The 109,762-nt window shown below is 41.8% G+C and overlaps 2 protein-coding genes and 2 long non-coding RNA genes across 7 annotated transcripts; 2 read left to right on the plus strand and 2 right to left on the minus strand.

The window, feature by feature from the left end:
* Nucleotides 1-203: 203 nt before the first annotated feature.
* On the minus strand, nt 204-17,133 carry ALKBH3 (alkB homolog 3, alpha-ketoglutarate dependent dioxygenase). Of its 3 annotated transcripts, XR_010364744.1 has the most exons (10): nt 17,017-17,133; nt 15,679-15,791; nt 14,497-14,531; nt 13,566-13,613; nt 11,887-11,990; nt 10,611-10,699; nt 7,555-7,764; nt 6,604-6,715; nt 1,918-2,016; nt 1,327-1,391 (listed from the first exon to the last, which is right to left on the minus strand). XR_010364744.1 is itself a non-coding variant. In XM_064424948.1 (9 exons), the coding sequence occupies exons 1-9, from the start codon at nt 17,084-17,086 to the stop codon at nt 1,299-1,301; spliced, it is 861 nt and encodes a 286-aa protein (XP_064281018.1). In that variant the 5' UTR covers nt 17,087-17,132; the 3' UTR covers nt 204-1,298. The 3 variants fall into 3 exon arrangements, 2 of the variants coding, with proteins under 2 accessions (XP_064281018.1, XP_064281019.1); XM_064424948.1 differs by lacking the exon at nt 6,604-6,715 and having other exon boundaries at nt 204-1,391; nt 17,017-17,132; XM_064424949.1 differs by lacking the exons at nt 6,604-6,715; nt 17,017-17,133 and adding an exon at nt 16,783-16,952 and having other exon boundaries at nt 204-1,391.
* A 1,321-nt stretch (nt 17,134-18,454) lies between these two features.
* Nucleotides 18,455-101,616, minus strand: HSD17B12 (hydroxysteroid 17-beta dehydrogenase 12). Its single transcript, XM_064424947.1, has 11 exons — nt 101,161-101,616; nt 69,545-69,591; nt 65,025-65,100; nt 51,445-51,555; nt 46,771-46,835; nt 45,838-45,882; nt 35,709-35,743; nt 30,238-30,319; nt 26,880-26,945; nt 20,317-20,466; nt 18,455-20,157 (listed from the first exon to the last, which is right to left on the minus strand). Exons 1-11 carry the CDS (start codon nt 101,591-101,593, stop codon nt 20,053-20,055), a joined length of 1,215 nt encoding a protein of 404 aa, XP_064281017.1. The 5' UTR covers nt 101,594-101,616; the 3' UTR covers nt 18,455-20,052.
* Nucleotides 26,405-35,683, plus strand: LOC135303294 (uncharacterized). Of its 2 annotated transcripts, XR_010364747.1 has the most exons (4): nt 26,405-26,983; nt 29,439-29,610; nt 30,097-30,184; nt 34,127-35,683. It is a non-coding gene; the product is annotated as an uncharacterized LOC135303294 (long non-coding RNA). The 2 variants fall into 2 exon arrangements; XR_010364746.1 differs by lacking the exon at nt 29,439-29,610 and having other exon boundaries at nt 26,412-26,983.
* Nucleotides 101,617-102,047: 431 nt separating the features above from the next.
* On the plus strand, nt 102,048-105,042 carry LOC135303295 (uncharacterized). The gene is made up of 2 exons (XR_010364748.1): nt 102,048-103,105; nt 104,169-105,042. It is a non-coding gene; the product is annotated as an uncharacterized LOC135303295 (long non-coding RNA).
* Nucleotides 105,043-109,762: the final 4,720 nt, after the last annotated feature.

Raw genomic sequence — 109,762 nt, forward strand, 5'->3', positions numbered from 1 at the left:
ATGGTGGTTTAGGTAGAGAAGGAAAATGCTTCTAGGAAACGATTCTGCCCAATTTCCGACCACAGGGAGTGAACTGGCTCAACATTCATGTCCTTTATGTCATCAGTAATATGAAAATGTAGGCATAACTGCCTACTAATAACTTGACTGTTGTCATCAAATAAGAACTTAAACCACAATAAACATGGCTAAGAAAAGACAGATATTTTCCCAACACCAATTTATTCTTACAGTGAAGATGGACATTAGCTTGCTTAACAAAGCTAATGTGTTACAAGGCATATTTACCTGTGCTTAGATCCTACTGCAGGCAGGCAGTGAAGATGGACCAAACCCATGATTTGATCCTGTACAGTGATGATATTTAGCTGCAGTAAGAACTCAGTCACACAGGCAGCACTCCTGACTGAACATCCAGACTGTAGTCATGAGCCCACTGCTTCCCAGCAGCAGGTGAGTCGCAGCAGGCAAGCTTGAAGGATCCCAGCAAGTCAGCCTGGAATCTGCTCTGAGGTGCTGGCTGCTGATCTGTGGCAGCAGAGGCAGCAGAGGCTCAAGAGACAGGAGAGGCTCAAGAGTGATATTCTTTAATGCAACATGCACTGACCCAGAAGCAGGGTCATCAGATGTCTCTGCTGCTTGCCTTTGCCTTGTCCTGTCTACATGGATAAACTAGGAGGATAAAGTCTGACCACAGAGTCCATGGCAGAAGAGAGCCTTGACCCTCTGTTCCACTAGACACCAGTATAATTCAAGTAGTTATTTAAGTTATGAAACTGATTGCTTAACTGGAAAGGACCCTGCAACCTACAGATAAAAAGCAGGGCACCACCCTTTGGTGAAATGAGTAATACCCAGAGATCATCCCCAAGTGCAGCTTTCTCATTTCTGTACAGACACACAGAAGTGGCTTTACATCATAGAATCCCATCTTGTCATTACTTCCAACAGAGATCACAATTGGGAGTAAAGGAGAGACAAGACAAGGTGCAAACTATGTGCCCACTGAATCTGTCTGCTCCAGTTGGGACCTCTCACATCTTCCACGTGCTTTGTGCTCTTTTAAGAATAATCACTGCTCACAAACTTAAACCCTGTGATTCAGTATAACCTAATAACATATAATTTCTGTCCACATAACACAGGCAGCTTCTGATTGCCAAAGGTCTTCATAATATCAACTCTTTTCCCCATGACTTCAAGGAACTCTGTTTCTGTAAGGCTTCCTTTAAATCTGTAGCAATCTAAGGATCTAGATCTGCTGTGGGTGTACATCCAACAATGTCCAAAGTGGCTCTTCACTTCCAAACTCCATCAGGTTCTGGATAAATGATCCTAAATGTCAAGTTTATTCGTTCATCTCTAGAATGATACTCCTTAGGCACTCGATGCTGTTAATGGCATTAGGGAAAAAAAAGAAAAAGAAAAGCATGAGTTGTACATTTTAAATACAGGTAATCAAACAATGACTAAAACCTTCCTTTCCTGTGATGACTTTTTATTCATATTTCTACACACTTAGCTAAGGTAAAAAAATAAGGTTCTGACTGCTCAGGGCCACTGAAAACAAGAAGTCTTTGTATATTACTGTAGAATTCTTAATTTAAAGTTACAACTTTTTGATATTCTAAATTTCTATATTGATTTTGTTCTTTTGTCTCCAGGCTGCAACCTTTGTTGCTGAACTTTAATGCTGGAACATCTGAACTGATTCCTACTGCATCACTTGGCACACGAAAGCAAACCCATTGTTTCTGTGGGTGCTTTCAAATCCTGAGGCAGAAAGTAATACTAATGCCTTGGAAAACAATTGTGCCACTGGAAGCACAATGTCCCATACCTTCATGGGAGTGCCTCAGCATATCTGGACAACTGTACTGCAAGTAAAGCACATAAACAGTGTGAAGGAGTTCTTACCTGCCAATCCTCCTGGGTGGCTCCCTCCATCACCAACAGACTCCCGTGATCAAGTGGGATTCTTATCCTTTCTACGTAAGTATAGTCCCCATCCTCTTCCTAAAAAGAAACATCAGACACTGAAGAAGCAGGCATGTGCATTTGGTAGAAAACCAGTCCTTTACAGCAGAGCTTAAAAAGCCTGTGAGGGAGGAGGCTCTTCCAAGATTAAGAAATCTAAGTAAGCCTCTCTGTATATGCATTTCATATAAAGTCCAGCAGCCAAGCATTTTAACGATGAAAATAAGCCACTGTATCTCACTGGCTGGATGCCACAGGTAAAGCTGAACAATTTAGGAGAAAACCTCCTTTAGGCTTAGAAAAGTCAGTAACAGCAATTACTTTCTCATTTAAATGGGACATCTCTGAACTCCATTTTACTTAGAAAAAGAGATTTTCACATCAATTTGCTTTACAAAGCCACTGAAGTTAAACAAAAAGTTTTTACTTTGTTATGTGTCATTACTGTCAACCAAAGCTCCTTTCAGAACTTTTATTTGTAGAGCTGATGTCAGACACACAGAAAACCCACTTGACTTTCAGAGGTCAAGAAGTTTATGAAGGAAATTTATTTTTGGCATCAAAGGTAGAAGAGACTTTCTGGTAACAAACATGGAAAGTGCATCAGATGACTTCTTTACGTTCACTTGATAACTCTATATATGTACCACAACACCACCTGCTTACAAAAACAGGTATAGTAAAGCAAATGTTCTGCTTTTTTAATATATTAGAATTTTCATAATCTTGAGTTACATATTCAATACAATCCAAGCTTTACACTATCCAAGTACACTGGCTAAACTTTTTTTTAAAATCCTTAATTACAGTAACTACAGTTAATAAGTAAGGAAAGCTCAGCATGAGTTGATAGAAAGCTGTGAAATGTAAAATCTGTAAGAATTCCGGGACTCCATCAAGGTTGTTTCCTTGAAATGCTATCAAAATCAAAAAGATAAAAGATCTAGTATAAATCTATATAAATCACCCAAGTTTGTTTCTTAAGTCTCAGAAAAGTTTATTGCTATAGTGGTAGGAAATGTTTTCTGGACAGTGTAGAGGAATCTTCTATTACATGGGAAAGTAAATTGAAAAATCTTGTAAAAGAATGTACAAAAAATAATGCAGTTATACAGGCAAATGATGCAAAATCATTTTCAATTGCAAAAGTCAGCATTTTTCATGGAGAATACTGGCTTCTAGTCTTCTGCTTCACCTATTTACCTATTACCAAGAGAATTACCCTTACAAAAGTTCAAATCCTGTATTTTTCAGATTTCATCTTGATTGTATCCATTTCCCAGTTCACATCTCTAGCACCAACTGCGTCAATGTCCTCCTCCACAACAAAGTAGTCCCACCTACCAATACTTCTGCATTTAACATGTTTATTTTCACTGTCTCTGACCAAATCCTCACTGCAGTTTTTTACAGATTCAGTAATGATGAATACCAGTTACAGTGCCCTTTCCTCACACAGTGCACTGCCTGCCTTGGACTGCCTCAGTCCTGCAGCTGAGGACTCCCTTCTTCCTCTCTGCTTGTCTACAGCTTCTCAAGCCCTGCCAATACTGGTGGACAACACCTCCTCATCCTCTGCAGCCACTGTTGTCTGTGTCTCTGTTATGCCAATCTAAATCTCGCTTCATCTTGCTCTGAATCTCTGCTTCTACCATGCTCCAGATTCCCACATTCATCTTCAATTAGGTCTCTTATGACACAAAGGGTTATTTTTCTGCTGTTTCCAGAAGTACTAGGAGATCTTTACCTTCTGCTAGGAAAAAAGGACCATGCTCCAGGGATTCATTTGAAGGACAGACCCATTTCAAGGCTGATTCCCTGAACACCAGGATCATCCTGCTATTGTCTAACAGGTGTGAAGCTCCCTCCCTTCCCAGCAGCCATGGGTTTCCTTGGCTATAGATGGAAGAACAGCAAGGTGACAGCTGGCTTTCCAGCTCCCTCCACAGTTCACATGGTCACTTGCTGGATGACCACCCAGCTGGTCCCTGTGGCACCCACCCCCCTCTGCCACAGGGCACCTCCCAGTGGAATGTGGTGCAGCAGGTATCACCTCCCCCCCACAGTAACATTCCCCTCCCAGCTCCCAGGAGTTCACAATCAGATAAGCTGGCACAGAGCTGAGCAGTGAAGGAATACTGGAAATGGTAGTGTGGCTGTACCAAAACACCCATCCCACAGGGTGAAAGCAATTCCTCTGGACTGGGAGCATGAAGTCATGTCCAAGTGGGCCTGGGGGCTTGAGGCTGTGTGGGGAATGGGAGGAGGTCACAGTGCCACAGTGGTGACACCCAGGCTGTAGGCAAGCACAACAGACTCACTGACTCAACCAATAGCTGTGTGAACTGTGTATGAATCACAGCTCTACAGCAAAACATTTGTCTCCTGATTCCAGTGTAGGCAGGAGCTACAATGATGGGGGCAGGGGGAACAAGAAAGCAGGAGCAAGGTTAAAGTAATTTACTGGAACTGGAAGAAGAAAATAGAAGAAACCACATCACTGTAGACTTTTAACTATGAAGTAGGCATCCAAAAATCCCTAGAAACCATTTAAATCAAAGAAAAAATACCAGCTGCTATCACGTAATTGGTCCAAATAAACAGAAGATGCTGTATTTAGAAAAAAGAATGCTTAAAATTTCCAGCAGGCAAAATAAAACTGTTTTTGGAGTCATGTTAATTCTCATTAAGTCTCCTTATTCCAGTGAGGAATTTAAACCTGAAATGTATTTGCAGCTTTTTTAACATGCACAGGGCTGATATCTCGGTAAAATTTATCTCTACTTATCCACAAAATATGCTTAAGAAGATACAAATAGTCTGTGCATGTCTCTACACTCCTTTGCCCTCTATTATATGACGAAGACTTATCCAGTACAGTGGTCACCAAAAAGGAAGACAGAGGACTGAACCTCTCTTTACCTTCACCCTAGAACTATTTTCAAGATAATAAAAAAGCCACTTAAACCTAAGTAACCTTTTTTTTCACTTTTGCCAAGTGAAAAAAGATTTCAGATTGTGTTATTGCTTCAGAGACTTACATAAACACTACCAAATTACTAACAGACAATTGTCAAAATTCACATAAACATAAAGTGCATCAACACTACTGGCCATCTTTTCAGTTAGAGAAAGGGGACTTTATTCACTATCAGGTTCATCCACATTTCAAGACATAATCTAGAAAATATTTGTAGAGATACCAGCATGAACTGAAGTCTCTGAAGGCTCTGATCTAGCACTCTTCAACTGCCCTTCAAGCTGTGACCTCACATGTGGTACATAGGGTTTTGTACTCAATACATGGTCCCCACTCAGGAAACCACATTTTTCCCTAGGACCACAGTGATGTTCTACCATAAGTGATCACCACCATAAGTGATGTTCTTATCTTGTATGCTCATTATATCTTTCATCTCAAAATACTTAAAAGCACTTACAAGAACAGAGGGAAACAAAGGCCTTTGAAACACTAGAATCTGATCTATCACAGTGTTGGCCCTCAAAGAAGTTAAATTTTGGGAAGAAAAGGATTTACTTTCTATTTCCCTCCTCAATGAAGACAAACTCTGGAAAACCCTATGTACTGATACTGGATGATACTGAAACCAGGGGGAGCCTGAATTCCCGTGATGACTGTTAATCTGAATTCCTTTTCCCTAGATTACATTCCTCTTCCTGTAACTTGCTTTTCAACAAAGGAATGATCAAACTTCAAGGGTCTACAATCAGCTTTAACTTTCTCTTAATGAAAGAGAGAATGCTACAGTACAATAGGGTATGAAAATTACTTCTTTGGTACAGCCTGAAAGGTTGTAATTTCCATCAGAGCCTCTTGTAACTCCCACTTGCCAAAGCATCCATTGTCATAGGATGCTCTGAGGAAACTTAAGTCTTTGGGAATGTGCAAAGAATACGTAATGTGTGCCATGTAATTATTAAGTATGAATTCCCTTAGGCACAGGACACACTTAATAGCAACTATTTCAAAGACCTGCACATGGGGATTCTACCTCAGAAAAAGGTATGTCACTTGCAAAAGGAATACACTTTACAGCTACCAAGACCCAGCTAGTCAGAAATATCAGGTCAAAGGTGTTAAAAAAACAGTTAGGAGAGCTTGAGAGATACATATAGAAAACCATCCATCTCTGGAAGAAAAGGGAAGAAATCGTGCAGTGCAGCTCAATCAAGGCAGTCAAGTACAAATGGCACAGACTGAATTTCCCCTTTGCTAAAACTGGGTGTCTTTTCAGAAAATCTATAAAAAAGGCATCTTACTCAAGAACTAGGATTGATTTTTAAGACAGAACCGGCAAAGTTTATACTGAAGTTTAAGAATATTTTATTCTGATTCTGTTCTGACTGATGGGGAACACAGGCCCTTCTAAAATGAATCCAAGCACCATTTACAGTTTTCTAGAGGAATAAACTTTTCAACTGACATTTTATTATCAACACAGCATCAGGGATACTTACTCATACTATGCTCACTGACATAATAAACTGGTTATGTGATCTCATGCTCAGGGACCAAGATTAAATTCACTTCAGGCAACAAAGAATTTACAAATTTGAGATCTGGTGAAAACTACGAACTATTTGTTTTCTGGTTCAATTTCTGACCTTTGCTGTTCAGACTAGGTGACCCAAGGTGACTCTTGATGGGCAAGCTTCAGTATGTCAGCATTGAGTTTTCCTGTAGGCTGGTCATTATCATCTCTGCTTTCTGTACTACCTACTCAGAATAAATAGCAACACAAGCAGCTAGCAAACTTCTTTCCAAAGTTGTCAAAGAATGCACAAGCAGAAAATTCATCTGAAACAAGATGCCCTAAAATAAGGCCTGTATTCTCAACACATGTGAATCCTTTACTTGGATAAATACTAACTGTAAAGTTTAAGCTGGCTTATAAACAAAGTATTCTCAAGCAGAGCACTTTATCTAGCAGGAGTATTCACTACTGAATCGCTAATTAACTCCCAAAAGGATATTCCACAGGTCTCCCTATCCAAGTAGAGGATCACTGTTTAGCCTTCAAGTATGATGTGACAGCTTCCAAGGCATTTCATGGAAAAGAAATGAGCTTCTTCCCTTTGTTCACTGCCCCTCAATCTGAATACACACACGTCAAAATGCAAACACCGTTAAGAGGATTTTTACTTACAAGAGTAGTCAGAACTACTCTTCACCCCATGTACACTCTGCATTACATAACACTGTCCTGAGTTTAAGAAAATGCAACTTTTTGATTCATTTGCACAGTGTAAGTCCACTTCCAGCATCACTGATCTCATTTTAAGCACCAGGAAGGGCCCTTATTTGGACAGAAGGCTGCCCAGGTTGCAATTCACTGCACTACACTGCTGTACATTATTAGAGTGCTGCCATCACCATCCTCAGAATGTTATGGTCCATGGGAGAAATTTCTTGAGCCCTACACTTATTCCACAGAACCTTCCAAGTTGTGCTTTCATTAACTTTGAAATGCTTTAGCAATTAAGTTTCCTTAAACAGAGGAAAACAATAAACACATTAGTAGTTATAAAGTCTCTCAGTGTGGTAGGAACACTCACAGGGGAGGGTTTTTTCCTCATCTCAAAGGTCCGAGTAGCACCAAAGCTGAGCGAGGCAATGACAGGATTTTTCCCCAGCGATGGCTCGTCGTCACTGTGCCAGTCCACGCTGTCCTTCTCGTGCCGGTAGAGGTTGCAGAGAAGAGAGTTGAAGGTGTAGCCAGTGAACTCCTCAATGCGCTCCTTCAGCATGCTCAGCAGAGGATGCCACTGCAACCAGCACAGAGAGAGATGTAAATCCCAGGGGCAGGGGATGCAAGACAGGAGGCAAAAACCACCAAGAAACAACATATACTGCACTTTAATCACAATGAACTTAATACAAACAAATTACAGCAATTATGATGGTATTTTTAGTAGAGCAGAGGAATGGGCTGGGCTTTCTGCAAAATATGCACACGTTACCCATCACTCAATACTAAATCATCTACTAAAACTCTGCAGCCAGGCTGCCTTTCATACAAATGGAGGCAATCAGTGACTAAATGACACTGCTCTCAACTGCCTGCAGCTGTTGACAGAGAACAAGAGGAAATGGTTGGCATGACACAGCGCTCCGTCCCCACTCTGTTAGCACAGCTTGTTGAGCTCAACTCATCACCTCTTGGGGTTTTGACTTGACACTGTAACTCTTCAGAGGGTCACAAAACCAATGTCACTGGCTCTGGATTTCATCCTTCCCTTTGCTAACATCTTGCTGAGCCCACAGCCCAGGAAAGCTCTGTACAATCCACTACAAGTCAGTCCAGTTATTTAATGTTATGAAGTTACATCATGACTTTCATCTGTCAGAGTGCTTTTGCAAACTTCACAAATATATAAAAAAAAAAAGCCAAAGCAATGTAGGGCACAATAAAATGTGCCCATTATATAAGCAGAAACAGAGAGCAAGAGAGGATAAGAAACTGATTCCAAATCTCCCACTGCACCACTGGCAAAGAAGCAACACACAGCTGGAAATATTTTCTAGTATCCACCCCTGATAAACAAGGCTGCACTACCTTCTTTCCAAGCTTCCCCACGTTTAACAAGTATTTAACTATTGGTTACACTGCAGGAGCCTCAACATACCATCTTTCCCTCATGGGGTATTTCTAGCTAAGTCATGCCTTCAACAATTAAGCATCATCTGAGTAATTAATTCTAGTAAACATAGGCTGCAGTTATGGAACATGTCGGGAAAGTAGTAATATCACCCAAAAAAAGCCCAAACTGGGCTGCCTGAATGTGCAGAAGAGTCCAACAAGAATTATTTAGAGCACTTTTCAGTGACCAGCTGTAGCACCCCATGAACCAGGACGATATTTCTTCAATTCCCATGAACCAGGACGAGATTTCTTCAATTCCCATCACAGAAGTATGTGTCACTAAAATGCTACCATACGGTGAATTTTACAATGTAATTGAAAGCCCACTACAAATCTGCAGCAGTGGAAGTAGTTTTGTTAAAACAACTTTATCACTGCTTAGAGAAAAACACTTTCTAATAGCAAAATAATTGAGGCACAAACACTGGATTACATCTAGAAGTGCTGCAATCACACCAATTCTTACCAAACAAAAAAGGAGAGGCACAAAACTAATTACTCCTACAGATAAAGTGTTTAAGGAAGTAATCAGTTTTGGCTAAGCTGTGCACTAAATTACTCAGGATATTTTTGTGCTAGAAACCCTATTTTACAGGTAGAGACTGTACTCTTTACAGCATCCCCTACTTTTCTACGCTGTGTGAAAGATCAGTGTCCCTGTGCAGTGCACCCATAGATCTGCCTATGGGCAACTTCCAGCCGTGCAGTTTCTCCAGTACTTCTCACTTTTTGTTTGAGTTTCTTTCTCTCAGTAAAAAGAAGAAACATTCAGGAATAAAAGACAGAACCAACCTGAGTAATTCATTTAGGCCTTGTACCTTTTGGATGAAACAAGCCAGTGGCCCAATGACTGCTATCTCCAAACTTGATGCAAACTGAAATGAAACCTTGAATTCAGCGTATATGGGCTCTATCCAATCTCTGAATAGCAATGGATTTCACAGCAGGCAGTTCTGAAGTGGATTTAAATCATTAGGATAAAACAGAATGATTTTGTGAGGGCATTTCCAATCCCTAAAGCCATTCAGCTTTCAGAAAAGCCCATTTAAAATAGTATTTCACAAACAAGTACCAAAGGATTGCCTGGTTTTCCACCAGAAGTTCCAAAGACCATAGAATTTTTTACTACAGTATTTTTGAGACTACTAAATCCTCACAACTCATCATGTTCAATAACGCCTTTCCAACTCTTCCCAAACATCCCACTTTGGCAGCAGTTCTGGGACTTGGGACAATTTTCTCTCATGCTATCCAGCTTTCAACAGTGACACCTAATTACTGCCGTGGAAATTTTAAACAAAGCAATACCAAGAGACAGGCTGATGGGGACAACAGGCTGAGAGAGAGGGAGGGAGAGAAAACATGAACAAAACATCACTGAGTCACTCAGAAGGCTTTTAACTCTTCCAAAACAGTGTGGGAAATTACATGCTACAATCTGGAGTTGCTGAGCAGATGAGCTGCTCAGCAGCTCACAGATGTGTGCATTTCATAGCATCCACACAGGAATCAAAATATGCCTAAACTTTCATTTAAGCAGTATTGAACCTAAGTGTTTCTGAAAGTAACTAATTCAGTAATTGGTACTACTGTATCTTTACAACAAAAAAATCAATATGATTGTGGGCAGTACAATCTCCCACACAAAGATGCTTGGGGTAAGTCATACAGAGCAATTCAGAGTTTTGTACAAAGCTACAGTGACCCAAAGCAAAACTTTAAACTCTAGAGTAGTAACCTCTTTTTGGCAACATTTGGCAACTAAATCATACTGCTCAGTCAACTCACTCATAAAGTGTGTTGTAAAAAACTGACCACATTCCAGGACAATCTGCTGCTGATCACAAATGAAATGCCAACAGATTCTCTAGATAACCATAATACAGGATAGAGGGAATTTTTGTCTCTTGATCTCTGCAAAGGATTTCTCTGTAGATAATAATGAAACACATACAAACATTTACATACATTTGGATTTGGCTGCATTGTTATCCTGGAGTATGTGTAAGGAAGTTCCCCATACCAGGATGTAAGCCGTGGCTCCTCAAAAGATACTTCTGAAAAAAAAACAGGAAGACTTTCTCAGTTGCCTTACCAAAGGATTTGAAAATAGAAAGATAATGCAATTCTGCCAAGAAATTTGATCAAAAAGGGATTACCCACTCACCTAAAGTTAAAAAACAGTCCCTTAAAATCCTCAGCTTTACCTAAAGAACTCAAATGAAGGAATTAAATTACTCAAAATCAGGTGTGCATCTGCAGGACGAAACACCTTGCCAAAATCTTGGAAACATATCCATTTTCTTATCCCTAAATGCCAGACATAGCAGGGACTGGATGAGTTAAAGATAGCAAACGAAGCTGAAATTTTATCTTGTTTTACATTCACTTGGTTCTGGTGCCCAGTGTGCTGGTGTAAGCTGCAAGATGCAGATGGATCCACTGGAAAGGGTGAAGTAGAAAGGACTGTAGCACCCTTGGGACATTACAGAAACAAAATGTAGTAAGGCTGGACACAATACCTTGTCAAATGTATGTGTGCTCTGTGGTATAATACAAACATCAGGTTAAAAATACTTTCAGTTTCTGAAAAGACATCTTGGCAATTATTTCTCATGCTTGACAGGTGGCATTCTCCATTATACTGTCCCTTTATTGCCAGCCAAGAAACACATGTTGAAAACATTCTCCAGCCTGATACATTACCTTACATCAGTTCCTGCCTGAAAGTGAAATTTAGCTAGAACAGGTGCCCCTTAGTGAACACATCCAGAATAGCAGCCTTTTCACCTACTGCATATTGGAACTAATAACTAAAGCCAAAGGAAAAGGAACATGCTCTGCTGGGATTTTCAGTAAAAAAGGCAAAAAATATACCTCATGAAAGAAACCTCCAAGAACACAGTTTTGGCAGCATTGCTGGGAAATTGTATGATGGTGGCCAGACTTAATCTTAAAAAATGAGTGAGAAAAATAACTGGAAATTTTACTGGAAACAGTAAAATTCCAAGATTTTTAAGACAGGCAATTTTAATTTGCAAAGATCTCATTTAGTTGACAATAGTAACATGGTATTAGAGATTGAAAAGCAAGCTGCAGTAGTCTTCAGATATGCATGGAAAACCTGCATGGAAACTTGAAGAAGTGGGAACACTGAAAATGAAAACCAACTCTGACCAGAACACAGATTCTGTTACGGAACTGACCTGTGAATGAGCTGAAAAGGTGGTCACACACTCCTTACCATGTCTGATGTGAGTTCGCTGACCCCAGGGTATGTCTTGGAGGAGTTGCTCAAACATCCAGTCTGCTTGTTCTGAGTCAATAAAGCCAGGAATCAAACGAATCCTAAGCATGAAAAAGAAAAATTGAAGGAATACACATTTCTATATCTGCTTTGGGAAAATATCTGCATTTCCAGTATTCCCAAAGGAGATAAAAATGGCTGTAAATCCATCATATCAAAAGTCAAAGCCCAGTATTCTGTTTCTGACCACAGCCAAAGCAGGCGTGAAGGAAAGAACAGAAGGGCTCCTGTTGAGTCTTACCCTCAACAAATGAATGTAATTTCTTTTCAAAACCTATAAAAACATATGACAACCAGCAACATACCATGAATTCCAGGATCAGCCATTTGCTGTGAAAAAATGGCATCCTTCTGCTTGTTATTAACTTCATATCTGATAAATCAGATAGACCTGATTATGGCAATACAATCAAAATTAAGTAAATAATTGCTCTTTATTCACCACCTCCATATCACTTAGAATTTCATAGCCCTTTATCCCTACTGCCATTCCTGCTCTCTTTTTCAAAGCATAAGGAGAAGTATTTAGCATAAGGACAGTATTTAATGTCTCCTATTTTTTAATTTCCATATGTACATCAAATATTTTGATTGCTCTAACAGTCATCCAAGAATTACAGCCACTGTGGTGGGCTGCAGAGTAGGAATGCTGCTAACAGTCATTTACTCTCACAAGTATTTCATGCCCCAAAAATGTCATAGGAAGAGTATATAGTAAAGGTGTTAAAAAAATGCAAATCTGATTATTAACTTTCCAGAAATATATATATTCCATCTGTGTATTAGGAAAACAAACTCCAGAAATGCAGGATAACCCAGCTGTGTATCTTGTCTCTTTCCAGCTGGTCAGAGCTTTTATTTTTCAAAATACTTTAAAGATTTACTTGCATCTTTAGAAGAATCTAAGATGAAGGCACAAAAATAAAATAATACAATAATCAGAAGAAATTAAATAAACGCACAAAAAATTACTATGTCTTTAGCATTTTTTCCACTGTTATTAAAAACCTATTAAATTCAAAAGAAGAGGCTTAATACTGACATTGCAGCTAAGTCCACAAGATAAAATGTATTTTACTTAGTAGGAATCACAGAACAAGTAGGTTTTGTTCTGAAGTGTCCTAAAGCTGAAATAATTAAAGCATGGCATATAAGCACAAGGACAATCCTGAGGTTACCACAACTGCCTAAAGTTAAATGCTTTCATTAGATTTATTTAAAACAACTCCAATTTACAGCTACAAGTTTTGGGTTGCTCTTAACTGTACAACAGACATCACACACTTGCTAACACAGGAATAGTGATCCAAATTTGCATCAGCAACTTACTGTGAATCGCAACACAAATGGACACAGCCCCTTGTCCTTATTCTGGAAAAAGCACCAGATGCAGTACACACCACATGTCAAGAGGTTTCTCTTACTTCTCTTCAGTGCTGCTCAGAACCATCTCAGTCCCTGCTATGTGCCACTCAAAAGTATTTTCAGAAGTACTCTAAACAGATGAAGTGTCATGTGCAGCTGATGATGTCAAAACTCTCCGCAGAGACTGGACTTCAGAAAGCTGAGCACCACCACATTACTCTGCAAAAGCCAATAACATTTCATCCACTTACCTAGAAATGCCAGTTGGTCCCTTGCTGAGCTCATACACACCAGGCTTGCTGAGGATGTAGGAAGGAAAGAGCCATCAGAAAGACTATCAAGAAATTATCTTAGACTGAGCAACACAGACTAGAATTGCTGTAGGCCTGGACTAGGGAAAGTTTTCTTGAAAAGAGAAAAGAAAGTTAGAAAAGGGAAGGAATAATGTCCTGGAAATAAAGGTCAGAATAAGGCAGCAAGGCATGCTGCAGAAGCAAATGAGTTTGTGTGTACTCCCTGTCCCTCCCTCCACCAAAAGCTCAGTATGGTTTTAGGGCTCTCAGAAAAAAAAAAAAAAAAAGAGGGATGTCACAGGGAACCAAAGGAAGACAACCATACGTGACTGCGCTCAGATCACTACGTTTGCATTTATGGATACACTGAGAAAGAAAATTCTACCACGACAGCCAAACTGACCCAAGCTGGATTTTCAGTATCTCTAACTCCACCATACACCACCACACTTTGTCACCCTTTATGTCAGAGTTATCCTGGGAAGATCCCCATTACCCCACAAAGGGTAAGTGACATACAAATACCGAGCTTCACTATGAAACTTACTATCAGCTACTTCTCTGAGTCCTGAAAGAAACTGCCATACCAGCTATATTTCTGGTATATTCCAGAGTAAGTAATTTCTAACACAGTTTACACTGGGACTGTCCCAGGAAAATGCACACTGCCAACCAAAGGAGACATACTGGCAATTGTGCTGAACCAGAGTGCTCAACTGATCATGGTTACTGGCTTCCCAGCTATACCAAAGGCATAAAAACCAGTTAACAGACTTGGGTTCTCCTGATAACACATGCAGCTCATGATAGAAGAGTTAAAAGTCTATAATTTCTACTCTTACCATATACAATGACAGAAAAAGTGCAGAGAAATCAGCAGGGTACTCACTCTATCACACCTGCCTCAGGAACTCTGCGCTCCACCTGAAAGAGAATGAGACAGTACACAGTGAATACTACAGCATCTGGCACCCTCCAGTCAAACATCATCTCTAGTGACTCCGTGGAGCCACACACCGACAAGCCCGTGAGAAAAGCACACCTCAGGGCAAGAGGGAAGCAGTAACAGCTCAGCCACCCCCTCCTCTCCCAGAAACTCTCAAATCAGCTACCACTGCAGGCTGGTTTTTAGCCATCAACTGCCCCCTAAAGGACACTGGTTTCTAAACTACTTAGACATTACAATACTTGATATTTATCAACTGCAATCAAGAAAATTATTATTTTTATGTTTATAAAGATATCCTTATGTACGGAAAAATTCAAAACAACCCTAAGAAACATGAACAAACTGCAGGCCTCAGTCAAATGATCAAAACACGAAAGATCACACATAGCAGGAGCTAACACTGTAAAGCTGTCTGCACAGCTGAGACAGCTGTATTTTGTTAAGAGACAGAGTAGTTTAATCCAGCCATGGCTATCATTCTGGCTGTCTAAGGGATTTATGCTTCTCTTCCCTGAGCTCAGTGGAGTTCTGATTTGCAAGGAGTTGCTGCACTTGAGCCAACAAGAGGATCAAAATATAGTACTATATAGATAGCAGATCCCTGCCACAGGGGAAAGAGAATCTTCCCAGGCCATCTTCAATGCTTCCAAGCCTAGATGGCAGCCTTTCAAATAGGTCTAGCTTAGAAAGAAGTGCTCATGATTACTTTTTCCCCAAGGAAGAAAGTTTCCATACGCTGCATAGAGCACAATATCCTTCATCAGCTGAAGGGACATAAAGTCTATAAAACAAATACCAGGCTCTTTCCCTGTTACAAGTTAAGACAGATACCCCACCTGAGGAAAACAAGAAAAGCTCAAACCATGCTTAGGATATTGCACACTGAATATTTAGTAGAGTATATTCTTTTGGGTCTCTAAAAAAGAGTAGTTGTGAACAGGCTAAACCGAGGAACCGTAACTTTCTGTCATCATATACACAAAACAATTACCAACTCTGCTTAGCAAAAGCTCAAAGCTCAGCTCAGATTTTAAACAATGAACTGTATTCTCAAATAATTGTTACCAATCATATGAAGTTTCAAAGCAGATGAGATTCTGCTAGTTACCCTGTAAGTTTTACCTCTGATGGCTTTTCAAAGACAAACTGCTTTTGAGAGTGAGGCTGATCTTTCTGTCTCCATGCTGGTCTCACACCTGCAAGGGCAAGGCTGCTGGCCACAGGTGCCTTAGGTGCTAAAACAAAGAAAGAAGAAAAGATCACATGAATTCAGTATCACCACACTAAAAAATATAGTTAGGGAACACTTATGGAGTCATTCTTTGGAGCATTCCCCTATGCTTGGCAAAGACTTCAGGAAATTGCCAAACCTAAGAGTCAAAATTGCACAGGAACTGATTTTTTAAAATATGTATTTATTATTCATCCACAAACAAAACTGAAAACATACTTTTATCTGAAAGGATGGCATCTATAACTTTTCACTACTACAACAAACACCTATCACACACCAGCAGAAATTGCTCCATGCAGCTAAGCTACTTCCCTCTGTATTCCTTTTCAAAGAAAAGAAAAATAGTTCTATTAAAACAGAATTTTTAAACCAGGGAGGAAGTGGAAGAGCAACTTCAGCACACCACTTCAGGTGTTCTATTTACACATGCAAACAGGCTTTAAAATGGGACTGAAATACAGTTTTCACTCTGCAAAATTCAAACAATGGGGAACTTCTTTTAAATCCCCTTAGAAATAGGAACAATTAATTGCACCCATGACAGAAAATTTTGGGGCTATTCTCTTCATGACTAAAACAAAATTCAGCTTGCCTAGGATGCTCAGTCTGCAGAGATATGGGATCTTTATGGAAACTATAACCAGGTGAGTGGAACACGTTTTGAGTACGTTCACAAAAACAAACCGGTCATTCCTGCATGACTAGAAACTCTCAAAGCGCTCCCCTGCCTCTGCACTCTTCGGTTTCAGTGTTTGCTAAAAAACCCTCCATCCCTTTCCACTACTTCTCTTTATCTTACAATGTTTTCGCCGTGAAAAGCCAAACGAAGGCACGTAAGGCGTTTTCTGGATAAGAAGTGCCTGACTGCTCTTGGAAGAGTCAGCTCCACCAAACACGACTCGCCCCAAACACTGGAGCCGCCCGACGGGCTCAGCTCGACGTGCCCGACAGCAACACCCCCAGCCCGCGTCCTGCTGCCAAAGCCGCCGCACCTGGAGCACAGGCACACATTTCACTGAAAACCGAACGAACGCCTGCACTGCAGTTACCGACGGAACGGGGGAAACGGGGCCGCGCAGGGCGCCCGGAAAGCGCAGCCGGAGACCGGCGGCCCTGCCCGCTGCTCGCCCCGTCGCGCCCAGGACGGCAGCGGAGGAGGCCCGGCCGGGGGAAGGAAGGAAGGAAGGAAGGAAGGGAAGGGAAGGGCGGCTGTGGGCACCCCTTACCTGCGGGCCGCCCCGCCGGGGCGCCGGCCCAGCCGCCCTGCACCCGGGCCCGCTGCCGCCTGTCCGCCATGGCCGGGCCGGCCCCGCCGCGGCTCCGCCCGCCCGCAGGGCCCGGCTCCCGTTAAAGGCGCCCTGCGCCGGCACAGCCAGCGGGCCCCGCCGCCTCCCCGGCCCGGCCCGCGCGGCACGGGAGCGAACTGCACTCCAGCGCCTGCATGGCTAGAAAAATGTTCTTGGAACCAGCAAGGGACGGGCCCGATGGCAGCAGAAACCCCCTCCTATTTTCTGACAGGTGCCCAGGGTAGTCCCAAGGACGAGGACAGCTATTAAATAGACATTACCTCCATCACTGAGGTGAAGGCATTCAAAAGCAAAGTCGAGGTAATTTAGGTTAAAGTGTAAGTAAAATTTAGGTTAAAAATTCGTTTAGTGATTCCCAGCTGCAGCTTGGAAAATCATTAGACCTCAGGGTATGAGAGTGGGAACCCAACCTGCAGCCTGCCACCGCCTGAAAGGGGACCAGGGGCTCTGAGAGCCTCCTTACCTGGGCACAGCTCCTCTGCGCAGCTGGATGTGCATGCTATTCCCTCTGCCATACCTTTCTGGAGACCTTCAGTAGTTAGAAAATTGTTACTTGGAAATAAATGTTTATTAATAGCTTAACAGTTCTAATAAAGTTTGTATTCTGCTTATTTAAAGTATCAGCACTGTAAAATCACAGAATATCCTGAATTGGAAGTGACCACAAGGATCATCTTAACTCCAACTAGTGGCCTTGCACAGGACAGCCCCAAACATCACACCATGTGCTTTTTGAGATTGTTGGCCAAACACTTCCTTAACTCTGTCAGGCTTGGTGCCATGATTCCGTGGGGAGCTTGTTCCAGTGCCCAAACATCCTTGGGGTGAAGGACCTTGTCCTAGTATCCAACCCAAACCTCCCTGACTCAGCTTCATGCTGTTCCCTTGGTTCTACAGAGATCAGTGTCTGCCACTCCAGCACCCCTTGTGAGGAGCACCACGATGAGGTCTCCTGTCAGTCCCTTCCAGGCTGAACAAACCAAGTCACCTTAAACTGCTCTTCACAAGGCTTCTCCTCCAGGCCCTTCACCACCTTCAGAGTCATCCTCTGGACACTCTTCAATAGCTTTGTATCTTATACTGTGGCACTGAAAACTGCACACCAAGTATTCAAGGTGAGGCCACACCAGTGCAGAGCAGAGCAGGAGAGTCACCTGCCTCAACTGGCCAGAGATGCTGTGCCTAAAGCACCCCAGACAGGGGGTAGATGACAGCCAGGGAAAAGATTAATATAAGCATCGATTCTGGCATATAAAAGTACAGTAATTTTCACCGTTATTACTCACAATAAAGGACAATCAGACAGTTGAATGTACCCAGAAACATTTTTACAAGAAAAAACTAATACATTAGAAACTCAAGAGTAATTTCAGGTTTATTTGTTTTACAAAGTCAAAAACATACAGATTTTTTAGTCCAATGCTTTCATATCAGATCCAGAGCAAACCAAATCACGTGCTCTTAGAGAACTAATACCACCAACTTCACCATCCCTGTTCCAAAAAATTAAGAAAACTATGGGATAGGATCTGCATCTCAGATTTGATCAGCACCATTGCATCGGTATTCAGGTTTTTTCAATGTACAGAAATGTTAGCCCCAAATCATGTCTCAGTGCAACACGTCTTACTTCAAAATCAGAGCTTGAAATTATTCTTTGAAGGACAGAAAAAAAACTTCCCCTCTTAAACCATAGGAAATCACCACAGAAAACAGTGGTAGCTGCTTGCAATTTCATTTGCCTTGCAAGTTTTATACATTTTATGTTTATAAAAAGGAATGTTAGAGACCAAAATCTTTAATAAAGAGTAGGTAAATACAGCCAACAGCAGTGCAGACTTCTCATGTACTCTGATCCCTGTGTCCAGGAGTTAGGTAACTTAAGCCTCATAAGGAACATTCCACTTTGGAACAGAACCATGAAAAAAAAAATCAGTTAATTTTAATGCAATTAAATTAAAATTGTTCTACTCTTCAAGACATTTCCTGGTTCTAATTTTTAAAGCCATCTAAATATTCAGGAGTTACATTTCAAAGGACCTCACCAGAAAGACAGACTGATACATAACTTCAAAAAGAATTTAACCACCGTTGCTAACAAGGAGAGTAACTCATTTCAAGCTCTGCATTTAAAGTACCCATAATCTTTTACATAGCAACCAGCATGTAACATGTAACTTGTGACATTTATCTACATTGTGTTATCACCACCTATTACAAAGAACAGGCACTGAACTTTTAAAAATGTTATTACAAATCATGAAGATTACATATTACTGAAAAGTTAGAATCCATATTCAAGACCCAAGATTTCAAATGCTTTTTGCAATGTTACTTTATGTATATATTTATAGATGAGCTATTATACTTATTTTGGTTTTTGGCCCATTTCCCTCAAGTTCATAACCAAAAAAATCACACTGGACTGTGTAAGCAGGGGAGCACTCACGAGCTGACTGATACTGCAGAATTCTTGCAAGTATCCAAAACTTGAGCTTCAAGAAGTCAATACTCTGGAAATAGTACTAGGTTGCCTTTTTAAATAATTATGCTCCCTTTCCTCTCCTGCACCCCTGTCCAGGAATATATAAGAACTGCTTTTTTTTGCCCTTCACCCATGAGCACAATACTAGATATGATGGACACTATATAACCAAGATGTTCCTCAACAGCGTGATGTCTGATCAAGTCCATGAAAGTATTTCATAAAGCACAATGCAATTTTAGTTCAAAGCACTTCCCCCCTCATAATATCTATAAACAAATAAAGCCTATTTTTCAATCAATATTAGAAGTCAACAGTCTTGTTTCATCTGTGTCCTCAAAACAAGACTGTTCTCTTGTTAGAAAGCACACCTACGATTGGAGATGTTTAAACATTAGGTCTACTTGATGTTGCAGCATGGTGTGGAACTTGCAGGAGTCCCAGGTTCCCAAAATCAAGTTGCTTCTCACTTACTTCTCCTTCATTTTTTTGAAATAACGAGCCCGTATTTGTTTGTTTGTTTTCATGATTAAGTTAATGGCAGTAGATGTAGGTAGAAGAGAGATGACCCATCCCTAAAAAAAAAAAAAACAAAACAAGAAAACAAACCCAATTAAAATAAAAGGAGGGGGTGAGGTCTCAGCATCTTATAACCTGTTTATAACTAATTACTCTTTTTTCCATAATAAACACAAAGGACACTTCAGATCCTTACATTTTCCAAGGTGACTTACCATGAGAGCATGAGGTAGGTACCCATTGGTCTGGGACTGCAGGCCCACTGTGCCCAAGGCAGCTCTGACATATGTTTCAGGACTGGGCTTATCGAGGGTTGGCTTGCGGATTTTGGACATTTTTGTTGCCACGTAATATGGTAGAACACTCTGCACACAGGAAAACTCATGTTAAGCAGGGAATGCTTTCAAGATAACTTACAGATCCATCAAGGATCTAAAGTAACTGGAAATCAGAATGTGTACACTGAATTCTAGCCTAAGCCAGCCTTATTTTCAGTTCTAAGATCAAAATGGGATCCCAATATAAGATCAAGAACTTTTTAATCAGATAATCCATGGGTCATATGTGGACATTGTTCAGGTGTCTCTTGACAGTCAACATCACCAGCTGGAGCCCTAGAAAAAACACTCTTGCAAGCATAGGGTTGAAAAGCCATTCTTACAATCTGCCTTGTAAGTACAAAACTTCATTCCAGTTGTTTAATAGAACATGCTGTACTGTTGCTTCTCTGTAGTAAACCCCCCATGTTTGCTTGGGAAGGAGGTGCAGAACCCAGGACAGGAATTTCATAGCAAAAGCTCCTCAGTTTGGCAGCTGTACAAAGGCAGGAGGAAGGAGAAAAGAATGTCCAGAGACTTGAAACACAGAGCTTGTAACTCCATAGCAAGGCTCAGTACCAGAGTGGAAGGACAGAAGGAAGGACCAAGAAACAGAGCACACTTAATGAGCTTTTATAGCCATGTTTGAAAGCAGCACAGATGTGTGTTGATGGAGGGATGCTGACAGCACAAAGGCATGTCCATGGTAGGGCAAGATAGACCTGGAGGATCCAAAGTCTCATGCTGCTGGAGAAGGAAGGGAAATGTACATGTATTTGTACACTAGGAAACAATGCTCTTTTCCTCATGGTCATGGTTTTGGCAATGTTCTTTACTTTTCTAGAGGCAAAAAACTGAGGACAAGTTATCAAAAAACCCTGGTCTACAGCCCTTAAACAGACATTAAACATACCACAACTCAACACACCTAGCGAGGTTGGAACTTCATCACCATTTGACAAGGACCTCCTAAGACACTGTCAGTGGCTCTAGCAGTGATTCAATACATCCATCCACTACTGCCTATCCAGAGAGTGCTCCCACTGCCATACCTTAACAGCAAGTCCCTGAGTGTGTCCACTTCTGCTAATTCATCTCCAAATGAGAATACCATCTCAAAAAACACTCTGTTTGGGCAAATTACAGTTTGTAAACCTGCTTCCCCATGTTAGTCTCTTAAAGAATGAGCACACATGCCTGAACTCAGAAACATCAGCTGTTGCTCTCAGCAGCACAGCAGGGAAAGGACCCCTTCAGTTCTCACTGAGTGTGTATCCATGTCATAGCTGTTTCAACAGATATTTTACCACCACAAACAGGAAACATTGGTATACCTGCTCATTCCTTCACCTGAGAACATGAAAACTGTGCCCTTCTGTCTATAAATAGGACTTTCAATAATATATTATGAGTCCACTTTCAAATGGGAAAGAAAAACATGGAGACCTAAACTTCAGAAGTGAAAGCAGCTACCATTGCCTTTAAAGTCACCAAAAGCTAAAAATGCTTGGATAAGAAAACTACTCCTTCTGCTACCACAGCAGCATAGGTACCTCATTTCAGCTCCAGAATGTGAACTGCATTTCAGATTACATTTCTAACCTGAATCTCTAGTTTGATATTTTTATAAGTTAAAATTTTAAGCTTCTTATTCACCACCAAATTATTTCTGCAACATCCCCACCAAGAAAGGCACAATAGACATGATCTATTCTCTTTCTCTACTCAAAACAGACTTCAGAACTGAACTGCATTACCCAGTTACACCACTGGATAGCAGCAGGAAAGGGCAAACAATTGTGCATGAAGATACTTGAAAAAGTAAGCATATGGTAGCACTGCTGGATTGATCCACAGACTTCATGGCACATAGAAACATGGGATTACACTCCAACCTTTTCCTTCTACCAGATGCAGGCCAGAAAACAAAAAGGCAGGTACTTCATTTCAGACATGTTAGATTTACAATCTTTGTATTAACTGGACCTTTTTTAACAGATATCAAGAGACCTGCTGAATCTATTTAGTTTTCTCCCTTTCTTCCTTCCACCAAGGAATTCAGAGATTCATGAACTGTATCTAAAACAAGCATAACAGATTAAAAAAATAAATCACTCCTTAAAGCCTTTCAGCATTTTACATTCAAACAGATAAAGCCCACACTACCTGGGCAAATAACTCTCCTTATTCAGGGAAAGCTTATCCTGCACTATAGTTTCAAAACGTGCCTTAAAAGTAGCTTATATCAGTACAATGTGTCTTGCTCACTAAATACATCAGCTACTGCTTATAGCTCTGATGCATATTAAAATTGGTTCACAAGCAAAATTGTGTTCTTGAATATTATTTAGATGAAAGAAGTCAGATCTCAAGACCTGAATAGTCAAGTCATAAGTCCTCCAAAGTCAGAACAGCTTGTTTAGACAATTTTATAACCTTTTTTACCTTACTTTTAAAGAAGTAAAGAGACCTGAACTCTCAGGCATTGCCAAATAAGTTTCCTTCCCTTTCCAATGTGGGAAAAAGGAGAGTGGGGAACATAAAAGGGAAACAGAAGAATTACATCAAGCAAAGCTGGTCTGTATAGAAAGCTAAACAGCAAAGCTAAAAAGGTTTTGGAGGAAGGAAGGTAATGCCATTAGACATCACTTTGGCAACCGAACACTTCTGTGAATACCTGGAGATAGAGCTGGGCCTGTTCAGTGTTGTGAAAAGGAAGCTAGTGGTGACATCTTACCTAAAATTCTTTCAATGGTAGTTATGAAGATAAGAGCCAAACTTCTCTTGGTAATACTTGATCAAATGATAAGAGGGACAACTGTCAATTTTGGCTGTAGACTGTCAGACTGCACATTCGTGAGAAAGCCTTTTTACTAGGAAAGCAATATAAAATTCAAACATACTGTCCAGAGAGCTCACAGCACCCCTGCCCTTGAAGGCTTCCAAGATTGGTCTGGATAAAGCCACAATTAGCCCATGACCTAGTGGCAGAAGCAATGCCACTGCTAATTGCTAGGCAATCCAGCTGTTGGGAGAGCAGGAGGTTAAGGTAGAAAACTTTCTGGTAATCCTTTTAAATGAACATTTTCATGAATTTGTGGTCTAGTATTTTATGTAGTGAATACAATAGAAGAAAACAGATAGTGCAAGTTTATACCACTATACTTTTGCTATGCACAGTAATGAAGTACATAAAGACCATGCCAATAACTAACTGAAGTTTAAAATGAGAATAAAAGAAAGGGTCAAAGAACCAAGCAATATTTCTAGACATATTAAAAGAGCAAAAATTTCCTCAGTCTGCAGAAATCTTTCAAGGGGAGATCTTTCTGAAAGTCTCAAGAAAAGTCATTGTCACCTTCTTCCTTTTCTTTTGCCTCTTTTCCCCATGTAAACACACAAAAAGTTTTAACCTGTGCTATTACTGTGCTGCTTCTGAAAAATTAAGCAGACCTATCAGCCAGAAGAGTATATTTCTAATCCAAAGATGGCTACACTGCAACAAAAACACTATCTAAACTAAGCTTCCACAGATGGTAATCTACTTGAGCAAGACACATACTTGAGGCTGATATGAAGAAACTGATAAAATCCCACCAGCACTTTGTTTCTGCTTTTCACAGAGTGATACTCTGCAGGTATTGCATGGCAGAAGTTAACTGGCTTCAATGACGATGATCTAGCTGGAAGGGCAAGTCTGGAATTAAAAGTGTAATGCTTCTGAAGGTTATAGAGATGTACTTAAAAAAAAAATCTAAGAGGGATACAATCTTCCTTTGGGATTGAAGGAGATAGGTCAGCTAGTCTTCACAGGAAGGTACTTGTAATATTCATTAGTGGCTTATAGTGACTTAAGCTGAAACAAGAGGACAAGGACATGGACCTGCAACAAAATTAGCATAAAAAATTGAAGCTGTGACAGCTAGCTATTGATAATCAGACACACATAACTCAATGGCAATTCACTGTCTACATTTAAGGGATAAAAAGCAGTGCTGTCAGGAATTTAGCATCCTAAGGCAACACCAGAGTCACAAAAAGACAGTTTACCACAACCTGTGAAGGTTTGTACAGGAAAACATAAACATAGATACAGAAAGTTAGATTTAATTCTTCATTTGTTTATAATCCTAAAAATGTAAGACATCAAAAACCCTTTTTCTAGCTTTTCTACACCCAAAAGTTAGAAAATCTTTCCTATACTATGTACATTCATACTGTTCTTAATGCCTTTAGCCAAGCATGAGTTACTGGGGTATTTACCTTTACAGTCTCAACAGGTACTCCATAGTCATCAACAAACAGCTCTTGCTCCTCCTTCATTCTCCTCTCAAACTGCTAAGAGTACTATTTAGACAAAATCTGGGGAGGAGGAGAAAGGTGCACACAGAAACCACACATCCCAAAGATGCAACACTTATTTCTCCTGCCATCATCTGTCCCTAAGCACCCTCACACTGAAGTAACTTATGAGCAGCTACGCCTAAGAAAACACCAGAAAACAGAGGTTAGATGTGGTACCACAACACAGGCCCCAGAAAATTCACACTATCTTTATTGTCAGTGAAGCTGTGTGTTGAAGGGGCCTATGGCTCAGTTTGTAGACAGACTTCAGCAGGAAGGAAGTCCACCAAGAATTCTTGATACTATTGGTGTAGGAAAGGGCAATACTTTACCAGTTCCTTCAGTCTCATTTTGATACTGTGATGTGACAGACAGAGAGGGCTACATTGCATGTAGATGAAAATTATTGAAGAACAGCTGTGTGATAGTGGAGCAAAATCTGCTAGTAATACAATTTGAAAGACACTGAGGAGGCAGAAGTAATCAAGAAGGACAGAAGTGGTAAGAAAGCTGTGAGAACCTTGCCATGTGGTAAACATTGACCCACTGCAGGACAGTTTGGAGCTGTGAGAAGAGAAAGTAACAAGAAGATATGAAACACTGAAAGTTATTCCAGCTAAATCCACTTCAAGAACTGAGAGCACACAACATGACCCTGTATGCTGAATCTGTACCTGTTCAGAATGCATCCTCCATTGCTGCACACTGGTTTAGTGTGCATCCCAGAGGGCAAAGGCACAGAATCAAGCACCCAGGGGAGAAGTCATGCTTTCAGAGCTGTACTCCAAGTTATAATGTTACCAGTGTAAAACTAAAGTCAAGCAGTTGGAAGGCTCCACCTTTCAGGGTCCACCTTTCTCTCTGCTGCCAACAGATCCCAAAATACACAGCACCCCTTCAGATATTTAATATCAAGTTTAAATCTAGGTTCACAGGAGGTTCCCATTAAAGGGCTTTTTACTACATGGGAATAGCTCACCCAACAACTGTCTTTTTTCTTAATGCAATCCATTCTCAGAAAACATGACAGGACATTTTTTTGTGAGAAGTTCTTGTTTTGCTAAATATACTTAAAAGGAAAAAATAATCTAACACATCAAAAAGGTAACATAGCCTTAATCTGCTAACAACTTTCCTACAGTATTAGCCAGTAATGAGAGTTGTGCTCTTTTGTATAATGATTACACATTTAAAGTAGGCAACTTTGTGCCTTACCTTTAATAAAGCCCTTGAAGTTCAAATGGAATTGAGAATCACCACACAGAACAGAGGAATGAGAGGCATTCACATAGGTAACCCTGTTTTCAAGATCCCTAACTGAACTTCAGAAAGAGATACCATTGTCTTCACAGTGCAGGTAAGATCTCCTATCACCTTTATTAAAGTGATTCTTGCTCTGGACAGGTTTAATCAGCAATGGAAGGTTCACTGTTTGTGATCAAAGCTGGAAATTCCAGCTTTGGAAGCAAACAGTAAGAGTATGTGAGAAGTGATATTAAAGCAAAATCCTACAAAGCTGTGAAAACCAAGCTGGCTTGGTTTGCTTTCTGCCATGCCAAAAATAATTAAAATCAAGGAAGGTAAACAAATGGGGAGGGGGCAAGGAGGGTTATGAAGCAAGACTCCTTAGCAATATAGAAAATTAAATCAGTCAGTTACACATGAAGGCTCTTTGAGGCTTTTGTTCATTCTTCATTCTTCAACTATGCTGAGATTAGCAGTTGATTCACTGACACTGCAGGGATTCTACTATTCCAGTTGTTCAAGCTGTTACCCATGGACTGCCTGTACAAATGGATTCCACAAGTGTATTCCAGTAGATGAAGCTTCATAAAGATGTATTCTACAGCACTGTGCACAGTTTTATTCAATACTTTATCCACAGAAGTTCAATTAGCACCATCAGCTAAAACCACACAAAATCAAACCATGTCTTTTGTTGCTTCAAGACCCATGGTTTCAGAGTAATTTAAGAAAGCTGCTAATGGGATCAAAGGAAATCCTTATCCTTAATCTGTGTCACACACTCATGAATAAGAGAATATGGTGATTCCTTTTTGTTGCCAAGACACCAATGTTGCTGTGGTAACCACACTTACATGAAACAAACTACTCACCTGCACAATGATGCCCTTGCTCTTGTATTCTGCATTGAGGCCTCGGGAGAAGTAATCCACAAAAGCCTGCAGAGAGAAGAAGGGAAACATGCAGCATGCTACAGGTTACAATGGAAACTCTAGTTTAACAGTTTTGTGTAAGAGCATTTGAGTTACTATGTGGAGTTCCATTTTCAAAGGGAAAACCCTAGGTTTTCAATGAAACCTTGCATAAAAGAGCAACGCCATTCAAATAGAAACTCTATGCTTATGAAGTATTTTTACAGAAGCAAGGCTCAAACTAAACAAATAAACCCCTTTTTAATTTTGAAGAAAAAGGAACTGGATTTGTTAAATAAAGCCTAGTCAAAAGAGGAAAAGACAACTTCATGTTCATATTGTTCACCACTTTATGTCATCTTCTTGGATTATTTTAAGAGTGATTTAATTGGGTTCCTCTTGTGCATGGTTTTTATAACACAGTATTTAAACACTTAGTCTTCTGCCTTTACACTTCTAAAAAATGCTACCCTATGGTGACACTTCTTCCTAATCCTCAAGTCCACCTCCACAGATTCTCTTCCAAACTTCTGGAAGTTTTACAAATTGCAAGACTGAAAGTTCAAAGAAAGAAGTTAAAGAGCTTAAAAGATGGATGTTAGCACCTGCCTTCAAGATGATCTCAAAGCTTATACAGCTGCCTCTTTAACCCTGCCAGGAAATACTGTCCTAAGAATCAAAGGCTACTCAGCAGTTCAATCCAGTACAGATTCCCACTTCCCAAATTCTTCTAAACCACATTTCCACCTTACCCTGTTGTCCAATGAGACAAAATATCACGTTCTGCTATGGTTTCTTCTTTTAGAGATATGATACAGCCAAGTAGGATGAATGAACTACCTTCAACTGAATGAGCTAAACCATCCCATCCATGCTTGAACCTAAAATAAATACTAAGTAAATTAGTTCAACTACTTAAGAAGCAGTTGCTTCACACCAAGATTCAAGCCAAGCAGCAAAGCTCTAGTACTGCACCTCCTTTACAGTCTTCCTTTGGTCACCATGTCCCCAGGGGTTTACACAAGTCCTAACTGAAGCCAGCACTTAAAGTTGGCAGTGGCCAGTGTTTTTCTTATACAGGCCACCAAGTGAATTCAGCCTATACAAGAGGCAACAGAACACTCCCACACTACTGGACTATTTCTACAGACACTCTTCTGAGCATACTTTGAAATAAAACTGGATTTTGCTGCATAGCAGGCAGATCCTTTTACTCTTATTCTTCAAACTGCATATATAAACTAGCAGGAGGCACCTTAAACCATAAAAAGCTTATCTGCTGTTCAGCTGTTTTTTCTTTCTCCCTCTCCCCTAAGTTCATAACAAAATTCAGTACTCAACATGAACAAGACTGAAAGTCTGGCCTAGCAGCAGCTATTGAAATGAATCCTCTAACCATCCTCTTGAACAGTAAGGCACCTGCACGGACATGCCAAATAGTTTGCTGCAGTTTCTGAACACAGCAGTCAGGTGCATGTGTAATAACTGCACAGAATATACTGATAATCTATTAAAAATAACTATATTTAGTTATTGTGCTTTGATCATTCAAATTTCTAACTATTCCTCCATGACAAAAGTCCTAATGTTAGCACAAAAGACTGTCTTCTCTACTGGTTGCAAAGAGCTTGCTGTAGGGAAAATGTTAATTTTACATGAGAAGAGAAAGCAACTTCCAGTATAAGCTTTGGAGTTTTTCTTCTTGAAGCATTTATTTTAAGACGTATTGAGTTTTCTACCTCCACAAGCTCAAGTCCCCCAACAACCCTGAACCTCAGGTCTTAAGAATGCTCTCTAAGTCAACATTCCCTGAATAAACAGATAAGCATTAGATGTTAGAAAATTTCTTCTCCTTGGATATCCAAATCTCTAATAAGTAATCCAAACAGTAAATGCATGGGGGTGAGGTGGGAAATGATATAATCATATTTCACTTCTCATTAGCATTAACACAGGTAGATAAACCTGTCAAAATATAGCACTATGATTCCTTTAAAAGAGTCTCCTTCCAGTGTAAACTAGGGAATTCTCCACAGGAAGGTTAAAGACTACATTTGTTCCTGATAATTAGTCAAAGTCATTGACTTACACCTGAAGGGTATTATGCTTTAAATCCCCTTTAAATAGATGAGGGGGGAAAAAAACCTAGAAACTGCAGATACAGTCTTTCTATAGCTACATTAGGGGAGTCACTTTCATGCTTACTAATCTTGCTGTAGGGGAAGATGGGCAGTGCTGAGAATAGGCAGATTATTCGACCTGTAACTTAGCTTTTTAAGGAGTGGGGAAGAAATATTTCAGATTCCCATTGAAAAAAAAGACTAACCAAAGCAGTGTAAGGCACATTATCACTAAAATCAGAAGCTCAATTGATTCCATAAAGCTGAAAGTACAGCCACAACAAAGTGACCATTTGTATTAAAACAAAAAACTGTCCTCTCAGGAAACAGCTACTTCAAGAGGAAATTTTATCACTTAAAGCTACTTCAGGCTTCTAAACTTAAATATTCCCTCCTTTAGTATGAATAAAATAGTGTGCATCAATTCCCTTCTGGGAATACGAAGATATTACTGAAAGTCTAGAGGAAATATGTGTCTGCTCTGACATGAATGACACTACTGAAAGTTTCTTCATCCTGTCAAGGTTCTGCTTAGACTCTGAGATGTTTGAAATATTCAAGGTAATTACCAGGTATGCCTGAAAAATCTGTAGTGCCATACTGCTTTAATACCAGTGTAAATGTCTGTTGCATTCTGTTTTATCACATATGTCTCAGTTCCATGCTGGGTACCCACCTTCTGTCTTTACGGCGTTCACTGGAGATATTTTAGGGCAATATTTTAGAATCCCCTAAAATTATCTTTGGGAAAAAAACCATAAGACCTGTTGCAAAAAGATGAAACTGTCCCAGCAATACAAACTGAAACCAGAGCAGATGAACTTAAATGAAATGTAGATCATAGAATCATCACAGAATTTAGGGGAAAGATGTTTCAAAACCAAAATAAGAAAGTGTGTTAGACTTAGTCAATGTCCTTTCTCAGCTTTGCACTAAGCTGGCTTGGTACACTACTATACTTTTCCATTTAAAAATGGAACACATGAGGAAGTACATAGAATAGTTATTTCCATTGCCAGTAAACCCTTGCATTCAGTTGTTTTCTCTCGACCTTCCAGCTTCTACTATTGGAAAAAGTCAAGACAGAAACTCTGTACTTTTAGTTCATGGAAGCACCACTAGATGGACACCAAAACATTTATTCCTGTAAGTGCTGCCTTATGTTTGACACTTGATTTCAGTGTGGAAAGAACACTTACCTTGGTTGCAGAGTAAAGAGTCAGCAGTGGAGTTGGACACATCCCTGAAGCTGATGCGATATTCAGGATTATCCCTTTGGATCTGAAAGGAAGCAGAGATCCATTATCATGAAACAAAGGAAAGATCTTTCATGTTTCCAAAAATTACAGCAAGCCTAAAAACACCGTTTAGAATGCAACTGAGATTAAGATCTGTTTAAAAACCCCAACCAAATCCTGAATTAAAATACACTTTATGCACAGTTAGAAGTATCCAAGCAGCTGGTATAAATCAGGAACAACACCAATGTCAATACAGCAAGAGAATCAAAGCTGTATTTCTATACACATATACATACACATACAATGACCTAAACAATGCAAAACCATTGAGTCAAGCTGGCACAAGTTCAAGAGGAGTTTCTACATCTTGGGCTAAGATGGCAGAAATGGCAACACAATTTCATTGTATGATTTACACTTCGATAATTACTTTAATCTTCAAAATATTACTTCATAATGGATCTTCAAGACATCAAGTATCTGAATCTACTGCTCAAATACAGAATTTAATAAATATGGAAGATATTCAGTGGATGAACACAGAAAATGAAAGTTGTCTTACAGTAACACTGAAGATATTAATGAACACTATTTTGGTAAAGATACCTGAAACTAGCAACCACCTGCTCTGTCAAGCCATTCTAAAAAGCACATACAGGTAGGACAGGAAGGCTTCTGACCTCCCAAGGTAGACTGATTTGAGCCATATCTATTTCTGAGACTAGTTTTACCTACAAAACCAAACACATTTAGTGCTAGGTAGAAAAAAGAATTAATTTTAAAAGCTTTATGCAAATTAGGGCAATTACTCTATTACAGTCCAACATAGTGAAAGATAAATCTCTATTTCTTCCTTCCCTGTTGGAAATTCAAGCCAGTTTACCTGAACTAGCATAAGTATGCCATGCTCAGTGCAGTGAGAACACGCACGCAGGCAGGCATCACTCAGCTCAACTCCTGCAGATTCACACGAGTTTCCACCATATTTGATCAACCAGGTACACCCTACACCACTGCTGCCACAATCATTTAAGTAACCATCTTAAAAACAATCAGTAATTTAAGTCACTGTTAGAAATTTAAACAATATAAATGCTTTGGGAATCATGACAATAGATTCAAACCAGCATGGCTTGTGCCATGATACGAGTGTAAATTACATCTGTGACTGATCTGTCACAAGGAATGAGATGGCAAATGTGACAGAAAAGAATAATTTCAGTCATTCAGGATTTCAAGCACCTTTGTCAAAGTTCATTGCCTTTTTCAGGACTTCCCTGCAAGGCTTGGTTGGTGAAATAAGGCAATAACATTGATCCAAATATGTAGCATTAAAAGCATAAGATCACAAATTAATCAGGAATTTTCAAGACAGCAAAAGGTTAACAGTGGATAGTAGAAGTTTTTCATATCAAGACAGGTGGTGACTGTGATATTTATTCATGAGCTCAAATTGAGATTAGCAATAAAAAGAGTATTTATGCATTTTTAAGAGATTATCAAATTGGAGAATACTATAAGGAACTTTTAAAAAAGCTCAGGGTGCTATGTGAACAGACTACGAAATGGCAGATGAAAAATTAATATTAAGAGTGCATCAATAAATCTATTATCAATAACCAAAATAATGCATAATAAAGAAAAAATTGTGCATTAATCACAAACCTTGCAGAACTCTACACTGTCCCCTCCATGAAAAACCTGAACAAGTAGTTCTGTTTTGTGCAGCAGTCATCAAAACCAGCCAAACAACAGGATGCTGGGAATGGCAGGGACAGATCCTCCACCACCACCAAAATCTTGTATTACAATCTACAAACCATCTTTATCCCTCCAAATACCAAACAGAAATATTAAGAAACTGATGATTTAAGAAATGGGAAGAGAAGAAAAAAATCCAGCCTGATACATCAATTTAGTTAACAGACTATTAAGAGCAGCCACAATAAGAGTACACATACTAACAAATAAAAAAAAAAATCAAGATCTTGACTCAGCCTCTCAGAATACAAAAGAAAGATGACATTTATTTAAATGAAAGACTGAAATTTAGATCCAAAAAAAGAACGTGCTCTTCTCATATTCAGACTAAGGCATACTTGCCACAAAATTTAACTGAAGACAAAAGCTTAACAGGATCCAAAGAAGGATAAACATTGATATGGATAAACACAAGCCTCATGCTTTTAAAACAAACCAAAGCTTTAGAAGAGAGGCTGACATGCAGGCTGCAGGCACAGGTCTCATGGTGTCTGGCTACACTGCAACTTTCTAGCAGGAGTCGTGACCACCGCCTAGATGGAGTGAATTAATGGTCTGACCCAGCGAAGAAAACCTTCTTGGAAACACAAAACATTAATAGCAGCTCCTTGCAGAAGCTCTGTGTATTGGTCTCTTTGAAGCAGTCAGTGCCACTGGGGGTTTTGTGTTTGTATTTTTACATTTTAAAGAAAACAGTCCAAGCCTTAAAAGCTCAAAACTTAAAACCTCCAGATAAAATGAAATTGAGAAGCATGTGAGTAGGGAGAACACTTCCAATTACTCCAATTACAATTCTGCTTCTTAGGAATTGCAGAATAAATGTTTTTAGGGAGGGATGTGAAGAATTACTCAAGCATCAGTGTGGTAAAAAGAAATTTTGGATCCATCTAATTCAACTGTGCCATTAATGGGAAAAAAAAAAAAAACACCAAACCAAAACCAAACAAAAGAAGTTGGTTAAGATGAAGAGAGGCAGGCCCACACCCTCACACCTCCCAGTCATTCTACCTTAAGTGGTCCAGCACCAGGGAAGCTATATTTAGCCATCTCCCTGTTGCTGTGGCAACCAGCGCCTGCTCCAGCTGCATGCCAAGTGGAAAGAGCAAGCTTCTTCTGTAATGTAATTATGCACTTGCTACTTTCCTGGCAATAAATACCATAGTTTGGTATTTGTCTAGTAACAGCCAACTGCTTTTTGGTGGTGGTGGCTTTTTTTTATTTCCAAAGATATCAAGCCTTGATTTTCAGTTCTAGGAGTTTCCCATCACAGACAGTAGCCTGAGTATTTATACAAGAACTGCTCATTTAAGTATAATAGGAAGCTTCAGATAATAAATTGTCACTTTAAGTGTTCAGAGCACAGGAGAGAAGTCACAGCAGAGAATCTAAATGCCATTACCAGAAGTGGCATTCATCTAATGCTGCTGTGTTTATTATAAATAGAAAAGTAAAAGGCACACCAAGATGTAGCTTTGTTTACTCTTATCAGACCTGGATGCAAAGCATGCAAAGTATGCTCCATTTTTGTATTTATCTTGCAATATATTCTCATAAAGCCAACATTCAAATATGCACTAGAGCAAGCTGCAAGATGCTCTAACATGCTACGTCACATCTATCTACTCAACATGCTCTCCTCCTTGAACAAGTGAGGAATGACAATGAGATTCTTAGTCTAGCCTTATTCTTAGAGCCTGGAGTCCTTTTTTTATCCTGTGGTCCCATGTGAGAAATATATGGCTGACCTGAAGAGCAGCTGAGTCCAGCTCCAATTCATTCATGCCCTTGGATTTACTGGACATCCATGTCCCCCTGTGGTTACAGGCTCCTAGAGGTGTTAATGGCCTGTGAGCTATGACTGTGCAGGAGTTGCCAGCTGCAGGCATGGCTTCTGTGCACTGCAAACCCAACCAACTTCACAAAAACCAAACAGAAAATGGAAGCCTTTTCAAATATTTTTCCCTGAGATGGAAAGCAAGGCTGTCATCCAAATGGAGCAGTCTTTTGAAGTGGTTCCTTACATTCAGGAAAAATTTCAAGATGCAAATTTAACTCTTTTTAACCACTATTAACCTTTTCTTTCCAGGCTTCTTGAACATTTATCCTCAGAATCCCTGAAGTAGCCATGCAGTTAGAGAAGTAAGAGCAAAGATGATGTGTGCTCAAGGGCAGTCAGAACCAGAAGTCAGCAGGATCCTGGTGTGCTGCCTTTCGTTCAAGTCATCTTACCCACATGGATGTGGAACAGAAAAACCTATACAGGATATTCTATAAGTAGAGTATGCACCATTCTGTGCTGAGAAACTGAAGAGATAACTCTGCCAAATGAATAGCTACAATATTTCTTTGAAGAAAGAAGAAACTGAGGCAAGAAACTTAGGAGTTTATAAGTTCCAAAACCTAATAATAAAGCAACATTAAATCCCCTCAAAAGCATAAATGTTTTGGTCATGTTGGCACCTTCAGAGGACAGTGGTTTCACAAAAAACAAGTCCCTTTATCTATCAATAACAGTACAAGGACAAGGAGTAGCTTCTGACTTAGAAGCCCTAAGTATGTATCACCCCTGTACTATAATAAACCTCACCCTCTACTCCAGCTTCATTGGGAAATATGACACTCTCTACCCAGAGCTCAGTTTTGGGTCTTTATTTCTAATTCAAATCTCTTTACATGAAATAAACTTATTCATATCTCCTGATTGGCTATGTAAAATTCTTAGCTCACCATCATCCTGATGTGCCAGACACTGACTTCCATACTGACTGCTAGCTCTGACAGTTTGCACCCAGGAAGAAGCTTTGTTTTAAAAGTGAAACATCTGTGCATCTGTGCAACACTTGAAAAACTGAATTCTGGTCTGCAACGAAGACTCTCAGACAGTGGGATGACACAAAATAAACATTTTTTTTTTTCATCATCTTTGCTAGACTTGGAGGCTTGCCCCATACAGAGACTCCTCCTGCTGTGTTCATTTGCATGGTTCTACAGAGTTTTCCCCAGTACTGTGAACATGGCTCAAGGCTGATCCAGGGCAACCCCCAGCAAGGGAGGGTTAGCACCCCAAGAGAGATGGCAAACAGCCAGCAGAGCCAACGTCAGCTGGAAAACAGCCTGGGGGAGACTAAATGGAAATCGTGAACCTTTTGGTTTCACCTGGGAGCCAGCTGGGAAGCCAGTACATGTCTTCCCTGTTGACAGTGGTGTGTTATTCTAAAGACCTGGTCTCCAATTGCATTTTTCCAAATGATCACAGCCTTTCCTCAATATACCTCCTACTGTATAATGAGAACACATTCTTTGCATCCATTTTACTTACAATGACTTAGAGAAATAGCCTTAAGAAGGTTATTCCCAGGAACTGTAACCACCCCCTCAGAATAGCAGGTTGTTGAGTTAGTGCTGATGAGTCAGACGGGCTTTTTAATTCTGTTCTAAAAGGAATCACCACAACAGTGGAGAAGGGAGAGGAAAAATAAAAAGGGAATCGAGTGGAAAAGGCTTCCACCGTCTGATGATTCATGCACCATCAGCGTGACTCACCCAGCATTACTCTGCCATTAAAACATGGAGACTAGGCTGATTAGTCACAGTAATGAATTTTTCAAGAAAGGATTCTCCCCTATAAATAATGATGACTTTGTCTGGATAGTGTTAGTGTGACTCACCTTTCCAGCATGCCGGGCAGCACCAATCGTGTCATCTGCAAAAGGAAAACATTCGTGATGGCTGAGAATGCAGACAGCAGACAGCCAGAGGCCGAGGGAAGCCTCCCTTCCTCCCAGAAGCAGCTGCCACCCCCTCCACCCCAAGCACGGCTCGGGGAAGCAGAGACCATACTTTGCGTAGGCAGTTTATTTTTATTCTACCTGGATAACTTGGCTCTGTCAAGTAGTGTGTGCACTGAATCTGGTGAACCCACCTAGCTAGTAGCACAAGAGTAAATAAAACAAACGTCTTCACCACTCTGCAGCATCCATGGACTCTGAAGAACATTAAAACACCAGAGTACTATACTACACTTACCATCTTTCTCTCCCTGCAAAAAACACCTGTCTTCCTTGAGACTGACCAAATTTACCACCTATGCCAAGATTCAAAACATTATCCAATACATTTTAGCTAGGCTTACTGAACTGCTGAGTTTAAGACAAAAATAAATTATGGAGCAGCAAGAGCACTGACAGAACTAGCGAATGTAAGTCTCCTACATTATTACCTACAAAAAATACTTAAGACTCCAAAATATTTTTTGCTGATTACCCAATGTTCTCACACTGGAAAAACTACACACCAAGAGGAAAGTCGCCTGGCAAACCTCCTCACTGCTCTGGAAACTCCTGCCTTTATTATGACTCTACAAGCTGGCTGAAGGACTCTCCAGAGCAGCAATCCTAAAACAAGATTCCCAGTTGCAGACAGAGCATCTCTGACAAGAGAAACAAATTAAGCATTGATCCAAACTTGGACAAAATTTTAATTAGTGTAAAATAGTTAATTTTCTTATGATTAATTACTACCATCCTAAAACACAATTTAAATCCAAAATTTCTGCCTTCCTAAAACAGTATCAAAATTCTCCTTGTGCCAAATTCAGCCCTGCCCCATGTAACCCTATGAATAACTGTCACTGATACCAAAGACAGATCCCACAAGAAAAATAAACTGCTACCACTTTTGACATCTAAAAGGTGTTCTAACAAAGTTTTTGAGAACATGTGGGGTGGGTAATAAAATACTAAAACCAGCACACACTGAAACATAATGATACTCCCACTGATCCTAAATTACCTTGATAGCTCAAAATAAAACATTGAATATTTGAATAGTATGGGAAGAAAAACACGCACAAAAGAAATCAGCATATACAGGCACACAAAACACCTGCAAGCACTTTGATTACAAAGAAACAAATTTTATTGTAGGAAGCTACTTATTTTATTATCACCACTGCATTAGCCCTCACATATGACTCAATCTGGGTTTGAGGTTTTATTGTTTGTTTTTATTTTTAATTATAAAACATACCCTTTCAGGAATAAAGGAGAAAAAAAGAGAAAACCATCTCAGTTGATTGCAGCTGACACAAAGAAAATGCTAGAGAAGGGCTGTGTTTTCCATTTTATTAGCATTTCTCCCTTAGAATAGACTCTGCCATCAGCCACACTGCATGACAGTTTTGATAAGGGACTGCACAGGCAGGAGTCGAACAGGCCTTCCCTTCATGAAGTCAGCTGCTGACACACAGTGCTGTCAGCACTGCCCCAGAAGTCAAACTAAGTATTCAGAGCTGATAAGCATCAACAAGCTAAACAGATCTGATGCAGCTTCAAAAAACCCTCTAGTATTAAGTTTAAGCATACATGAGCTTTTTCATACACTAATGTTTCAAAAGAGATGTAGAAACAACTATTTATTTTAATCTTCAAGGATAAAGAATGATTTGGGCTGATTTTAAGACTAGTTCAAGATTGGAAGAGCTTTTATCTGATCCAAGTTTTATGATCTCTTCCACAGATCTCATGGCAAAAAGCAGCATACTGGTTCTTGCCTCTCAGGCCACTGTAATGCTGCATAGCATTTCCACAGAGTGGCACATGGATGTGGACTGGAACTGCCTTCCCTTAGGGAACCCATAAATGATCTGAAAAACCAATACGCAATTTCCCAGTAGTGTAGAGGAGACCCCACATTTGAAACTTTGTCATAAATCCACACAAATGCATTCATGGTCTAAATCTAAATTGCAACCCACCAAGCAGCTCTAACAGTCTATCACAAACCTGGTGGCTACTAAAATATGCTACCATAATTGGTGGACTTACATAAAATAAAAAACTATGAAGCCACTGACAGCTGAAATACAGCAATAGGTACACAATTTGGGGAGAAATTGAGAAGTCTCTCACTACTAACTGTGTTAAATGGTTTGTTTCTGAAGTTCAGCTGAACAGGCAGTCAATTTTGTTTCACCTCCACAGAAAAACACTGATGGCAAAACTGGATTTCACACTCAACACCACTTCCATTTGTTTTACTAAAATTCTTATTTTGAGGGAATTTCAAAATTCTGTGAAACAGGGCAAAAATTTCTCTCAGTATTTTTACACCATGTGATGTGTGAAAAAAATATCATTATGAGTATTCAGTATCTTTATGTAAAAATACTGTTATTTTTAAAGAGCAAGATAACAGAAGGCAGCACTCTGAGTCAGACTCACCTGACCCAGCCAACTGCACACTCCAAGTGTATGATTAGAAAAATGCTGGCAGGGTATTCTGCAGCCATACTCAGCTCTGGCAATTTTATACACTCTACACACATGTAAAATATTTTCAGCATTAATTCAAATAAAACAATTAATAGCAGAAATGTAGTTTTATCACTAATAATGGTGTCAGTGGTGTCTACCCATGCTTGCATTGTATGATCCTTATCCAAACCAGCCAAACTGGTTAACACTCATCTCAATAACTGTAATATCAGACATGCCATTAGGAAAAATGGCAGTTCAAAACCAAAACATCTAGAACTGAATAAATATCTCCCAGATAAAGAATCCAAATTTTAGCTAGATCTTGTTTAGAGATAGTCAGTTCTGTAATGGTGTGTAGTCGGTAAATGGCAGAGCCTTGCAAGTCAATCTACAGGAATTTGCGTGTAGGATGTCAAAGAACTTTACAGCAGTGTTTGTTTCTTTGAAGGCAATTTAATACAGGCAGAAGGAAGTGTCAGGAAGCCTAAAGGAGAGGCTGGGAGCTACCCTGAAAACAGTGCCTTCAGCTGGTCATCACCGAACATGGTTAGGCTTCCTTCACATAACCTTGTTCTTGAAGGAATACTACTTTCCACAGAAACAGAAGTGCTACAGTTCAAAACATGAATGTTCCCAAGACTCTGAAGACTCAGGTAATTCCAGACAAGTAGTTAGGCTACGTGGAAACTGCTCATCCAAAACAAAGTGGTTTTTCTTTCTGAAAATCTGCTTTAGAGCAGAGTGAGCATGTGCATCTGACAAACTTGTTCAGGACGGACTACTCAGCATCGGAAGCTGTTAATCTTTGATATTTTACAGAGTCTGGCTAAAAGTTATGTTTAGCATACAACCATGCTCTATTTTTGGTGGGTTTTCCAATTATTTCACATACACACATAAGGCTACCACAGAGTTTGGGGTACAGTTCCTTTGGTTTGGAGAGTTGCTTTGTTTCTAAGTCAACTTTTTCATGCCTAACCATCCAGACCTCAAGTTCCAGGATCCTCAGGGCAAATGACTAACTTAAGGTAGAGATTGATAACAGACCAGTTCAATAATCTTTTATAGGCAGCTGTCATTTCTTTATGTCCTTTTATCTGCAACTGCATTTATTCCATTCCTGACAAGCACTGGTTGCATTGTCCACTCTTCCTCACCAAACCCGTCCTCTACCTTCTAGTTCTGGAAGAAATAACACCACTTTTACCCTAACAAAGCAAAGATTCCTACTTGCAAATACAAGAATGCACAGACTTATGGCTAGATGTCTGGCAGGCACTACAATTAAAAGCTGCTATTAGAGGACCAACAAAATTGGAAGTTATATCAATGGGTTTCTAGTGATTTTTCTTCAGAAGAAAACTCCCATTCTTAGTTATTACTGCATTGTAGTCTTTTCCCAATCTGGTCCAAGCAACATCTCAGAAGCAGAGCCTTTGGAAAGAGTAAGAATAATAATACACAAAATTTTGAATATCTTTCAAGTGATGTTACTCAGACTACTAAAATACAGCAGGAAAAGGTGAGATAAATATTCAAAGTCACCCTTCAGACTTTATGGGCCCCACAACTGTTATACAACACCATAAATCTAATGCCACAGTTGTATATTTACAAATATAAATCATAAAGACAAATCATTCTATGATGTTAGGACTGCAAGTGATTCTTTGCACTTCAAAAGAGTATAATGACACCCTTTCTGTAACTAGAGCTATACAAATACAACAAAGGGTGAGGCTTGAGAATTTGGACAAGTTTGCTACAGTGTTATGCAGCTAAGAAGCTTCCCTCATTCACAAACCTGAGGTGAAATTCTAACAACACAGAGCAACTTTTTTAAGATCAGGAATTCCCTGTGGTGCACCACCCATGTACAAAAACATCATTGCTACCATGAGACAACTCCAGAGTGTCTGGGCACAGGATTCACACAAGCTCACAGATGCAGAGCTGTTTAACAAAGTTAACTGGCACCCTCACCTGCAGACAGTACACTGAAAATCCAAGGAACTGTTCTCATGCACTGGCAGTTAAATTGATTGTGAGGCTTATTCTCAGCCTCTACAAAGTTTTTTATGTGTCTCTCTTGAAACATTAACTTATTGCAGCTCATACCCCAAGGCCAACAAGAATTATCAATACTTGTAAAAATTAGCAAGTAAACCTGAGGTCAGCTCAGCTCACACAGTAACCATGTGGCCACGTCAGGGGTACCAGACACAAAAAGGGAACTATGAAAGTAACAAGCCATGTTCATTTTCAGTGACTTTCCTCTGAGCAACAGTTTTAGAAGAGAAAGTTGTCCCTATTTAGAGCCACCAACTTTTGGAGTCAAGTTAAAAACTGAAAGCTGTCAAAATAAACTTATTTCTCCTCGTGCCCTTTACACAGGACAAAGACTTCCCAAATAATAAAGCTGAACTTTCTTCTCTTTTCAAGAAGCAAAATATGTCTTTGTGTCAACCCCACATCTACAGAAAGTCACAGAACTACAGGATTTTCGTAATTTCCCCAAGTTACTTTTACTTTGAACAAAAACCCCCAGTGCTTCTCTGACTATTGCTTAAAAATTTGTATTGCAGCTACATTTCCCTTGATCCATTTTTCTGTGTATCACACTCTCAGGGTCAAAATGAGCAAGGTGGGAAACCAGAGCATTGAATGTCTCCCTTTGGACCATCTGAATGATACGCATGACCACCTTCACAGGAGGCTTACTCCTTTTCCAAGCACTGGCAACTGTCCCTCTCTGTTTTAAACTTGTATTATGTACTTGGCTAAATAATTGACCCCCCACTTTGATTATGAGTTTGAATATAAATGTAAAAAATCTCTTGACTAGACTGGAATACACACACACAGAGTGATCTCTTCTTACAGGTCAGTGTTGCCACTGTCCTCAGAATTATGTTCCACTTATTGTGACCCCTTCCATAGCAAATACAAAAATTCACATAGGGTTCTTGCAGGGGACAAGCAACTACCACCTGATTCTGGTAAGGTACCTTTACAGATGCAGTATTAGGCTGCACTAGCCCATCTGAACAGATGGGGAGAAAGAGATGTCATTTCCTACTGTCTTTTCAGGATTGCTGCTCCCCAGGCTTTTCTTCTTTCTACACACAGGTCTGCATAAGACTATTTCCCCTCTTTCTTAAATACACTAACTTCTGCTCCTCCTTTCAATTTTATATTGGTTTTGGATTCTGCTGTTGCTTTCTTTCCCAAACTCAGTTTCAGACTTTGTAGTAGTCATTTCCATGTCCTGCCTGGGATTCACAACCTGGGGGAATTCACCTCTCACTTCTCCTCCATTACAGGGGCAACTGACACCAGATCTCTCAGTTCAACATGAAGTATTTATGTATCCTGAAGTCTCGAGAAAATTAAAAGCATCCCAAATATGACAACAAAAATCCTTGATGTTGTAAGGCTTATTAGCCTTTTGTATTGACACTCAGTATAAAATATGAGTGAAGTCATCAACGTGACGACTACCACAGACACAAGGGATGTACGTGTACATAATTCACTCTCCTGCTTCATCTGTTAATGCCAATTTCCAAGCAAAGCCTGGCTTGAAAGCCTAAAATTTGCATCCCCCCACAATATAATAGCCTGCAAACCAATTCAGCTCCTTGCTAAATCAACCGCTAAGGCAGCACTCCCTCAACTATTTAGTCCTGCTTATTTTTCAAGAGAACATAAGTTTATGCTTCACTCCCAATGCAATTAGCATATTGTGATGCTGCAAAAGAAATAACAAACTTGCAGTTCCTTCCATACCAAGTAACTTTTGCAGCTTTCAAAGGAGAAACAAGGGCTCCTGGAAGCATTTGAAGCAATTCTCCGTGCTCATTACCTACCCACTTGTTCCACTGGACAGCAGTTCCAGCACCCTTGGCTTTCAGGACATTAAGCCAATAGCCAAACCAACTTTGTTTTCCCAAGTGAAACTAAAGAATACAAAGATGAATCGACTCAAGAAGATGTAAGTTAATACCAAGGAAATATGATTAGAACTATAGAGAACAAGTCTGATTTTGATTTCTCAACACTTGCTAGTTAATGAAAAAACCCAGGGATTTTGGCCTACTTCATTCAATGCCACTAACATTTGCGTCTCAAAATGCAAAGATATACAAAAGTTGTAATACCAACCCACATTACCTGAAGTGCTACCAACAATCATTAAAGTTCTGCTATTTAAATCCCTCCAGAAGCTTGAGATGAGATTATGACAAGAACCATGAAACTACATATACTACCTCATCTTCTTCCTCATTTATTTGTCAATTCAATCCTTGTATACGACTGTATTACTTCTCAAGCTCTCCTGAGAAAATACTACAAATGAAAAATCTTAGTTCTATTTATGTCATCAAGACCCATAACACTTATTTTTTTGTATACTATATGAAGACCAGAGTAACTCCTGCACTGCACATCACCATTAAAATGTGATATTGCCCAGACTGCTTAAAAAGCATCTACTCTGGCTGGGGGACAGGATGATATTTTGTCAATTTTGTAAACCAGTAGTTTTAAAGACATGAGGTTTCCAACATACTTTAAGCAGTTTTATGTGGCTTATCATCACTGATATACAGGGTGCTTTAAAGGCACATCACAGTAATCAACACTTCACACCAGACTGAGTGAACCCTAAAATTGCATGACTGCTTGGTTCATGGGTGATCTAATCCAACAGTGCTCCAAGGACATCATGGAGGCAGGCAGGGCAGCATGGAATAGGATTTGGGAAAAGACATGGGTTTTAAAAGGTCTGACAGGAAACAAGTTCTCAAAACACTTGCCAAAATTCCCTAGTATTAGATACTTTGCAGCTGGGAAAAATACTAAACAGTGGGACCAACTAGGCAGCAAATTTGTCCTGTGAGGTGAAGATATTGTCTTCTCCCTCAGAGTGTACCCCTTCTCACACACTGCATATCCCCTAGGAACTCCAATGAGCTGACTAATGAAGAAAAAGATGGATCAAAAAGTTAGGGGGTGAGCATTATGCTTCAAAACTGCCTATACTTATGGCAATAAAACAGATTTCAACATTTCTGCAGAATCAATCCGTGCTAATTATCCCAGCTTCCCCACTTCAAGTCCAAGGGATGTTTCAGCCAGAACTGGAGTTACTTGACACGCACACCAGAAGAGCTGTGCTGTCCAAAAGGTGCTGCTGATGGCACATGGTGCAGGTTACTGAGAGGACAAGGGATATCATCATCTTTTAGGCTCTGAGAAAGGCTGGTCCAAAAGGCAAGGAAGTAGATGTCAATGCTCTAGAGCATAACATTACAGCATTTTATGACACCTCTGACAAGGATCTGGAGATGCTGTGGGTAGTAGCTGTGCTTCTCCTGTACTTGCACATTTCAGCAGACCTTCAGCTTCTTGCCTAAGAACTTTGTGCTCTCTTCCATTACAAATTTGATGTTTTTAGTCAGACAAGAAGAGAGAATAGTCTTATTACTGTTTTTAAAAAACATACACACACATGTATAAAAACAGAACTAAATATTCACAGGATTACATCCTAGAAGTCTACATGAAACGATACACAGACTTCTCATAAATTTATTTTTTTCACACTGTGATTCCCTAGTTCTATGGGTTCTCCTGAAAAAGTGTCTTACAGATGGCACACATCTCTAATGTGTTCTTCTCCCCAAAACACTAAGCATCTGGCATGCCTACTGTTTAATTACACAACATGCTCATGCAGGAGAAAACATTTGCAAGCTTGGAATCTTATGCTCAAACTCCGATTAAATGCAGGAGCGGGAGTTGTTCACAGTCAAGAAAAAGTTTTCAAACAGAAGCAAAAACACTATTAACACACAGCAAGCAGATCTTCAGTAAGTTTCTGTATGTGCAAAAATAGCCATTTTAGAAATCTGAAGAGGCTGAGAGGATGCAAATTTTACAAGAAGCTGTATGACAATTTTGTTAAATTGCTGATGAACACTGACACTACAACTAAAGCATTAGTTTACTTTGGAAAATAACAGTCTAGCTGCATCTTTGGAACTTCAGGTGTATACTGAGGTCAACTATTACTCTACCCTCCCATTTTCAGAAATACATATTGAAGTAGTTAATCTGTAACTTTTCTACTCTAATAAAATGCTCCCAGGAAGACTGACACCCCAAATTCTTTTATCACTGAATAGTGCACTCCCTCTGCTGGTAGAGCACAGACCTCACACCTCAGCATATGTCTGTGCATGACACTTCTTCAGATGTACACCTGATGCAGCTCTGTTAACTCAAATGACTTCCTTAAGAGAAACTTTCCTTAAGAGAAAACTCATTAATAACTGACTTCTCTGATTAAATCTTGCAGAGGGACAAAAAGACACCATGGATTGTCCTTCTCAGTCAGCTAGAAAATCTGTACTTGTCAGATGCACAGTCATTTTCCAGGTGAAAGGCTTCTGAAGACTCACTGTTATAGCATTTCTAACTTTCCAACAAGTAGTTCTGAGATGTCAAATAAAACACACGCAGACATAAGAGCTGCAGCAGCAACTTGACATTACCAACACCCATTGAGTCATGCAACAGCTGCATTTTCACTGTTTGTCTATGTTTTAATAAAGTGTGAGAATCTCATTAAAGCATTGTTTTAAGAGGTGCTGTGCCTCCTCACATGGAAACCAGAGTTTAGACTCCCCAAAGAACTGTACTAGATGAATTTAGTACTTGACCTAATCAGAAGAGCTGCAAAGAAGGAAAATCTTTTGAGCCATCTTTGAAACCTCTAATATTTTAGCTTTGAGGCAGAAGGTTAACCCTCAGCTAATACACTGTTGTGCAGTGTATTCTGTATGCAGAATGTTTAGCAGTGAATAGTCACAAGGAGTTTCATCAGCACACACTGGTAATACACTAACAGGGTCCCTGTGACGTGTAAGCAGCTATTGCCTCTGTCCTTTTTAAGCCTTGATATGCCAGGATGAAAACCTCATTTTTGAATGGGCCTCGTGTCAATCAACAAGAGAACAGCTTTATGTTTTAGCCTGGAGTCACACTGATTTCTTCTCAATAAAACCCTCAGTTTAAATATCAAAAAGTGAAGGTAACTTCTGAAGTGAAGTTAATGCATGCTTCTGTGAGTTTGGTCTTCCTTCTTGCTCATGTATTTTGCAGAAAATATTTAAGTGCCTTCTCACTACACTGCACAAAAACCTTAGACATGCAGAGATAAGGGCTGCCCACCCCAAGAAACACAGATGCAGGAGAAGAAGAATGAAGCATTCACAAGGACCAGGAGAACAATGCCAAGAAGCATTAGGTGCTGTTTTATGTACTTACTTTGCTCCTTTCAAATAGCTAATAGGCCTGTTTGCAACAAATTACATTTCCCACAACAATCAGAACAGTCTGATATGACAATTAGAACCGCTGGGTTTCTCCAACACAAAATGTGAACCTGTAGTCTAACAGGTCAAAGTAATTCCCTCAGACAACTGAATCTTGTTTTCTGGTTTTGAATTATCAAGAAGTGTTGGTAACTTACCTGACAAACAGACATGATGTTAATGTTAATCATTTTGTCAATCATCTGCAAGAAAACAAAGTTTTGGGGTTTACTCATTTTAAGTTATGTGAACAATATTTATACATCCTCTGGGTTTAAGTGCAGGGATAAACTACCTGCCTTTTCTCCTTGCCTACCTGCTTAAGTATCAGGAACAGTAGCAGGCTTTCAAAGCAAAGTCTGTGCATTGCTCTTGGTCAGGCTTCATCTTCTATTAGGGACTTGCAGTAATACAGAACCACAGAGGTGTATCACACTGACACTCTATTTCCTAACACTATTTGCAATACTTATGAACTTTAATAAATTCTTACCTTTTGCACATGTTTTAAAATTAGCTACTTATTTTACTCTTCACCATTTTAGTGACTTTAAGTGTATTCAGATATATTTAGCTACACTTAAGCAGAAAACACAGAACCACAGTGAACCCAGTGAGCTACAGGGGTTTCAGAAAGAAAATCATGCACCAGTGAAAGTGTTCCCTAATCTGAATTTTCAATGTATCCAATACAACCAAGATAGTCCCTACATTATGAACTGTCTAAAATGGTCATATTAAGTTTTGTAAGTGTTATGGACTGTGCAGCCTTCATCCATGAAATTGCTTGCTCCCCGCTTCAGTCACATAAGAAGTGCCCCAGCACAAGCTAAAGCAGCTCATAAATAACATCCAGATGAGACCACAGCCAGGAGCAGAAGCAGAAGGGAAGAGTGTGTAAAGAACACCACCAAAAAGTGAGACTGCCATCATCAGGATTGTGTGGTGCTACTTATGGAAATCTCCAAGCTTTTGAACACTTAATTCTAAGCAGAAAACCTCATTATGTGGGTTCCCTAACCAAACCTAAATATTTCTGTAATATCTGCTAACCACAGTAAAATACTAGAAGGTACCACAAAAGCACTTACCTTCTCCAGCTCTGGAATATCAATAAAATATTCAGGATAAGCATAGGATGTTCCCACATTGTTGACTGAAAGAAAAGAATGAATGAGATCACTTGGATGCCCCGTGATTAATGGCAATTTTCAAGCAATTAAATGCTTAAAATGTCGCATTTATGACATCCTAAGTGCTCTGGCCAAGTTTCCTTAAGTGTAAGCATCCCGGCGCACAGGCGGCGGGAGGCGGGAGCACACGGACACGCCGTGTTCATGTGCAAGCCTCAATTCTCCCATTGTGTACAGCCTGCCCAGTTCAGCACCCCGCTGAGCCCCGCAGCGCGGGGGGCTGCCTCTGCCAGCGGCGCGGGTGTGTGCGGGGCGGAGAGCAGCTGCCCGGCGGGACAGAGGTGAAGCCGGTGCTCTCGCGCGGGCGTTCCGACACGCGCGCGCGGCGAGCGCCGCGGGGCGAGCCGCGCTCCCCGCGCGGGGCGCAGTGCGCGGCGCGGCCGGCAGGTGGCGGCAGAGCCCGCGCGTCCCGCGCCCCGCCCGAGCGCCGCCGCGCCCCGCGGGAGCCGCCGGGACCCCGCGCTGCGCCCGGCCCCCTGCAGCGAGAGTGCCCCGGGAAACCCTGCTCCCCGCCAGCCCCGCACCTGCAGCCGATTACTGAAACCTCCTAGATTTGGGGGTTTTGGGGTTTTTTTTTGGTTTTTTTTGTTTGTTTGTTTTTTTCCCCAGTACTTTACACTGGCACGGTTTTGTTCTCTGCCCATTCTCTAAATTCCAGCCCCAACAGGAGAAAACTTCTAATTCTGTTCGAAAACAGAGCTGCTCTGCAGCCTGGAACTCCACAGAGCACATTGATATGGAGACAAAAAGCAGCAAGCAAAAGGGATCTCCGCTTCCTAAGTATCTGTTGTTCATCTTACGCAAGTGAATCGCGTGACATGTGGTTGCTGTGGCAACATTTTACATTTATATAGTGTCTTACACCCCAGAGAATCCCAAAGTGCTCTGTATGCTCAGCAGCACTGTGCACCTCCAGGCAGGAGTCTGCACGGGGACAAGAAACGTCGTCAAAAGGCACCAATGCCTTTTTCAAAAAATAAAATAAAATAGCCCCTCCATCTGTGCCAAAAGCTATCGCTTTAAAACCCAGCCTGAAAGATAATTTAAGTATCAACAGAGATGCAGGATGTGCAAGAAACAGGAGGAAGAGATTCTGGCAAAGTGCGCCAACTTCATTCGGAATTCCCTCAAGCTCTTTTAGTCCAGATCTTAGTGTATAAATGGAAGTTCATTAGTCATGCTGTGTGTTTCAAATTTTTAGCTTTTAGATAACCTTTAAAAATTGAGGTGAGGAATTGAGGGGAACAGGGGGTTGGCAAATTCCCAGCAGACATTTGCTATATTTAGAAAGAGTGAGAAGTTTTTAAAAGGAAGAAGATCCACTCTGGCTACTGCCAGAGTGAACCAAATTTTTTTCTCATTTTCATCCAAAAATAAACTATTTTTTGTTCCATCTCGCTGGAAAGGATTTTGGCTATGAAGTGTGGCAGGGTTATGGGACTAACCTTGGTAATTCTGTCCAAATTTAGAATGCTTATATGATTCATGCTACAGAGACAGTCACACGGAGTTCACACCCCTTACTGCTGACTGGGTCCCATTTTCTGCAATCATCTCTGCTGCAAGTTTGTAACAGACCATTAAAAAAAATCAGGTTTCGGGTTGTACCACCATATTTTAACAAGGAAAAAAAATGGATAGCTACAGGGTAAGATACTGTCCAGCACAAACTCCCTTCAATAATCAGAGCTATTTAAGAATGGCAAAAGGAAGATTTCCCACCTCTGCTTGTTTAACATATTGCTGTAGCTAGCACATGTTCGAAGTCACTGACAGACGCTGTTTTGAACACACAGCAAAACATTATGCAAACTCTTTTAGCCTTCCTACGTGGGTGAGAAGAAGCTTCCAAATAAGAAGTTTACAAGGATTTCAATCTGTAAGTACTTTAGTTAGACTCTGTGCAACTCCATAATTAGAAGCTCATTCTTGAGCAGTACGCGTGGAGACTCCTATGTCTCCAAGTATAAGGTTAAAAAATAATCGGCACTGATCACTGGCAACTGTGCTGTGCTACCAACGCTTCTCATACCTACTGTTCCAGATGAGACCTGAGAGAAGAAAATATGCTGCAACCTGAGAACTCAACCCTTATGGCTGTTCTCATTTAAATCCATGTTTTCCCTGACACTAACATGGAAAACACAGCTCAATGAAAGCTACATTCTGGATTCCAACAAATATTACAGAATTTAAAATATGAGGCATTAAAGCATGAGATTAATTACCATAAAAGCATTAAGATACTATCCTACAGGAGTAGCCATCATCTGTGTGGAAAAAATTATATTGTATTAATAGCAACCATTTGCCAGCTATATCTGGGGGAAAGAAAGTACCCACGTATAATTTAATCTGCTGATCTTGGGCACAAGATTTACTAAAACTGCAGGGGACTAGGTAGAAGAGAGGTTTTTTTAAACCTACACTGACAATGGCTGCAAGCAGAGGAACTCAGCTAGAGAATACACAACTCTAGAGCATTTAACTGCCATTTTTACCATGTTTTTAGCCAAGATGCTCAAGCAAATAAAAGCAAGAAGCAGGCTCTGTTTAAGGAACATGCTTTGTTTTCCTGTAATGAGTTTACACAAAATTTGACACACACACTGCTTTAGTGCCCAGTCTGTTCAAGGCTATAAAAAGTCAGATTTTCATTATTTTGTAAATCACCACAACCTAATCACAGCCTAAGAAATAATAAAAACCCTTCCAGTGTGGATATGTACCTAGCACAGTGAAAGGTTTGCTGGTGTTTTGAGACATTTAAACCATCTACCATTCTGTAGCAATTGCTACGTGACAGGCAGCTTGCAAGCCTTACACTTCCTGAGTGGATTTTGACAGGACAGATTAGAATGTACATTAATTTTACTCTTCAAAGTTTCTTTGGAACTTATTTTCTTCAGAAACAAGGCATTCACAGCTGTGTCAGAACTACTCTACACAAAACACATCCTTGGCAGTTGAAGGTACTTCAATAGCTTTGAATTTTTACAGCAATTAAATGCTGGATGCCATGAGTTGTATGTACCCAAGTCTGTTATAAGTAGTAGGGAGCATTCTGGGGTTTATCCTTTAATGTTATTTTTAATTGCATTATATATATATATATATTGCATTTATATACACTATTTTCTTAAGCATTCTTTTCAAATATTGTACAAGATTCATCTATTAGCAACAAAGTTCATACAGTATATTATCACGTATATAACAAATTTGTTTTGAAATATGCCTAAAATACCCCACAGTTAAAGCTCCAATTACTGCACTTCAGATTAGTAACATGACTTTTGTAGTGAGGAGTGCTTTATCAGATGACAGGTACTAGCAGACTTCTGAGCCACATTTTTTTCATGTGTTTAACTATCACAGGTTCTCATCCCTATATTGACTAACCACAGAAATACAGGATATGCACAGACATATGTGTTTCCAAGGTGAAAAAAGAACAACCAGAAAACCAATAAGCAATTGCCTTTACCCCACTGTTCAAAAAAGATTCAGGTAAGCTGCTGGTATATTGAAACTCAGCTTGTGATAAAACACCCATATGAAATCACCTCAGTTCTACATTTGACAAAGTAACTGGAGGGATCACCTTGTCTTTTCAAGGACTCCCACACCACCTACACCCCTGTGATGTAGCAAACCATGCTCACACATATTGTGCTCCTATCAGCAAAAGAAACACAGCTTATCAACATGGCCAGAAAAGGCTTAAGACTTGGGAAGCAGGAGACAGTTACTTGATGTTCTATTGTAATGATCGAATTTCAACAGCTCTGTAATTACAAGTTCATGGTTCTCCCACAGTAGGGCTGTACTCCTAAATTGAATATCTCCTAAGCTAAGTATGTAAAGCTTGCTTAGGATCTAAGATGGCATTAGGTCATGGAATCGTGGAATACTTTGGATTGAAAGGGACATTTAAAGGTCATTTAGTCCAAACCCCGTGACATCTCCAGCCAGGTCAGGTTGCTCAGAGCCCCATCCAACCTGGTCTTGAATGTTCCCAGATATGGGGCATCCTCCACCTCTCCAGGCAAACTGCTCCAATGTTTCAACACCTTTTCTTCTTTATACCTAATCTAAACCTACACTCTTTTAGCTTAAAGCTGCTGCTCCTTGCAACATGTCTGTTACATAAGCCCTGTTAAAAAGCGTCCCCATCTTTCTTACAAGCTTACTCCTTTAAGTACTGAATGATCACAACAAGGTCTCCCTGGAGAGAGACCTTCTCCAGGCTCAACAAGCCCAAGTGTTCAGGTCATGGTGTGTGCAGTCATGAGATGCAGTCAAAGGCCTCCAACAATCACAGAATAACACGCTGAACACGTTCAATAAACATCATAAGTTCCTAGAAAGTAGGCACACTTGCAAGCACTGTCTCGTGTAGTGTATCAATAGCAAGCTAGAAAACATCTCAAGCGTGCAGCAACACAGCCCTAGTCAGAAAAATAATCGCTTTTGTGAATTAGTTTCAATAAACTTCAATATGGGAAGAAGTTAGTAGGCACGTCAAGACAAAACACCACAATGAAAGATTTAGAAAGATCAGATACAAACCTAAAACACCAATCTCCAGGCCTTCCAATCCCGCTTTGATTCCATTGTAAATATCTTCTCTCTCTCCAAAGTCTGCCACAATGACTTTTGTTTCCACTTTGTACTTCTCCCCTAGAATAAAACAGTTTTGAGAAGTTTAAGTTTGAAATAGTTTACCATTCAGATGTTAAGACCATATCAGTTATTAGGTTTCACAAAACACTTTAAGTAGCTAGCATTACACTGGAACATTTGCCACCTCTGCAAGAAGAATCCTTGAATTTTAATATTACCTGCACAGAAGTTCATGCGATTTAGCTACTTCTGGTGAGAACATAAATGCTCAAATGATTCTGCACATTTTATTTGTAGGGGACAAGAAAGGTGGCAAGACAGCAAATTATACACTTTTGCAAAGAACAGCAAAAATGAGACATCTAGAAGCACATGTGCACAACCGTGTTCACGTACAGGTTGACAAGAACATTTTTTTTTCAACTTAAGCCAAATGGCAAATTAATTGCTTCAGACCAAGCAAAACAATTCTGTATTGCCCTCCATTTCCATTCTTACTTCTGTTCCCATAAAACTTTTTGAATCTTTAGTTTTTTGAATATGTACCAAAAAGGGAACGTGTGGGTGAACAAGATCAAATTTGATCATTCCAAAGCCCTTCTGATGTGCTGTCATCTCCAGCCTTACTAGAACAGGAAAAATACATGTAGGCAACTACATTTTGAAAAACAAGAAGGAACATAGTAAAAATACTTCATATAAAAAGCAACTCTGCTTTCATCAAGCTCAATTATATTGAATTAAAAGCAGTACAATGTCCTTTCAGACTTCAAAAGAACAGAACAGTAGCTTAACATCGCAGTATCTCTGCTCTGCTGCACCCGACTCCCACCCTAGCATTCCTTAAGGGACCTGTATACAGCTCGAGAAGGATTTTGCAGCACTTTGCCCCCAGAGCCATTCATAAAAACCAGTGCCATGTTAAAGGAAAAGAATCATTCACAAAAAAGATTAGAAGCAGCCAGATTCCCATGATGCTCCTTCCCATTCAAGGGAAAGCCGTGACTCCCATGATCCTGCCATCCATTCATGCAGAATCATGAATCTACTGAACTCACTGGTTTGCTTGCTGCCTCCCCTCCCCCCCCCCAATATCCCTAATGGCAGATGAAATTATTTCTGCTCCTTTTCCCATCCTCAACCTCTTCATCTCTCCTGAACAGCTGCATTGTTTAAAAATCCCCTGAGAGATGTTGCTATGTCAAATGACGACGTAAATAGCATTAAGCCCCTACTGCAGCAGCAGTCTTGTGATCGCGTCAGAAGAAAATCAAGTTCAGCACTGGAGGGGGGGCATAGAAATAGTCTATTTTTGAACACAGCTGTTCTAATGTTTAGCACACACATTTGGTTTTTTACAGGACACAGAATTAAGTGCAACATTAGAGGCTCATCTCATACATGCAAATGGACTGGATGGGCAAAGCCCAAGTCACACACTTTATACATGTGCCATTTTTAACTGTTTCGTGGGATCTGCAGCTGTTGCCACTGCCACTCAGATGCTTTGTGAAATGCAAGCTGTTTAAAGGACCCAAACACCATTCTCACAAACTTGCTCAATTGGTGCTGTCCTTTTTATACAAACACTCTTCATTAGGATTGTTACCAATCCATCTTCAAAGCTTCCTGAAATCATTACAGAGATACTGAGAGGACAAGGTAAAGTCAAACCTGAATACTATAAATAGAAATAATACTACAAATTATATACATATTACTATATATAGCACTATAAATAGACAACAAAAATAAAGTGTTCACACTGCTATTTATATACGGCCCTCTTTGAGCCTTTAGAAAATTAGCAAAGAGCTATTACATTTAGGGTAGTTAAACAATACACCTATACAAAGCTGCAGCACCCTTTGCGGGCAGAGCGCACAGTACAACATAAAAAACGTGAGAAGTAGAAGCCTGCTCACTAGTATAGCCAGAGGACAAGGTCTTTGCGCAACCGCTCATGCAAACATGGAAGACTGTCTTGCCCCAGCAGATACCACCGGCTGACCAAACCCTCCCTCCCCATTTCACAACAGCTTTCAGGTATCCTGTAACTTTTTCATACCCTGTGCTCTGTCCCAGAACCTGCAATAGGTGGGAGGATCCCTACCTCAGAGAAAAGGCTATGAGATGCACCTGAAAAACCAAATGACAATGCAAAGAGCATTAAGTCACTTCTGTGTAAACTTGGTCTAGTAGTCAGAGCACGAGGTGCAGAGAAGAGCAGGTGTACTCTGCTCTGCATGAAAAAAATGGAAAAGGGAATTTCCTTGATCTTAAGGATTAAGATGTTCTCAGACAGATGGGCTACAAGACAGAGCAGAGCACATTCCTATTTTATCTGCCAAAAAGACACTGAGATGTAGAGTAACAGAGAAAGAAGCAAATAGGCTATGTGCTTATCCAGGGTATCTAGGATATCAGCTATCTGGGCTACTGCTGTCCAAGAGAAAATCTGAAACTCCTTAATGGAGCTTTCAGCTTGAGGACCAGGAGATACTTGAGAGCCACAGGGAATGAAAAGAGGGTATAAGCCAGTCTTTGCAGCCACAGCTAGAGGACCTGAAAGAGCTATTACCTGCCACTATGTCCAACATTCCTGATGATATTTTGAAAAGTGGATCTGACGCTTTGTCTTCAGTATTTCAAATACTCCTTAGCAGGAGACTAAATATTACAACACCATATTGTCAACAGTTGTGCAGCAGTCAGTCATCACGTGCCCACAGGTTGGGAAAGGCAATTCAGCAGATCTTCACAATTCTCAATTCTGACATACTAGTGTCCTAATCATCTCATTTACTAAAAAACTCAGGTGAGACCAGTACTGACCCTACAAATAAGTTTTAACCTAAACATTCATATGTCCAGCTAATTTACAGGGTCCATATTACCTTAGCCAAGACATCTGAGAATTTAGCAAGATACCACCTGTGCTCAACAATATCCTGGTAAATCAAGAAAAGTAGACATGATCCTCTGCAATCACAGCATCATTTGAGAAGTAAGTTGTTGACCATGAACAAATTTTCACAGCTGTGGAAAGCTGAATGAACCAACAGTCCCAACAGTGATAGACTCCAGAGGCAGCGGCACAGCGCAGTCCAATACACTGGTCATGCAAACAAAAGCAGTACACAAGATACACACTGAAAGGGGAACATATGATAACTGAAAAAGTGCCTAGTTTTGCAGTGGTAAAAGAACTACTGACTTGCTGAGGCATGTTCCCATTGTGCACATTGTGCACAATACAGGATGAGACAGTCTGGAAACAAATACACTATTTAACTACACACCATCAGAAGTACAAACACTTTCACATACAAGCCCTTGAAGGACACGCTACCTTCCGTATCCTCAGAAGAGGACTCCAAATAGTGTCTGAAACCTTGGCCAATGTGTTACTTATAAAAAAATAAATAAGAATACAAAATACAAATGAAAAAAACTTACAACCACCCTGAGGAACAGTCAACAGGACAACACTTGCCTGATTTCTCATTTAAGATCATCAGTTACAACATCAGTAGGTGAAGCAAAATCTTAATTAATTCTAAAGGCCAGATATGTCTGACTTACAGGAAACTTATCCAGTCTTGCTATGCAAGGAAAATGCTAATCTTAACCATCAGGCGAAGTAGAGCACACCTTGTCTAGTAAAAAGATTCACTTGCAAAATAACACCACATTACCTAGAACACCAGGAAAAAAAGGATCACACTGTAATTAAAAAAAAAAAAAAGGCAGAAAGCACTTTAGAAACTACAGTGAGCTACACCCTAAATAATAGCAAAGAACTGGTTAGGAGGCAAGCATTTTCAATTTTTTTAAATTTGTTTTTAAATAATTTTAAGCTTGCAAATAATTTAAATCAGCAGCCCTCCAGAAATCTTGGTTGTTGGTTAAGAAAATGCCACAGTAGTTTTCAGACACAGATAAACTGGGCTTGAAAGAAGGTTCCCCAAGAGGAGCAAGCCTGTGTACTTCAATGCAACAGCAGACACCCCTTTGGTGGTCAGGAGAAGCAGCTCAGTTTACCCAAGAGAAGCAGTGTCAGGGTGTCTGTCATACAAAGTCTTGCTGGGACACAGGAAAACTACAAGATCTTCATCCCTAATAAAATAACACTAGTTCTTGAACCATCTGTTTCAAAGCAGTTTGCTGGAACAGCTTGAATTTGCACCAAGAACACTGAGGCAAATCCAGTCAACTTTACAACAGAGAGGTTCAAGATAGAAGGCCCACACTGTAAACAGGTAATGGGGATGGTTCTTCCAAGATCAGAGAAAGGACATTAAAAACTCTTGGTAGAACTGAAGCATCTCACCACTTTACATTCAAAGCCACATATAAATATTGCCATCACAGTGATACAGTATAACACAACTGTCTGCAGAAACATAAAAAGTCTGATTTGGTCAGACTTCAGGATGGTCAGAAATTCTAAGCAGCAGAAAAATAGCCCTCCATTTTCAGGATACAGGAGAGGACAAATTTGTTTAAGTAAGGAGAATCAACTACATCCACAAATAAAGATGCCATCTTTCCAGTATCACTGCAGTCGTGAAACTCATCCTAACCCAGCACACAGTCTCCAGAAACAGAATTTATAACCTTTCAATACAGGGTAGGAAGTTGAGAGGTGAAAGCAAATCATTAAAACCTCCTGCTTTTTAGTACTCTATCTATGCAGGAGTGAGATGAAGAATTTAAGACTAGGGAGCGACTGCTGAGAGCTCTACAAAGTGTTTGGTTGGTTTTAAGGGAAAACCATTCATTTTGGGAATGTATCCAATCTCAAACTTTCAGAGTCCATAGAAGTAACTCACAGTGTCATGGATGGATGGAATCTGTTTTCCAGAAATACCAAGGACTTCCAGACTGGTGGTAGCAGACTGTTATTACACAGTGATATATTCACCATGTAGAAGTATGTTAAAATCAGCTGGGTATAACAAGAGCTAGTTTTTTTCTGAACATTTTGAAGGGTGTGAAACTCTGAAGCCAAATACTGATATCCTAAGAAATCCCTAAAAGGAAGCTCTGTTGCCCCTGTTGCAAAGGAAGACTATCCTGCATAGCTTAAGATGCATGCTTACAATTTAACAGTACTTGCTATGTTTCCATAAATTTTTTAAAGCATGTGCATATGAACACTTGGTCAAGCCCTTTGGAATAGGTTCCAATTCCTTTAATTCAAGTACACATGCAGGACTTCCAGGGAATTCCTTACATACTGCAATAGTTGCACATGTTATCTCATAGAAACAGCTTCCTTAAAAAGAGAGAATGTTTTTAAAAATCTAATCCCATAGAACTGTAGAGCAGGTAAAACAATGACAGACCTTACTTTAAATGTTAAGTTTCAATATACACAGACATATAAAAGTCAGCTCCTCCCTTCTCAGCTTTCACAGAGGACTTCAGCTCTCCAAGCCAATGTCCAAAAACCACTGAGCCATTTGCATGCATAAGTTTTTAATGTGTGTATACAGCACAACACAACAGAGGGAAAACACTTTATTAATAATTGCCTCCATTTGCTCTCCTCTGACTTCCATTACATCAAAATACATTACAATTTCTAAAACACACTAACCAAGTCAGAAACACATTCTGAGCAACACAGGATCAATCAATAAGGCCATTCACCCAAATATTATGCTCAGCATTGCAAGCTTTTCTAAATCAAGCTTGTTCTAATTACCAAGCTAACTAAAAACACAGCATCAAGCAGCCTGTGACAAACAGCTGCAGAGGCTGGCAGCCAGGGGGGCTGCACACTCGAGTGCTGGCAGTGTTGAGCGAGCGCGGGCAGCCAGGCGAGCGGAGCGCGGCGCTCCCCACGCAGCCCTCGCCAGGCACGGGGGGCTCCCGGGCTCCGCACGTGCGGCCGCCCTCGTGCCGTGCCACGCTGGGCTGTGCCGTCAGGAGTGGCGATTCCCAGAATAGCTCTCTGCACCGCAACCCCAAAATATCCACCCCGAAATATCCACCCCGAAATATCCGCTCCGGCTGAAGCTGCACAAGGAGTCGGTTAGAGCACAATTCAGGGGGAGGCACAACGTGAAGGGTGGGAAGGTTGCTGTTGTGTAGTAGGCAGCATCTCAAAATCCCCTTCTGTCTCTCCTCTTTCCCCAACACTATTTTCAACCCCCTCACCACGATTTTTTTTTAATATTCATTGATGTATTTGTTGTTACTGAGCATGAAGAGAGCTATTTTTAATTTGCTTAATCATTTTAGGAAGGGCATATGGACTATTTCCCATACTTCCTGTAAAATTTCCTTTCCCTTAATGCCATTATTATTGTCTGTGACAATGTGTACACCTAATATGTGTATACATGTAAACATGAATTTTGCATCACTTTTTGCAAAATTGAGTCTAAACTCTTCAGCCATATACTTACTAGAACAATAATTATTAAAAAAACCCAACACCTTTTTTTTCAGATTTAGGCTGAACAGAATGAACTTCACAAAGACCAGAAAAAATACATTAAATTCTTCTTACAATGTCACTCATAGAGACTGAAAACTGTCATACCATGGATTAACAAAAAAAAAGTGCCCTTACTCTCAAGTCAATTTCAAGACATTTAAGTCAATCCCTCCACTTGAATTAAAGCAAATTTTAAAAGGGAAACAAGTTTCTAGGCTAATTCAGCATCATCTTTTATATTATTATCTACTTCCAATTCAGCATCCACAGTAAAATGTTTGCTGTATCCCAAAGTCAGGCACTTAAAAGCAGAAGTTTTCAGGGTTCTCCAAAGTATTACTTGTAAGGAAAAATCTATTGTTAATTAGTCCCCATCTACTATTCAAAGAAACAGAGTACACACTCAGCACTGAAAAGTGTGGCACTTTCCTAAGGAGTTACAGCAGGCATACTTTTATCCAGTAGCTACACAAATTTGAAATTGTTTACTTCTCATATTCAAGGATTTTTTAAGAATTTGTTGCGCAGAACAAATCAACTGAGTTTCCTGTCTCTGTGAAGAGCTAGTAACTAGCATTTTTCTCCTCACCACAACATATTCCTGAAAAAACACAGAAGTGATTATCACCATTTCCTCAGTAGAGAAGTCTATCAGAGATTTTTACAGCTTTGACAGATAAAAAGGACTTGATGTAATGGAACTTAACCTGCTAAAAAAGTGACATAAGACTAAAATACACATTCATAGAATGAAGTTGCAGAAGGAAGACAGCACTGTTTGCACCACACAGTCCTTTCTTGTGCCAGACAGACTATTCCCTGCAGAGACACTTAAAAGGCCTAATTTTAAGTCTCTTGGTAATAGAGCTTCCACCAGTTGGCTTAAACTAGATTTTCAAAACAGAATTGCACCCAATCCAATATGAAAACAATCCAATACTTATCTTTTCATGTGATGTTCAGCTTATTTTACACTGAAAATGATAAGCAATAGATTGCAGCTTACATGTTAACAAAAGGTGTTTAAAGGCCCAGAGGCTCTTGTTTTGGCATCCTCCTAAAGGCTTATGTTACAGACAGGTTGTTAGCAGAGACAGGCATTACGTTCCTGAGTATTACAGAAAATGCAGTGTATCCCCCTACACAACTGCTGCCAGGCAGAGGCAGCAGTGACCCCAAACGTTTGCAGGGAAGACAATTCCTGCTTGTTCAAGTCGGGGTTTCAAAAGTACCAAGGAAGTCACCTGCCCATTGATCCAATTACCTAACATGTAATGCTTTAAGACTCAAGAAACCATTAGGTCCCACGGTTAGTCCTGATCCTACAGGCACAATATACAGAGTATGTGAGGAGAGGAGAGACTACTTCTACTGCGTTTATATTCAGACAAGGAAACCCAAAGTATCTAATTCACATTTAAATAACCTTCATACATTCCTTTCCCTAGACTTCCTGGGTTTACGAACTATTAGCAAGTATTGCATAGAAACACACTGGCAGTGAGGTTCACAGCAAGCACCTTCTTTCTGGAAGAGGCTCACCCAGTCCTACCAGGTGTGGAACAGCACCATCTACTAGAGCTTGCCAGCTCACCTACTGCTTTGTGGAACCTGTAACACTGACCAATAAACTTCCTGGCTTTCATCCTTAAAACCACCTGTGACATGTGGTCTGTTACTCCATATGCTGACAGATATGGAAAGGAAGTCCTTCTGCAAGGGTATCACTGCTCATCTGCAGAACATTTTACTTGTGGATCGTCTTACTGGATTGCTACCTCAAAACTCTCCTAAGAGGTGAAGTAGTCCTAGGACTGCATCCCATAGTTTGCAGGACATCTGTCAAGTGTTTCTCTCTAAGTATTCTGCTCAATTTCTTTAAACGAATCTAGACAAAATGTCACTGAGAAAATTCAAGAGAAGATAACAAAAAAGAGGGACTAAGGGGGAAAAAAATACAGCCAAAACCACAGCAGCAGAATTCTTCTTAAAGAAGAAAAAAAATTCCAAATTAAAAATAAGCTCCCTTTCCAACTTCTCTATCTTTTACATCAGGGTCATGTATTTAATTTATTTGTAAAAATTAATTCAGTTTGAATCCTCTGTCCACTCTCTGTCCACAGTGCCTGCCAACTGCTCCTTTAGTAAGTGGCTCACATACCAAGAGAACTTCCTTCACTTCATCCAAGGGAAACTTTCTTCAGAGATTAAACCCAAGAGCTCATTCAGAACCAAAGATCCTCACACTACAAGTTTATGTGAAAGGTGACTTCAGTGCATCAAAACAAGCCTAAAATATTTGAAGCCATTTTGTCAAATTCAAGAAATTTATGGAGATTCCAAGTATATCAATCTGAACCTGGCTCAGATGATAGAAGGCTGCAAACACATTCATCATTTACCTTAAAATAGATCACAAAAGGTCAGAATGATTGCCAGATTCACTTAGTCTTCAAGTTAAGCTCAGGCAAGTGAATCTTGTAATTTCTATGCAAAGAATGTCATTTCTGTGCAAAAGATGTCCCCTTCCTCTCAGAACTTGTCTGCATTTCAACCTCCTCTATTAAACACAAATATTCTTACTTGCCAACTCCAAAATGTGAGGAGGATTTACTGGGGTGCAGCAGGAGGAAATCTGAGTGACAGGGCAGAGATGAAGGAGCCACGTGCTCCAAGGGAGGTGCAGGTGAGCATCTGCAGTGGTCACACTTGTCATGGGGACATGGCCCATTTGCTGCAGTGGGTCCTGGTAAGGGATGGGGCAAAAGCACAGGGGTCAGCATCAGGTCTGCTTCAGGATGTGCCCTCACCCTGGTAACCAAGAAAGCAGAAGGAAACTGTAAAACCCACCTGCCTAGGAAATGGGGAAGAAACATTTCAGAGTTTGGCACAACATCCCAGTTTTGTACTCAAAAATCATGCCAGAGTAGTAAGAACACAAGAGATCCTGAGTATAAGCATGACAGTTATCAATATATGATAACCAAAATCTTAGGTTAGAGAGTAGTTCAAGTTGACCAAGCAACTTAGCTACACTACACACTGGGCTGAGGAAATATATTGGAATGAAATAGCTACATAAATTTGAATTGCAAAAAATCTTTATTTCCTTATAGAAAAAAACCTGTCTTTTCTTATATACATATAGCAGAATCCAAGTTTTGGACATTAGTTCCCAAACAGTATGAAAAGCTTATAGTGTATACAAATCAAATGTTAATTTTTGAGAATACATTGGAAAAACAATTGATTTCTCTCAATTCAAACAATTTAATTGGAGCCAATTTTATACCTGGGTGTATGTAACACTAAACCACCAACTTTAAAGTATTAAATAGGAATTTTCTTTCATTATATGATAAGTGATGACAAAATCTGTCTTGTTGCTTTTATATGCACTCACCTACAAGTAAGCAGCTACTCAGACTTCTAAGTAGAAACACCAGCAAGCAGCAAGTTTCTTCCTGGCTCTTGCAGCTCATGCTCAACTCCATTAAGTGTCCTTTGAAGGTATCAGCTAACAGTGGACACCAATACCAAATTCTTTTGACAATTTCCCTACAGACAAATTGAAATTTTTTCCTTGCTTATCTGATCTGCACTACATTCTTCATATTGCAGCCCCTAGGTAATGAGTTTCTACAGCAAAGCAGTTCTCAATTCTCCTCAGAACAAACATATCCAGTGCAGTAACTGAAGCTTTTCTGCCTGCAAATCCAGGGTTCGTGAACCAACTGCTAGCACAGAGCACCTGAGATGTCTTGGACCATGCTTTTATTAAATACAGCAAATCAGGGAACAGACTCATTATGTGCCACTCAAACAATTGTCTCCATTCACAGGGAAATTTTCTTCCTGATCCTCCCTGAACGTTTGGAAGTGTTTAACAATACGATGCAACAGGCACTTCAGAAAAGTGGTGGTACAGAGAAGCACCATGAACTAAACTAGACAAGCCTTTTTTACAGTGACTGTAATAGTCTGTGCTTGTGCATGACAACTTGATTAAAAGATCAAATATATTTCCATAAAACTTATGTAATTCCTCATTAAGGTTGTCCATGACAACTGAAGAGGAAATTCTAAATTTTTTCTTCAGTCAGTGGCCGATACTCTATTTCTTAGGGGAACAAAACAGAATTTATCTTTTACGGCAAATCATACAACACTTACGTACTGCACAAATAAAAAAAAAGAAGCTTGAAAACACAGTGAAAAGTCTTATAAAGTCTTCAATGACTTGCAATTAACCCAGTAATTTTTGTTGCGCAAACTGAGCTGCACATTGAGAACATCTGGTGTTCCTATAACATCAGTTCAGCCACTTTAATGTGCATATGCACAAAAAAAAATCAGCTCCAGGTCAGCTGGCATTTTACATGCAGAAAGACATATGAGTATTTCCCTCATGGTGGTGGTTATACAACTTGTATTTTGTAAATAGATGTCACTCCTAGTAGAAGCCTACTCTAGGAGCAGATGAGTCTTCTGAAATAGAATGTACACACCTGAGCCTCAAAACCCCTGTCATTATTTATGGCAGAGTGTATCTATCCATTCAATAGGATAAGCATGAGACTGATTAATGAAAAGGAGGAGGAAACTGAAAACATACAAAGAATCACACAATTCAAAGAACTAGAATTAGTTAAACAGCCATTCTTCCATAAAGTGATTAAGAGTCATTACTCAAGAGGAGCAAGCTCTGTGCCAATCTGAAGAACAATGGACCACCATAAAGAAGTTTCAAGTTACCTTAGAAGCCTACAAGGGAACCATTTAAGTAATTACAGACTTAGCATTAAAAAAATCACCCACCTTATATATGACCACATCTGAGCAGACTGCAGAGACCACATGAGACTGAATACAAGACAATTCTGTCCAGCTAAAAAACCTAGCAGGATCTGAAAGTGCAACTCAGGCTTCCTTGATCATGCAGACTATCCTAATCCTTCGGTATATGTCATGATGAACAAAGTATACTTTTCAGTAGCTCAGTGTTGTCACAAGTAGTGTTCTGAAAATCCAGCATGAGTCATCTCATTTCAGAATGGTTTAGAAAAGGAAGCAGAAAAATGTTTGGGTGCGGCCTTACAGTAATTATGTATTACAGGCTGCTTCACATAGGAAAATGTACCTATTTTTTTAATCTGAGAACCTCCCCCAGCAGCTACCATGTAAGTGCTGAAGCTCAAAGCAGTAGATTTATCTATCTTGTCAGCATCATGCTTAATTCCCAGGGAGAAAGAGATACCCAAACGGTTACAGAAACGGTTATGACCACTTTCAAGAAGCTTGTCACTTGATGCATAGGTGTTTGATTCCAGAACAAGATTATTTGCAGAAATTTCTTTCAGTTATAGTTTGACTTAGCAAAACAACTTTATGTAACGTTGCTAGAAACGTGACTGCACATGCCCACACAAATGCAGCAAACTATCATCTAGCTACTGCAGTGAACTACCAAAAAACACCACCTTGTAGCTTCTTTAGGTATTGGCAGCAAGTATCAGCAGTGAGACAGGTTACCCAGGCAGTGACACCTATTCTGCTACATTTACACTGGCACTGGATTGATCAGTGTCACAGGTAGGTCCAGACACTGCAGTGCCAGTCTAAAATGAAGGATACTAATGAACAATGCCAATTACTTCCAAATCGGTGGACGATAGAACTTGATGACAACTTTGCTCCAAGAAGGAATGCTCTCTATAACTTAAACATACACATAAGAAAGAATAAATTTCTGTCTAGAAAACAGTTTGATATGCCATCTTACACTGGACACTAAAAACCAGAAATAGTGACTTTTACAGATCTAGTACAAGAGCTACTGTTTAGCAAGTTGGAGTTTTTCAGTCATTCTTACTTTCACTCAGCAATCCCTTCCACTTTGTACAGGACAGCGTGTTGACTCTTGACTTAGGGGATTATGCTTTATAGTAAAACAGCACCACTAACAAATTCACAGAAATTTTTAGTAAACTTAAGCCAAAATGATACATTTATGACCTTGGAGAGAAAGCAGTTCTTACCATTATCTGCATTACATACACAAACCATTTTAGAAGCCCTAAGCAAGACAAGGGAGGGTGGCACAGAAGCATCATCTTAAAGGTTTCTTTGCCCAACATCATTATGCTGGGAAACCTGCTTTATAGTACATAACTTCTACTCGTGCTTATCAAAACCTTTTCACACGGTTACATTTCTCACTTTATCTTGACATACTCTGCACAAACTAATAACCTTGCATGAAATATGCCTTAATAAAAGAAATACAGATTAGAAGAGGAATTCTTGTGGGTTAGATGATACTTTGCTCTGATTGGAAAATCATTTGTCAGCATGAGACTTGAGGAAGCTTTTTCCTAACTGATCCTGTAGGAATACCCATTTGTGATTGAAACACTGAAGTTGCTCCCTTATTCTTCCATTACAGCCATTTACTACACACTTACTGAAGAAACAATCCTTAATACAGGTTCTTAAACACTTTAACTCATTCCATATGTTCTTATGGCTATGAACACTCATCACCTCAAAAGAGCTTATAGGTCTCTAATCTAATCTTTGAGTAGTTTATTGAAACAAAACAAAAAAGAGAGAGATGGGGCAAGCTCCCCACAATAACACTTTCAACAACCTCTAGTTGTAAAGAAACCACCCTTATGGCTGAAGCCCATGAAATCAAACTTGCTTCAAACAGAGGGAATATTCAGATGGAGAAATGACTGCATGTTTCTTGCCTTATTATGATTTTTAGACAACTACTACTATGTGAATAAGTGGTATTTCAGTCCGGCCTGGTAAGCTATTCTTATGGAAGACTAACAGTTTTAGGAATACTTATTCCAGAATTCAGCCCTATTGTTCTCAGAAGTTAAATATGAGCAGCTGTAAAATTGAACTGCAAGGCCTTTACCACTTATATCTGTAACATTTGCACTGTGCATAAGAGCAAACTCTTTTTACAATCAGAGCTGTATATATTAGCATGTATGAAATTCATGTGCAATTGCATTTATTTATAAGCATGCCAGTGAAGTTTAGGGAAGAAGTTTTAACTCACTTATTTCAGTAGAAACCTGGTCCAGTTTTTCTTTTGACCTACTGATTAGAATCACCTTCAATCCACGTCTTGCTAACTGCAAGAAAACAAAACAGGAGACATTAGAATAGTCATAAATCACTTCCAAGTTAGTATCCTAATCAAAGAAATTGCAAGATTCATCAAACATCACGATATATGACCAGCAAGTTTGGAAATAAAAAGTTAAATAGAGATACAAAGGGGAAAACCAGGATAAATAATTCCATGTTATTTCTTATTTAATTCCCTTCACACCAGGCTATCTTCTCAGTCATCTAATATAGGTGGATAGGCACATTTACAAAATAGAAAACAAACTGTGGATATTTTACAGAACTTTTACATTACCTCTGCAAGTCAGAGCAAAGACATTATTACCCATAATGAAGTTTAACATGCCAAGTTAAGGTCACTTGAACACCTGTGTTGCAACTCAATACTTCCTCCCTTTAGTAAGGCTCCACTCTTACTTTGTACTACTCATAGGTATTAAGGTTAATTTACTTCTGAAACTCTTTTAGGGAAGCTATCTGAGGAAATTAAGATGGGGCCAGAGCACACCCTGGTCATCGAATCAGACCTACCACTCAAGTTTAAAATGAGATCTAACAACTCAATTGAAAAGTGCCTGCAGAAAGACAGTTACATATCTGAATCACTCTAAAATGAAAATTATGTTTGTGACTACTATAAGTAGAAACAAAACCTCCGTGCACAGTTCAAGGTGGCTCTGCCTTTTCAGACACTTAAAACCTACACTTAAAAAACATGTATGTTGTCATTGCTCCAATAAAGCTCCCTCACTGCCTTTGGAAGCTGACGAGAATGGGACTTCAATGGAATTTTGGAAAAACCACAAGAACAAAAAAAAATCTCACCCAAATCCAAAACCACGCAGACCCAAAAACCTCAGAACAATACAGCACAGTACAGCAACAACCTGAAGTGGCTTAAAGCCTCCTACTTTTCTAGCAGGAGTATGCAAAGCAGTAGTGATTCTGTCAGAGGTATGGCAGAGTCCATCAGTGAACTCTGTACTTTCACGTGTGCTCTCTAAGCAGTAGAAATGTCAAACTAGATCTCATGAGCATAGAGTGAGGTGTGGTGACACCAAAGACACCATAGGAATCACTAGCAAACAGCTGCCTGTTCAGGCTCACAGGCAACTTAAGCCTTCTGCTGGAGGAGATGACGTGGTGTTACAAGAATTACTGTCTAAAAGGGATGAACACATCCAGCCAACTACAGATAAGCACCTGGCTCACTGGAACACACTTTACTTGAAGCCCACAGTAGACTTGGAAGGCACCAGGAAGAAGGGAATAGTACTCTCATTCCACAGGATTAAGGCAGTGAAGGCCGTAATTTACCTAACCTGCTAGGACAATCTGGCATTAATCTACTCAGAATCCAAAATAACTGTTGTCCCATGAGGCAAAAAGCCCCAGAGATCTCCCTCATGGATGCAAAGCTCCAGACTCCAGACAGAAGAGTTTGCTCTCTTTCAGCAGTCATGACCTTGGGCTCTTAGACTGCTTCAGTAGATACCTGGGCTTAATGGAAAAGTATTCATGTGTACTTGTCTCAAAAGCCAAGAAGTAAAGTGATGCCAATATATCCAGACAGTGGAACTTCTGGATATAAACACATTTAGAGAATTTCCACCACAAGGGCAAGCTTGAGAGAAACCTCTGCTATGTTCACACTGAAGGGATGTACTGTGAGAAGTACATCTGAAATTGGAAACCCTTTTGCAAGTGAAGTTCTAAAGTTCTAAGTAGAAAGCACATAAAACAGGCAACAGAAGACCCTGTAACTAGGAACAAGTATCAGTAAGAGAAGTAATCAAACTTGAAGAAGACACAGCACTTGAGAGCAAGTTCAATTAAGGTGCTTGATGAGCACCCTGCCTTCGCTGGTAAAGACCTAGTTGGTTGAAAGGAACCACAATCATCTAAAGAGAGATAATGATCCCTGAGATCCCAGTTACTAATTACATTTTTATATCGGAATCAAGGAAGACCCACTTGCATTGCAAATAATCTGTTATTGTACTTGTCCCTTTGGCCAATATCCTTAGGGTCCAGAAATGGCTGAATGAAAAGACCTTAAAACTTAACACAAAATCTCATCCAGAGCAGCATATGTTGGGAAGCTACCCTTGTAGCCTAAGGATTGATGCAAGCAAGGGTCACCATTCTAATGGAGCTGATGAACGGAGGTGTTTGATTTCCTTAAATGCCACGTTAGTGACTACCACATTTTCCACTTTGGTAGCAAAACACAGCTGCTGTATAAAACCTTTCTATCCAGATGGAAAACAATGACATCAACAGCCAACCAAAGCAAGGTTAAAGCTCTGGTTAGAGTAGACACAGCAAAAGATTCTAAAAATGCTACACTAAACAGATGTGCATGGTAGAGTACTGCAGAGTATGCACTGGAATCACAACCTCTAGTTTATCACCAGCACACAAATATGGCTAAGGTTGAATTTATGCTAATGATTTTCAAAAACAAACAAAAGAATGATAGAGGGGCACTGAATACTGACTCCTGACCATATCCTCAAAACATGAAACCTTTCACAAAGGGCTATCTAGCACTGATAAGGATATCAGTGCTGGGCAAAGATTAAAGGTCTTAATATTGCAAGAGTGAAAATGTAAAAACAGTTCTTTGCTTGGAAAAGGAAAATAATCTACAGAGCAGAGTATAACGCAAGATTCGACACACTCATAAAGCTCTTCCATCACTTTCCAGTGAGACCACATCAAACTTTCAAAGAGGCAATTCACAACAAACAGTTACAATTCTCAAAAATTCCTCCAAGGAAGAAGTTGTCTACATGACTATAATCACAACCATCAAGGCCCAAGCAGCCATATGCCAGTGGAATTTATAGTAGCCAGAAGGGAATTTTTAGCAGAAAAATCAAGCCTCTTCTGGCAGACTTCTGTAGTTATCTCTAGAGTTAATTTAAAGATTGAGATGTCTCTTCAGGTATTCCAAATTTCGCCCCACATCCACACTTGACTTTATCAAGTATTCTTCATCCATTTAAGCTGTCAAAGGATGGATTTGTGTTTTATTCTAAATAAATGCTTAAGTAACAATAATAAATACAACTCATGAACCGTATGTTTTATTCTGTAGCCCAAGAATGAGTACCTGCACCTTTTGGGGTGCTCTGTGCTTACAGCAACCACTGCAAGGCAGCTGTAATAGACATGGTTTTCCAACAGTATCTCATGCTCATGATGGCTTTCCTAATGGGGGTTTGAATGCAGGAGTCAGCCAGCAGCAGACATTCATGCTCAAAAGAAGCCTAGTTCTTAGAGACATTCCAGAACATAAAGCAAGCTGTCGTTTTATTCACCCGGTACCTTAACACACAGATCCTAAACTAACCTCCCATGATGTTCAGGGAGTGCCTCCCACACTAGAGGACTTCCTCCTGATAATGCTCTGCTGTGGGCACAGTGACCTCCTTCCACTTGCTCTAGACAGTTAAAATGAAGTGTTGCATCATTTGCTTTGGTGCCACGTAACTGGGGTACCTGACATGGAGGAGCTGTGAGCAATATGCCAGGATCAGGTGCTGCTGGCACCAGGCTGAATTCCTTTGCAGCCAACTCCCCTTTCTTGAACTAGCACTGAAGTACTACTTCCTGCAAAGTAGAAATTAATTTGGGGGCTAGGGGCGCAAGTAGCAGGGCAAGGCACATCAGGATGACAGGAAAGCCAAAGGACAAGGACTACCAATGAAGAGGAATGACATTTTCCCTGTGGGCTTCACAAAACAAAACAAAACAAAATCAAGGAAAAGGGAATCTCTCACAGCTGATCTCACACAAAATCATGCTGGTGTTTCAGAGAACACAAAAATGAGCACAGACAAGCTCACTCTGATACTAATGCTGAGTTTAAAGTTATTTTTGCTATAAATTGTTGTAGTCAGCACTATTTGTCATTATGTTCTCTGGGCTTATAGGCTAAATTACCCTATACTAACAGGCACTTTCTGTCTTAAGCAATACATTCCAGTATATGAAATGTATTTGGAGCCCACGTATCCATCAAGAGCAAAAGTACAGTAAAAGAGGTAAAGGTAAAACCCAGCTTCAGAGACCTCATGAACTAGAGGAAATAATTGGAACATACTGCTGGCAGCTGTAAATGCCATTTATTCAGTGCCTGGAAGTACCAAAATGATTTACCAAGGGCTGACAAAGTTAAAATTCTTTTAACAACTAAGGAAGTTAAAAATAAAAATTGAAGGACAAGATAAGAGCTGAAAACATAGTTCACAAATAAAAGAAACTAACAAAAAGAGATTTGGCTGGTTACCAGAGGAAGGTAAGGTAGGAGACCTCTTTCTCCACAGATATCTATGGTAAGATTAGGTGAGGAAATATCACATGCAGCTTGACTGAGTTGAGACAGCTTGATATATTGCCAAGAATCAAGACAGACTTCCAGGTGGTAAGAATTCTTACCTCTTCTGCATAGGCTTTTCCAATCCCATCAGTAGCCCCTGTGACCACTGCAACAACAAAAAAAAAGACAAATCTGCATTAGTTGCTTCACAGAAGTAACTGCAATGGGTGTGTTCATTTGTAGGCTATTGAAGTACTCATTCCAGACAAAAACATATCAAAGCCTCTAGAACAAGTGTACAACAGCTATGAAATTGCTTTAAAAGCTCACACTAAAACCTCTCCATAGGTAAGAAAGGAGAGAAAAACATGGAATTAGGAGCCTAACATATTTCAAGAATCACGTTCAGCCCCCCCTTCTAAAGCCTCTGTCCTAACACACTTCTTCAGAAACTTTGTGGACTAAAGAGATTTCCAAGCCATTCAACTTAAAAAAAAAGTTGATTTGTGACTACTAAACCAGCTGTCAACTTAGTTTTAAGTATATAGTAAAATAAAAGGTATCTCAAATCATGTAAGCATCCAAGAAAACAGATTTTAGGACACAGGCAACAGCTCTCTGTTAGTGTTCCTCTAGCAGATTTCAGATTCTTATGACCATTGTGCTCACCAGCAGCTGGTATGAGCGACTGATCCAGGCATCAGTTGCCAGCTGGGCTTCTACAGCTTAAACTTTCTCACCTGTGGGTGACTGGATCTGTGTCAAGCTTCAAGTCTTTCTAGGATTCTTTTCCACAAGCTGAGAAGCTGTGAGTGACTCAACATGCCATTAGTTTGACAGATTATTCTAGGGCTCTCGCCACACTAGTAGCTGATCATCCCAGTAAACAGTAATTCCTCCATACAGAAACTGCTTTTCCAACTTCTTTTTGTGCAAGTAAATTCAGCATCACTTTTTTTTTCTCTCTCACCTTTTTCCTCTCACCAAACCCAACGCCTACACCTCAACATCATTACATTTTTACCTATCCTGTCCAACCTCTCATTTACCTCTCTCTGTTCTCCCTCTCCAAGTAGCCACAGAACATACTGGATTTTTTCTGTTTGTCCTTTTATCAGATCAGAAGAGCTTGATTTGTGCTTCCACTGCTTATTGATGAATGTAGCCATGGCCAAATAACTGAACTCTTAATGTTTCAGAACAGTGAACTGGGAGTGCTGGTTTAACTCTCAGTTCAACCCCTACCTGAACGAAAGTCAGAGCAGCCAGAGGTGTTGTCTGGCACTGGGATTCAGCAAGAGCTTCCCTTCGGAGCACCGGAAGGAGATGTGTTTGCAGATGATTTGATTAGTTACTGCTTGCAGATCCCCTCTAACAGTTGGCATGCAAACTGCAGCCAGAACATTTATCTGAGTAATAACAGCTAGAAAATGCTGTAACCCTTTCAGTCTCTGTGCCTGCTATCCATATAAATAGGTGAATGTAATAACAAAAGATGAAACTGCCAGCAAAGGTCCTATTTGAGTTTGAATGGTCCAGCAACAATTCAGTAGCAGGCTAGAAAGAAAGACCCAGTCATATCCCTGATTTAAGTGAAATTCACAGATGACCACAGATGAAGGTATATGCGTATATATTTATCCCCTCCCTGGTTTCATCAGGGTTTATTTCCAAGATGATGTAACCTCAGCTTGATAAGGATATGCATACTGCACACAGGATGCTCCAGCTACTGCACTGAGCTCTGGCTGCTGCACTGTCAGTGCCAGGGAATTTTATGGAGAAAACCAAGTGTCCGTCACACTGCTTTGCCACTTCCTATCCAGTCACCATTAGGGATGTGTGAGTGACAGTTCTGGTACAGAAACAAAGCCATGTAAAGAAAGGTGAAGCAAGGGGCCAAATGACCAATAAAAATCAGACTTCAGGGAAGAAATCAAGAATATTTTCCCAAGAGCCCCTTTCCTGCAACCAAACTTGGACCAATATTGTTGCCCATTCAGCCAGACATGCTACAGTCCTGCAGGACAGCATGATCTTTAGTTCAACGAGTAACAAACTTCAGTTTCAGCCTTGCTGACCTGGGATTCACATTATGTATTATCACATAAGTCATTTTGCTTCAGCAAAACAATGAAGCAAAGAGGAGTACAGTGAAAACAGTACCAGGACCCCTCCCTGTAAGGATCACAACAGCCGCTGGGCAAGCTCTAAGCTGACCCAATGTGGAAAACATTCAACTTCAGTGACTTGATGGAAGGGGTTGTTTCTTTCACCATAGTTAGTGAGGCACCTAAAGAAGAGCCATTCCATGTAACACTTAGATTGTTTCTTCTCCTTCCAACTCAGAATTTACAGACTTAATAGCTTTATTCCCAGATAACAAGCTCAGCATTTCAAAATACTATTTTCTGACACTGCAAGTTATTCCACTTGTAGCAGCTGCAGCCAAAAATGCATGCTCCATGAGGCAGGGACTCCAAAAAGCACCTGTAGCCCTTTAAAGGCTTAGTAAAAGTACAAGTAGTTTCAGTCAAGGATATTTACTCATTTATTGAATCCATTGCTTAGGTAAATGGTAATGGAATCAGCTGGAGCATGAGACATGAGCTGAAGATCAGGGATTTCTAACTGAAGTGTGAGTAACAGGATGTTGTTTTTTCCCTTTATAAGTCCTAGTTCAAATTAAAATAACCTGTAGGCCAGAGGTTAAAGTACCCTCCAGAATAGAATGTGAGAAATTTAAATAAATCTGATGTACATGAAAATTACAAAATCCCATCAGGAAAAAAGTAGTGCTTGAGCCTTCACCTACAGAAACAGACTCCTGGTTAATACACATCCCTGTTTTACTTCTGCTGCAGGAATAGGCCTCAGGATAATGTATGCAGCTAGTTTTTCTTAGCAATAAGGGAACTCCTCACAACTCCTCACTGAGACCATCATTTAATTAGTGGTTCCATGTGGAGAAGGATAACTATCTTCTGCTCCATGCTCCCACACCATCCAACATCTAACCTAAAACCCCTTTTTTTCAGGCCACAATTCTCTTCCTAAGGCCCTTTGAGAAAAGCCACCTGGCTCAGTTCCCTCCCATTCAAAGCAAATGGATTTCCCATCTACAGCTGCACAGGTGGAGAGGCCGTGGGAGGCAGGACCCATGGACTGTGATGGGAAACATGCACCAACACAGACCTGGCATGCTGCTGAGCAGCAGCACCCAGTTCAGCCAGCTCTGGTTACTGCTCCTTTACTGGATCCTAGGGAGCAGTCTGGAAGGTCAGAAAGGCAACCCGGACAGGAATTTACCAGAGCAGAAAGCAAAACTTAGACTTTACATGGTAAAATCAGGGAAAAGAGATGGGGTAAAGGCAGCTGATAGGACCAACAGCACAGAAGTCGAGATTCAGCCACCTTATCTTTCTCCACATTTTAGATGACCTAAAGCTTGTACATTAGAAAGTCACTTAAAATTTTCATATTGATTACATTGATCTCAAACTTCCATACTGGAGAAAGATGTTGCAGTTTCAACCACACCAAAGCCATGTCAGTTTAACTAAGTTTCTACTATCAAGTTGATGTGCCCAAGCTAGTTTGACTCCAAGTGTGGATTAAGCTTTTGAATTCTGTTTCCTCCACAGACTGCCTTCCAACAAAAGTTACAAACTGACTGCAGTTGGCAGAGCTTAAAGAAAGCAAAGCAAGTAGGATAGAAATAAGTTATTGTCTATACAAGAAAGCTGAACCAGCACCTAAGTGTGACTATACACATTTACTCAGTAGTCAGACTAACTGTAGTAGCTTCCCACTTCAGCCATCTGCTGTCTCCAGGAGAGAAGCGAGAAGAGTGCCCAGGCAACTTGTGTGTGAGCCCACCATGTAAACGATTGCCTGAATGGAAGCTTGTATTGCAGCACTGGATAATTTTAGACAAAGAAGTCAACACCCATCTTTGCCTTTTCCCCTACAGCCCTAAAAGTCAGGGGACAAAAAATAAAGGAAGGCATCCAGTAACACGACATACTCTGAGATGAGCTCACAATAATTAATAAATTAATACAGGCACAGGCATTGGGCTGGAGATGTTCTACCCTGGGAAGCCCCCACTGGCCAATCTTCAGCAGCTTTGGATATACAATATATCACAAAACAATGAGGCCTCACTTGGAACAGATTCCCTCAAGAACCTTTTTTGAAACTAGTATATGCATAACTAGAGAGCTGACATATACATCATCTTTCTAAAGTTAAAAAAAAAGCCAGTCTAAAAATTCCTGTTCTGAGTCAGAGTCCACAAAGCCTGGCCCTAGTGAGTCCAGCACACTCAAAGAAACATCTCTTGCTCTTCTAGGAAATGAGATTTTGGGCAAGACTGGCATAATCATTGTTGTAATCGGTGACAGATGTATACATGCTATCATCCTCCAGTTCTGGCCTTCATTTCAGTTTTGCATCAATAGTCATATATTCCAAACCCTACACTGTTTGAAGTGGTAGACAAGAAGTTGGAAAGCTGATAAAACTAAAATCATTATTCCTGCTAGCCACTAGGGCACACCACCTTAGTATAAATGACTGTGAACCCACTCATGCTTTGGATGCAGTGATAGGGTGCAAAAAGAAACCACCAGTGTAGTATCAAGGTCTCCAAACAATGAGAGCAGTATGGGGCATCACCTGCTTACACTGCTGGAGGAGATCACACCACATGTAGGCTGTAGATAGGTCAATTACCATTGTATATATACAAGTCATCAGCACAAGAGCACAAACCAGCAGTTAAATTTTTTATTACGGTATTATCCTTAATATGTCATGTAATCATTTCCCTAAACCACCAAAATCTACATCTCAGGATAGTATAGCATCTTTGCCCTAATGGTTGTGCCAGAATTTTGCTTCCTAGGTGGTTGTGGGGAGAGAAGAAAGAAAAAAGAAACTCACACCTCCCTCCACAGACTTTTCAATTCCCACTTGGAGTTTAACTACACATCTTTGACCTCTTATGGTGATCTCTTCAATTTAAGATACAGCTACACAAGAACCCACCACAGCCTCTATTCTGTTCTAAGTATTCTATTACTAGAATAGTTATTGACAGACACAACTCACTAATTCTCTACACTTTAATACCACTGAGTCAACAAACCTCCTAATGCTTCATAGCTTTTGTCACATGTACAACAGGTATGACATAGCTCATAAGCATTGGCAACATTTCCTGGCCAGTACCAAACTCAGGGCAACCCTAGACAAACAAAGTTAGAAAACCTCACCAGTCAGTGAGATGTGTCATCTTGCACTAAAAAGGAACAGCTTTCCTGTTATCAAAAAAGCCATAGACCAAGCCTGTGGAACACATGCAACTAGACAGTGACTTCAGTCTAAAGATTAAAATGACCAGCAGTACTTTAGAGGATAAAAATATAGTCATGTCTCCAGAAGCCTTACATAAGGGTAAATACACAAATGTTTCCAATAACACCTGCACCCTTCAGAAATCCCACAGCCCATGGCTAAATATGAGACAAAGTGCCACTGAGAGTGTGGGGAATTCACATGTTTTTTCTGCTTAGAAGAAATAACAGCCACTGTGTTGCCAAATAAGAGGTCACCAAAAAACATCCACCACCTCCTAAGAGGTATAAAGGAGTTGCATTCCTTGCTCATAAAAAAGGGACTGCCATTCCAGAGCCAGGCAAAAGCAGAACCCAGCAGTCACTGGCAGTCTGTTTTGTGACTGAAGTGAGTATTCAAGGCCCAGGGAGAACATTTTTACTTGTTTCTCATGCAGCCAGGACATCTTAGAACAAAGCAAAGAGTGATGCAGTAAAGCATGAGGTAGGCATGTAGGAATCATCTCATCTCACGACGGGAGCAAGGACCAGTGTTGAAGCAGGGAGAGGGAGCAACAGCAAGCATAGAAAATTCTACTGCAGTCCTGCAGAGCAATCACGCTGAAACAAGATTATAGATTCGTGACTCCCCAACTCAAGGTTAGACTACAGTGAAAAAAAAAAGCTTAAAGAGATCAAGCCTGCCTTCAGATACAAACACATGTTTTCCACAGCAAAATGAACTTTTGAGATGCCTAATGGAGATAAAGCACAGAATACCTTTATCCATATTGCCTCTAGCAAACAGCACCAGGCATACTCCTTGCAGTGCCTTGACTACCTGCACAATGAAGCTAGCAAATCTTAGGCATGTTCTCTACAGTCTCTTCAAACTACAAATTCATTTTGGTTCAGCCATTTTCCTGTTTTCATTCAGAAAAGCTTGAGTTTTTAGGCAATCTTTCAGAGTACTGCAGATGCACTCATGCATGTCATTACCTAGGAGGGAGAACTCAGGCCACCAGCAATGTTATTCTCCATAGACAGATGTGGGTCCAGCAATTTGGGAATACACCCCTCCTGTCAAAAACCTAAGCTAACTAACAGCTTTCAAGGAGAGTAGCCTAGCTACATCTCCAATCCCCTGAGAAGTGTTCAAATTTGTTGTCAAAATGGTCACTGCAGAGCTAGTCTATCTGCAACATCCTCCATTCGCACAAAGAGCCATTCCTGTCCTGCAAAGACTGAACCCAGATACAAGTGAGGGTCTGTCACAGCACAGTACCCAGCTGCAGCACACATCAACATAATCTAGGACCCTCTGTGTATTGCTAAAGCAATACTGTTAAGAGAAACTTCACAGCACAACTAACCTTAGCTGTGGGTTTAAAGTACAGCCCATAAATAACTGAAGAGTCGAGATTCTTCTGCTACGAAACACAGAGGCTATATTAAGAATATGACAGCTCCTGGGGAAAACAAAAGCTGACAAGGGGAGAAAAGACTATCCCTGCTTGGCATCAAGCAGTGCTTCATTTATTACAGATTTATATAAATCACTGGCATTTGACCAATACCAAGTTTCTAGATTATCTCCAGCCAACAAAAGTACTTTAGTCTGTGCTGGTTAAAAATATTCAACTTTTTGTCCTCAGCTTGCCAGGAACGGCTATTTTTAGTAAGACTCCAATCAACCTTATCAAAATCAAGCATCAAAAATAGACTGGAGAAACACTGGAAGCATATACTATTTTTAGCTGCTCCATCTATCCCTGCCGTTATCCACAAATTCTGACTGCACAGACCATGCATGAGTGCTTAGTTATTCTAGGCAGATCTTAGTCGTGACCCTTTTTTTCCCTGAACACCTGAATGCAGAAAACACTCGATTGATTAAAGATTAATACAGCCGCAAACCATGACAGCTGCCTTTCGTCTGAGTGCTTTTGGGGAGGGGGAGAATACAGAATGACAGAGAGCTTGCATCAGTATTCCTCTTGGGGATCCATTACATGGAAAGAAAATTGCTATTTCAATTCCCTTTTGTTGCTAAAAATAGCAGCCCCAATTGATTCAAGCAAACAGGGCACCGGCTTAGCAATGCCAAATTTAGAAACCACTGAAGTCCCAAAGAGTGAACGCTAACGCAGTCTAACACATGCCAGCTCATATTTAACAAAGAACAAAGAAGATAAGCATGCCGGCTGCAAGTTAATAAGACAGCAGCAACTCCCTGCATTTTTATGAAATAAAAACAGAAAACTCTGTGCAAAAAATAAGACAAACTTCACATCTATTCTCAATTTAACTGCTGAAATAGGAAGCCTCATCAGAAAGGTCTGTATCCGAGCTGGAATCCTAGAAGTACATTCTTTTTTTTTTTTTCATATAAAGAGGTTTTTTTCTGCACAGAGGAGCTAACACCTAATGGTCAGGCTTTGAAAAGACAGGCTACAGAAAAAGGTTGAATTCCCAAAACCAAACACTTACGTGGTAACAGCTTGTGTCTAGGAGCTAGGATTGTGGGTAGAAAAATATTCTATAAATATCACAGCACTGACAAGTTCTCATTTCACCCAGAACTATAGCAAGAAAGGGTTTTGGGCAGTGCACTCTGAAGATTCTTTATATTTGAGAACTAGATACAATCTAGAAATCTCTACAAGAAAAGCATACTGAAGAATTCATTAAAGTCACACTCAAGGCTTAAGCAATTCCAGTTCCAGTTGCCTCTATGGGAGCTCTCCCAGTTCAGGCTGGTTGTCTTTCATGTGCTCAAACTCCTCACTCTTTGCTGTGAGGTCTTTTTTTTCTGTTAGTTGAGGGCTGCTGCATTATGGACATGGAAGTCTGGGAGGAGAGGGGGAATTCTGTTATCCTGTTCAGAAGACCCCCACCCCATCCTTTGCTGCTTTCAAGCCTTTTGATCCAGAAAATGCCAGGTGAATCCAAGATTGTCCTGAATTAAACTTTCTGCAGTAGCAAGTAAGTTGTTCAGATCACCTGCTCAAGCCAGTTCAGGTTGAGTTAAGCATTTGCAAAGGCTACAGCTGCCTTCTGCTCTGTAAGACACTACAGTAAGAGTTACTGCATAGCATTAATATTCAGCAAAAACAACCTCTCGTTTGTTCATCGTTCTGAAATACGTGACAGATGCTGACTGTCACGGCAAGCACGACCAGGCCAAAAAAAACACATGCATAGAGGTCATTCAAATTACCATTTCTGGTTCTTCCTGCCTCTAGGAGGGGGTGAATACAACACGAACATTTTAGAGATCAGATAGCTCAGGACTGGCACCATCTGAAGGCTTTCGGTGTGTTTGCCACTGGAAACACACACAGATAAGTCACTTTGCTGAGAAGAAACTAAGCAGCCAGAAGAAGGGCCTCTGGGTTTAGAGCCTGCAATGCTGAAAGACAACTCTACATCAGAAGTCACTACAAGAAAATTGAGATTTTTTTTTCCTCTTTCACTAAGTATTTGTAGCAGGCAGAAAAATAAATTCCAGTTAGCGACATGGCAACAAAGACCCAACACTTCCAAGTAGAAGAGGATAACAAGTGATCCTGGCAAGCTGTGGGCATTTTCATTTCAAGTCAAAGATATGCAAGGTGTCAGAATAATTGTGAGCATAGAAAAAGTAGAGACCGGTATAAAATGCAGCACTAGATCCATTTTTAATCAAAAGGCAAACTGTGTCAAACTTCTAAAAGGTATGATCTGTTTAGACAAGAATAATGCTCCAGACCTACCAGACAACAGAAAATAATTTTATACGATGAAACATAAATACCTTAGAATATCATCAGGGACTGCCTGGGGAAGCATCTACAATGGTTCAGACCAAAACCAGAATTTTATCAGGATAAAAGCAAACAACTAGTTACACTCCACAGAGACTGATCTCAGCACAAATCCTGTTCAGCACTGTTACTAGTGACCACCACACAAAGAAGGAAATGCTTTATGAACTTCACAGACAACCTAGCTCTGGGAAAGGATCACAATGTCACACTGCAAAGAATTACATGGGTCTACAGACCACAGGAATAAAACATAATATTGCCAGATATTATACAGTGACACAGAGATACCAGATATCAACATACACACTTGAGACTAACTTTGTTTAGAGGTGAGGTGACCATTGTAAGGAAGGGAAAAGAAGTTTCTGGTCTTTCTATTGAAGGTATCAGTATCTGCATACAAAATTGTCTGTAATTGTCCTTCTGATGCAGATATAAAGACAACTTATATAACCACTGAGGTGCTTCCTGTAGTAATAGGAAACAATAATACATTAAGTAATTTAAATGGGAACAGCTGCAAAAAAGAATTTTTAAAAAAGGGCTGCTAAGATGATTTAGAGTTAGCTGTTCTAGGAGATGAGTTCAAAAGGGTTTTGTTTGCTCTTCATAAGCTCCCATAGGGTAATCGTCAGAAAAGAAAAAGTTTAGGCTAGCATTGGGAAGACAATATAAATTGGTTGCTTGTGACCAACTGGAAATCACTATATCTCAAAGAAAGAAAAAAAACAACCCCTGTTTCTGACTCTGAAAAGCAGAATAAGAGTAAGGAACCTGACCTGCTGGAGGAGATCTGAGATATGGGTCAAGCCAGAGCTAACTCCAGAAACAGAGCTACAAACTTGGAACAAGAATCTGTTCATTACTGTATCTATTTAATGGAACAGACAGAAAATGGGAAACAAAATAAGCCTGACTGTAATTTGTTTATTGTTTTTGATAAATTCTGTCCACTGCATGGGTCTACACTTCCTCAGGTTGTCAGAGGGCATCACAGAAATTCTCCTTCCTCCCCCACCATCTCAACACACAATTTGACTTCCACAGGGTGTCTGTTCATCTCTTCATGAGAAAGAGACTAGCTGCAGCTAGAGACAAAACACAAAAATGTGCGAGTCAAACACACCATGGTCCTAACAGAGCAGAGACTCTGGTTCCATGAAGCACTGGAACTGGGAAAAGGTTCCCTCATGAACCCCTTATCCTGCGGGCAGTAAGTCAAATCATCTTACTCAAGCACCTCCCTATTCACAGGGAGGACACCAGCCTCCGTTTGAGGCATGAAAAAAACCAGCAGCACCTAGTAATGGTTTTTTAAAGATCAGACTGTAGGCATGAAATTGGTGCAGTGCTAAATACAACCTTTTCTCTGCACCTTTGAAATACTGTTTGACCTTTCGCAGCATCATGACTAGGACCTGAACTATTTGCAGTTATACAAAACACAGTTTTAAAGAAATTTCTAAATGAAGGTTTGGGTATATTTCAAGCATAATGCATCATTCTGTATGAGCTTGGCACATCCAACGCATCACGTCAGTATTCACCTGCTCCTTTGCACACATCCAACCATTCTTACTGGAAGCAAAGGGGAAAAAAACCAACACAGTGTAGACAAGCTTTCTCACAGTATAACCATTTTACACCAAGAACAAATCTTCCAGCTCAGAACACAGATGCAGCCAACCCAAGACTTGGGTAGTGGTCAGCAAGAGGTACTGAGGGGAGATTTTGAGAAGTCAAATATAATGATACCTACTTCTCCAGGATGCTCTTCCTGTCTCCATCTTGCAGCTCTGCATTTTAGTGAACAACAGCTGGTGATTTTGGACAAATCCACATGAGACAAAGCTATTAAGGTATTTTAGAATAACTTTTTTTTTTTAATCCATGTAAACCTTTAGCATGTAATACAGACTGTAACAAGAAGCCACAGAGATGAACCATATCCTGCATGGGACAGTATCATCTCCTCCTGTTCTTTTTGAAACTCATCTGTTAGTTTGGGATTTGACGCTTTCTCCACTACCCCTTGATCATGGCAAGCAATGACACTCATCACTTTGCTTAACTTTCTCTCTGTCCTTTAAACTGATGTTACGGATTCTCAAGTTATTTTATACATTACTAAACAGGCAAATCTAACAGATATAACAAATTTTTTTAAGATTATATATTTAGGAAACCCTTTGAGAAAAGCCTCTATCAGAACCCCCTTGGACTACAGGTTTGCAGACTGCAAATTTAATTTTAAAAATTACGTACATTTAACACACCAGACTAACCATATTCCACATATCAGAAAAACCATATTCCTTCCCTACTCCCAGAATTAAAATCTTCATTTCAAATGCAAGTTACAGAGTAGAATTTCACTGCATCAACAAAATACCAAAAATAGACAAACTGGGAAGCACCGAAAGACTATGGAGACACTCGGGAATACATTCTCAAAACACAGCCTGCCAGCTTTGAGCTGAGAAGCCCATCCAGACCTAAGTAGCTCACCCAGAACGACTGGCTGCCTCCATATGGAGCCTTCAGAACTCCTGAAAAGCTAAGGAATGCCTTGGAGTCATACATTCATCCAGCCCTGCTCTCACCCAACAAATCTCCTTGCAGCAAGCCCCGAGAAGGAAAGCAGAGAGCTGCTGCCTCATCTCTTCTTCCTGTAACACTCCTTCCAACTGAGTATCATTAACCTTTATGATATTATAGGTCTATCTAGTCTCCAATCCTTAACCAATTATTTACAATGTGGTTTCAATCCTATCATAGTCAAAATATATGTAGGAACTCAAACACGTGGGGTACTTAATTTTTTCTGGAATATCACCTATCGCCTGACTTTCTTCCACAAAGCCATTTCCTTAGGGTTTCCAAATTCTGACATGCAAAAATTAAAATGTTCCATATTTAGGGAGGGATGATACAAATCAGGACAGCTACTTAGCTGTGCAGAAGCAAAAACAAGTTTTAACCCTGAGAAAGTGTTGTATTATCTCATGCAGCAGAAATATTATTAGGTGCATCTTTAGTACGGCTGATAAAGTCTATCTTTGATAAGCAACTTTTTAATTACAGACATTTAAGGAGTTTACAAGTCACACCATAAGCTCAGTATACTATCTTCCCACAAACAAATGCACACAATTGTACCTGAGAACCTTCCTTAGGAAGATCTCAACTTACCATGTCTCTACAAATATGATCAAAATCCTATCCATTTTCTCCCCCTTAAAGCAGTTTAGCATGCGTGGATATATAGTTTAGGTGTATTAAATCTCCACTTCTAACTCCAAAAGTATCAGTAACCAACCATTCTTAAAATTTTACTGCTCTTACATTTGAGAATACCTTCTATTACTTATCATAAGCTTGGCCCTGCCACAACAAGCCACCTTGGGTACCAGTGCTCCAAAGACTTCAAAAGCTTTTAAAATTATAAATAAAACTAATCAGGATAGAGTTGACTTAGACCTTCAGCTACTGGTATAGTATAATCACCTTTTTTTTCTTGTTTCACTCAGTCCTCTTTGAGCATTTGAGATCACATGATTTCAGGAAAAGCCTTAGCAGCCAGACCACTATGAAACCCATCACCCTCACAGGTGAGGTGTCCCTGGGTTACAAGCTAACTTGGCTCCAGCAGCAAGTTGTTCCTGGTTTCCACCTTCCACAAGCAACAAATCTTCTCCAACACCACCAAAAGCAGTGAAGAGCCACTGAAAAACAAGCTCCCATTACCGCTACACAAAGATTCCCATGTTTGAGTTCAAGGGGAAAAGGGAGGGAACATCAGCTGTACCAATTGCTCAGATGACAACAGTTCCCTGCCAACCTAGAGGCTCTTCAAGGACACAAAGAGCAATTCTTTAAGAAAGCCTCAGGTTTTCTACACAAACAGGACAGCTGCAGAAGGTTCTGAAGTCCAGCACCCCAGAAAGCAACTGCAATGTGGCAATCCTGCCATGGAATTTGTGCTGCAGATTCATGCTTAGTGAGTTACTGCCTCACCATCCAACAACTGCGTGGCTTTGAGCCCCTCCTGCCAGGCACTAAACAATTCTAAGTATTTCACACCAGAAGAGATCTCCCATTTTCTATTGTTAGAAGTCAGCTGGCCCATATCCATTTATTGCAAAGAGACCTTGAATGGCTTCTCCTGGAAGTAATTTCACACCTGACCAGCACCCCAAAACCACACATGAAACTATTTCTCCACAGCACTGCCAGGTGGGGGTATTTTGGGGCAAGCAGAGAGGGCAGCTGAGGTGACCAGTCCAGCAGGAGGCTGGTTTTACCCATCCCATGCCTTTGCTGCTTGCACCAGAGCAGTTCACCCTCTGCAGACAATAAGCGAAGCTGCGTAAGCAGCCGAGCACAGAAGATGAATGAACCGTGTGACGCTAAAGATCTGTGAATTGAAAAATCTAATGCATGAATTAAAATCCGTGCCCTCGTTCCCCCTCTCCCTTTCCCCCCAAAAAAGAAATGTATATAGCATGACATAAAAGGAGAAATAAGAGAGAGGTGGAAAAACATGGTCTGACACATTTAAAAAAATTGATGGCCTGTCACCCAGACGCTGATGAATATTTTTTACAGGATAAAAATGGCAACCTAGAGTCTAAAAATAAAATGCTGTGCTGCAGACCTGTCTGGTTCAGCAACACCACTGGAATACAAACACACTCCTTTGCTGGTGATTCTTGACTAAGATTTCAAAATAAGAGAAGGAATAAAAGCACTGTACAATATATATTCGATTTTCAAGAGAAGGGATTTGGGGTTTGTGAGATGTTTTTTTAGTGTGAATTCAGAGTAGCATTATATTTCACTTGCATTGTGTAACTACCAATAAAAAAAAAAACCCTGCTAAATTTTAAGTGATTGATGAGAAGAGCAGAATACCTCAAGCTGCACAAAGCTTTTTTTTCTTCCCCTCCCCTGACAATTACAATATAAGAATATATTTATCAGTACCTTTAAACTGTAATTTCAGTAAGCCTAAAAATGTATTTTTAGAATCATGCTGCAGACAGAACTGTGGACAATGCTATTTTGAAACTCACCCCACCCTCAGAGACAGAAAATAAAACCTTTGCTTCATTCTCTATCACAGTTGAGATTAAAAATGTGCTTAGCTGAGAAGTAAAAATGACTGAACATCATTCACAAGAAGCACTAAATTCTCAAGACTATCCACACTGCAGACAGGCTGCCTTATGCAGTATAGATGCTATTTTTAGCAAGTGATGCAATAGCTGCAAGGGCTCTCCCAGAACCTTTAATTTATGAGACCAAGCCATACTAAAACGTGTTTCAAGATACCTAATGTCCCTGCACTGTCACCTTCCCATTCTCTGCACCAGCCTACTACCCACACAAGTCACTCCTTTTTAAGTTTCACCTTCCAAAAAAGAGACAGATTCTGCATGTGAAGAGAAGATCTGTATCTATACATTCGTCAGCAAACACACCTGTCCTGCAGTGTATATGACAAGAAAGTTACACAACACTGTACAGAGATTTTCTGACCTCCTGGTTTTCTATTGAAATACAAAGCAGCTTGGCTTCCTTGCTGAATTTGTGTGAAGACTTTGAAAAGCCCACAAAGCTAATACATCTAATCCTTCCCCAAGCTGTTTCCATTCTTGGAGGTCTTTTTAGAAGTTCTTGTGTCTAACAGACAACTGTTAAGACATATTTCTGCTAATGACTGTTTCAACAGCTAAAAAATCTAAAAACCAAGAAGAGTTCCTGAAATGGTAGGGCTTTTAAAAATTGTTTTAAAAATAGATTAGGGATTTTCCAGCCCTTTGGATCTGTGGATCCTTTATGTTCTGCAATAGCCATGTGGACCTCTGTGTAATAGAGTCAAGTTTACTGGTAAGCTTTGCACTGACCCCTTTTAAATTCTAATTCCATCTGCTCCCTCCCAAAACCCCCAGAGCTAATCCCAAAATCAGAACTACCCAAGAAACTACTTTTGTTTAACTTCCTACCTCCAGGGGCCCATGAGAGGGGACACTATCCAACAGTTTTAAAAAAGACTTTATGTTTTGAATGTGTAGTCATAGACAAAATATATTATGTGTGTTATACAAATCCAAGATCCCAATTTGCTCCCCTGCAGAGTTTGAGTCCTTTGCTTATTAACACAGGCAGGGGACATATAAGAGCTCTTACCTACTATTTCATACTATCCATTTATCAGTCATGGCCAGCATTTAGGGCTCAGGAGAAATTCCTATATGTGTATCATGTTCCCAAGTTTTACACCTCAGCTCCCATAGTGCACTAACACACTGTGGGAGAGCAGGTATAAAGATGGCTCTGGGAACAGCAAAAGCATTTGCTTTGTTTAAGGATAGCTCCAAGCTCTTTCCTCTTCATGAGCTCTCATCATGGCATGTACCACGCAAGAAAGAAGTAGGAAAGCTCGACAAAACTTCTTGCTTGAAGCAGTAGAGGTCTGCCTCCCCACCACCCACACAATGTATTCACTTCCTCCCCCACCAACACAAGCATGGGGAAGCCAAAGTCAGCAGAATTTTTAAGATCTCCAGGCTCTCTGAGAAAAAGGAATCCAACTGCAAAGAGGTGAGACTTGGAGAGATTTCATTCAGAAGCTCTCACTCTCTCTCAGAGATCCTGTCTGCTCAGAAGTAGAACAGAAACTGAACAGGAAGACACCCAGTGATATTTTATTCATTTTGGCTGGAAGCAACATTAAAACAAGCTGTACGCTGAGAAAGTAGCATTAGCTCCAGGGACACAGGTATGAAAATAAGGATTCTGCAGAACAGCTGAAGTGGAAACAAAACTCATGCCCAAATGTGTAACCTGCTCAAAAGTAAGGAAGTTGAAGTATAGAGACTTACATATCTGACGGCCCCTAAAAGCAGGATAGGAAGTATCACACTAGGAATTTTACAAGGCCTTGTGAAGGTAATAGGAGGATAACAGCAAAATGCAAGTTCAGGCCCTTCAATGTATATACAGTAGAAAATAAGTGTACGTCAGTTTCACACCAGCACAGCAGGAGCAGTGACAAGCCAGAAGAACAGACCAGTTTCCATAGCCAGTTCCAAATGGTTTTACTGGGACTAAGTGAGAGCACAGCAACCACATAATGTGTCCCATTAGACACAAAAGTAAGAATCATTGTTAGTGTCCTAAGAGGCTGAAAGAGCTGCTCCCATTTCACCCAGCCCACTGCTCCTCACTTGAGGCTGCAGAACTGTGGGACTGCAGGATATTCACAATCCTTTGTAGATCTGTAGGCAGCTTCTCCAGGGTAAATGCAGACTGAAACTAATGTGACCACTACAGGTGAAAGTCTCCAGCACTCAAAATGGATAATAAAATGAAAGGGTTTAGAACAAGAAGCCACCTGAGCTAACTAGCAAAGCAGTTCACATTAAGCAAGAACCAAAAATCATCTTGTTTAGAAACAATATTGGATCTAATAGAATCTTATGTTTCTGTTCTCATTACTAGAAACATCCAAAATTTCAGGTCACCCAAAACCATCAGTTCCCAAGGACAAAAAAAAAAGATAGACTGGATCATTTAAGCTTCCTGTTGCCATCCGAGACACCAACTATCATAAAATACAACTCTTCCTTCCTTCTCCCTTGCAAATTTGGAACGAAGAGTCTGTGCAATCCTACTCTAACCAGCTGCTAAAGTAGCTCTTCTGGGGAGAGAGGAAAACACCCCTCAGGGTGTCCCCTTTTGCAGATTCAAGCACAACTGCACATACACTGAGATCCACAAGAAGCCTGTAAGCATGTTTGTGCTATGCTAGGAATGACTAAATCTTTTATAATCCCTAACTCTAAATAACACCTTTATTTCTGTTAAGAAGTGGAGACCTCTCAGATGTACTGCAAATAAGTTTCTCATGGCTGGTTAGAGGCAAAGATGGCTTCGGGATCATTTTTAGTAGATAGTGTTTTGTTAAAAAGATGCAAAGACAAGCACAGATAAAAGATTACATAGCTGACAAGCCTTTATTCTTTATTCTATCAAGATCCTATAAAGGTAAGCCTTACATATGTAGAGAAACAGCACTAGAAGAATCTAAATTTCTACTATCTTTGAAAATTACCTAATTATGATGAGAAACAATCTACTCAAATAGATGGTTCATACAACAACAACAACCCCCAGAAATTAAGGTTGTTGAAAAGCCATTAAACTTATCTTCCAAAGATACCCTGCCTACACCAAGTGTGAAGTACTCCGCAGTATGTTGTTTGGCATTCTAGCCTTTGCACTGGAAGAGGACACAGAAGGGCAGCTGTGTTTAAACTGGAAGCAACCCGATCACTCCGCTGTCGTGCCCCGCAGCCGCGGAGCCCGGCCCGAGCCGCGCCTCGCCGAGCGGGACGCGCCCGGTCCGCGCCGAGCGCTCCCGGCAGCGCCCTCTGCCCGCGGCAGCGGCCGCTCCACGGAGCCCGGCCCCGGCCGCCCCACGGAGCCCGGCCCCGGCCGCCCCACGGAGCCCAGCCCCGGCCGCTCCACGGAGCCCGGCCCCGGCCGCTCCACGGAGCCCGGCCCCACCATTCATAAAACGGGGGGCGCGCAGCACCGAAAGGCGACTGTGCCGTGCTGGAAACCCAGCGAATCTGAGCACCACTCTATTTTTTGATCCTAATATATATATATATATATATAGTTTGAGCTAAAATGAGCATATTTGGTAATTATTGCTCCGCCGAGGTCCCTTCCGTCCCACGCTCTTAATTACGTTCGCTTTAATTAAGTATTTCTATCCATCCGCGGGGGGGGGGGGGGGGGGAGGAGGGAAGGAGATGAATAATGTTAACACGCCCAAGTTAATCAACTTAGAAGGCAACAGTTGTCTCATGAGAAATGCGCTCGATAAATTACCATAAAGCATTAGGGAGACTCTTACGTTAAAGCGCTCTAGAAATCCTTGACTGTTTTATTTGTATCGGCACTGTTTTGCAATAGGTGTTTGCCTTAAAGATTTAAGGAAGAACTCGGGCAACACTGCCTTTGCTTTCCCGTTTCTAAATAAAGAAACGCCCACCGATGCCTTCTATATTTCACTCCAAGCCCATGAAAACTTGCATATTTTCCCCCGGTGGAAAACTCCCCAGATTTTCCCATGGAAATGAGGTTCCCATCAGGCCTCCTTAAATGTTTCAGCTACGACTGATTCGGTGCACTTTTCCTCTCCCCGGCAGAGCGGGGAGGCAGAGGAAGCGCCCGCGGGCACTGCCTGGGCTGGCGCGGGCTGCCCCGGCCCCGTGCCGCACGTGGACCAGCCAGTGTCCCTGGCAGATCCCTGTCACGCCAGCCGGCCGCGCCTCCCCGGCCCCGGGGTGGCGGCTCCCACGGAGCGGCGGTGAACGGCGGCTCCGCCGATCCCCTGCCCGCCCGGGAAACTTCGGGAGAACCCGGGGAGCGCTCCCCCGCCGCCGCCCGGCTCTCGGACGGGGCAGCCCGCTGCCCCTCGGGGCGGGAAGCCAGGGCGCCCCGGGAGGAGCGGCGATGCGGGCGGAGAAAGCCGTGCGCTCCCGGTAGGGCTCGCACCGGCTGGCCCCACCGCGGCCCCGCAGGCTCTGCCAGCCGGCCCCCGTGACGGCCCCAGGCGCTTCCTGAGCGGAGCGGAGGGAGCGCGTTATGTCACCGGTTAGGTAACGGCGCGGGAGCCGCCGCAGTGACGGCACCACTCCCCCTCCTCCTCCGCCCCCTCCCGCCGCGGCCGGGGCGGCTGAGGTGAGGCGGCATTAACCCTTGTCGGGGCCGGCCTTCCCCCGCGGGCAGCGGATCCCCCGGGAGCGGGGCGGGCTTCCCCCGCCGCCCACCGGAGGCAGCGGGCCGGTCCCGCCGGGAGGGCGGCCCCGAGCGCCCGCACCTCGGCGCGCCGTGCGGGCCGGCAGGGGGCGCTGCTGCGCCGCGGCGGGCGGGCGGGGGCGGACAGACGGGCGGACAGACGGACTGACGGCCCGGGGGCGCCGGCGCCCTGCAGCCGCTGCTCCGCGCCCACGCGAGGCCCGGCCCCGCGTGCCAGGAGCACGTCCTATTCCCGGACACTGATCCCAGCGCGGCCCGGTCACGGCGCAGGATGCGATCAGCCCGGTACTAAGCATGCACCATCTCGGAGTGCTGGATCCCCGCTCCCGGCCAGCAGCCGGCACTGCCCGAGCGCCTGGCTTCCAACGGGAGCAGCGCGGAGCCACCAGCGCGCCCAGCCCGGGCCACGCTGAGCTGAGGCCCAGCCCAGGACATTCCCCGCATCCCTCGCTGCCACCCGCCCCACGGGCCTCCGCAGGCCTTCACACAGCAGAGAACTCGCCCTTGGCTCGTGGCCAGCAGCCCTGCGTGCTCCTGTCCCAAACACGGGGCATCAGGGCACACACGCCCGGCAGAGGGAAGGACCTCCGGGCCAGCCTGAACACCGCAAGGATTTCAGGTGCTACTGAGCCCCGGCTCCATCAGGGAACACTGGCACAAGCACAGCACTATTTACCTTGTCTTTAACATGTCCCTAACAAAGTGGAGACTTCTACAGAGAGTTAAACCAAAAATGCAGCACTCCTCTGTCAAGGTCCTCCACAACCTCCTTCCAAGGTCTTCATTGCAATCTCCTCAATGCCCTTTTCATTTACAAAGCCCACTCAAGCAAGCAGTGACAGGACTCTTCAGCCTGTCCCAAGCAAGGAAACCAGCAGCCATGGCTTGGAAAAAAAGGTAGCTCAGAGGAATTTTCGGCAACATCCCCTATCCATAGATGCAATGCTACAAAGGGAGAACAGCCAGGATGCTCTGGGAAGCAGCATGCTCAATAGGTTGTATCCCTCTGGCTCCCTGTTTGCTTTAGATCCCTCCTGTGCCATCTCTCCTCTACTTGCTGCTTTCCTTTCTTTTTTGACATCCCATTCTTGCAGCCTCCTATCCCAACTTCTCAAGGACTCTGATTTAGACAACTTTATACGTTCCACAGCAGAAAGGTTTTCACTAATGCTTCCCCAACTCCTCTGAGTGGAACTGGGGACCAGCAATTGAACTTCTCTCTCTGGTCCAAGAGAAAACCCTCCTTTAGAAGTCAGACACCAGAAAGAGCAATGGAGGTTGCTCTTACCACATCTACATAGACTGATCTTGGCACCTTTAGTCCACTGATCAGAACCAGACTGACAAAAAAAGCTTTATTATCCACAGGTCCTTCTCTCTTTTAAAAGATGCCTCAAAATTGAACAAAGCTCTCCCCCATGCCAATGGGACCTGTTCCAGCATTTCTGCTGCTCTCCTTCAGGTCCATAAACCTTTCTTGCCCTACACTGACAGCCAGTGCTGCCTCACCAAAACACTGCTGTCCCACAAGCACCAGGACACATGCCCAGGACAAACACAGGCCAGCTAGGGCACAGCATAGCCTGGTTAGAGGCCGAGCAGCCCACTGGCACATGCAAACTGTCACAGCAGTGAATTCACATGCACCATTCCTGCTGAAAATGGCCATTGTGGCTAGAGAAAGCAGCTTGCAACTAAGGAACTAAGACACCTTAAGGAAGACAAGGAGAGGGGGGTGAAAAAAAAACTTCTTAAGAACAGGATCACTGCTCCAAGATTTAGGAATAACAGCAAACTTCAGACTGCAGAAAATCCACAGCCAGTAAGAATATGTGCATACAGTACCATACTGGGCATTACAAGTTTTAATCAACATCCCTTATTTACATGCACCCCATAGTACTACTCCCCCCCCAAAGTAAAGCTTTGAAATGAAAATATAAACCAACTTCTACAGTAAAGGCTGCTTTAAAACAATATGCATTTATTTTAAAAAAGATATATTGTTACTCAAATCTGCTTCCTCACTTGGTAAAGAATTTGTGCTGAAAGTCAGTTTGAGGAGACTAATTCTAGGTTAGTGCACAAGAAACACAGTTTCAATCCAAAGCTTACTAACAGTGATTGAAACAAGCTAGTCTATGCTGGAACATCACACATTTTTCTGAACAAATGCATTATTTTCATATGTTGCCAAGGCAATGTTTTACATCAGAAATTCTACACTTAGATTTAACCACAACCAGCAACAGCTGGGATGAGATACTACCAAAATTCTGCCTAGCTGGTAAGTTGAAAAATCCACCTCTTCCATTTCACTAAAATTTCTTGGCTTACAAAGACTTCCAGATTAACAGATTCCCACCCCACCATTTTCAAACACTCTAAAGCATCAAGAATTTGGTTACCAGAGGAAGAGTTTGAAACACAGCCAAGCACAACCAGTCTGTCCCCAAGGACAAGGTCACAGGAAGAACAATACTACGAACTATTGTAGAAGGAATGACAAAGAGGTTTCTTTCTTAAAATTAATAACCCTAGCTATCAAACCAATACAAACCATTATCCTCATCTTTGAAAAGGAAAGGAGCTAGTTAAAACCTGTTAGCAGGGACTTCCAAAATCATACTCTGCAACTCATAAACAATCCTCTCAAACACTCAAGAGGTACGTGCCACCCATCTTGATCCACAAAGAACCAAGCAAAACAAGACTACAGAACAGCCCATCAAGATGGGACCAAGCAACAGAACTAACACCAGGCTCCTGCAGTTTTAGGCTCAGTTTCAGCCAGCTCAGCTGCAGGGCATCACCCAGCAATCCATGCCTACCTGCTTCCTCAGCACCTGATTGCCAACTGCTTTTCAGGCAGCTCAAGAAGCTGACTGCAGCTGGTCTTGCTTGCAGAGTTAGAGGCCAGCTACCAGAGCAGCTGTAATTCTTTTGCCAGCAGCCTGGTCTCAGAGCAACTCAAGCTGACCACTGGGCTGAGCTGCATCTTCAACATACACTTCCATAATAGTACCACGTTTCCCTTTTGTTCCACCAGCACTGGAATTCATATGACCAAGCAGACTATGGAGCATAAATAGCCCCAGGGGACTAATTTTCTGCAGGGCACACTCCTTAACCAGATCACCACACAAACAGACCAACCTCAGTGCCAGCATAAGGAAGAAAAAGCAAGGTAAGAGCTCTCCATCCACTTCCTCTCTCCACACCAAACTTTTACATCAGAAAGCCATTATGTAAAAGACACACTCACTCTTGTGAGCAAAGGCATCTCATTTATAAGCTGGCACCATGTGAGACTGTCAGCAAATTGATTCCAGTGCAAAGGAAAATGAACAAGGCTCTGGAGGTTAGAGTGAACGCCCAAGGTGAAGAACCAGTCCACCAAATGGAGGGTTCTAGATCAAAATCTAGGAACAAACACAAAGTTGAGGAGCCCCAAAGTTTTGCCACAGATCTGGGTCTACCTGGATGAAGAGACTGAGTTAAAGAGTTTGTGTCAGGACAGGTAACTTGCCTTTAAGCACGCCTCTGAGTTGACACATCCCTTTCTGCTCCGCCGTACAAACACTGGGTTGGACACGCAGGACAACTAAGGGCAGGGACAAACTGCAAGGCGTCCTAACTTTAATCCCTTGTTCACCTACAGACAGGGTAGCAGCTTCTTCCAGCAGTGCAGTGATCCTTTATTGCCCTATCCTTGATGCTTCTCCCTCCTGTTCTAGGGCTGACTCATGAGCCATACTGAATCCACACTCTGGGGATGGAGAGCTCTCTGGCAGATGAGACTGAGCCAGCAGGAATACTGGGCATATACACCTCTTTCAAGAAAAAATATTTATGCAAAATAATAGAGAATAACAAGTTTCTAGATTAAGCACCTTTGCTGGCAGGATAAGAATCATGGGGAAGGGAGCAAAGGGGCAGAAACCTGTGGGAAACTGGTCTTCCAGAGACCTCAGAACAATGGAAGAACTTTGGAGAAACAGATCAGCCAGTCACGGACAAGGGAGGACTTGTTGGAATAAGGATCCAGTGATGAAGTAGAGTGTGGGAAAGAGCAGCATGCAAGCATAAGCAAGTGTTGGTTGGGTAGCAGCAGAACAGAAATAGTTCTCTGTCTTCTGCTTTCCATAGCAATATGTATCTTCACACACATCTGCAAACCTCTCCATCTAAAGGCAGGGACCAGACACCTTGTAAGGAGACCAGACTCTAGTCTCTACACAACAGTTTCCTCCCATCAGCAACAAAAACCTTTGTCCCACTGAGCTTACCACCTCCCATACACCTTCTCTCAGTACAGCTTCTCTCCCTTTGTGTTTCTGTGGTAGTCTTCTAACATACACGAAAATCCTGTGCAAAAATTGCTGTGATTAACTGCCCTAGAGCTGAGCTCCTCAAGTCTGCTCTTCTTTGTCTACTAAGTGCAGAGCTCCTCAAGAAGTGACAACACAGCTGTCCCTCTGGCATGGCTGATGGAACACACCCCTCTGGAACATGTGTCTCACAATTGCTTAAGAGGACAAAATAGAAGGGGGGTGTAAAAACCAGAAAAAACCAAACATGCAACCAAAACCAAATCTGTACAGTCAACCAGACAGTAAGTTCTGCATATACACACACCATGACTGAAGCTGAGCCACCCAGCTGTCTCCCACAACTGACAAGCAACTGAATCATGAGAGAACCCTCAGGAGAGAAAGAAGCAGGGAGGGTAAGAAAAATAGGAAAAGAAGTAGAAGAAACAATGCAACAGGCACTATTTTCCCTGAGGCTCGGCTTCTGGACATCTCAACTCCAGTTTTAAGAACTGCTAAACAAAAGGTTTCTTTCAAAACCTACAACCAAACCTCAGGCTTTTAGGTGTCACCATCTGCTGCTGAGGGCAATGGAGTGAATTAGAAGCTCAGTAGGAAATTCTGCATACAGCTCTCTTCCCATATTAGCTGGAGATGCTTATATTGTGGAACAGGATTTCAGCACTGCTAATGACTCACCCAGTGGGTGATGGTGTACTGCTCTAGACGTTAATTCCAGGAATCTCAGAACTTTCACAGATTTGAAAAACAATATATTATTTTAAGGTTAAATCAGGAGTCAAAAAATAGCAGATTTAAGGTAGAATTCTGTTGTGCAATTAAATGTACTACAGGGGAAGGAACTTGAATTTCCCTAATTCTAGCATTTTCAGATATTAATGTACTAAAGCTGAAAAATCTTTTGCTTTTCTCTAAGAACCCATAGTTTACAAAACTTATCAGTAAGTAAGCACCAGAAGTCATCTGAAGCAATCAGCAGCAACTTAAGCAAGTGATGAAACCATGCAAGCCAACACATGGGTGTTTTACCTACTAGTTACAGGTTTATCCCACTTTTTTGTTCATGTACAGGCCTAAAGAATTGCATTTGCCATTTCTCTTACAATAATCGGGAAAGATACTTTCTTACTGTTATCCCTTCCATAGCAGAGATGGCCATCTTCACCCTATGGATTAGGAATTAACATATGCACAAGACCAAGAACTATGTATTTCACCCACCTACCAAAAAAACAATTCCCAGGTGGAGAACTACTGCAGTTTTCCCAAAGAACCCTCTCAGGGCCTCCTGCCAGCTTACCTGTTCCTTACACAGGATTGCATTTACCCAAATGGCACTAACAGCCAGCACAATTCCAGCTGGGGCTTCCTTGCTGAAGACACTTCTGTATCCATGCAGGGTGACCTCAGCATAGGGAATAATGTGCTCTGACTCCATAATTTCAGAAGGCTCAATACAGCAATTGCTTTATTAAGCTATGTTGCATTACACTAATACTGTGTTATAGCTATACTACAGAGATACTAAAGAAAAACCCATGATTGTCTCCAGACAGTCACAACACAGCTTTGAGCTAGTTGGCCAATCAATCCAAGCAACCATCACTGGAGTCCAATTAACAAATCACTCTTGGTAAAAAATCTCCATAACACATTCCACATGTGCCAAACAACAGGCACAGCAAGTAGAGATAAGAATTGTTTTCTCTTCTCCCTCTGAGCTTCTCACTGCCTTCCCCAGGAAAAATCCTGGGAGAGAGAATTATGTCTCTGTTCAGAGAATATGAATGCCACACTTGTGTGCTCCCCACTCCTACACAATGCCTTTCCTTGCTGTCACCAGGGCACCTCACAGGCAATCTACACAAAGTGAGGGAAGCACACTGGCCAGAAGAGCAAACGAAAGAAACTGGAGCATGATATTACTCTATATTAAATCCTTGTGTAAGTTCTCTAGTTTTAAGTAACCAGTTTCCATTACAAGCATTCCTACTTTAAAACACACAGAAGACTGGGAGAATGAGCTAGCTTAAAATAACACAGCTACTCATCTCCAAGTAATAAATTGTCAAGCATTTCTCTCTCAGGCTATTTATCAGAGATGGGTATTCTTTGCACCTCAGTGTAAACATCTGTCCTCCTCTCACCATTAGCTGGTTTTTTGTTTTGTTTTGTTTTTTTTTTTGCAGGTGGAAAAACCATACTAAAGCATTTAACCCTCCTCCATATACATCTCTGCTCCTGCAGATAAACATGGCAAAGTCTGTTCATATTCTGAATCGAACTGCAGAGCTGTAGATTATGAGCTTGGTTGATGCTGAGGCTGGTGATGCCCACTCATGCCACATTTAGTGTGCTGGCATGAGCCAGAAGGGAAGGGCTGAAGTCCATCAGCCAGGACACAGCAGAACTGGGACTCTGGACATCTGAGCTCTGAGCAGTTGCTCTCCCTCTGCTCTTCTGACCAGAGTGCAAAAAGGAGCACATAATGCAGTAAGTGTTGAGCAATCCGACTAGGTGGAGGTTTTGCACAGTCAGCAACATCATGTGCAAATGAAGACACCTGAAAGAAGTAAGCAGAATTCACCAGAAAGAGAAAAATTGTAGAAAACAGCAGAGTATGGTTCATTACTTTATACTGTCTAGGAAGCAGGACTGATTTTAGGGTATGTTAATAGCAGTAGCCTATGTAAAAAATACTAGAGAGCCTCCCTGACTCACCAAGAGTTGCAAGGTCTCTGAAGGATTTACAGCCCCCTCAACCACCAGACAGCATGAGCTGCTGAGTCTAGAGAAGCAGGGTCAGAGATCCCACTTCTCCTGGACTGTTCTGGAAGTTTGCTCAGTCCAACAAAGCACATGCTGAAGGGATACACTGACAGAAGTCTTCTCAATTACAAGCTATGAGTAGGACTGATGACTGAAGGCAGACAGCTAAAATTTTACAAGAGAAAATTTAGGATGGATACTTAGAAACTTTCCATGGCAACTAGGAAAAGAAAAAGCCATGCACATTGGAGCACAGTACTCCTGAGAAGTACAGACAGGATTAGGACACTTGCATCAGACTGTTCTCTGAGCCACTCTTCAGTGTGGTAACCCTACAGAAGGAGTTTGCAAATAGCCATACAAAAACCAAAACATGCTCTGAGTTCAGTCTGCACATTTCACTTGAGCTGTCCCGATCACAAGTTAGTTTGCAAGCAAGCTGGCATATTTTCACACGTTCTTAACATTACTTTTCAGGTTAACAAGTGCCATGCTTTATTCCATACAAGGGTAGTGTCCAGAACTGAGAACAAGGCCAGAAAACCTTCACCATGGACCTGAAATGCTGAAGATGATAAATCCCTGAATAAGTGATTCAGCTGAAGAACTAAACCAAAAGCTCCCCACCAAAGTTCTGCACACCAGCCAAGCACTCCTGCACAGGGAAAATGGGAGTTGGGCAGAGCCTCTCCCCTGACATCCTCTTGGGAGAGCAAGGCTCAGAGAGGTCGAAACTCCCCTCTGCTCCACATCCCTGCTAACTACACCCTCATCACACATGGCTCCAGGGTGGCTGTTGAAATCTGCAACATGACTTGTGACATGGCCTGTCAACTACCTATCACTGCACATTGTGAAACACAGGCCAAGCAAGACTGCACTTGTTTGTGTACCTGGGACTGAAACTTGATTGCAGAAAACGAAGCTTTAAGGTAACAATTATTTCACTTGATGCTAAGGAGTTTGAAAAATGACACTGACTGTGAAAGTTGCTCAAAGTCATCAGCAAGTTAGCAACTGATCAGCAGTGAAGTGAATGTCCTCTGCATGGAGTTCTTAAACTGTAACTAAAATGTTTTACTATCTGACTGATTTCATTAAGGGTACCCCAAGAACTTTATAAGGATCAGGATCTATTTCATAAGACACACTTTCTAGGGTCTGCAGAAAGCATAATCTTACAGATAGAATCAAATAATTTAAAAGCACAAAATCCAGCTTCTTAGACTTCTTCCTCTTGACATAAGCATCACATCTCATTAATTTAATAATATTATTGATAAGGACTGATATATAGAGCTTGTTATTATCTCAACTTACTAGTCAACAAGAGTTTGACAACTGCTGCCATATTCTTAGTTTTTAAAAGACCTGACTGTACAGACACAAAGAAAAATCTACTCCACTGCTCATGTTTCATACATTTTTCATGCCTCCCTCAATGGCCGTGATGCACAAGTTGCTATTTTTAGATGCCGGACTGTGCATAGCCCTTATTAAGTAAAAGAAGCCTACAAGAAGGCAGAGAAGGTCACCCAGCTTTGCTGCTGCTCAAAGTTTTTGGTAAATATTTAGGGAAATAATGGTTTAAGACTGAATAAGGCGGTTTTGTCTAAAATCAAATTACAGAAAGTTAGAGGCAGTTGAGAGCACCTTCTTGATTAATGACCTCTCACAAATTCTTTTTAAGAAACTTAGAGCAAATTGCCCACATTTAATTAATTTTGCATGTTAGTGAATAAACTCCAAGAAGCTTAATTAAAGCAAGCTCATCTTCACAAACCTTTGTTGGCCCAAATGCAACTGTACAGCTGTATTCACCACATGAGAAAGCATCACCACTAGCAGACATCCTGTAACCACTAAATGTGCAATTACTGAACCATGACTCTATCAAAGGCACTGAAGATAGAGGAGAATAAGTGGATGCTTTTCTAAGACACTGTGAGGTTTGAAAGAAAGCAGGACTTTTCTTCAAGTTTCATATGGCAATCACATAATCAAAACAATTTTGTTTCCTGTTAACACTTTGCTTCAGCTACAGAAAATTGGGGGGAAGAACCCCACATATATCATCAAAATATTTGCAGTGTTAAGAGCGGAGAAAAGAAACAAAACCTTGAAGTACCCACACAACCAAGACATCAGATGCTTTAGAGCACCAGATCAATCCAACTTGCACTGACAGTGTGTTTTGAAGTTGATTATCTGCATACACTGAGTTGTGACAACCCAGCTGACCCTGCTCCAAACAGGAGGTTGGACTACAATCTTCCTGAGGTCCCTCCCAGCCTAAATCACCATAGGATTCCGAATTCATTTTGCCAAGTTACTGAAGGGAAGGAGAAGAATGATTTCATGTTCTCCTGCAAAAGAGGCGGCTTCCTAAAATAGGGAGACACGGCAACTCTCCAAACGGGAGCTGTAACAGCAGCAGACAGTTCCCTGCTCCAGACACTGTAGCCCAGAATACACCCAATTTTCAATGGCAGAGAAGCAAGGTGGCTGCCTGCCACTATCATCAATGGGAGAAGAACAGGACTCTCATCCAACCTAAGGAAATACCACTGTGGATGACAACAATCAGCACTACCAACAGATCTGTCTGCCTAGAGGAAGGCAGGGGAACAGGCACATCTTTGCTGTATTCCTGGTGAATTCAGAATGACTTCTTGGCACTCTGGTCCTGTTGAGTCTGTGGTTTATTTTGCTATATTGCTTTTCCATCACAGAAACCGTTATTCTTATCTTCTTTTACCAACTTGTGAAGCATATTAAAGGTAGAACATTCAGCCCAGGAGTTTTCACTGTATAGCCTCCCAAGAAGCACCCAGAAATCTCACGTTGAGACATCCACCCAACTTCCATACTGTACTTCACTGTACAGCAGCCAAAAACCAAGTCAGATGCAAGTTATATGGAGAGAAGACCAGAAAAGCTGCATACAGACCTTCACACATAATTGTGACTGTAGAAAAACTACCTTTTTGTTAAAAGAGGGGCTATTTCAAGTAGTATAAACCTAGTTTTCCTAGAGTACCTTACCAGTTCACATAGTGGTTCCTCCTCCTCACATCTCCTCTTTTTAAGTACCAGTAAGTTAGACCAAGCATAGACAGAAGCAATTGCATATATGCATCCAAAAAAACCTCTAACAAGGAAAAAATTTGCAACCCAATTTCACATGTGCAGAAGAGTTAAAGGGCAGTAAGAAGTCCTTCCAAAAGGACTTGTGTTTAGGGTTTTTATGAAGTTGCTCTCTAGTGCTGTGCTAGAAAGAATACATTAACACAGTAACTACAGCAGCCAATTAGCATCAAAACCACTGTTTTTTAAAATATCAGAAAAAAAAGGGAAATGCACTTCTTCCTACCATAATGACTTAGTAGTTTGCTAATCAAGGTGACCCAACATATCTGCAGCTGTGCCTCCATCTTCCTTTCCATGGGAGAAAACAGCCCAGCCACACCATACTTCAGGGCAAACCACCCCAGTGCTCATTCAGACTAAGACAACCTCTCTTCATTTCAGCTGGAGACTACAGCAGCTGTACCAATAAAGCAGCATCTCACCTGCATCAGCTGCACACAGAGGACACACAACAGCTAATCATGATGGCCACATGTCTTCCCACAGTGACAGCAGGCACCATCACCCCATTTCTCCATTCTCCTTGACACTGCAGCAATGCTCCCACTTTAGAGCAGAGCAATAAACACAGAATTTAGCTGTGCTGCCAGTGCTCCTCTTCCCCCCTGCCTTGAATATCACAATCTTGGCAGAGAAAGAACAATTTCTGTGAGCAGCCATTGGCCACATACAGTGGCCCACTGCTGCCTGCACTTGTACAAAGTGACAGAGGACATTTGCAGTGCAGTCCTCTGGGTGTTTGAGGATGTGACTGTGGGAAGTTCTGATGTTTAAAGTTTGTGGTTCAAACTGTCCAGCTGATAAGCTGGCATTTGGCTGAAGCACTGCAAACTTCCATGTTTGAAACAATGCAAAACAAGCTCTAGTGGCCACCAAGACTTCTGTGATGCACCACAAGTCAGCAGGCAACTGATAATGCAGTAATATATTCAAAACCAATAGTAGAAAGTCAAAGAAGGATGTCCTGTGCCAGCCATATCTTTAACAGGCTAACATTTCTCCCGCTGAAAGGAAAACCTGGGCCTTAGTTGTTTGTATGTAAAGCTGTTACTTATCCAAGGCACAACTGCTGCACTTCAGCCCGTGCACACAGGACTCATGACATGCTCTGGCATTACGTGTGCTGTGAGTAGCAGCGCTGCCTTACTGGTGTCTCACACGAGCAGACACTCAACTACCCAGGCAGGTGCTGGCACACAAGTTCTGTGCTGGCTGCAGCAGGCCAAGGGGGAGCACAGTCATAAGCCCAGCCATCAGCCTGCTTGTTGCAGGGCTGCTCTGCCTACAGGTCTGACACCTGGAAGCAGCTGCAGCAGCTGAGCACTCCGTGTCCTCCTACTCCCCTTGAGGAAAGGAAGTACCTTTTGCAGCCTTTTAAACTGTCATCTCATCTTAAGCTCGCTACAATTACTTTTGTGGCCCACCTTATCAATTCCCAATTAGGCATAGGACTTTCTCTTTCCAATAACTCTTCCAAGAATGGATTTGAAAATTCCCTTGGCCTGATTGTTACTCCAGCAGAGAAGCCCTTCCTATCATCTCATCGTTACTTATAGGCCAGAGTGGCAGCAGCAGACTCACATGGAAGAAACTATCTTTCCCCAGCGTGTCCTTCCTATGACCAGGACTCGAAGTACTGGGAAAAGTTAGAGCAGCGTGGCACTAGAATTACCCTGGTGAGAGCCTGCACTTCCACAGCGCTCCTGTACTTCGGGGGTGCCGGCTAAATGCTGCCGCCCCCCGCTCCACAGGGAGGGCCACTCGCGCTGCAGCCCCTTCCCGAGCGCGGCCCGGGACCGAGCTGCCGGAGCAGGCAGGGTCGGCACAAGTTTCCGCCGCTCCGCTCTTCTCCCGCCGCTCTCACAGCGCTCTTCCCTCGCCCTCCAGCAAAGCTCTGCTCCCGGGGCAGCCGCGGCTGCCGCCGTTCGCCCGGGGCTGCCGGTGCCGGGCAGGCCCGGCCGCGCTGCGGGAGCGGCCGCTCCTCCGGGGGCGGCGGGGCCGGGGCGGGCCTGACGTCAGCGATGAGGCGCGCGGCCGGCGCGGAGGGGGCGGCGCGCGCGGACCGGCAACTGCGGAGCGGCCCCGGCGCCGCGCGCCCGGAGACACCGCGCTCAAACACGCCGTGCCCGCCCGCCCGCCCGCCGGCCCACACGTCCCAGCAATCGGCGCTGCCCTCAGGAGCGACCCGAGCGGCGCGCTCTGGCCCTGCACGTTGCGTGGGGAGCTTGAGAGCGGCTCCCGGCTCGCCGGGGACCAACTCGGCAGAGCAGTGGAGCCCGCCGGCCCCTCAGCCGCTGCCCCAGGCCGGCCCGCCTCGGAGCCGGCTGTCGCCCCACGGGCGCTCCGCCACACTGCCCCGGTGCCCCCGAGGACCGGTTCCCGCCGCCCGCGTCCCCCTCCCCGGCAGGCCGAGGCCGCTCCCCGCCGAGGTGCCTGCCCGGCCCGGGGGGACACCGGAGAAAGAGCCGCGGCGGGGGCGGCCGGGACGCGCACTCACCTGCCCAGGCGCCCAGCGCCGGCCCCACGGCGGCGGCGCCGCTCCCCAGCACCCAGACGCGGAGCCCGGCCAGCAGGCGGTACGAGGCCAGCGCCGCCGCGTAGAGAGCGCCCAGCGCGCCCACCCAGTAGAAGAGGCCGGCGGCCGGGAGCGCGGCGGGAGCCACCATGCTGCGGAGGCTGCCGCGGCCGGACTGAGCCCTCCCGGCCACCGCCGCCCCGCAGCCGTCACGGCGCCCGCCCCCGCCCCGCCGCGATTGGCGGAGGGGCCTCTCAGCCAGCGGGTAACCCGGCAACGCGGCCGGGCCCGCCCGCCCTGGGGCCGCCCGGCCCCGCCGCGCCGGGAAGGGGGGGGCAGGCAGCGAGCGGCCACACGCCCCCGTACTACTTGCGGCCTGCGCCCCACGTGGTCGGCACCGCTCGCTTGCCGCCATTGGCCAGCGAGAGTGGCCGTCACCCCGCCGCCGCACTCGGATTGGCCCCGCCGCCCAGGAACCCCGCAGGACTGGTGGAAGACGGGGCCTCCGCTCCCGCCCCCGCTGACGTCATATGAGCCCATTCATAAAATGCTCAGGCTCCGCCTCGCACACGAATATGTGCCTGGGTTCCCCTCCCCCAGCCCCGCACTGCGCTCGCCCACGGAGCCGCGATCGCCACGGCACGGCACGGCACGGCACGGCACGGCACGGGTCCGCAGGGAGCCCTGGGCAAAGGGAGCCCGCACCGGGGAAAGACCATCCCGGGAAAAGAGGGGCTGAGCGCCACAGCCCAGCTGCCGCCGCACCCCGCGCACCGCGGGGCTGGCAGCGCTGTCCCGTCTGGCCGGCCTCGATCTGTCTTCCCCGACGAGATCCAGGGGCAACGGAGGCCTCCTGAAATATTTCCCCTGAGCTGCCCACTTGTTGTGCCATGCCTGGACTTGCCCTGCCCCGTCGCCCTTCATCTGCCCGCTGGACGCGACCTGTCCCCCAGAGCCCCGCACACGATGGGGTTAGGAACGCCTAGACGTGGGATTTGTGCAGGAGACACCTCTGAAATGACACACACACACCCCACCAGTGGCTCCTTCCATGATGGTGAAGGGCACAAAGCTCCGCTGCCTTCTGTCCCAGCCTCCAGCCCCCTGCTAGGGCCATGCACCTGTACCTCACTTACGGGCCGGGTTTTTGTCTCCCTCTCTCCCTCCCAGGAGGGAGCCTGGGGCGGAGAGGAGATGGGGCAATGTAGGCTGTGGGAGGCTGAAGCCCTGAAATGGTTGCGATGTATTGCCTCAACAGGCTGAAACAGCAGGAGTGGCTGAGGAACATGGAAAATTAGTGGCAATTTCACTTAAGGTGTGGATCAATTAAAATGTCAGAGAAGACAGCTGAGGAATAGGGGACTGCTGTTTTTAAAGGGACCCTCTTGCAACTTTCAGTGCCAACATTTTTTTTTTCTAGAAAACAAGCCTTTTATACCACTTATTTGACAATGACCTTAGTTCAAGCAGCAAGAAACCTTCTCTAGATTGGGTGTTTTGGAGATCCGCATCCATCTGAGTTATTAAGAACAAGTAGCATAGGGAGTAGTCTTAATGTTGCCTTTCCTTTCTCTCCTGGACTGGCAAATAGGTCATACCCAAATCCAGCCACCACTGCTGAAGATCTGCAAGCTGTACCAGCTGCCAGGCTGCAGGCACGTTCCCCTCATGCACTCCTTTGTGTCACTTGCCACACGCCGTGTCGATGGCAGAGGAAGCCTCTGGGAGCCTAATCTGCCAAATCCTGGCATGCCTCAGGCCTGGCCTCCCCCTGCAGCTCCACTCCTGCACACCACTCGTTGTAAACTCAGTGGATTCACAAGTGCTCTACAATCTCTCTTTCCTCATCTCATTCCACATTTCCTAATCTTTTCCTGCTTCAGAGTTTGGAAAGAGCTCATGTAAGGTGCCACCTTAATTGTAACAGGTAAGCAGTACCCTTCCCTTTGTGTTGCAACTTGGGGCCACAACCCGACCGTGTGAATGCAGGTACAAGCTGCATTGTAAGCACTACTGCCACTTCACGGCCCTCATTTAGAAACAAGACACACTGCTATGACATCAACTACCTGATGCAAAGAACTGTGCATCCCGAGATACCTGAGGCTGCACTTTATGACCTTTCGTCTATGCTAAGGGAAACAAGACCAAAGAAATCAAAGGAAAATTTGCCATGGTTGGTTTATTCCTTTTATTAGTTTAATAAAAATAAACATGTGCTACATTTCCTGCTGTTAAATAATATACACAAAATAGCTTTTCACTCAAAAATACATAATTGATAGAAATCAAAGACTTCTGTTCATAATCTGCTTGTGGAAAACAAATTCAAGTGGGATTCAAATTTCATTGGATTCAACAACACACCGCACTGATGTCAATTAAAGGCATAAAACTATCATACACTTTGTACTGAAAAATTAGTCAAGTCACTATCTTATTGGCTGATCTATAATTTTACAGTTGATTTTTAGAAATTAATCTTTATCATAACAAGTGGCATCAGACCTAATAGGAGGGAACATGTCACAGGGTTTTGTCCTATTCCACAATAGGAAGCATCCATCCTCCCATTAGCTCACTTTTTCTTTTTTTTTTTTTTTTCTTTTGTTAATCCCTTATGAGAGGTGACACTGCAGAGGATCCAGCTCTCACCAAGTTTTCTTCCTGCATTTTTCCCAAGACAGCCCACCCTACTGCTTACTGGACATGACTTTTAGAATAGTGTGATGTGCTAGGGCTAACTTCTGCAGGTATCACACAAGGAAAATCCTTATAGGCCTCACCAAGTGTGTAGTTGACAGAACTCCCTCCAAAGACAGGACTTCAATTACAAAAAAGTGCAAAATGCTGGGATAATTTTCCTCTTGTTCCATACAAGCCTTTCCTTAATTTTTAATTTCTTCCATTGGCTGTCACAACAGTTTTCATATGTTCAGTTTTTGCAGAATAAATGACACACTGCTGATCCTCACTCTTTTGTCTTCCAGAGGACAGGTGGATATGGCACAAGCATCTGGAAAGAGAAAAGGTAGAAAAGAAATCTACTACAATTCAAAGACAACATAAGAGCTGAGGCAAAGGATGGAAGGTAACAGTGGTCACCAGACTCACCAAGTGTTTAGAACAAAAGTGGACTGGGCAGCTGGACAGTGCATGTAGAGGCTGGAAGAAAGGAGATGAGCACTGGGCAACCTGCTGAAGGGAGCAGGCAACTTCCTACTGGACATGTAAGCTGCAGTGACCAAGGGAATGCTGCCAATTACAAACGGGTCAGAAATAGGGAAGGAAGTATGTGGGTGCTACAAAAGATGTCTTGGTCTCTGTCAGAGTCTACCTATCTTTTATTATAACATCTCCTGCCCGCTGCACTGCAGTTGTGCTGCTCCTGAGACCTCTTGTCTGAACAACCTTCTTGTTGCAGGTCAGGACAGAACTTGCCCCACTGTTCTCTCAGGGGAACTGATAAACCCCTTGACAGAAGCACAGACAAAGCAAGGCAGTCCTCCAGGTTTTTTGTGTTAAAAAAAATCATACTGGTTATTCAAAAGTGTTGCTATTTTTTATGCTACCCTGCTTGGAGAGAAAGGCAGTCCTCTGAGAGGCTTACAGTCTACATTTAGAAGAAGATGAGTCACAGGCAGGGAAAGGGACTCACTGGAAGGGAAAGAATTATACAAAGGTCAAATGAGGGGGTTTGCATCTCTTGCTTATGGGCATCACACATTCCTGAGCAACAGGCATATCCCCCTTTCCTGGGTTAATCCCAGTATTCTCATGAGCTTTGCAGGTCTGTTCCCATTTGCCGTAAGCTGCTGCAAATCCCAAAGGAGCACCCAGTCGGCTGAGCTGATGGAACAGGCAGGCATTTTGAGTGTACTCACACATCAACATGCATACACATATGAGGATACCTTGCCAAGGCCCCAGAGATCCATATTTCCACAGCTCTTTTATCAGTTCAGGCGTGTAGTCAGTTCCAGATGACTGCAGATGCAATCTGGGTCAGGGCAGTGATGCAAACCTCAGCCAACCCACAGCTTGGCTACATTGCTTCATCATATGGATCATGGCTAAGCTGTACAGCAGATCACAACAGAGATGAGAGAGAAGTCTTTAGGAAAGCTAAAGGAGTAGTGATATGCATGTCTAAAAAATGCAACAATAAGGAACAAAAGATAGGGACACAGAACTACATAGATGACAACATCCAAAGGAAATAAAGAAAACAAAAATATAGCACAGGAGCAATAAATTACAATGAATAGGGGATAAAAGAGCACCCAATAAGAAGAAGCATTCGATTTTTATTATGAAGGTTTTTTGTGATGTTGCTGCCACAAGTACCTCACAAGCAATACACATCTCAGTGAGACCACATTGCCAGGTCTCCCTCCTGCCCCGCTCTCTCGGTACCTGGGGAAAACACATCTCACTACGAGTCCACAGGTGAGGACCCAAGACAGTCACTCACTGTCCCCACAGTGAGACCTGTGGCTCAGGGGTCTCAGCACTCGGGAAGACTCAGCACTGGGATCCACTTCTGATCCCAGCCTTCCCAGTGCTGCCAGAAATGCCGTCTGCTCTGCAGCAACCCTGAGACAGGAAAGGGGGACTGCTGGTTATCTGTGATGTGTCATGTTTTCTCCTGCCACTGAACAGTGTAGTCATTTGTTTCATTAAATGGCATTCTTGTACCCAGCACTAATTTTATCCCTTTACAAATATGTTTTTCACTCTAGCAACTCAAGAGCAGCTCTCCCCCCTGTACAGTCATTCTGCTCTCATGCCTCTCTTACCATTACTCACACTTATTGCAGTGAGGCCAGATTCAATAATGGGCCTGGCTGCTGCAGTGCTGAACACTGCAGTGGGTCTTTGCCTAAATCCATAGCCCCAAATTAAGACACCCAGTGCACACTGGAGGCAAAAATTAGAATACCTAAGAATGTAATCTTCATTGTCCATTCTGTTAAGGTCTCTAAAAGAACCATTCAGGCACTCCAACAAATCTCTCAATACACCTCATCAACTGCTGAGTTCACAGTAATGATGGGGCGAGGCAGGATACCTTGTGTGGAATTCCAGATCCTCACCTTTTCCTTAGGCACCTACTCCATCTCCTTGCAAGGCTCATGGTACCCCTCCAAGTCCACGCACTATTTAGCACTCACCCAGGAGTTCAGGTTTTCCTCCTCTGCCTGAAAGGGCAGAAAAGTGCTTTAACAGCATGGCACAGGTGGGTGGTGTGAGGTGATTTTGGTTGAAGCTGTTTCACAGCACACAGAATCACAGAATCATCACATCATAGAACCACAGAGTTGCCTAGGTTGGAAGGGACCTTAAAGATCATATACTTTCAACTCTCTTGCCATGGGCAAGGATGCCTTTCATAAGGCCAGGAATCTCAGAGCCCCATCCAAGATGATCTTGAACAGTCACAGGGATGGAGCATCCACAACTTCTCTGGGCAACCAATTCCAGTGCCTTGCCACCCTCAGTAAAGAATTTCTTCTCAGTAACTGTTTTTCTTTCAGCTGTAATGATGGGAGGGAAAGCCAGTGGGACTGGAGGGGCTGGGGCAGACATTCTCAGCCCCATCCTGTGCATACATCTTCAGCATATGTTAAAGTGGTGTATTTGGGCAAATATAGAGGCAGGTATTTATGTAACCCTCCTGGCACGCTACACATGAAGCAGGTGTTGGGGGTTCCATGGTTCAGACTTGGGCTTTGCCAGCTGGCTCTCACTGAAAGCTCCTACAGTACAGGACTCCTGTGGGCCTAACATAAGGCACCTCGAGCTGATCAGCCCTGCTCTGCAGAGCTTGCAGGAAACAAGGGAGCCAGAGAACAGCAGGTTGAGAGAAAGGGATGGAATTGGTAACATTAAGTGCCATAATAAATAACCAACTAAGCACACATTTTGATTGATGTGTCACTCATCTGCAATTGCACACCTTTGGGTATAGTTTCTATGAGAAGGGCAGAAACCTGCAACCACAAGGCAGCTGTGAAGCACAAGTCTTAGCTTTGAAACTGAGTCAGTCAGGCATTTTAGGTTACCACACTGTGTTACAGCTATATACTCCTTGCTTCTCAAATAAACCTTGGGCATCAACAATTTAGCCTGCTTCAGGGAATAAAGTCCCAAATTTCTCAACAAAACACTCCAGGCAAATGTAGCAATGGAAGACAAACAGAACCTAAAGCCAAACAGTAGCTGGCATATTAACTAGTTGAGTCTACAGATTGCAAATCCAACGTGCCATGCAGATGTACGCTGCTCTTTATGAGAAGGTCTGTTCAGTTTACCTTTCAAACAGGAAACAATACAAATGGTACTACAAACTTCTAGTACTTGATACAGGGATTTTTCACTTTTACCTGCTATGGATTGACAAGTGCATCTCCTATTAAAACTCAAAATTCCACTTTTTTTGCCATTCCCTGTTCAGAGTTCTCAGAAGTGATTGCAATGGGGAGCTCCAGATCCTCTTACTATGCAAACCAAGAAAAGGCTTAGTAGGGCATGTATATAAAGTGGGGGTTGGGTTTTATAATCACCAGCAATATTGGAAATCAAGTACTACTCAAAAAAACAAAACAAAACAAAAAAAAACCCTAATAGATGTGCATGCTGCAAATCCAGTGCAGCATGTGTTTACTGGAGACATAATATGGCCATGGCAACAGATCACCCTTTTTCAATCCTACAACCCACTGAAATATATTGATTTGAGCTGAAAATATCATCTGTAGAAATGAAATGCTGTTTGCTCATTGTTAAACCTTGATGTCTCTTCTACCTAGTTTTGTAACTGTAGATAAGTGATACAGATACATGTCCACATAAAATGAACAAAGTTCAGGAATGCATGGCACTCACACCACTGCTAACACTGTCATCCTGCATGATACATTCACTTTCAGACCCCAATGATGGACTAAATCTCTGACTCCTCATGCTTTAAAAAAATCAGTAGTCCTGAAGTGTCTCCCTAAAGATCCACGTGCCAGACAGTTCTGGTGCCCCGGCCAAAACACAGTACTTGTAGAAGACTTCCTCTTGGCTACTCCCAGTATTTCACAAACATGAACTCCACTTTGAATGTCTGTTAAACAAAATGTGTAATTCCTAGGGGAAATGTGAGGGGAGAAAGTTCAACTAGGACCCAACTAGGGACAGAAACTGTGAGCAAAAAAAGTATCTCAGATTGCTATCTATCTTTAAATCCCAATTATGCATCTGCATATTTTTCATCAAATTCTCCATATTTCTTTAAAATGTTTGGATTCCAGACTTCCTCAGGACTTTTACCATTGCAGTTTTAACCACTGAAATTTCCATTTCAAAACCACCATTGTTTAAAAACAATGTAGGACCAAAGAGACCATAAAATAATGTTTTCACACAGAAGACTATCTATTTAAGGTGTGTAAAATGCTTTCCCCCTTTGGCAACTTCAGTGGAAATCTGAAGATTTACAGAAGCAATGGCCTGGCTCCAAAGTATTCCTACAAAAAATAATTAAAGCCAAACAATGAGCAATTAAAAAGACACCTCAAAAAATGCTGTCTCAGGCTGCAGTGAACCCTCCCTTTGTGAGATTACTGATACCAAACCAAGCCCTGCCATACTCTGGTTCTGTTCAGTGTGTAGGTTCCCAGTATTCCTATATATTGATTCTCTGTTATTTCTACTCATCAGCCAGCACCTGCAGCAAAACAGGCGTATGTTTATATTTTTTACATACATGTGTGTGAGCAGACACGTGTACACATTCCCCCCAGATGTGGTGACATAAAACCAGCAAAAGAATGGATTTGGCCTGCTCTTAGTGACAGCAGTGACATCTTATTTTTGTTTAATACTAAAATATGAGCTGTTTTGCTTTTGTTATTGAGTCACACAAATGTCATTATCAGCCTCATCATGTGAATGCTGCTCACTTCCATGACTTTGCCTCCCCAATCAGTGTTATTTCAAGAGGCATAATACAGCACAAGAGGACTAGAAACAAGTGACACCAGTGGAAGTGCCTCTTTTAGTGGCAGAAAGCCTTGTAGGGTGACATGGGCTAATCAGGTCAGAAAATTTTCTTTGTTGAAGGCCTAACACATTATTCCTACCATTTCAATGGGAAGTTCACAACTTCCTTCCAAATCAAAAAGGTTAAGAAAAGAACAAGAACCTGCTATGAATAGGAATTATTTTCTTTAAAGAATCAGACTCATAATGGAAGAAGAAAATAACTTTCAGGAATCTGGGTTTAATAACAACCAAGCATGTTTCATTCCACACTCATACCATCACTCTGTGCTCACACCTCTGCCCTGTAAGCTTCAAGATAAATGTCTATAGTTCAAATCCCACTTAACAGGAAAAAAAGTACAAGAAACCAGTTAAAAATAATACTTTTTTTGGGGTCTTTTTTCCTAGTCTTTCATACTGTCTCATACCGAATGAGCCTTCCATTTTCATGACTTGTTCACCTCTAGGCATATGAAGGAAGTTTAATTCTTATAATCAATTCACTTCTTTGCTTCAGCAACTACTGAAAGTGCCAGTGGTAACACAATGC

This window comes from Passer domesticus, chromosome 6 (genome assembly GCF_036417665.1).
Source record: "Passer domesticus isolate bPasDom1 chromosome 6, bPasDom1.hap1, whole genome shotgun sequence".
NCBI lineage: Eukaryota > Metazoa > Chordata > Aves > Passeriformes > Passeridae > Passer > Passer domesticus.

Excerpts from the sequence above, each read along its gene's own strand:
- ALKBH3 (XM_064424948.1), bottom strand. The coding sequence starts at position 17,086 with ATGGCGGACAGGCGGCAGCGGGCCCGGGTGCAGGGCGGCTGGGCCGGC. Across the intron at positions 15,792-17,016 it reads CCCGGCGGGGCGGCCCGCAG|CACCTAAGGCACCTGTGGCC; the intron begins GTAAGGGGTGCC and ends TCTTTGTTTTAG. Across the intron at positions 14,532-15,678 it reads TCTTTGAAAAGCCATCAGAG|GTGGAGCGCAGAGTTCCTGA; the intron begins GTAAAACTTACA and ends ATTCTCTTTCAG.
- HSD17B12 (XM_064424947.1), bottom strand. The coding sequence starts at position 101,593 with ATGGCGGCAAGCGAGCGGTGCCGACCACGTGGGGCGCAGGCCGCAAGT. Across the intron at positions 69,592-101,160 it reads GGCGCTGGGCGCCTGGGCAG|TGGTCACAGGGGCTACTGAT; the intron begins GTGAGTGCGCGT and ends TTGTTGTTGCAG. Across the intron at positions 26,946-30,237 it reads CTCTTTACTCTGCAACCAAG|GCTTTTGTGGATTACTTCTC; the intron begins GTAAGTGTTCTT and ends TTCTCTCTGCAG.